The 144179-nt window shown below is 41.8% G+C and overlaps 1 protein-coding gene across 2 annotated transcripts; it reads right to left on the reverse strand.

Annotated features, from left to right (window-relative positions):
• Positions 1 to 18525: 18525 nt before the first annotated feature.
• On the reverse strand, positions 18526 to 110099 carry ADAMTS16 (ADAM metallopeptidase with thrombospondin type 1 motif 16). Of its 2 annotated transcripts, XM_061637768.1 has the most exons (23): positions 109626 to 110099; positions 109228 to 109327; positions 104127 to 104452; positions 97522 to 97798; positions 95020 to 95219; positions 91762 to 91845; positions 83769 to 83928; positions 82675 to 82780; positions 81429 to 81566; positions 74494 to 74647; positions 71901 to 71996; positions 64562 to 64710; positions 62326 to 62498; positions 61525 to 61655; positions 57487 to 57610; positions 53256 to 53500; positions 47215 to 47353; positions 39240 to 39366; positions 31236 to 31437; positions 29882 to 30076; positions 28871 to 29089; positions 20940 to 21087; positions 18526 to 19627 (listed from the first exon to the last, which is right to left on the reverse strand). In XM_061637768.1, the coding sequence occupies exons 1-23, from the start codon at positions 110028 to 110030 to the stop codon at positions 19512 to 19514; spliced, it is 4014 nt and encodes a 1337-aa protein (XP_061493752.1). In that variant the 5' UTR covers positions 110031 to 110099; the 3' UTR covers positions 18526 to 19511. The 2 variants fall into 2 exon arrangements, with proteins under 2 accessions (XP_061493752.1, XP_061493763.1); XM_061637779.1 differs by lacking the exon at positions 20940 to 21087.
• Between the last annotated feature and the right edge of the window lie 34080 nt (positions 110100 to 144179).

Below are 144179 nucleotides of genomic sequence, written 5' to 3' on the forward strand. Positions count from 1 at the left end.
GGGAGAGGAACCAGACAAAGAACGATCCGAGAATGTCCTCAACGGCAGAACAGGCAGAGGATAACAATGTGTGTTACAACGGCTGTGAAGCTGGATGAAGGCTGCAGCAGGTAAAGGACTTCCAATCGTCATGGTACCCATGCCATTGGATCAAAGCATTTTTCTGTGAAGAGTGTGTGTTGATCGTGGTGCGCCTATCTCCCCACATAAAACAAATTCACTCACAGGCGTCTTCCATAACAAAAGTCCCATGGAGATCGGCGAATGACAACGGGGGCAGGACTGTGAATCCAGAAGCCCCTAGTCATGAACTGGTACATCGGCGGTGGATACAGATTCAGATGGATCCTTTGTTAAAGACTTTATTTTGGAAGACAATCTTACTCGGTCACGAGTGATCACCAAGAAGAAGAAGATTATGTATTTGTGCCCAAAATCAAGTGGAAGACGTTATTCATTATATATTAATTTGCCCTTTGTATAGGGACGCAAGAGAGAGATTTTGAAACTTTTGCTGACTTATGGAAGTGTTAATGCCCTTGCAGAAATGGTTCAATTTCTTTTGAGTGACATCAATAGCTTTGTGACACATAAAGTGGGTCTTTTTGCTCTGGCTGCAAAAAAGATTAGAAAGAGAGCACTAGATAAGATTGCTGTAAATTGTCATGGAGACTCAGAGCATTAATTTCAATTTGAGCTTGTTGATGGTATTTCTGTACGCTATTCATATTACTCCTGTTCTTTGTATTTTGTTCATGTTCTTTGTATTTTTTAAATGTTTTTGTCATGGTCTATGGCTAGTACAATAAACATATATATATTACATATAACATCAACAAACATAATTAGGAAGGAAGACAGCATAATGTGTAGCCTATAAGAACAAGAGAATGAAAGATGCAATTCATCTTTGGTATTTGTATTTGTTATTAGGGGAGATATAGACTCATAGAAGTAAGAAATCTGGGAAGTAGTCTCTTTCTTTTTTTAATATAGGGAACCAGCCTGAGTTAGCAGAATTTCCTGGGATCTCTAAATATCTCTCTTGTTCAATCAGAAACATTTCATACACATGGACGTGCGCATGCACACTCACACTTCTTTGTATATATGCAATACATTTATACATTTTCTTAACAATATTAACTGATATATTAAATTTTGTATCTTTGAAATTAACAATGTATATTTACTGTCTATGATGTTATTTTATATAAAATAAATTAATTTAAAAGAGGAAAAAGAAAATTCTGCAAATTGATAAAAAAAATACAAACTGTTAGAACTTGAAGGTGTGATAATTTCAGGTTTTTCACACTACCTGTAGGGGTATTCCAATTTGAGCAATTCTTTGCAAAGTGAAAGGATTGTGGCTATTTCTGGTGTTAGATGCAATGACTGGTCATTTTTACTGCCACTTGAGGGCAGCAGAGAGTGAATTTATACAGAAAGATGGTGCGGAATAACATGAAGGTTAGAAACACAGAATTTGACAGTATGACTAATTGTCTTTATGCACTCATAATAATGAAAAATAAGTATTTACATGCCATCTAGCTCTCCTCAAATGGTGGGTTGGGGGGGTCACCAGTAGGTTTCCATCTACTTTCAGGTGAGCCTCAGTGCCCAGTTCCTTCTCACTTACCTGCCCTGCCCCTTAGTCATACCATAGCTACTTGACTGGACCAATGCCAGCACTAGCTGCTTCCTGCTTGCAAAGTTCATAGGCAACCATGGGAGTGGGCCCTGGTTAGACCGCAAGACAAAGCACACACATTTGGAGAGGAAGGAACCGGAGAAAGCCAGGAAATAGAAATGGACAAACTGAATGACTAAGTATGAGACAAAGAAGAAAAAGGACAGCAAGGAGGGAGGCAAAAGATATGGCGGGACTAGGGAAAAGAAAAAGTACCTGAGGACACTGCTGCACACTCTGGCCCCTTGGCTTCAAACCTCAGTCCTTTCCTGCTAATTCTACAGTGAGGCCATCTGCTCTGCCACAGAAGAACAACCTGGTACTGGGCAATGGCCTTGGGAACTAGAGCGCCGGTGTGTGTGTGCCTGCAGTAGGGGGGAGAAAAGATGGAATTGATTAAGCTGGCCAAGTCACAGACATTTTGATGGAGGAGGTCTCCCTTCTCTGAGGGGAAAGGGCCAGAGGAGATGTTGAAGGAAATTGCAAAGGTGGTTAATATAATGATCTTTGGTTGTATTCATCGTAGCACTAAGCAGTTTGTTCTGTCAGCACAAAGATTTCTCCTTGCACAATGCAAATTTCCCCTCTGTCCTCCTCCCATGCACCCCTGAAATCAGGGAGTAGTTGAATATCACCCATTAATTAGGTATAGAGATAGAGAGGTAAAGATGGAATGGAGATAGAGGGCATACGAGAGGGAATATGTTATAAGAGAAAGAAGTCAAGGTAAAAGGAGCAGGGAGGAGGAATGAAAAAAACTGGCAGTTTGGGAGGGGATAAGGTATGTTAAGTGTGAAAGGAGAAGAAATGACAGGAAATGAGTAAAATATTTTGAGAGGCATGTGGGGCTGGGGAGGAAAATTTTAAAATAAAAAGTCTTCTCGACTGAGAGCCTTGGGATCAGCAAATTCTGCCTATAATGGGAAGGCTGAGGAGGAAAAGCTGAACGGTGGAACTCCTTGCCACAAAGAAATTGCTGTGGCAAAGAAAAAAGCAATTTTCAAAGAGGCATTAGATATCAATAGAAAATGATATCAGTAATTGCCAGCTGATTATACCCAACTCTACCCTTGCCTACCCTCTTTTTTAAACTGGGTATGCCCAGTCCATGCACTGCCATTTTGTGGCCGGTGGGCCTCATTAATTTTCAGTCCTCTCAAGTGGGTCCTGGGGGTTGCAAGTTTGAAAACCCTCAAAGTGTTTCTATTATGATGATCATGAGTAGTAGTAAGTAGTAGTAGTAGCAGTTTTTTGGAAAAAGTACTGATGCTGATTCTCATATCTTGATAGAAGTGCCATGGGTGCCAGCACAAAATGGCTACAATGGGCAGCAAAAAAGAGGTACCAGAACTCCATATCAGTAAGTACTGTCACAAAAAACCCAAGAAGCTGAATTGGGAAATTCCTGTCTTTGTGTGTTTTTATGTTTTTGGTACTGGGGCAAATAGCTTCAGGAAAGCAATTTTCATCAAAATAACACAGAGGAAAGCATTTGCACCTCTCCTTCTGCGCTGTGGATCTGATCTGGATTGGCCCCACTGTATCTGATACAGGGATGACAGTAATACTGACCTATCGTTGTTGCAACAATTATTACACTAGTATATATAAAATGTTTTGAATCTATATATAGGTCCACAAACTGTATAAAATATATCAGCAGCATCATATTTATTTATTCTACCCCAGTGGATGAAATATTGCCAAGTATGTGAGTGTGAGCATGTGTGTGTGTGTGTCTAGAAGGAATCTGAGGCACCAGAAAAGTCAGGCTTTCTGTTCCAAAGCAGAATTTACTCTAATGCAAAAGAACGAATGTTTCAAAGCTGACTCACATTTAATATTTGCTTCTGCACTAAAGATAGCACTAAATAGGCTGTGTACAAAATGACAGGGCATAATTTCTGTCTGGCTGTGACCTGGATTTAAATTCTAACTCGAGCAGTTGGGGTGGTGGTAGCTGTGCTATGAAAGCAATGTCTGCACTGCCTAGGAAAGGAAGAGTGTGTATGACTATCTGAGTGTGTATGACTATCATATATTTACAACTGGAGTCAGTGTCACTGCTGGATGATTCAAAGACAGAGAGAACTACGTGCCTCCTACCTCTCCAAGCATCCCCCTTGTGTATGTGTAATGCTATATACTTCGAATGGTGTGGAAGATGACCAACAGGCTCAGTCTGAATGTCTTCCAGGATGAAAGGAGATCTTCCATGAGCTCAGGTCTGACAGAAGTCATGTGGTCTGTCTCATGTAACCGTCTGGGAGAGAAAAAAGAAACTGAGACAGCAGAGCTAGGGTTCCTGCCACACCTTGGGTCCAGCCTACAATCATCATCATCAGCATAATAATAATATATGCTCTAAGGAAGCAGTGGCCAGAGAGACTGCTGTAACCCACTGACATCACTTCTGAATCTACTTCAGCTTATTATAGACCAGACAGACCAAGAGGGGATACTGCTAAATATAATGTTATGAAAGCAAATGTGATCAGGAAGACATTTCTATGGAAGCCACTTCCTAAGGAAGAAACAGGTATTAGGTCATGTTTTCCTATTGGGCTGAGTTTTAATAGCCAGCCTGATCAACAGAGGGATCATCATCCGCACTAGCTTAATGGAAATCAATGCATGAGTTGGGGGTCATCACATTGTTGGGTTCCTTATTTGCAAACACCATTGGCATAGAATGTGGATGGGGAATCTCACACAATGTGATGACCACAATTCATGTGGTAAACTGGGCTCAATAAACCCAAACAGGAAAAGTGCCACTGGATGACAGTTGCTGTGGCAAGTTTAATGTCAATTGCAGCTCTCCAGATAACTCCCTCTGAAGGATACAAATGGAAGATGTTGTCAGAATTCTATTGAGTTGCGTAGCGGAGAGTTCTGAGCGAGCTTGTGTGTGTGTGTTTGAATCTTTGCTAAGATTCTACCTTCCCTGCAAATTAGTCAGACAGAGACTTTAAGCTGTAAAATAAGAAACAACTACTTTATTCTGGAAGTACATACTTGATAGGAAAGAGTTCTATATCTAGGTAACTAGCTATGTTGGAGCAGTCTGCACTGGTCCCAGTGCAGCTCTCATGCTGGTTGAGAGGGAGAGACAAAGGAAAGATGGCTGCTCCCCTCTCTCGAGAGAAGAAGAAACCTGGGAAGGCAGGAAGGAACTGGGATCAACATCCTTTGCATATCAGTCTAGCAGGAAGGGGAGAGACAGCAAGGATCAAAGGACAGGTATAGCCTAGCAACGAAGAGGTCTCCTCCCTAGCTACCCTTTTTAACCCCATGCAGCCTCAACCCACCAAGCTGGAGTTGAACCTCATACATTCCAACAGATGTCACACTGGAACTGAGATGCCACACAGATTCCTCAGAAAAGACTAATCGCACAAGAGAATCCAGCTAACTCTACAATATTTATTTATTTATTATTTGATTTATATCCCGCCCTTCCTCCCAGCAGGAGCCCAAGGTGGCAAACAGAAATGCTAAAAAACACTTTAAAACATCATAAAAAGTCCTTAAAATACATTAATACAAAACAACATTAAAAACATTTTTAAAAAGCTTTAAAAACATATTTAAAAACAACAAAAAAGGGGTTAAAACATATTATTAAAGAAAACATATTAAAAACAATTCTAGCACAGATGCAGGCTGGGACAGGTCTCAACTTAAAAGGCTTGTTGAAAGAGGAAAGTCTTCAAAAGGCACTGAAAAGATAGAAGAGATGGTGCCCTCCTTGCAGAAATATCTGACCAAATGGAAACCATCCTAATGCTTTTCACCCTTAAAAGGGCTTTCTTAGTATCAAAATCCAATGAAAAGTTCCGAAATTCCACCTGCACCAATTTCATAACACAATCCAAGACACTATAGACAGCCACCATCATTACCTCATATGTTCCTGGTCCTCTGTAGCTCAGAGGAAGGGCATCTGCTTTGCATGCAGAAGGTCCCACACTCAGTCTCTGGCATCTTCAGGTAGAACTGGGAATGTCCCCTGTCTGAAATCCTGAAGAGCTGCCACAGTGTAGACCAGGGATGGAGAACCCTTTTCAGCCCAAGGGCTGCATTCCCTTATGGGCAACCTTCCAGGGGCCAAAGGCCACTGGTGGGGGGCCCAGAGGGAAAAGTGGCCCGTGCAATTCATGGAAATGTTACCTTTGTTTAGTAGGCTAGTTTCTATTCATACTCACACATCTCTCTCTGTCCTCCATTGAGGCAGCCAACACACTTCAAGATCACATCTCACACAAGATAGAAGCACCTGGGGTACGAAGCAGGTCCCGTGAGGAGGGTGGCTTGGGAAGAGTCCTGGGAACCAGACAGAGAAGCCTGAAGGCTGCATTGGACTCCTCAGTCTGATGTTTCCCACTCTTGGTAGGTACAGACAATACTGAGCTAGATGGACTTGATATAAGGCAGTTTCCAACATTCTATGACCTTTGTTATCCCCCTCTGGCAGGGCATTTCAAAGAGGTCTGGATATTATCTGCCGCCTCCTTACTGTTATTTTGTTTTCTTTGTTTACCTTTCCTTATGTTGCCTCATATTCTTTTTTTGTTCATGTACACATTACTCTCTTCCTTGTGCAGTCTGCCGCCCTTTCATGATTTTTCTTCCATAAACTTTCTCTGCTTTCTTTTTTAAAACCTCCCTGCCACCACAAAGGAAAATCCCACCAACTTGTAACAACGATTGTCTGTTTTATCTTTGCAACATTCTAATTCCCCTCCCTCTCTTCCTGCTCCTTCCTTCTGAGATATTACTGGAATACCTGAAGGAGCTCTTCTCCCTGTATCTGTGTGCTCCTGCTTTTAGGTTAGGTTTTATTACTACTGTTTGAGATTTTAATGTTTTAATATATTTGTATGTTTTTATTCTGTACATCGCCCAGAGTGGCTGGACAACCAGCCAGATGGGCGACTAATAAATCTAACAAACAAATAAGCAAATAAATAAATTTAAGATCGGCTTATCTGAAAACATAAGACCTTCCTCACGTCCTACTATTAGAGAAGCCTTGTTGGGTGGTGTGATATGGGTTGGTTCTTCACTGTTGTGGTACCCCATTTGTTAAATGCCCTCCCTTGCAGGTTCATCAGGCACCAACTCCATCATTCAAGTGAGACATACCTCCTGAATTAGGCTTTTAAAGTTTTTAATGGGAGGATGTTTAGCCTTTTTCACTGTGTTTCTCTGTCTCTGATGGCATTTTAATGAATTGTTTTAACCTTTGACTGATGGTTGTTTATAATTTATTTTGGGTTGCACTCAGTTCTACTCTTCTGCTCATGTAACAGACTTCTGCTTGAACAACAGAACTTTCCCCTCCTCTTCTCCCCTCTGCAGTCCCCCACACACCCTCAAAATCTGCTCCAGAGGTTGGGGAACCCTCTGGAACAGATTTAGGGAGAGTGAAGGAAGGGGACAGGAAGGGGAAGTCCCACTGCATGAGTGGAACACAGCTCATGCTATGGTAGATACACCTCTTTATGTTGTACTCCTGTCCCCGTATTGGTACCAAAGAAAGAGGGACTATAGTTTTTTTCAAATGAATACATAAAGTAGTGTCAATATTAAGATGGCAAACATTGGATATGGATTTGTCTGGTTTTTTTCTCAATACAACTCTTAATTTAATCACTTTATAAATTAATAAGAATTCACTAATAGGCAAAGAAACCCTTGCAGTTTAGGAAAGTACCTGTAAGCCAATAGATATTTCTATCCAACTTTAAAAAGCAGGGAAATGGGCAGCTATAGTGAATGCACCAGGGGAGCAGGACACCTGACGTCCTCTCTGAGATATTGTACTGCCCTACAGATTTGTAAAAATGTAAACACAATTTGGGTTGGTCTTTCACAGTCCAATCCACTTGGAAGAATTTGGTAATGTGCCTCTGAACATATGGTGAGTGGTGGCAACACCTGCAATCAGCCCAAATAACAGAAACAAGATATGTGCTGATCTTGTTCTAGCAGGAAGGAAGCAACAATATTAAGACAGTTGATATAGTTCAGATAGTCACTTTAAATGTGTTCGATTTACTTTGCAATTTTAGTGAAGTTTCTTGTACGAAATCTTTTTTTCTGTTTCTGTTTCTGTGAATATGTGAAGTACAGCAACACTCTGCTTAGTTTACACTAAAAAAACCCCTCTATAAACATTTGTGGCATTATGGCACTGACTATTCTGCAGAACAGTCTCCAGTGGACATGAGGAGTGTCTTAGTTTGCACAGGATAAAACACTGGGAGGTGAAATATGTTCTAGCAGATTTCTAGGTGTGCTCTAAGTTTTTAATTGACCAAGCCCATCTTTCCTTAAGTGGAGTTGTTTAAGCATAGCAGGCTAAACACATGCATCTTGGGCAGGGCAGGTTTGTTTTTTCCAGCAGCTTAAAGAGTCATTGCTTAAGTAGCAACATATTGTAGTCAGCCTGATTTTACATCAAACTGCAGTTTCAGATTCAACTGTTAATGCACCCAAAATAGAAATGGAACATAACCTCCAATTTGAAATGCAAAAGGCTGTCTTCACCATCATATGACATTGACCAATAAAAAGGCATTGAAATTAATAAAAAATAAATTTGACACAGACTTCTAGGATGAATAATGAGTGAAATATAATTTTCTAGGTTAGATTCTCTGTAGAAACAGTAGTAACACAGAAAAGAAGCAAAGTAAGAACACCAACAAACATTCAAAAATGTAATTCTCCATCTTTGGAGATGGCAGGTATTGCCACCACTCACCATATGCTCAAAGGCACATGTTACCAAATTCTTCCATGCTAGCTAATCTTCATCCTTTATTGGCCCCTGCTCAGAGTATGTCAGCCTTATATTACTATCAAATTTGGCTATTGGTCAATGGGGAAAACATCCAAAGATTCGAAAAGTGAGCCAAAGTGAGGTTTCACTTTGGATCCAAACTGAGATGTCAGTCTGAACTTAGTCCAAAGGATTCAAACCAAGATGTCAATTCAAACTCCAAACTGAAACAGCCCCTTGTCGAAAGCACTGAAGTGGGTTTGACTTCTGAAGCATTTTGCCCCTGAGCACAACCCTACCAAATGGCTTTTCACATACATGCACTCCACCTCAGGTCAACATTTACAAAAAAGTCTCTCTTTTTGGCACCATTCAGATAGCAACTGAATGTATCCCCCTGTCCTCCTGTGCCCTCATGATAGGTCTGCATGAAATAGACTGGCCCTGCCTTTAAAAGCTTCTTCACAGCCGGTCTAAATCAACACTTGTTCCTAAGTGCATCCTGACTACAGCAAAATATTTTTATTCTTTGACTGCAAAGAGTCTAGATTCGTGGTAATGGGTAATGTTTGGTCTCTTTGTTTGGAAAGAAATGGAAACATTTGTTCAGCGCAGACAATGGGATGAGTAAGTGGATGCTTTCCACTTCCCCCCCCCCCTTGAACCAAGCCATAATCAGAGTAACGATTACACAATGCCAACATTTCCAAAAGTTAATAATTAGGGACAGGACCTGAAATGACCAGAAAATGATGAAAACAGCAGAATTCCTCGACTGCAGAAAGGTTGATGCTGCCAAGCCCTGACACTTGGGGTGGATGAGTCAGGGGTTTACATCAGAGCAAATTGAGATTCATGAAGGCTCCTGCTTCCAATAAATTAGCTGGGACAAAGGCTGAGTCTTTACCTTTAAGTCAATTTGAATGCCACAGCACCTGCTGCTGCTGCGGTACCAAAAGACCTTTCCAAAGATTTCCAACAGGCAGTGTTCTTTTGAACTTCTCCAAAAAACACATTGGGGAATGCAAGTTCTGTTAAGCATGGCTTGGCTTGGCTTGCAAATCAACAGGCAGGAGCTTGGTGGCGCTGAAAGAATTCTTTGTTAAATAAAGTAGAGGAAGCTGCAAAAGCTGAAATGGTTTCTTCTTAAAGACGTGTGTTCCCTTCCCTATCAGTTTTTTGGCTGGATCTTACCTTCACTCTAGGCAATCCACATCCTCCCCCCCCCCGCACACACAGAGGAAATGTGGAAACATTTCATTACCATTGCTGAACCAGTATAAAAATTAGTTATTATATGTATCTCGCCTCCAATTTTTTATTGATTTTATTAAAACTGGGTCTGATTTTGACTAGAGCAGCAGTTTTGGAGAGGTGTTATCATTTAGCCCCTTTTCACGATTGACTGTCCTCTCCTCAAAGAGATTATAATAATATTAGCCCTGCTCGCTCTCTCCCTCTCTCTCTGTGTGTAGGGATACAGATATCGGGATTGTGCCTATATTTTGATACCAGTTGAGCTAACAGCAGCTTCATTGTATGTGTATAATTTCATTTTGGGAAAAGATGTGGAGGGAAAGGATTGAGCACCCTTTCCTACATGCCACCATTTCTCTGTTAAAAACAGGAGTTCCTCCTGTGTTTGCTTTGAAGTAGAAAAACAAATTTTTTTAAGATCTCTCATCAATCATAGATCTCCTAGATCATATCCATTTTGGCCTAGTAATGTTTATTCAGAGCAGGAATGGCCAATGTCTGCATCATGGGGGCAAGGACACAGGATGAAGTTTGAGATCTCAAAGTACATTCTAACATACTGACCCCCTCGATTGTAGTCATGCTCCAATAATAATGTTGCCATCACTTTACTATTACAGGAAACAAATACATTCAAATATGTGTATTTACACACAGTATTATGTAACTGTTATATACAAAATCCAAGAGATTTATCATTGCATGTATGGAACATCTCTTTCTTTACTAGTGAAATTGGGGGCAAATGTTCTGCTATACTTCAGTAAAAGTTTGGTGTGGGTGTGTGTTGTTTCTTCAAGTCGATTACGACCTCCAATAGCATTTGTTATAAACCACCCTATTCAGATCTTGTAAGTTCATGTCTGTGGCTTCCTTTATGGAATCAATCCATCTCTTGTTTGGCCTTCCTTTTTTTCTACTCCCTTCTGTTTTTCCCAGCATTGTCTTTTCTAGTGAATCATGTCTTCCCATTATGTGTCCAAAGTATGATCACCTCAGTTTCATCATTTTAGCTTTGAGTGATAGTTCTGGTTTAATTTGTTCTATTTTATTTAAAACATTTATATACCGCTTCATAGCGGTTTACAGAAGGAATTAAAGGAATTAATAGGAATTAAAGCAATAAAATTACTGGCAAAACAGTTAAAGACAGGTATTTAAACACATTCAAAATAATAAAACCAACGAGTTAAAAACAGATAAAAACTACAATAGCTTCTACATGCCTGGGTAAGCTAAACAGCATGTTTTTAGGAGGTGCTGAAAAGAGTACAGTGAAGGCGCCTGCCTAATGTCTATAGCCAGGGAGTTCCAAAGCGTAGGTGCTGCCACACTAAGGGGCTGATTTCTTACAAGAGCAGAACAAATACTATGTGGCACTTGTATCATGGGAAGCACACCTTGAACTTGGCCTGGTAGTAAATCAGCAACCAGTGCATATTTCAGAGCAGAGGTATTATGTGCTGATAGGGTGTCACTCATGTCAGCAATCATGCCACAGCATTCTGCACTAACTGCAGCTCCTGGGTCAGGTTGTGCTGCGTGGGGATTTCTGTGACCTTGGCTGACTGGCTGCCAAGAATTTTTTAGTTTTGGGTTTTGGTTAGGAATCCTGACTGGTTGTGGGATGCTGAGTTTTCTGCCTTACTCATAGGAATCTTGTGGTTGATATGGTATTGCATTTAGGAAATCATCACTGTCTTTTTCTTTTTCTATTTGCATTTCATTTACCTCTGACATCACTCCCTTTCATCCATAGATGCAACAACAGTGGTTCCATGTGCTCCTCTCATCCCCCTTAAACCCACTGATGATGCATCTTGTTGTTTACATGGCAGTTTGTTTCTTTCCCAATAGAGGTAAAAGAGAATTCACATACTGGGCAGCGTGGCTGCAACTGCTGTTGTTCCCAAGCTCATGCTTATGAAGGTAGACCAAACCATGTGTGTTTTCTCTCTGTCAATTATTATTCACTGGAATTGGGTTGGCTGTCAAAGTGAGTTCATAGTAGCCCATAACGTAGACAGAAAAGAGTAGAGAATCTTCTTACTATTACTCATTTATCAGACCTCTTTCTGAAGTGAAGGGTCAAATCTGTAAAGAAGTTTGGAGCAGACATTTTAAAAGGTAGGGTCAGGGCATTCCTGGCTGGGGGTTGCCAACCCTGATTGGCTATGAATATCTTTGTGGAGGATCCCTAGTTAAGCTTTACCAACATCACAATCCAAACCATATCTACTGAGATGTAAGTCCTATTGAGTTCTATGCGGCTTAGTAAGTGTGTTTAGAATTGCAGCCTTCAGGGGCATCCATCTTTACTCCTGAATGCTGCCATCTAACATATTCACAACACTAGGCTCCTTTCTTCCTACAGTGGCCTTCTGGTGACTGGCCTGGCCTGGCCTGAGGGCACTTGAACCCTTTTTGCCAGAAGCAAGTTAACGACATTAAATATTCTCTACGCAGGCTCCAACTTTTAGCTAAGATTTCTATCTTAATTTCCAATCAGAGAAATGTTTTTATTTGAATTTTTTGCACCAAGCAACTGTGGCTTATGCTTAATATACTGTATCATGCTTAATGACATCACTTGGGCCCACCCCATGACATCACTAGGGCCTGTCCCTGAAATATGAGGGTTTGGGATGCTTCCGACCTGGCAACTCAACATGGCTTGCAGGGCTGGTGCCAGAGGGTGGCCAGGTCAGGCCCTGGCAGAGGGCCTTTGAAGGGCCGCTCCTTAGGGTGGGTGGGTAGTGCTCCCTTCTGTGATCTGCGCCACGGATTGCGGAGGGGGAGCTCCCAGGTACCTTCCTACTGCTGCGCAGGCCTGTGACCCCCTGCATGTTCCACCTACGTCTCCTTTGACATAAATGCTAGTTGTGCTGTGGGCACAAGCCTGCCATCAACTAAGATGGTGGCCGAGGCTTCCTTAAGGCACTGATGCCCCTGCCGCCATCTTGGTTTATGGCAGGGATGTGCACACATAGGGAGACATTATTCCCTTAGGCAAGCCTTGTCTGCCATCCTGGCTGATGGCAGGCTTGTGCCCACAGCGCAACTAGCATTTATGTCAAGGGAGAGGCAGGTGGAGCGTGTGGGGGGTCATGGGCCTCCGTGGCAATAGGGGGTGCCTGGGAGCTCCCTCTCCGCAGTCCACAGCACAGATCATGGAAGGGAGTGCTACCTACCCACTCTAAGGAAGGGTTCTTCAGGGAGAGATAGGTGGGGCATGCGTTTGTGTGGGTATGGGGGCCTGGGGCAGGCTGGTGCCCAAGGGCCCCGGCATGTTTGGTGCCAGCCCTGGTGGCTTGTTTCACTAACCATTCTTTGTTTCAAACAAGGATTCTTGCTTCATGTGTAATAGTAAGCTGAGATTCCTTGAAAGTGAAACTAAACTCGGAACTCCTCCTGACCGTGGAAGAGGTGGGAGCGGAAGAGGCAAGCCCAGGCCTGTTGCTTTGCTCAGGCTTGTTCGCATAGTGCTAAACCACAGTTAGCATTACATGTGAACTGGACCAAAATGTGGCATTATATCATTGTATCGTTACATCATTACACTCCAAGGTTCCCCTCCTGCATAAATGGCAGCAAATGAAGGGAGTGAGAGATTTGAAGCAGGATGATGCCATGTATTATACAGACCTGGTTATACATAACAAAATAATATACTTGCTGTTTTAATTGTTTTAAAATGTTTTAATTACTAGCTTTTAAAACATGTTTTTTTTGTAAACTGCTTCGAGGTTTTCTGCAATCAAGTAGCGTATAAATTTTGTTAAATAAATAAATAAAAATACATGCGATGGCTTCTCTTTTACCACACTATGGCCCATGGTAAGCAACAAAGCATAGCTTATCATAGACAGGCCATTTGTTAGTGCATGCTGCTCATTTTCTCCTTTTTGGCTTCACCTTACCTAAAGCAGGAGAAACAAATCACAAGCCTTGGCTTACACATTATGTGTGAACCAGCACACATGGCTTGTTTCTCCCAAATAAACAGTGAGTGGTAAGCAAAGAACAAAACTTGGCTTCCACTCAAGGTTTGTTTGGAGAGAATCAAACCACAAGCACTGATTCACATCTTGCACTAGTCGGGGCTTCATGATTTGTTTCTCCCAGAGGCAAGTAGTGCAGAGTGAACCATATACTAGCATGCCAGTAACTCGTGGTAAGCCCTAAACCAGTGGTTCCCAACCTTTATGAGCACGGGACCCCCTTTACAAGCTGAAATTTTTTTGTGACCCCCTCCCCCCAGGGAGGCAGGCTGGCTGCCAAAAAGGAAGGGGGAAAGCAGCCTTTCTTTGCAGGCTTGCTTCTTTTTGCTTCACAAGAAGCCCTCTCCTCTCATTCTAAGTAAGGGCGTTGCCAGTAGCGGCAGTGCAAGAAGACGGGAATCAGTGATAGTAATCCCCTCTTCTTCCTGGTAGCTCCACCGTCAGCCTCCTTTGGCATCTACCATGTATTCTATAGGCAGATGCCTGCCCTTAGTGCGCCTGAAAGACGCTCTGGCGCTTCAGCAAAAGGCCTCCCCTCTCGTTTGGAGCAAGGGGAAGGTGTCATCTGCAGCGGCAGCGGCAAGCAGACAGTGTAGAAGGAGTGAAGACTTTTTTTAAAAAAAAAATCATTTCTTTACTGTTCACGGCCCCCTCTGGATTACTTAGTGGCCCCCCTGGGGGTCCTGGCCCCCAGGTTGGGAACCACTGCCCTAAACGATGTCTCACCATGACATGCAAACTGGGCTATTATGGGAGATGACAAAATGCTGCTGTTTTAGCCATGCAGTTCCCATGGCATGCAGTTCTGCTCTGAAGTGCACATTTTCCTGACAGTATGCAAAAAGGCTGGTTCTCTCCTAGGCTGCTTTCACACATGGGACTGATTGCGTTAGTTTAACGGATTAAAAAGGTAGCACTTCTGTCCTGATTTCTAAAATCCCTTTCACACTGCAGTACCTGTTGCGTTAAGGAAGAGCAGCTTTTTCAGCTGATATACCGACATTTCGTGCAACGGTCTTTCACACGGCTTGTTTTTGTCTCTCACCCATGCACACTGTAGGAGGTCTAAGATCTCGTTCCATCGCCATGCAAGCCCTCTCCCTTTAGGATCTGACTTTTAAAATTGTATCAAGTAGTTGTATCAAGACGTGTGTGTGTGTGAAATGCTGCTGCTATCTGTGCCGATGCCGGAATACTGGTACAACATTAGTAGGCAACTCCCCCCCCGCACGACTAAAGGGTGGGAACGCACTGCATGCTGGGATGCCTGTCATGTGAGCGGCTGCAGATAGTGAAAAACTCCTGCAATCTTCGGGGTTCCTAGCCTTGTTAATGGATTATTTCTGGTGTCATTTATCACAGAAATTAGCGCTAAACTTCCACTACATTCCACTAGAATTCTGGAGCTAGCTTGTGCATCGTGTGAAAGATCAAATATAATGCACAAATTACCAGATAAGAAATCATCAGAATAACGGAATAAAGTGCAGTGTAAAAGCAGCCCTGTTTGCCAGTTCACAGACTGATCACACTGCTGCAGTTCTAGGGGACTTGGATTGCTAGGCCTTCCTATTAAAAACAAAATAACTTCTCTAATATGGATAATATGAAAGATGTTGAACTAGCCTGAAACAAAACTATTCAGACTTCATCCAAATAATGTTAAGGTTTGATGTAACATGTGGTCAAACGTGGGATTTGTGGTTTTCAATACAAGAGATTTTCACATCCATTCTTGAAATGTTTGGCTTACTTATATATAATGCTAATCATAATCTGTGCATTAGAGTAATGGGAACTGTCAAGAAATCTCTGTAAAATGTCCTTACCAGCCCATCTTCTCAGCAAATGCTTCTCAAAGCATATGGATGCTTTTGTTAATTCTGAAAACAGGTTTCAAGAACTGTTTATTATTATTTTGAAAATCTAAAACATCTTTCCTGTGGGACTGCTAGCTACTGATTTAATCTTGACCTTAAGAAATAACATTTATTTAAGCCACTCTGGAATAAAAGCTTCTCCTTTCTACTCTCCTTATAATAGTGTAGCCAATTACAGTAGGTTTATAAATCACCTCGAGAATTATGTGAAAGGTGATTCATTATTACTGTTATTGTTAATAATAGCACTGCTTATCTTTTGCCTATGGGAGCAAATGGTAGACACTCACTTATACGAGAGAAAGTGAATAGATAAGGTGGGCGACAAACATGCCCTATGCTGTTTTATTGCATGGTATTTAATTGACCCATTGAGAACAGAGCTGTGACACAGGATGTCTCTTTAAGACATAAAACCTCTCGTCATTATTACTTCCAAGTAGAGATAGAAGAGTCTGTTTTGGTTCTCTCAGTTTCTCATTCTTCCAATCTTAAATTCAGTTCTCCACATTTCTGCACCAATTTGCGATTTTTTTTTTAAAAAAATCCTCTTGAAAATTCTTCAGCGTTTTAGTGTGAATTTCTCCTAATAAACATGTTTCTATGTAGTTTTGACTACTGTACATATTTTTGCTAGCAATTTCCCCTAATATAATGCATTTTGTGTCATTCACTAATAGACTAATTTTTATGCACATTTCCTCTAATGTATGCATTTTTGTAAACAATGGTTGGAGAACTGCATTGCAAAATTCAGGAAGTGCAAATTTCAAAGGATGGCTGTGTTTTGGTTCTCATACTATTTCGGTAAGTGCCAATTTAATAGATTTTAGCTTTAAAAGAGAACTGCATCAAATTTTCCCCATCCCTATTTGCAAGCAACCAAATTGTGTAACTCCTGCCACAGTGCCACTTTAAAGCAATACTTTGATATTACCTGTCTATCAGCAGTAGATCAAGCAATTTGCTTTCCAACCATCTCCTGCTTTTAAAGGGAGTCTGTCATTCAAGACCACCTGTGAGCGAATGCCATAAATATGGAATCTGGTGCCAGTATTCCTTTGTCCTCAAATTTGACCATCCAAGGTTTCCGCATGCTTGCAATCTGTATTGGGTGACTGTGACTATCTCCAGTAGTCTTCCATGGATTAGCTTGTTCCTTAATGTTTATTTTCTGAAAGTACCATCCCGCTTTCCCTTGTCACTTAGTTCATATTCTTAATAAAATCCTTCTTTGATCTGGCTTTGAGGTTTAGAGTGACAAGTCCACAGTAGTTGGCCACTCTGAGAACAGAATGCTGGACTATATCCAGCCGGCTTCTCTTATGTTCTTAGTCCATGGAACTGCAGTCCTCTCATGTGCTAAATTACTTGCCTTTATGCTATCTACCTTTGCCTAAGGGAGAGTACAAGAATAGCAAGTTACCCCCTAGACCATGAAGGTGCTATCTGGGGCTAGTTCTCCCAGGCAGATAATTGGCTCATAAGTCTGGACCCCTTTCCTGGCCAGAGTTCGAGGGGGAAAAGGTGGTAGCAGATATAAGAATGACACTTACATGACTGGCCTTCCTCGCAAGGACATTGTGGAAAGACTATAATTACAGGAGCCTATTCCTATTGATCCCTATGTCTGTATAATCTTACCCTGGATTCTGGGCATGGCAATTGGTGGGTGTACGTACACGTCCAATAGATTGATAGGATGTTCTGCTAAGATGTAGTAAATGTTGGCAAGAAATGGATACAGTAAAACTTTTACAATGGGATACAAACATCAGAAAATGAGAAGGGTAAATTACTTTTGAACATGACCAAATAAGAGATGAGACATTAAGGAAACAAATAAAAATTTAATAAATTTCAGATAACATAAATATTCAGATTCCCATCTGGGGTTGACAGCACCAGAAAACCTTGGGGCAGCACCAATGCTGTAACTGCAGAGTGCATTTTAGCCATAGCTGTGTACAGTCTGCACTTCCAATAGTGGAAAATTCAGCACCAAGAAAAGTTAAATTCTGTGTTCTGCATAAATTTTGCAAACAATACAAATTTGCATATTTTCCACATTTTGCAAAACTTGTTCTGCTTTTGCTGGAACCCCTACCACAAATAGCAGTAACATTAAGGCTGCAACCTTATATGCACTTACCTGGGAGTAAGTCTCATTGAACTCACTGGGCTTTGCTTTCAAGCAGACATGCAAAGGATTGCGATGTAAAATTATCTTTGCAGCCACAAAAGCGAGAAACTTGTTTTGTTTAATGAAATCCAAGATACTCTGGAATCAGCATTATGCGCTCAGTACTGTATATATTTCTTTCTGAGCTTCTGTAGAATTGCAGAATATAAACAGCCCCTAAAGTCAGCATTCTGTACAGCTTCTAAACTTGCAAAACATATTCCAGTTGCCCTTAATAGCTGTTACATTGCAAAAAAGAAGAAAGGTATCCTAGGTTTATTATGCTGCTATGCTGGAATCTAACATGGTAGTACCTTATGTTTAAATGCAAACATAGTTTTGGTATAAATCAGCCATTTAAGTAACACTGATGGCAGAACACTCTTTTTATACTTAACAGTAAAGCATAAAACAAGGACAATTAAATAAGACCGCTCATTTGAAAATGACAAATATAAAGGATCTTGGCCACATTTACACTACGTCTTTATTCCATTATTACTCCACTTTAAACAGTCATGGCGTCCCCCAAAGAATCCTGGGAAGTATAGTTTGGGAAGGGTGCTGAGAGTTGTGAGGAGACCCTTATTCCCCTCATAGAGCTACAATTCCCACAGTTCTCTGGGAAGAGGGGCTGACTGTTCAACCACTCTGTACATTGTAGCTCTGTGAAGGGAATAGGGGCCTCCTCACACCTCTCAGTATCCTTCACAAACTACACTTTCCAGGGTTTTTGGGGGAAGCCATGCCTGTTTTCGGGGTAATAATAGTGGAATAAAGATACAGTGTGAATGTGGCCCTTGTTATCTGGCAAATGTTGAGAGAAAGGGCACCCCGAGGCTTGTCTCTCTCTTCTCCCTTCATTAAAAGCTACAGATCTAACTATAGCAATTCAGGTTTATTCATTGGCAAACATGCCTCAAGTATGTTTCAAATGATATAACCAGTTACAGTATTCATTTTAATTGGCTGTTTATACATTTTGCCACTAGAGTGCTTGGCACGAAGCTGCCGGTGATCAGCGCAATCCTCCGGAGGAGTTCTCCTACACGAGGTCCCATGGAAATGGCTGACAGCTGTGGAAGAACACTGGTAAAATGCAATAAATATCTCAGCACAATCCAGTGGAAATTTCTCCTGCATAATAAGCTCCATGGAAATGCTCCTCAGCAGTAGTAGGGCTCTTGCTTAGCTCCCATGGATTTTAATGGGGTTCATACCAGAGAACTTCCTGGTGGATAGTGGCCAAAGTACTTATTTAGCAGTGGTAACTGAGGTAAAAAAAAATCCTCTCTCAGGCTCAGCTCATATATCTGTTGCTGGCTTCAGATGTCCATCCTCCAGGCAGCTCTTCAACATCTTCTCCAAAGAAGATGCCACCGTCCCAAGGATCAGCTCTCCCTCCATAATATTCAAACATCGAAAACTGTTCCCTGCTCATTAAGAGCCCCTCTCCTCCACTCAAGAACAGGACACCTACCCAAAGCAGCAGTGGGGGTCACATCAGAATACTGAAAAAGATTCAAGACACCTCACCATCCAAGTAGTTCTTGACTACATTTTCTGCCCAGGCTCACTGAATATTTAAAGTATGCTTCAGAGCAAACTGCACTCTCGAGACTCGTGTGTTTACTGGTCAGTCCCGAGTAAGAAGGCGCAGCAAAGTTTGCACTCAAAAGCTATGCTTTATATGTTGGAGAACCACTTACAAATTTGAATTTATACAAGACCTGCAGCACTGTTTCCCATAGAAACTATGATTACAAACACCATGCTGGGGAACCAGGTGGCACCAATTAAAGTAATCCTTACAGAAGGTATCTGAAAAGTGTAAAAACAAGAGAAAGTTTAGATAACACGACACTACTACTATTTGGAAGCCACTGGGTGCTTCCTGACATATATATATTATTAGTGGCAAGCCTGCAGTACAAGCACACTCACCATGTTTTGGTCAAACATACTTTCCCCCTCTGTTCTTCATAGAAGTTGCTCTGCGCAGCACTGATTAGCTCAGAACTAGTGAGGCCACTAACCCACTTCTCTCCCCCTCCTCCCTAAAGCATTTTTTTAAATGTTTTTTTCCTTTTTCTTGAGAAGGATGAATGTACATGCTAATTGCACATATAAAATAAGAAATAACAACTTCCTTGAAGCATGGGGGATGGGACAAGACAAGACTGCAATGGGGCATGTTGCCCAAGGAGGGATGGAATGCTCCTCCTCTGCCGGCACACCAATGCTGCATGCTGGCAAAGGAGACACAGGCCCCTCCTTGGCCAGCATGAGGAGGGGCTTCCCCTCTTCCCCAACCAGCATAGAAACACTGCATGTTAGCAAAGGAGAGGCAGGGAATTTTGTCTGTCTTCAGCCAGCATGCCCCATTGCCCAGGCTCCTGCAGCCAAACGTTCCCAGGTGGGGAGGCTGTCCTGAGAGGGGCAAGCACGTGCCTGAGAAGACTTGGTTCCAGGGGCCTTGGAAGGCACAGATCAGCACCATGAAAGCTCCCCTCCTCCTCAGGTAGGGTGGCTGTCTAAAGCAAGGTTGCCACCTTGTCAGAGAAGACTTGGCTGCAGGGCCCTGGGAAGGTGCAGATCTGTCCAGTTGTCAGCTGGCTGAATCCACACTTTCAAGGCTTTCTTGCTTAGGTGAAGAAACATGTATGTTTCTTGGGCAGCCTCCATATCTTGGAAAGACCCTCTTTGGCTGCTCAGCACAGAGAGGGTTGTGCCTCTCTTCCATGCTGCCTGGGAAGGAATGTGAGTAGCAGAAGATGAGTGCAACCAAGTTCAAGCCCAATCAAGGCCTGAGTGAGAAAGTGTGTGCTGTGCCCACCTCGACTGGATTATTTTACAGTATTTGTGTACTTATTTCCTTATATTTATATGCCCACCTGGATGGAAGCATCACGGAATCCAAGATGGCATATATGTGGTTCCCAAGAGGTCACCCATCCCGGCACTGACCACACTCAGACCTGCTTAGCTTCAGCAAGGAGGTGGCCTCATGTGCACTGCCTTCACAGCATACCCTGGGTATCCCTTACCTCAGGCAGTCTGTTCAGAGAGCCCTCTACAGTCCAAACCTTAAAGGCAAAGGAAGTTAGAGAAGAAGAACAGAATTTGAGTTTACCTTTCTTTTCAGGAAGAGGGCAGAAGTTAGTGTTACAAGCTTGCGAGGCAATAGGCTTCCAGTGCAGCAAACATCCAGTGGCTGGCCTCCCATTTGCTAGACACTGAACTGACCTGACTTGCATGCCTCCTCCACAAGTTGTTGTGCACTGTAAGGGAAAGTGGGATCCACCACACATTGAATCGAATGCAGGCCTTTTGAAAACATCGGTATGTAAATAGAGCAGTAAATATAAGAGCATAATCTCTGCAGACTTCAGCAATGCCTCTTTAATAAGAGACCCATGCAGTATTCCAGCTGCTTATTTACTTTGGTTTATTATTGTTAATTATCAGAGCTTGGAAAAGTTACTTTTTTGAACTACAATTCCCATCAGCCCCAGCCAGCATGGCCACTGGATTGGGCTGATGGGAGTTGTAGTTCAAAAAAGTAACTTTTCCAAGCTCTGTTAATTATGCAATGAAGCCTTTTATATGCAGCCTAATCCTATACATGTTAATATTGAAGTAAGTTGTATTGGACTCAATGAAATTTTCTTTCCAAACAAACATAGATTTCAGGTAGGGATGGAGTTCGCTGCCTAGTTCTGATCTGCTTGTATTCTGATAGTCTGTCGTTCAATCCTGATCCACCTTCTTTTTTGTTCCTGCTTGCTTTTCCATACCGATTTGATCCACTGTTTGTTTTGGGCTGCGAAAAAAATTATGTAATTTTTTAACATAAATCCTTATGTAAATCCATGGAAGTTAATGGATAGTAGTGATTGTGATTATGAAGATGATTATGTAAAATCAGGGGGGAAATGGGGAAGAAAAGCCATGCTGATTACAGATGCGGCCCACCACAAGAAATCAGTGCTGGACTGAAAAGACAGTAGACTGTCGAATTCAGTCAAAATCTGGTACTAAGTCTGATTTAGTTTATATTCTCTCCCATCCCTAATTTCAGGTTTCAGTGCTTCATTTGGTTCCTTGTGATTTATGCCCTGGTTGTGTGTGTGTGTGTGACCTGTGGCCCTCCGGCTGTTGTTGGACTACAACTCCTATTATCCTGAACCTGGAGGGCCACAGGTTCCTCACCCCTGAAATTTTATGGCCTTGCGTTAACGAGCTTAGTTTACAAATGAGCTTTAATCAGGAAAATCTGCATAAAGTTGCCATACGGCGGCAATAATCATTTTAAAGAAAACAGCATACTTCTTTCTTTCTTAGCACCTGATAAAGCATACACATGCACTATCTTAGCAGAGGCATTCCCCCTTATGTAACAGTGATGGGGAGGGAGAATGCCTTTTTGTAAGTTCAGTAATAGGGCACATGATTTGCATGCAGTAGGTCCCAGGTTCAATCCAGGTAAAGCTGGGAAAGAGCTTTGTCTGAAAAACCCTGGAGAGCTGCTGTCAGTTGATGTAGACCAGCCTTCACCAACCTGCTGCCCTCCAGATGTTGTGGACTCCAACCCCCAATAGTTCCAGGTAGCCCCGTCAGGGATTATTAGAGTTTTCGTCCAACAATATTTGGAGGACAGCAGGTTGGGAAGGCAGATGTAGAAAATACTGAGCTAGATAGGCCAATGGTCTGACTGATATAAGATAGCTTCCTCCTTTCCTCTAGGATGATGTCTGCCATCTGCTGTTAACTTTTTATAAGTTCTTCCATAAGAAATATGTTGCCTAGTCAAACACAGATACCCTTTTTTAAAGTAAATTTATACAAGGGCTTCAATTGATTTGTCTAACCAATAGTAAACTTATTTGGAAGTAGCTCATTGAGCTCAGTAGAACTTGCTTCTGAGTTAACATGAATAGAGTTATGCTTTCAAGATGTACCTTAGGTCATCATTCCCATAATTGTAGGTTTTCCCCCCATATATTTGCTGATCATCATGTCCTCTGGAAACTTTATTCAAAAACCTCAGAAATGGTACTGCACAGATCCCAGGAAGCTGAACCCTTTCCCCTGCATTTTGCCTGTAACAATGTCCTCAAGTGCAGTGCTCTCCTTTTATCTACAGGAGTGAAGGATAGCAATTAACTTGTACTGTATGGGGAAAAGTAAAGTGGTGCACTCAGGGACACTGTCTAGCTAAACTTGTACGTGAACCAAGGAACGCTTACTCCCCCAATAACAAACTGCATCTCAAGTACCTCTACACTAGAGCCCTTTAACACATTTCTGCAATTAGCTGGAAGTGGAATTAGAATGGAGAGTCCACATTACATATAATATGGCACTCTATTCAGTAACTATGCCAGGGGTGGGGAACCTATGGCCCTCCACATGTTGTTGGATTCCAGTTCCCATCAATTCCTACAAGCATCGCCAATGGTCAGGGCTGATGGGAACTGCAGTCCAACAAAATCTGGAGGCCTACAAGTTCCCTACCTCTGACATATGTCCTTCTCCATGGCCAAGAGCCTTCTATAATGTCTACTCACAAGTCAATTCCATGCAGCAAAGGTTCCTGGCAATAAAAGTGTATTTCTTGCATACTGGACCACTTTATGGCTTTCCTACTAATTCTGGCTCCGGGAACAGTGAGTAATTTCCCCTTGAATAGTCTGTCTGTGAATTGCCCCAGGTCAGGTTAGCCTTTTTTCCCATGGGGAGGTGATAGTCTTTAATTACTGATTTCCCCTCATTTTTAAACTTTGTTTTTAAAAATAGTGTTTTAGAGTTATAAATAGTGCTATAATACTGGGAGAGGGAAAAGTTGACCTGGGCCAACTCACAGTGAGGCTATTCAAGGGGAAATTACTTACTAATCTCCCAAGTGGGATCAATACGAAGCTATAAAATTGGTTAAGTCTGTCAAAAAGAAATGTTGGAGGGCTCATCCATGTTGCTAAAAAATTCCTAAAAATCTACATTTTCCTTATGTGCATTGTCCCCTGGTAGTCCAAACCTGATTGCTTTGCACTTCTTTAATACTTGGATTAAACTTTTTCCCATCCGTATTTGTATGGGTGTCCTTTTTTGTTTACTTTGATCTTTTGCTATTTGCCTGCCTTTGCACCCACTCACCCATGCCTGCCTTCCTCCTTCATCGTGAGTATAAACAAGTCCACAAGTGTGTTTGGGGTTTGTTTTTTTTTACACCTCTCCCTCCTTCCTCCCTTCCTAGCACAGAGCTGACCGTCACACACATAGGCAAAAAGGGGTGGGGAGAACCCAGGGGGAAAGGAGTCCCATTAACCTCCCCATTGTGCCTGTGAGAGCTCCAGAATGGCAGATCCACAGCATACATTTATACCTTCTGGAAACTTTTCCCTTTTATTTTGGATGATGCCATTCACTTTCTGAGAACCTGCCTCTTCTGATGCTCTCTCCTAATTTCCTTTTTTATTGTTTTTCACCCTCTGAGATCCATTGTGTTGCTGAGATCGGCTCAGACCACATGACAGAGGGAGAAACAAATGGGAACCCAGCAGGCATTTATTTATATATTTATAAATATATTTGTATACCACTATTTCATTTGAAAACATCAAAGCGGTTTACAACCAGTTTTAAAAAAAACCATACAGAAAAAAAAATAAAAATACAGCAAAAACAGAGGTCAACTTTTGCAAAAAGGCATCTTCTTAATTGCCTGCATAACCCTGGCAGAACAGAAAGGTTTTCAGCAGGTGTTTAAAAGCTAAAAGAGAAGCTGCCTGCTGAATCTTTGTTGGCAGAGCACTCCAGAGAACTGGGCTGATGACACTGAAGGCTCAATGTTGTGTCGATGTTAGTTGAGCCTTGCCAATGGGGATGACCAAGGCCACGCCTGCAGATGATCTCAATGGTTGAGCTGGGATATAAGGGTTCAAGCAGTCTCTAAGATACCCTGGACCTAAGTTATTCAGGGCTTTATAAATTAATACAAGAACCTTGAACCTGGCTCAGTAGTGAATGGGCAGCTACTGCAAATGTTGTAAGAGTGGTGTCGCATGTTGTTGGCCATGTGCCCCCATCAGCAGACTGTTTGCATGATTTTGCGCCAGCTGAATCTTCCAAACCAGGGCCAAGGGCAGCCCTACATAAAGTGCACTGAAATAATCCAGCCTTGAGGTTACCAAAGCATAGACTACAGAGGTCAGGCTATCCCTATCCAGGAACGGCTGTAGCTGATGAACCAGACAAAGCTGGTAAAAGGCAATCCTAGCCACAGAGGATACCTGGGCATCTAGTGATAAAGATGAATCCAGAAGTACCCCTAAGCTACAGACTTGCTCCTTCAGAGGAGGATGACCGGTAATTTGCCTATCTCCCGGACATGGGAACCACCTACCCCAAGAGCCTCTGTCTCCCCAGGATTCAAGCACAGTTTATTGGCCCTCATCCAGTCCACTACAGCATTCAGACACTGATCCAGAACATTCACAGCCTCTCCTGATTCAGATGTTATGGAGAAACAGAGCTGCATGTCATTAGCATACTGCTGACATCTTGCTCCACAACTCCTAATGACCACTCCCAATAGCTTCATAAAGATGTTAAATAGCACTGGGGAGAGAACAGTACCCCGAGAAACCCCATGGCACAAATACCATGGGGCTGAGGTACACTAACCCAGTACTACTCTCTGGACGCAGCCCTCAAGGTAAGAGTGGAGCCACCGTAATACAATGCCTCCGATACCCATCCTATTGAGTTGGTCCAGGATGACACCATGGTCAATGGTATCAAATGCTGCTGAGAGATTGAGCAGAAGTAACAGCACTGCACTACCCCTGCCTCTCTCATGATAAAGGTCATCCATCAGGGTGACCAAGGCTGATGCTGTTCAAAACTGGGTCTGAATCCAGATTGTGATGGATGAAGGTGGAGTTAAACCACCCACAAAGGAAACAGTGAGGCAAAGCAACCAGGGATCCCTTCTTAGCATCAATTTCTCTCTCTCTTTTGGACTATACCTGGTATGAGAAAATCCAGATTAAGGGAGGGAAAAGTGTGGGAAGGCAGTGACTGGAGGTAAACATCATATGGATGATGGAGAATTAAGGTGTCCCTGAGAAGCTCACTATGCACATTAAACTACAGTATGGGCCCTCAATTAAAGGCACAGGAACCCTGAAAAGTCTTGACAATATCTGCCCACACTGGACAGGTTGGGTCCACAACTGCATCTTATTATCCCCACCCCCCAAAAATCAAGTCTAAAAAAATACAATGATGTAGAAAAAAATATCATCTCTATAATCCATAAAAAGTAAATTAATAAAGAATGCCAATTCCAGAGGAGGACCAATGTGGAAGTCCTTCCGATTAGGGATGGACACATCTGCCAATTTTGCCTTCTGCAAGTTATTCAGTCTTCAAATCTTAAGCTTGGATCATCCTATTTCCACATCAATTCATGATTTTTTTAAAAAAACGTCTGCATGAAAATTCAAATGCACTTTTGTGCAGTTCCCTTAATATACACATTTTTGTCTAATATCCTCAGTTTTCCAAACAATTTTCTTTAACATAATACATTTTTAGATTATTTCCGCACACACACGTATGATTGATGACTGTCTGGGAACTACATGTATGCTACTTTGGGTTCCATGAAGCGAAAAAGGTGGGATATAAATGTAAGAAAATACTACTAATAATATGCTTTTTAGTCCATTTTTATATGGATACCTGCACTGCAAAATATTGAAAGCTAGCTGCATTTTGTTTTGTGTACTGTCATGGGAAGTGTGAATTAGTTACATTTTCATTACAATGTGAACCCAATAACACCCCCCATTCCTCTTTCCCTACTTGATTTCCTCCAGAGATCTAAACTGAAGTTACTGAGAACTAAGCCTGCTTCTCTATGCACTTGTTCATACGCGTTCCAAATGGATTTAATTTCTTGGTCATACTAGAATGTAACTAAGAGAAAGAATCCAGCAGCTGGGATATATAATGATGCTACCACTGCTGAGTTCTTTTACAATATTATACCCATATCCTCCACTCAAATGTTTTATTTTTTATATCTTTCAAATGAAAAGCAAATTTCGTGAATTTAAAGCTGCTAACACAAAAACAGATGGTCAAATAGTGCAGCCAATCTAAGAATAAATCTCCATGGGCATCAAGCCATTGTATCTTTATAGTCCTCGCAAATGCTTTGCATGGCTTATGGTGTGAAAATGCTTACAAGCAACTAAGTGCTAACAACCCATTCATATGAAATATAAAACTGTGCTAAGTGCAGGGAACTTGTTGGTTTCTATGTCGCGAGCACATAGAAGTTTCCCAGATAATTGCTGGGTATAACGATCTGCAACAATATGCTACTTATCTTTACAGTACACGGACTTATCCTTATTAACTTGCAATAAAGGTTACCCTACTACATTGTCCTTTTCTGAAAACGTCACTAAAATCATCAGACGCTTTAATAAGCAGTTGGTACGCTTTGACACAGAGACAGCCAAGAGCGCTTTGTGAAGCAAATAAGCATTTTCTTTCATCATCTGATGAATATCTTTTGTCCTTCAAAATTGTGGCCTTTGTGTTTACTGTTCATCTATTTTAGATGCCTGCTAAAACCCTTTTTTGTTTTGGCAAGTCTATTTGGATTTGTAAACAAGTTATGTACTGTATGTCTATTTTTAAATGTTGCTGATTTTATTTGTATATTGATAATTGTTTCAAACTGTTATATGTAAACTACTTAGGGATTCTTTGATTAAGCAGTTTATAAGTCCTTCTAAATAAATAAGGGGAATAAAATATTCACACATTAGAATGAACAGCTTTATACAGCACTTGATGGTTCAAAGCCCCTTTTATTCCCGACCTCAGTAGTCTCCATAACACGTGTATAAAGAATGAGTAGTATCCAACCAATGTGTCCTGTTGGTGCAAGGATTCTCGCTAGTGCAGAGGTACTGTCCCCCTCTCCTCCCCTGGGGCCCTCCACAAATCTGCTCTGAAGGGTTGGGTTGGGCAAACCCCTAGAACAGATATAGCAAGTGGGTGGGGGAAGAAAAGGGGAGAAAGTTTCACTGCACAAGCAAAAATCCTTGTGTTGATGGAACTATTTACTTAGGGCTACTTTCAATACCACTCTAGGTGGTCCCCATATTTCTCTCATACTGTAGGCTGAGGTGGCTCTAGGCTGAGAGATAGAGGCTTGCCTGAGACCACCTAGTGAGTTCACAACAGAGGAGAGATTTGAGCTGGGGACTTTGTAAGAGGAACCTTAGGGATTGGATTGAGGGTTCATTAAGCAGGGTTCTCTATTCGGCACTGGTTAGACCTCATCTTGAGTACTGCATCCAGTTCTGGACACCACACTTTAAGAAGGATGCAGATAAACTGGAACGAGTTCAGAGGAGAGCAATGAGGATGATCAGGGGAAACAAAACCCTTTGAGGAGAGATTGAAAGAACTGGACATGTTTAGCCTTGAGAAGAGAAGACTGAACGGAGATATGATATCACTCTTCAAGTACTTAAAAGGCTGTCACACAGAGGAGGGCCAGGATTTCTTCTTGATCGTCCCAGAGTGCAGGACAAAGAATAATGGGCTCAAGTTACAGGAAGCCAGACTTCAACTGAACATCAGGAAAAACTTCCTAACTGTTAGAGCGGTATGACAATGGAACCACTTACCTAAGGAGCTGGTGGACTCTCCAACACAGGAGGCACTCAAGATGCAGCTGGACAGCCACTTGTCTGTATGCTTTAATTTGGATTCCTGCATTGAGCAGGGGGTTGGATTCAATGACCTTATAGGGCACTTCCAATTCTATGATTTTAAGAGATCATGAAATCCCAGCTCGCAACTCACTTTTAGTCTCTACGCTACACCAGCCAGCTCTCTCCATAGACCAGATCTGAGAGTAATAGACTGTGCCAACAATATAAACTCAGGGCAGGAGATACTGTTTGAAGGAAACATGATGGATGAGGCCTAATGTGAAACATAAACCTGTTTCAAAGTTAGTAGTGACCTTACCTGAGACCAAGGAGAGGAAAACCAGCTGCCCTGATTTCCTGGTGAATAAATAGAGTGCCTGGGACATGAATTTAACATGCACACTTTTTCCAGGTCTATGCTTGGTTTCTGTAGGTGGGAACACTTCTTAGGAGCAAGTTCTCTGTACTTTCCAGAAACATATTTTTCTGCACAGTTCAGTGTCCTTCTCTGTACTCCTTTTCCACATGTCACAGAGCACTAGAAAAAAAAAAGATAACACAATGACAATATATTAGTATAAAATAGTTTAGGCCCCATGTCTCCCTCAAAACTTCCCCAGGACACTAATCCTGCTTTTGGTCTGACCTATTTCTCTGTGAGCAGCATTAGAGCAGTTCCCCACTCGATTGCTCAGTGATTATTAATCATGACAAATAGGACCTGCAACAAAATGTTGAAGTGCATCCCCATTTTTTAGCAGATCTGCTCATGTTCAGCATTCAAGCATCCTTTGTTCCAGGAGTCCAGCTTCCATTCTATGGCTACATAGCTGTCTACTCTAACCACACGAGTTCACTATTAGAGGCAGCTATAGCTAAATAAACCTCAATGTTCAGCAGCAGCAGGATACTTCTGAATGCCAATTGCTGGAGGACAAATGATGGCAGAGGGTGTTGCTTTCATGACCTCCTTGTGGAATCCCTAGAAACATCTGGTTGGCCACTGTGGAACACCAAGTGCTGGACTAGGTGGGTCCTTGGTCTGATCCAGCTTTATGGGAGACTCCGTGTATTTCCGCCACTTTTATTTTCAGTAGCAGTTTCTCTTTGGATAAGCTCTGCAGAAATCCCACTGTGAACACCTGACAGAAAGTATTTTTTTAATTTCTTGTTTCCTGTGTATATTATCACTGTGCGCAAGAGAGAAATGTGTTTACTCATGTGTTCAACGGTGCACATATTTAAAAATAAATTCTGTGCAGGTTCGTAACTCTGTTTAAGACAAATGTTGTAATGAATAGAAATGCGCCAGAACTATCCATTGGCTCACCTCAGTCCATGTGGACAGAAACCACTGTAACTTCTTGTGTTTGTGACATCGCTTCAAGAGACAGGCTTCCTGCATCTTTGGTTTCAGTTCTGATGCACAAGCAGCATCGGTCAGAATGTGAGCCCAGGGAGTGGAACTGGAACTTTTACATAATACCACTCGTTTTCTCCAGCCTTTCCCACATGTTCGAGAGCACTGAGAAAGTGGAATGGGGAAAAAAAATCATTTCGGGGTTGATGTTTTCCAGAAGTAGGGGAGAAAAAATGGAAATAAATGAAAGATGCTAGTAGGATGCATTAATCAATTTAATAATAAACCCTAAAACTGCTGTTATAAAAATATTTCCAAATGCTTTTCCAAGATATTCTTCTTATGAGTGCCTCCAATTTAAAGCATAAGAAGAACCTTTTGGATGAGGCCAGAGGTCTACTTGCAAAGGATGAGGGCAATTGTCATTCCACATTGTTTCCAGCACAACTCCACACCAAACTGGTATTCAGAGGCATATTACCTTTGAATATGGAGTGAGCTTTTTAGCATTGGTTATTGATTTTGGGGATGTTTCTATTGTTGTTTTTCCAGTTAAAAATTAGAAATGCATAGCTTTAAGATTCTACAAAATCTACAATAAAAACTTACATTTCTAACAGTAAAACTATATAATAAGAATTCCATCTTATTAGAGGAATCGGAGGATTCACATCTCAAGTTTACCATATCTTAATTTCAGTAAGTTGTCAGGGCTGTCACAGAGACTCCAGCACCAAATGATGGCTTGCATACACACTACCAACACATCAAACACCATCAGCACAGGTTTTGTAACATGTTCAACACAAAACTTCACAATGAAGGCAGCTCAGATACTCAGCTGTATTGGTAATCAAGGTATAAGAAATCCAGTGGTGTTACCACATGTGTGGATCAGCCAGAGATAAACCACATGTTCAGAAATACGATGAGATGCAAGTTTTCCTGAACTGTCCCACTCAGGTAGTCATAGGGAAACTCTCCACACAGAATATAGCCAGGCTTCAACACTTAACAGGGAATTTTACAATGGGGAAGCATTCTGATATGCAGGCCCCTATCAACATTCTACAGCAGTATAGTCTTAGAAGGTCTGTATGATAGATAGATATTTTAGTCTTGTACTGCAGAACATCAATTTCCATCCAATAAGCCAAGGGTGCTTCTGAATACATGCAGATTTTCCTGCATCAGTTGAACACAGAAGTGAGAAGAGATGGGCCAGTTTCTAGCTGCTGAGATAAACTAACTGACAATACCAAGTCTAAATACTTTGCCAGAACAGCTCCAGTATTTGAAGAAAACAGCTGTGAATTTAATTTACCTCAGACCAGGGCCCAGCACTCCAGGTAGGTGGACAGTTTTGAGTGTTGCAGAGCTCCCTGTTGACTGGGGCAGGGAATCGACAAAGAGAGTCTGATACCCATTCTGGGTTGTACTGAATTCTCTGCATGCAGCGAACGTAACGGTACCTTTCCCCTGCCCCACAAGTCAAGCTACACTCACTCCAGTTACCAACAGACCAACTAGAAAAAAAAATCAAAGAGAGACATTTCACATTTGGGGATGGTACTTCGTTACCTAAGCCAGGGGCAAGGAAACATTTTCTGCCCACGGACCAGATTCTCTCATGGGCAGCCTCTCAGGGACACAGGCAAATGGTGGGGCCTCTGGTGGATGGAGCCAGAGGTAAAAAGTACTTGTGATGGAGCAATGGATATGACTCTTACCTTTGTCATGAACATTGTAGCCATGCAAAAGTCAGACATTTCTACATACACATGCATCTTTCCATCCTCCATACAGACAATCAAGAACCATTAGGACAGTTCGACGACAATACAGCCAGGGAAAAGCACTCAAGGAAGTTGTGGAGCAGGACTAGTGAGGAATGTAGACTATTGCCAGACAGAGGACAGAAGGGCCACAATCGGTCCCCCGGTCTGAGGTTCTCCACCCTGAACTAAGCCAATGTGAACAGAAATTTAATTCATTTTTATGTATCATATATGTATCCTGGCTTTCCTCCAAAGATCTTAGAACCATCTCATTTTATCATCATGACAAGAGGATAAGCAGAACTCTGACAAATGTCTGACAAGACAAGACATTTTTGAAATCAGGTACAATCACAGACTCTCTTTGGAATGCCCTTGGATAACAGTTACTCATGCCAGACATAATTTGGTGAGAGGGTGGGGAAGATGAGGAAAAAAATCTGGAGGGAACACAGCACAAAACTATTACGCTTCATTACTGAAAACTCCTGTTTCCTAGACTTGTTATTCTGACATTTCTTAAATTCTGAAGTATGTGTTGTAAATTAAGATATGACAACAATTACTTCCAGTTCTTGATGTAATAAAAACACCCCTTGGAATATTTTAATTAAAAATAACCATGTTAAAAATAGTGGCAGTATTTTATAGTGCAGTAGCAACCAAAATTGTGCTGTCTTTTTATAGAGACCTTACCATCAAGCAAGACATACTGATTGAAGAAACTCCTATCTGAGAGATGGTGTGTGTACATGAGTATAAGCTGTGGACCAGGATATTCCCAGTTCAGTCTCACCGTGCAGAGCAATCCAACTCATGGGAAGCTGGCGGAAGGAGTGTCGGTGGAAGAGGAGCCGGCGAGAAGGTCCGCTGCATCCAATTGCCATTAGGGAGCCTCCAACTGAACATGAGCTCAATTAGGAGCTGCGTGCATGGACCGGGAAGTAAAAGCTGACTCTCACAAATTCCCCTGCTCTCCACAGACTTCCATTGTAATTATTTTCTTAGACTGACCTTTTTCTCAGCATAACTTTGGATTGGGACTGGCAGGAGTGCTCCAAACGGGAATTGGATGTTGCGTAAGCCCCCCTGCCCACTCCTCAGACATGTCCCCAGACAGAATGCTCCTTTTTGGGGTCTTATGATGGCTTCTGCCAGCACCCCCTCCACCAGGCTGGGCTTCCCTGGCTGACCCCTGGCTGAGCTGGCAGGGTCTCAGCTCCACTGTGGCTGAGCCCGGGTGAGTGGCTTCTGCCAGTGGAGCCCGGCTGAGCTGGGACCCTGTTAGCTCAGCCAGGAGTTCAGTCATATCCAACTCCTCTCAGCCCAGCATATATATGAGTTGGATTGCACCCTTAGTTATCATGAATTCACTAGTTGGTTTTTTTTGCAAAACAGTAGCTGAAAGCATAACAGTTATTCCTCCCTGCCTCATCTGTGATGCTTTAAAAAAAAAAAAAACCCTGTTAACTGTTATTTTTTCATTAGAGTTCAAAATACAACTTTGTTTGAAGCAAAGTGTAGATTACATCATGTATCCCCCATCCCAGTGCTGCTATAAGGGAAATAATTCAGTGTGACAGGGACTCCCCATCAATCCATCATCACATATTGGAAAGTACGGCTTGTTTAGACTCTGTCCTTGTGTTCTGCTGAATTTAATAGTCACGTACATATTCTGCTTCTGCCCTTGTATCTAGGAACCACTAATGAAATGCAGACAAAATTGTAGGACACACCATGGTCACATTTTCCCTTGCTCTGCTGTTTGAACAGATGTTGTAGTGGTTGACCTTAGGAGGGGTTTTCAGGCTGCCCCAGGAATCTGCTTGTGCTTTTTTCTCTTCCACCAAGATTACTGCCCGATATCAGACCTTGGTATGGAAAAGACCGATGGATGATGACAGCTGATTGGCAAAGAGTGTGGAAAGAGAGAAACCTGGAGTAGTAACACAAATCCTCTGCAAGTGACCTACAACATTCCTGTCAACACTTTGTGATGTTTTACTTCACAGCTTTTTTTTTTAAAAAAAATTGTTGCCTAAAATGTTAATGTACAACACTTTGCTAAATTTGTAATCTATAAGGTAAAGTTGTGTGTGTACTATGCATATGAATATTTCACACGTTTAATATCCTTAAACAGACTGTATTTCATGGAGTATGTAACACCAAAGTGTTACTGGACATGAATCCTGAATGAGGACTTAGTGTCAGGGCTGTAAATCTTACTGAGTCCCAGTTAACATATATTTTTTAAGCACATCTCTGTCTTGATCGTTCTGTTCCAAAATCTTGTCCTGAATAGATGTCATTGGTTCTGCTGAGTCATATTTATGAAAACAGGGACACGAAATCAAGTGGAAGAGAGGTGCTGAGTGCAGACCTCCTGTCTCTGTGTCAATGAGGAATTCTGCCTATAACACAACAGTTTTCTATGTGGAGGGAGTTTTCTATATGGGGGAGCATTCAAAGGTGTGATCCTACCTACCTGAAGCCTCATTGGTGTAGCCTATAAACACTGCACCATTTGATTTTCCTAATAGTGTTTGGATAGAAACACGCTCACTGTTCTGCTGGTTCCAGTGCATCTCCACCTCTCTCTTCTGAAAACGGGTACACGACACTAATCAAACTCTGCCCCTTTTTACTGCAAAATCTGGTGGGAACGGCTTGAGTGCGTTTTTTAAAATTCAGCTTCAAAGAGATTTCACAACTAATTGTCAGATCAACCCATTCCCCCCCCCAGGTGTGGCTAATGGAAATGCTTTGCTCTGATGACATGTGTGTTCACAGCCTTTCTAAGCCCCTTCTTTATGGTGTGGGAACCAATGAAGCCTTGCTCCTTCCTATGCTGTTTAGAGAACTGTGGGTATCTTCCAAGAGAATCCCATTTTGCAGTTTCCAAAATGTGCAATACCTGCTTGGAGAGGAGTCCTTCTACATGGTGGTTGATTTTTGTTTGTTTGTTTTGAGATTACCTTTGTAGCATGGGAAGGAAGCATGCCATTGAGGCTCTAATGCCAAAAAGGTCACACAAGAAAGGTTCCCTTGTTGTGGACAAATGTCTCATAACAGCTAAAATTTGAAATATAGGATTCCCTTTTCAAAAGAAGACCCAGACTTTGATCGTATGGTGGTGGAAGATTCCATGGTAATCACTCCACCAGGGCTTGGGTGGGAGTTGTCAAGAATTTTTCTTCTTTTTCCCTCTTTTCCTTAATTTAAAGAAAAGAAATCCATCCTGTTGACTGCAATGGAAGGGAAATTAACTACACTAGCTCCAGCGCAGAAGTCTTTCAGCCCCAAACCATGGTTGTGTAAGGGGGACGATGGGGTCATCTCTGTCCTGCACCCAACACACCCCTAAGACACCTTGTTTTGGATCCTACCACTGTCAGAACATTACTGTTAATGGCCTGGAATACATATCATGGTAAGTCAAATTATAGTTTACTGGGACCATGTGAACATGCTGGCTCCTAGAGAGGCACTAGCACCTGCTTTGCTCCTTCCCAGTGCATTTAGTTCACCGCAGCACAGCAGCTAAACCAATGTTTGCCTTAGTGTGTCACCCTAAACTCAGATTGTGGTTAAATACTTTCTTAACCATTCTGTACCCAAACACTGCAGTTTGAGATTAAGAAGGAGAGCGCTTAACCACAATTCCAGATTTGGATGACACACAAACCTTGGTTTAGCTGCCATACCAACCTAAAAGGACCAAGGAGGAGCAAACTGAGTATAATCTCTCCCTGGGAGCTAGCATGTTTGCACTAAGGCATGCTTTGGCTTAGTGTTAAGTTTGAAAGCAGCCAATATGTTTACACAGGGCTAAACTTTCTGCTAGCATACTGTGGCTCCTCTGGAGCTGTAAATGATGTTTCACCAGGTTTAGGATTGCTCTGCCCGGATAGCTAAAATATCCATGAAATAATATGAATCTATACACAATACTATACATCAAAAATAAAATAAAGAATACCAGCATTTAAAAAACCCTTTCTGTGAAAGCATCAATAACACAATTCAGTTATATATGCTCTGTTATTTGCATTCAAATTAGGCGGCTGGGCAAAGAGATTTAAATTCCAGCACCCTATCTAAAGAAATGTCATACAAAATAAAGTGAATACATTTCTTTGGACCCGCAAATAAAATCAATAAATAATATTTTTTAAAAAGGATTAAACTGAAATTAACTGTAATTCTATTATTAGCTTATATTACCCATGAGAAGAACATTGCATAAATGTATTGTGCTGGACAGGTTTTGGGTATGCTCAGCAAGTTAATAACCAGCTTAAGTTTTGCTATGGTGTAAACCTAATATTTATAGGCTTCATGCGCTAGCTCAGCTAGCTTAAGTATCAAAACTGGGATTGTAGCCAAACCCTTCAGGGCTTGTGATCACGAATTCTAAAATATCCCATGTAGAACACAGAAATGATGTCTGGAAGGTTCAGACAGCAATGTGATGTCTCTTTTAACTTGAGAGTGCACACAAATGATGTAAGTCACTATATGTGCATAAGGAGCCATGATATAACTTCTTGTGCATTTTTAACATGTGCTGTGACTAAAAAAATATTTCACTATGATGATTCAGGATCAATGAAATTAGATTGTCCTCAAAGCGTTTGAGTGCCTAAAAATTAAACAGTATACTTCTTTCTGAAAGGGTAAATCTAGGTAGACATTTTTTCCAGGATATTTGTAGTCTGGAGTGTATTATCTTTCTTGCAGAAGCTCAAATTATAGCTGTAGTTATAATTAATAACAACTCTGAATGTGTATGTTTTCTATCTCTATAGTATTCACTAATAGGCAAAAAAACCTTGCAGTTTGAGAACATACCTATAGCCAACAGATATTTCTATCAAACTTTAAAAACCAGGGAAATTGGGCAGCTATAGTGAATGCACCAGGGGAGCAGGAGACCTGACCTCCTCACTGAGATATTGTACTGCCCTACAAATTTGTAAAAATGCAAACACAATTTGGATTGGTCTTTCACAGTCCAATCCACTTCCTGTGTAGTTTGGAAGAATTTGGTATCATGTGCTATGTGTATTTATGTGTAAGTGTATTTATGCAGTGTTCTCATGTGTAATACAGCGGGGCCCCACTTTTTGGCGACCTGCTTTGCGGCGTTCCGCTAATAAGGCTGCTTTCAACTAGAGTAAGGCCCCACTCATACAGCGCTTGTTCCTCTTTTATGGCATTTTTCAGGCGTCAGGCACCATTCTATTGAATGAGTTCTGCTTTTTAGCGGGTTTCGCTTTTAGGCGGGAGTCTGGAATGTAACCCACTGTATGAGTGGGGCCCTACTGTATAAGCTACACTACTAAGTGCAGTTAGTGAAGGGTGCTAAGAGTTGCTAAGAGACACTCTGTTCCCCTCACAGAGCTTCAATCAGAGCAGCTGACTGTTAAACCACTCTGGCCATTGGAGCTCTGTCAGGGAAATAGAAGTCTCCTAATGATTCTCAGCACCCTTCACAAACTACACTTTCCAAGATTCTTTGGGGGAAGCCATGACTGTCTAAAGTGAAATAAAGGTCTGGTCAGCCCCAGCCAGCATGGCCAATGATCAAAGATGATGGGAGCTGTAATCCAAAGACTTGGTGAGCACCATGTTGAGGGGGCAGGAGGAGCTGCAATGAAGTATTCAAAGCACTTTACATACACTGATACCCTGGGTTAGTTTTGCTATCCCCATATTTCAAAAGGGATGAGGGTATAGCTAATCCTACTCAGAGTGGACCCATTGAAGTTAATAGATATATGGTTGATTAATGTTAATGGGTCTACTCTGAGGAAGACTTAGTTGACTACAACCCATCGGGAAATACTGGCTTGCCAAGATCCACCTAGGGAATTCATGTCAGAGGTGAGATTTCAACCAGGGATTTCCTGATTTGCAGCGTAGTCTCTTACCCATTATAATACATCAGAAAGCGTGCATAAATACATTGCACCCCTTGGTGGCCTTGAAATAGCCAGACCCCTCCTTCCAGTCACACATGCACTGGAACTGGTCTGCCAGGTGGGGCGGAGCCACTATGCTTCCTGGCAGATTGGTCACTGTGGCAGAGGGAGAGGCAGCAGGGAAGTTGGCACAGTGCAAACACACTGGCAGAAGCACTGCCAGGAAGCACAGTGGCTCTGCCCCACTTGGCGAGCCGCTTCTGATGTGCACACACTCTGCCATGAGGATAGTTATTTCACTCTTCCATATATCTGGTCTGCACAAGTTATGAACCATCAAGCCAGACATAGTCTATCATCCATATATTCCTTTTAAATTGTTCTGAAAACAGGCAAGGTGGGGTACTATGTTTTGTGTTCATATGTTTTAAAGTCTTTTGTTTTTAAGATGTTTTAGAGTGATTTCAGTGTTTTTGTTTGCTGCCCTGGGCCTCTTCTGGGAGGAAGGACGGGATATAAATTGAATAAATAAATAAATAAAATATGACTATTATTCTCATATTAAGGTGATGGGTGGGGAGGATGAGGTAGAGGTGGTGCCTGAAAAAACAGAACAGCGTAAAACATGTAACCTAATAGGAAGAACCTATGCGTTGACAGAGTGAGCGGATGAGTGCAGGGCGAGATGTGGCTATGCAGGCTTTGTCTGCCAGAAAAATACCCTTCGCGGTAAGTGACCAACGTTCCATTTTCCTGGCAGACTCACCCACATAGCAAACATTGGGACCTACCAGAGCTTAAGTACATTTTGGATGGGAACTTGCAGATCTGCTCACCATGAAGGTAGTATTGATTGAAGGACACTACATCCAAAGGCCACTTCAGAAGAAGAGCAAGCGTCCACTTTATAGTGCGTCTAGTGAATGTAGACGGTACTGCCCAGCTTTCTGCAATTTCTGCAATGCTGGTGTTGATGGCTAAAGCTGCAGAAGTTGCTGCTGCCTGGTGGAATGAACTGTAATGTGATCAGACGCCCTAAGCAGTTGGGATTCATAAGCTATCACAATAGAGGCTCTGATCAAGTGGTCAACTTCAATGTCTTCGTGCATTTAATGTAAATTTTAAGTGCCCACCTCAAATCCAAATTTGTGCCATAACTTTTCAGATGAAAGTGATGGCAAGGGGAAAAGAAAGGAAGGATCAGTTCCTCAGACCTCTGAAAGGTAGAATTGGTTTTAGGGATATAAGGTGTGTCTGGATGCATGGCTGATATGAGATTTGAACTGGGGACAGACATCTCACCACACAGGGCAGCTCCACACAAAGCCAGACATTCCTGTTCCTAGCCTGGGCAGTTCCTGATAGTGGGAAAAAGTGGCCCTTTCAAATATTCTGGTCTTGAAGCACTTAGAGCTTTATAAGCAGTGACTAGAACCTTGAAGTCTATCTGGAAATGAACCGGAAGCTAGTGTAGATTGAACAAAACCACAATAGCATTCCCTGAAAAGGCCTGAGAGCCTTTTAGTAAAAAAGGAGAGTTACAAAATATTTTAAAAAGGTAAATATAAATAAATGTATGTACCAAGGGAAAATACACAATTGGTGACGAATTTTTATTACCTGGGAGGACAAGCTAGCATTTTGCATGGAACAATTCCAGTGGCTGGTTGACTCTTGGAGTTACAGAACGAAGTATCCACTTGTACTTGCATGTCTTGGTAGCAGCTTGCTTTTGTGACCATTTGACCTGCATACAAAACAACACATGGTGGTTAGGGCAAAGTCACAAACTGCTGTATACATATGAAACCCAATCTCTTGATTATCTAAATCCACTGTGTACTTCTTACATAACCCTATGTAAATAATAATCTCATTTATCTGATTACCTCCCGTGGTTGAGGTCTGCAGCTCAAATAAATGAGTCTGGTTTTTTCCTAGGTATTTGCTAATTACATATCTGATTATCTCAGAGCTTCAAGCTGCTTTGGTAACCATATATACAATTTGCCTCTAATTGCTACTCCACAGTTGCCCTCTTCTCCTTCTGCAGTTTCCACCCATGATTTTTCTCTTACAGACATAACCTGGATCTAAACCCAAGTTATGGTTATTTTAGCAAACAAGCTACCAAGAGGGCCCCTTCTGCCAGTCTCAACACCCAAGAAGGTCTGCAAGGAAGCAGGTAGACTTTCAGATATTTGGGGCCTGTCATTTAATACAGCAAGGTTGATGCTTTCCCTTTGTCCCTCTCCCTTCTTTCTCCTCTGCTGTTAATGGATACTTATCCATGCAGGGTGGTGGTGGCAAGGCTGGGGTGCCACTGAACCCCCAATAACTCAAGGTTTATTTAGTAAATTAAGAACATGCTGTAATCTGTTCAGTCACACACATGTTGAGGAATCCCTCTACAAAAGGCAGCCCCATGACTACAGCAAAGGACATGTTTGAAATAACCACTTGGAGGCAAGTAGACACAAACTCCTTTCCTACTGTAATTTTCTCTTTCCCCCACATATTTATCTGCTGGTGTACTTTTGTTACAGCACAGCACTTTTCATGAACAAAGAAAGCAGAACATAAATTCCTTTCAAACTGCCAATAAAAAGCAGTGTGAGTTGTAACGGTGGCAATTTAACCCTTCACCCAGCGGTGGAAGGATTCTATTCCACTATTCCTCTTCTATTATCAGCCTCCCTGTCTCTGCAGTCTGCTTCATGTGCTGATCTCTGCTATTTCTGTTCATTATACAATGTATGGCTTGCCGGGCCTCCAGACAAGCTGGTCATGCATTTTGTAGACTTGCCCGTCACATGGGGTCTGCACGATAACTAGCAAGAAGTTAAGAGACTTAATGAAAATGGGCAATGAATGATAGTTCCAGCAAGAAGGAGTTATTCTGAATTGTTTTGAGGAGCAAGCATTTGGAGAGAAGACAAAGGCAGCCTTTTTATTTCTACAGAAAAAGTAGGCCTACAGGCAGGGATGGAAGAATCTGTCATTTTTCCAATCTTAAATTCAATTCTCCAGATTTCTGCAGGAATCTTACTGTGAATTTTTCCTAATAAACACACTTTTGACTAATGGACACAGTTTTGCAAGCAATTTCATTTCTATTTTTAATGCATGTTTCCCCCTAATATATGCATTTCCCCCCCAAACACTGGTTGATTGGTGACATGCATCACAAAATTTAGATACGTGCGTATTTTGAAGGATAGCTGTGTTTTGGTTCTCAGATTGTTTCAGAAAGTGTGAATTTTGTAGATTTATTTATTTTATTTATTTATTTAATTTAATTTATATACCGCCCTAAGCCCGGAGGCTCTCTGGGCGGTGTACAAAAAGATAAAAACCAGCACAATATATAAATACAATAAATCAAGAAACAAAACAAACAAACAACAAAAAAACCAAACAACGTCCAAAATACAGAAATGCTGTTAAAATACACTTTAAAATGCCTGGGAGTATAAAAAGGTTTTCACCTGGCGCTGAAAAGATAGTAGCGTCGGCGCCAGGCGCACCTCATCGGGGAGACTGTTCCACAGTTTGGGGACCACCACTGAAAAGGCCCTGGTTCTAGTCATCACCCTCCGAGCCTCTCGATGGGATGGTACTCGGAGGAGGGCCTTAGATGTTGAGCGCAGTGTATGGGTAGGTTCATATTGGAAGAGGCGTTCCACCAGGTATTGCGGTCCCATGCCATGTAGGGCTTTATAGGTCAAAACCAGCACTTTGAATCTAGCCCGGAAACAAATAGGAAGCCAGTGCAGATGGGCCAGAACAGGTGTTATATGAGCGGACCTTCTGGTCCGCGTCAACAATCTGGCCACTGCATTCTGGACTAGCTGTAGTTTCCGAACAGTCTTCAAGGGCAGCCCAACGTAGAGCGTGTTGCAGTAGTCCAATCTAGAAGTTACCAGAGCATGAACAACTGAGGCGAGGTCGTCACTGTCCAGATAGGGACGTAGCTGGGCTACCAATCGAAGATGGTAAAAAGCATTCTGTGCCACCGAGGCCACCTGGGCCTCAAGAGACAAGGAAGGATCGAAAAGAACTCCCAAGCTATGAACCTGTTCCTTCAAGGGGAGTGTAACCCCATCAAGAACAGGATGAACATCCACCATCTGAGCAGAGAAGGCACTCACCAACAGAGTCTCAGTCTTGTCTGGATTGAGCTTCAGTCTGTTAGCTCCCATCCAGTCCGTTATCGCGGCCAGGCAACGGTTTAGCACGTTAACAGCCTCACCTGAAGAGGATGAAAAGGAGAAATAGAGCTGCGTGTCATCAGCGTACTGATGACAACACACCCCAAAACTCCTGATGACCACACCCAGCGGCTTCATGTAGATGTTAAAAAGCATGGGGGACAGTACCGATCCCTGCGGGACTCCACAATGGAGAGTCCAGGGTATCGAGCAATGTTCCCCAAGCACTACCTTCTGGTGACGACCCACCAAGTAGGAGCGGAGCCACTGCCAAGCAGTACCCCCAACTCCCAACTCCGTGAGTCTTCCCAGAAGGATACCATGGTCGATGGTATCAAAAGCAGCTGAGAGATCAAGGAGAATCAACAGAGTCACACTCCCCCTGTCCCTCTCCCGACAGAGGTGATCATACAGGGCGACCAAGACTGTTTCGGTGCCAAAACCGGGCCTAAAACCGGATTGAAATGGATCAAGATAATCAGTGTCATCCAAGAGCCCCTGGAGCTGGCCGGCAACCACCCGTTCCAGTACCTTGCCCAAGAACGGAACATTCGCCACAGGTCTATAGTTGTTCAGGTTATCTGGGTCCAAGGAGGGTTTCTTCAGGAGCGGTCTCACTACCGCCTCTTTTAGGCAGTCAGGGACCACTCCCTCTCTCAAAGAGGTGTTTATTATCTCCTTGGCCCAGCCGGCGGTTCCGGTCCTGCCAGCTTTCACCAGCCAAGAGGGGCAAGGGTCCAGAACAGATGTGGTCGCCCGCACCAGTCCAAGGATCTTGTCAACATCCTCAAGCTGGACAGACTGAAACTCATCCAATAAATAAGGACAAGACCGTGTTCTGGATGCTTCATTAGATCTCACTGCCATAACATTGGAGTCTAAGTCTAAGAGTCTAATTTGGCTTAAAGTGCCAACTGAATTGAGTTATCCCTACCTGTAAATTCACACTGGGTGTCACAAATAGTCTTCTGGGATTAGGGATATGCTCAAATTCAGCAAAATTTGAATTTGACACCGGATTTCCCATTTATTCACTTTTTTGTGTCCTCAAGGGTCAGTTTTTTTCTTAGAGGTTTCTGCATTTGAAGCAGATTTTTTTTAAAAAAAACACACCTCAACATATTTATATTAATATTGACATTTAAAATATAGATATATTGATCTGATTAAAATATTTAAAATAAATTTTTAATTTTTTAAAATAATACTGATAAAAATATTGATATTTTGTGGGGGGAAACCGTATCAGTAAATACAGTAAATAGCAGACATGAATCCCTGATGAAGCTGTACCACAAGGAAGTTTGACAGAGCAAGATTCAAACTGGCACCAAAAGGATGATCCCATATGCAAACGCAAATAATAATATTAAATATTTATATGGGAAATTTCAAGTGAGCAAAGTGCTCAGAATACTTTATTTTCACAATAGCTCTGTGAAAAAAGCAATAATAACCCAGTTCTCATGTCTCAGTGGTTCCATCCCACCACATTATGCTCACTATGTCTATGCCCTCCTTTAAAACTGAACACTTCAGATTACCAGCTTCTAGCATTAGAATATGAACATCTGTAGATGGTGTCTCTCCAAATTTTCTGGCACGCAATTTGGCCTCTTTGCTACCATGTCCCCCTGCATTTCATTGCCTAGTTCTACCCCTCTCCCATTTGGACAAACATCTTCATCCTTATCCCTTAGGGATGATTCATCCCAAACCAGACAGTCCTCAGCTCCTGCTGGCTTTCCCCTAGTGATTAGTTTAAAAGCTGCTCTGCCACCTTTTTGATTTTAAGTGCCCACAGTCCGTTTCCATCCTGGTTCAAGTGAAAAATGTAAATGTACTGCCTTAAAGTCGATTCCGACTTACGGCGGCCCTATGAATAGGGTTTTCATGGTAAGCGGTATTCAGAGGTGGTTTACCATTGCCTTCCTCTGAGGCTGAGAGGCAGTGACTGGCCTAAGGTCACCCAGTGAGCTTCATGGCTGTGTGGGGATTCGAACCTTGGTCTCCCAGGTCATAGTCCAACACCTTAACCACTACACTACACTGGCTCTCATTGCACCACACTGGCTCTCGTTCAAGTGAAACCTGGCCCTTTTGTATAGGTTTGGCTTCTCCCAAAATCTTCCTCAATGCTTAATAAACCCCTCCTTTTGGCTCTACCTGTCTAGGTGGTCCTGCGTGTTGATGGGGAACATTTCGGAAAAAGCTACCTTGAAGGTCCTGGCTTTCAACTTCTTACCTAACAACCAAAATTTTCTTTCCCAGGACCACACAAATACTTTCCCCCATGTCACAGGTGTCAGCAGGCACCATGACCACTAAACTCCTCCCCATCCCTATCTTTCAGGCTATCTAGGTGATGCATGATATCTACAACCTTTGCACCAGGCAGGCAAGTCACCATGCAGTCTGCACGCCCTTCACAAACCAGGCGTCTTATGTCCCTAATGATCAAACCATCCACTACCAGGAATCCCCTTGCCCCAGGAGGAACATCCTTGGCATGAGAAGTTCATCCCCCAAGGAATGGGTGTCTTCAAAGAGATTATTTTCCTCTTCCTCACAGTGGCACCCTCCTATCCCAAGACCCTCATTTTATGTGACAGAGAGAGAGATGCCACCCAAGGAGTGGGATGCTGCTATCATGTCCCCGAAGGCCTTATCCACTGACCTCTCTGGCTCTCTTAGATTTTCCAGGTCAGCTACTTTGGCCTCACGGGATCAAGCTTCTCCCCTGAGGGCTTGGAGCTCATTGCCCCAAGATAGTATGAGAGGAGCTGCCAACTGAAACAGCCCTCCCCACAACAAAACAAATAAATCTTCTCACTGCTATTAGCAATAAAGGGACTCAGAGAAATTTAGCCCACAACTAAATATCTGGCAGCTAATATGTGTCTGGCTATGCTTAGCAGTTTCCACACTGACTTTACCCCTGGCAATCTCCCACCCCAGTTGCTTTTCTGTCTTGTATTGTATTGTTCTGGATTTTTTTTAACTTCCAGAACTCAAGTAGGGAGAAAAGCAGTGAAGGCTTAAGTGATTCCCTTCCCAACCTTGGCTTCTCCTCTGAAAAATCCCCCTTTCACTCTTTTCTAGCAGACAGTCCTGGCTCAATCCTTTTGGAAAACAAAATATGCTGGCTGCTGAGCATTTAGTTCCAGCCTTAGCAATGTGAAATTCAGTAACTAATGTGAGTAACTAATCCTAATTATCCAGGCAACTGCAGCACATATATGTAAATAAAAAGTCAAAAAGATGAAAGGAAATATTTTTCTGGAGAACAAACTGATCACTTACAAATACTGATAGTTTGACAAGCATAGCAACGAAGATCAAAGGCAACAGTATTTGTATTAAAGCGGCTGAAACGAGGACCAGCTTCAGCTTCTGAACAAGCACAGTCACTTTGACCTTTACCTTCTTTATGACATCAGCTCTTCTTTTCCCAGTGTTTTAGTCTTTTAAGCCAGGTGGCAGATGTTCATGGAGAACAAGCAACGGGATTATCAACCCATATGGAGGCTGCTCAGGTGCAGACTCTGGCATCTGACAATTTGATCTTTGTCTGAAGTCGAGCCTTGGTATCTATATCTTCTCAGAAGGCAAGGCAGTCTAGTGAGGGCATCTAGATATGATGGTGTTTGTGTGTGATCTTAGAAACGGGCAACTAGAAGCCCAAGATCCATCAGTTTTGATCCTCCAGTTTAACCATGAATGAATGAATAAACTTTATTGCCTAGCCATAAGCCTTCGCAATATACAATATTAGCAACATTAAAACAAAGACCATGAACAGCAAATATAATAAAAAGTAAATGACCATGATACAACCCCCTAAAATTTGGTGGACAGTTCTGCGATATACTTCGCCCGAAGCTTTTGTGCCACCAAGGCAAAGAGAGCAATCCTATGGGTAACTAAATAGTCCTGGTCTGATAGAAGATGTACAATTATCTCTTGTAAAGGTTCCTGCCTTGTCAACAAACCATCGAGAAACTTAAGTCTCGAGTGGGAATATATTGGGCACTCCAACAAATAATGGGGTAGATCTTCAACCACATCAGCACCACAGATACATAAACGCTGGTCCCATGGGACTCGGCTGTATCGGCCTTGCAGAATTAACCATCTGGTCTTCAGTCCTGATACTGTTAATGGTCCCACATTTTCATGTAACATAGCCAGGAAACAAGATTTGTGAATCTCTCCTTCTTTATAGGGCATTCAATCCTGCCTCCATTTGTCCAGATGGAGAGGAGTGGAGGTGTCTCTTTGCCCAGATTTGTCATCAGTGAAGCTCCACCATTGTAAGCCTCCCATGCAAGAAGTGCCTCAATGTGCCCACCCAAATGGCAGGCTGGCAGAAGCTACCATCAGTGGTACTGCCATTGGAACCCCTGAGTCTTTGGGACAGGGTTGCCACAGGATCTGCTGTGGATGCAGTGTTGGCTCCATCAAGCCCTCCTCCTGCCAGCCAGGGATTAGGATTGCCGCTTTAGCATAGAACAATGCTGAAGGTGTTAAAGAGTGCTTTGCTTGTATCTTGGCTTGTGTGAGAGCAAATCAGTGATCTTTCCGGCCCTTCAGTCCCTTCATAACTTCTGTTGTTTGCCTGAATGTACAATAAATTGACCCAGGAAATTCTGCACTGGAGGATGGGAGGAAGGAGATAGCAGTGACTGCAAAATGTCACCCGGAAGGGAACCAGTGTAGAGAGCAGAAACAGAGAATGGTGGAAGCAATGCTGATCTCTCAAGCAGAAGCATAACAGGAAGGGATAGAAAAAAAGGGTTACGGGTCTCTAGGATGGATATAGAGTAGAATGAAAAAGGGACATTTTGCAGAGGAAGCCTCAGTCTAGGAAGAAAAATGACATGATCAAGGATGATCCCATCCCTGTTCGAACAATGGCCTGTCGGACTAGCAGGACCAGAACAGAAAAAAAGTGCTGCCATTCTGCTAAAACAGAGGTGGTAGCTTTAAATTTCCAGAACAGAAAGTATTCTCTTTAATTAGTCGCTCCTTCTCCCACTTCCTGATTGCCAGCTAATAACGCTCTTCAGAGTGACATGTGAAAATACTTGGAAGTCTTTAAAAGTACGATTGCTTGGTATTGCCTTTTCTGGTCCTTCAGTTGAAACAACATTCTTCTCTGCACAGTGGAGATCAGTGTAACAAACTACTAAGTCCCTATCCCTGTCCCACATATTTATGATAACACTTAGGAGCCATTCTAATTATATAGCCCAGAGCTTTCTATTACTACAGGTTACACTTTTGAGCTGCCTGGAAGTGCCTAGAGACGGCTATTCCTGGACAGGAAAGAGTCTGTGGTCTGCAATAAAATTATATTTTTGAACATTTCAGAGATACCTTACCTCCGCCACACGAGACTGAACATTCAGATTGGGTGACGGCCCATGTATAGTTAGGTTTCAGTGCTGTCGTTTTTTCACTTTCTGCCTTAGGAAGAGCATATTCCCAGCCAATTCCTAGGTTTTTGCCTTGAGAGAGAAGCTATGAAAGGAAGCAAAGGGATGGAGAGGGAAAGAGATATCAGCAGAGTTTTAGCATTCACTGTATTTCTGAAGTCAGCGTTAGCACAAGAGCTTCTCCGAAGGAGGAAACTCTGAAAAGAATATATGTCCTCTAATGATTTATTATTTTATATTTATTTATTATTATTAACATAAAAATCAATCTCTGAGTGGCTTACAACAATTTCATGTAAAAATACAACAATCAAATAACACTTTTTAAAAGCTAAATAAAAACAGATAAAGCCGAGTTATACACAAAAGTTGGAAAGTTTAAGAATTAGGAATCGGAGTCCAAGAGAATGTGGGCAAATGATCTTTAAGAAGTATATAAAGCTGGTTACTATCTCCACCCCTTGAACCATATTTTGTTTATTTATAATAAATTTAATAAATATCTTTATGTAAGGTATTTTTATACCTTTCTTCAGGCGAACCTCAGAAAGTGGCTTACTTCTTTAAAAAAAAGCACAAATTACTGATGTTTTATATAACCATGAAAGCTCAAAAAGCAGCCATTTGTTATTGGCTTAAGACCTCCCCACCCGTCCTAATGACATATGAGGATATGGGATCAGAGTCATGGGCCACCAAAATCTACAGGATTATTTTTGACTTGGGCTTCTCAGCGGTCTATTTGATTACAAGGGGCTATCAGTGGTGTCCGTCTGGAAGTCACCAGGCATTTAACCAATGTTGACTTCCAGGCTACTTCCACACTAGTGTCTAATTGTTGTTCTAGCATGCTGTACAAGAATTTTACCGCTTCCACTGGGAAACGGCCCCCATATTTGGCTTTTATCTGTCCATATGGCCTTAAGGGGCTTAGAACCAAATGCCAACTTAATAATATGCAGCTGATGGAGGCTAAGAATTGATATAATGGTCAATGCAGGATAAGCAGATATTGCCCTGCTTGATGTCAGAAGGTAGAGAAGGCTCGCTTTCTCTTAGAATGTCCTTTAGAGATAGTACCTTTTACAATAAATTTTTACCTGCAGGAGCAGATTTCTGTGTGACTTACTGGGTTGCCTAATATGTTAAATTAGCCTTAGGGAAGAATAAAGTTGCTATTCCCTCTGGTGATAATATATGTTCCTAGCGCCATTTTAATTAATCTAATAATTTAAATAATTAATATTTGTACTATTTTAATAAGATTAGATAACTGATTTATCTTCTTTTTAAATGTTTTAAACCTGTCTTTTAATGTATATCTTGTTGCTCTTTTTTATGTATATGCAAAAAGCCTGGTTGGCTATTGCATAATGAACTGAAGTGAATATAACCATTAAGACAGGAAACCTACAGGAAAAAAAATATCTGTTCCCCCTCAGAGCAAGATGACCCTCAGCTAGTCACTTGTGGGAGGGACAGACAGACACCAGGCACTAGATGGCAGACAGCTCTCCAAGTCGTTCTGTCTTCCAGTCCACATGATGCACCATGAAGAGCCAAAGCTGACTCCACCCCTTCAGAGATGTGGCTACCCCTTGCATTATACATCTATGATGCGCAGAAGCAATTGGTTAAGCAATGACTGCCTGTTAGGGCTTGAGCCCACAGCAACTCTTGAACTGGTGGTCTGAGGGGTAAATGGAAATGGACTGCCTTGAAGTCGATCCTGACTTATGGCTACCCTATGAATAGGGTTTTCATGGTAAGCGGTATTCAGAGGGGGTTTACCATTGCCTTCCTCTGAGGCTAGTCCTCCCTAGCTGGCTAGGGCCTGCTCAGCTTGCCGCAGCTGCACAAGCCAGCCCCTTCCTTGACCACAACTGCCAGCTGGGGGGCAACCGGGCTCCTTGGGACTATGCAGCTTGCCCACGGCAGCACAGGTGGCAGGGCATGTAACCCCTGAGCCACTCCCTGTGGGGGTGATCTTTAGCTGGCCCTTGACACCCAGGAGACACAAGCGGGGATTTGAACTCACAGACTCTGGACTCCCAGCCAGGCAGAAAATCAGGCAGTGTACCACCACCCCAGAAATGGCCAAAGGAAGGAACTGCATGTAATGCTGTGCTGAAACCTGTCCTCCCAATTTCTCAATTTGTTCTTCCTCTGCAAAAATTGTTCCTTTTTCTGCTTAGACGTTTTAGAATTTCTTTACAACATCCTCTCCTGACCTGGTGTCCTCCAGATGTTTTGGATTACAATTGCCATTGACACCTACCAGCATGATCAACAGTCATGGTTGCTGAGAACTGTAGTTCAAAACATCTAAAGGGTACCAGATTGGCACAGGTTGCATTAGAATTTCAGTTGGTTCAGGGTTAAACTTATCTTATTCCTGTGAGATGGCAGAGGATGACATGAGAGTTTTTCTTTCCATTTCCTCAGTGCTCTGCAGCCTCCCCAGCAGCCCACACTTCCTGATCTGAAAAATTCCTATTAGAGGACTCATGATGGTCTTCCCTTAGATTTTTAACTGAAATGTGGGAAACTACATAGGCTGGCTACTGAGCATCTGAGTGCATCTGAGTGGACTCACTCATTTTGTGTTTAAGAGAAGTTGTTTCTTTCTCTCTTTTTTTTTTAAAGAAAAACTCTTTCTGCATCAACTTCTTTTAAAGTAAAAATACTTTCACCTTCAAGTAACAGCTGTCAGGTGAATAGTAGGCAGCCTCCCCACCTTCCCACGTTGACAGGAAAGCCCAGCCAAGGACATCGTAGGCTTTTCAGGAAGCACAGACATCCAGGGAGCCTGCAGAATGCAGCTCACTGGAGATGACTTGAAGAATCAGAAGACGTACACTCATAAACACCCTCAGCTGCCTTGAAAGAAAATACAACAAAAACCCTGCACCCTACCCATGAGAATTTCACCAAAATTTTTCTTCCTTTTGATGATTCTGGAATGCAATTTCTTTTCTCATTAATTGATGGAGAATGATTGAAAAAATGGAAGAATTTTTCAGCACAGCACTAACTGCAGAGACAACAGCAAGGAACACTCTTTACACACCAATAGGCCAGAGTAGATCACGAGCTACTTCCTGACTTTTGTAAAAGGCTTCTAGGTCAATTTCGCTCACTGATCTGAACAATCAGAACCCGTGGCTCCTGAAGGTTTGCTATACTACAACTCCCATCATCCCTGACCATTGACTATGCTGGCTGAGGCTGATGTGAATCGGGAATTCAATGACATATGGGGAGCCACATATTTCCCACCCGTGCCATAGAAGATTCAGTTCTTGCTGAATTAACCTAGCCAGAGCTGGTCCCGACACTGCTACTGCAATGGCACCAGGGCTCAGCTTAGATCACTACATGATGTGAGGACAAAATGGTGCTGAGACCCTTTACCACCATCTTGTGAACCCCTGTGTTAGCACAGCAACTACAGGATCCTGTTGCAAATTATTTGCATGCTGGTTGCTTTGCTGGTCAACAGGTTTAAATATCAAGACCTCTATTTAGAAACCTGAATAGTAAATAATTGTGCACCAGCTAGAGTGGGATCTATCTTTGCCTGTTTCCTCTTTTAAATATCTTATGTCATTGGAACGAGGCTCCATCTACTCATGGTTTTGAGTAAGACCAGCGATGGGGTCTACTATTACAGTTCCTCAGTTCATAGATGTACACTGAATATCCAGTTGGCTTAGTCTGAATGATACCTTCCTCCACAACTGCATCCCACTGAACACCTGACTGGCCAAAGCTTTGTCCAAATGTTCTCTCTCTCTCTCACACACACACACATACGCCATCACCACATACATACATTAGCACTAAACAAAGTGGAGGGAAATGTACTAGAAGAAAGTGGTAATAAATACCATGGAGATTAATTTTAGAGTCATTTTTTGTTTTTTGGACAGGTGTGCTGATCATTCAAGCCCCTGGTCTGTCATTTCAGCTAGGGTTGCACTGGATATGCTCCAGTTTTGATATTTGCTTTAAAAGTTGCACTTTCAACACAGATTAATAAATGAGAAAAATACTGACCTTCCAAAATATTAATGTTGTTCTGAGGCTGTTCTGTACTCTTTGTCCTCCTGGCTATGCTTTTTTCTTATCACCACTTTCCTAACCCTTCTTTATCCTCGCTGTTTTTCTTTGACTTCATTTGCTCAAACTGCTTTTAATTTGATTGACTGGGTTGATTCGTGTGTGTTTGTTCATGGGTATCTATGATATTTTCATGTCAGACTAGCAATAGGTAACCTTCTTCACCAATGAATTTGTAACTGGGCTTGGCAAACAATCAGAACCCATTGAACATCATTGGGAGCACAATGGGGGCTGATCTTTCGTCCATTCTCTGTGGCCACCCAATAACCCTACCCATCCTTCCCACCTGCTTACCTGGTGGCTGCTCCAGTGGAAGGAGAAGCTGAATTCTTCTCTGGTGCCAATTAAAATCCAAGGCGACATAGTTAGGGGTCGTATTTTCAAGGTGAACATTATATGAGTTGCCAAGGTATGTATTGCAAGTCAAGCAAGTACACATTTCTCTAAACCAGACATAGTGGTGTGGTGCCAGTGATCAGAATTGCAAGGGTTGCCATAGCCAATAGGGTTCAAAGAGCAGCATGAGCAAAGGGGAGAGAAGGAGAGGGTGCGTAGAAGAATGGTGCCTAGATCAGCATGGCAACAGTGCAAATGTGCTCTAAATGGCTGCAGAAATCTGTCAGAAATAGCTCTCCAACACTCACAAAAACAAAGAGGAAATTAGGCACGTTGTTTCAGCTGAGTCTAACCTGAACTAGGAATCATCAGCATGGAAATAGGCACTATCCTTAAATGGTTTGTGGAGGTCCAGAGCACTTGCTGTCGAGGATGCCACAAAAAAACATCCTCACTGTGGCAAATCATTCCCAGCCCAAACACAACATTTCATCCGGACTGAAGGGGAAGGGCCATAGCTCAGTGGCAAATAGGGATGGGACCCATTGGCTAGTGCTGGTTTGAAAGCATTCAGTCCATCTAATAGGAATAAAATGATTCGAGTTCACTGCAAACTGCCCCTTTTACCAATCCTTTTTTCCCCTGTGGAAAAAATATTAATATTGGTATTTTTTAAAGGAAATATTGATATTTTAAGAGGAAATGTTGATAAATTAAAGGAAAAATCAATAAAGTTAAGAAAATATTGATGACCATATCAATACTAATATCAATACTTTAGATGATTTTTGTTAAAAAAAATCTATTTCTGAAAATAGCCACGGAAAATTGCTACATAAAAATCCCATCCACAATAATAGCGAATAAATTAATTAATGGAAAAATTAGTACCAAACTGGGCGGAATTCTAGCACATCTCTAGTGGCAGAGCACCTGCCTTACATGTAGAAGATCCCAGGTTCAGTCCCTGACATCTCTAGGTAAGGCTGGGAGAGACCCCTGCCTGAAATCCCAGAGAGCTGCTGCCAGTCAGTGTAGACAATACTGAGGTAGATGGATCAATGTGTCTGACTCAGAATAAGGCAGCTTCCTATGTTCCTATTGGGATTGTTATCCTGCAAATCTACACAGCTTTCCCTGTGGCTGTAGGAACTGTAGGAAGGGTGTAATGGGCTCACAAAATGATGTTCTGGGTGCACATGATATATCTTATGTTGTCAGGGATAGCCAACGGGGTGCCTCCAGCTATTGTTGGACTCCAATTCCCATCTGCCTCAGCTACCATAGCCAATGGTCAGGGATGATGGGAGCTGGAGTCCAACAACAAGCTGAGGGCACTATGTTGGCCACCCCTACTATATGTTATGGTTGGGATGGAGATGAATCACCACAGGGAGGCCAGTTTTGATGGCATCCCTAAAAACAACAGTAACATGCTCTGTTAGAATAGGTTGGAACACAACTGGAACACAATGTTCTCTTTATATTGACACTGTGAATCTTCATTCCATTATCACACAACATACCTCTATTACCACACTTTCATTTGTAGGCCCAGAAGCACTTAGTGTCTCCGGCTGGTTGTGTGGTCTTCGATAGTCAAACACAGATCCAGCAAACTTGTATCTCCCTGGCCAGTCAATAGTCCAGTAGCCACTGAGGTAGTATTTTTTATTGGAACCACGAACAGCAATGTAAGAGTTGGAGGTGTTCATTTCAAACACACGAATGCTGCGTGCTCCAGCAGGGATGGTAACTAATGGGTAGTATTCTAGAAGGAGGAGAAAAAGAGACACTGCTCAGTCATAGCAAGAGTCATGTGAAGGTGGGGAGCCCGAGGGAAATTATTGACTCTTCAAACTCTTGTCCCATTTTTAGACTCTGTTGCTTGTATTATTAGAGGACAAGGGGAATTTGTAGATGGCAGACAAGATGGGAAGGGCACAGTCTCACAGCCCCCTTCCAATCCCCAAACCTAGCTTCAGCGTTAAACGTCCATTGGGCCCAAAAAGTATATAAAACTGTGATATGTTATGATTTGGTCAATTCTGAGGGCCAAACCAGATGTGATGAGGCAGTCTTTTAGGCTTGTGTTGTAGTTGTTTATATGTTTAATTATGTTCTACTACTTTTCGTATATTGTTTTTAAGTTGTTGATATATGTTTTGACTTGTATATTGGATGTTTTCATGTTGCGCACCGCCCAGAGAGCTACGGCTATTCGGTGGTATAGAAAGATAATAAATAAATAAATAAAACATCAAATGTTATGTTCTTATTTTTACACGGGTCAGATTACTGAGGAAAAAAGAGCATATGCTACGTTTCATATTACTTTACTCACTTAAGTTATAAATCCTCCTTTTAAGAGAGAAGGTCTTTATTAAGCAAATGCTATTTCTTTTGACTATATTGATGTTAAGGAGTGCCAAAGGGTGCGAGTAAGGGCATTCTCTCCACCATCACCATGACTCCATGGGCTCCCATGTCCCTCAATGTCCCTCTGCTCTTCTCTTCTCCTGTCACACCCACAAGCGCCATCCCTTCCCTCATTCTCATCAGTCTCCCACACACCTGTCTTCCCTCATTTGACAATTTTTCTCCAAGTCTCTGTTCCTAATATGCCAATTCTTTACAAGCATGTAACAAATCAGGCTCTTTGCGCCACCCATACTGTCTGTGGACTGTGTGGGTGTGGTTATGGAAGGCAGGATGGGAAAAGAAGCATGAACACACTGAATACACAAGAAGGTTTTTGTTGCTGTTACTATTATGACAATCACCATAGCAGTCTGATCACAGAGCCGTGGGCAAGGTCTTTGGAGAAAAAAGACCTGCACAGTTATTATAGCTTCAAGGCTTCTCACAGTGGTTGCATCTTCAGAGTACAGAGACTAAAGATCTCACTTGAGCAACTTTATTCTCAAATATATTTTAGGGTCTCTCCAGACTGGTAGTTTTTTGTTGATGTATTCTGCAACATATTGGTTTAATAACAGTACGTTAGCTGTGCACATATACAGCACCATCCACTCATCATTCTGGATTGTGGATGGTTAGCTGTTCTGCGATGCTTCCCAATATGACTCTTTTAATGCCAACTAGAGGGGCACTCTTACCCTATCGAGCAACAAAATCTGGACAAAAACAAAATCCTGGAATATTTGTGGTATGAAAAGTTATAGGTTTTCAGCAGCAAGTTATGGGATACACAACGAATGGAAACAAAACAGTATGTCCACCCTGAAACTTTTATAGGTGCAAGCAGGATCGAAGGCGGATTCACATATAACTGCCGTAATACCATCAGCAGCACAAATCATTATGAATGCACAATAAAAAAGATATCTGGAGGGGCCCTAAGTAAGTTTTAATATAAGGGAGTCTCATTAACTCTCAGGTTTGGTACACTTCTAATCACAAAGATTCAGGTTTCAGATCTAAGTATGAATGCTGTAAAGCAGTCTTCTCCAGCCTGGTGCCCTGAGACTGACATCAGCCCCAGCAAGCATGTCCAATAGTCAGAGATGATGGAAGCTGTAGTCCAGCAACATCTGTAGGGCCACAGGTTATCCATCCCTCCTCTGAATATGTCAGATAAACAGCTGTAACCAATCAGATCAATGGTCTACAGTCTACTATGTTCTCTCTGAAGTAACTGAATGTTGTCCACTTACATTGTTTTACCATGACTGCTTAATCATACAACATTGGGCCTTTTTCAGGAAAAAAGATCGGGGCTGATATGAAATATGGGAAAATTCTACCCTATTGATAACAGTGCAAGGAATTTATAGGCCAGAGCAAGGTATTGCTGCCTGAAAGTGTTATTCATTGCCTCGTTTATGGGTACTGGTGCTCCATAACCATTAACAAAATTGATCTACTGTCACATTTACAACTCATCCTTCAGGGAGCTCAGGGCATCTTAGAAGGGATTGTCTTATGTTACCCTCATAGTGACTTTGTGAGATTGACTGAGAGACTGTGACTTACCCACAGCTACTTAGGGCCGAATGAGATGTGAAGTGAATGCAAATAGCAAGCTTGTTTCTATGGGCCCTGACAACCCCCCCCCCTCAGCTGTTATTTTATGTCATGTCTAAGTTAACCTTTAGATCTGCATCAGAGGGCCTGCCTAACCAGACAATTGGGCTGTGAAAACAACCAGGCTCTTTGGCACCTATAACAGGGCCTTCTCTGCTGTGGCTCTGCAACTATGGATTTCAATTCCTTCTGAGATTAGGCAGGCTGTGTTCCTTATGTCCTTTAAGCAGGCCTTGATTACCTATTTTTTATATTAACCATTAAAAAAGGGACTATTATCCTGGGGCCGGTTGAGTGTTATTGTTTCTCTTTGTGCTGTTTTTTAGGTTTTACTATTATTGTGCAACAAGGTATTTTAATAGTTTTTATGCTATGTTCGTATTTGTATTTTTACAGATGATGTGAGCAGCTTTGTTGGACATGATCTCAAAGAGTGGATTATAAGCCCTTCAAATTAATGAATGATTGAATGAGGGGTGGGGAGAAAAAAGAAGAAAATGAATGAATGGTTTGGCTATAACAAAGATTTGTAGTTTAACGGGGATTAGAATCCAAAGCCTCCCCAATCCAATACGCTCTGCTGTCCTTTCTACGATACTGGTTTTACCACAGGCAAGAATGACTTGTGGCCTATGAAAATAAACACAATTCAACATCCATGAGTTGTGGCCTGCTAGGTCATTAACCGCACTGACCGTTTTTGCGGCTTGAGATAGGAAGTGAAACACTGGATGATTCAAGCGCCTGGTGGGTCCCAAACCTGACTGATGGATCACAACATATGCAGACCTACTCTACTACAATTACCACTTCTTAGTGTCTGTGTATGTATACATATATCTATCGAGTGCTTTTGAATGACCAAAGCACTTTGCGTGCATTATATTGCATTCTATACAAGACACAAACAAAATCTTATAATCCTTACAATAACCTTGTAAGGCAGGCCAGTATTATTATCCCCATATTGTAGATGAAAGCCCGGGGCTGAGAGGCTTGCCTAAGGCTACCTAGTGAGTTCATGGCAGTGTTCTCCTGGTTCTTAGCTGCTACAGTGAACTGAAACATTAGGCTCCTAATTATTACTAGTTTATAAAACAAATATACAGTATAAATATATAAAACAAACAGGCTAACAAAATACCTGGAACTAAGCAGTTGCTTTCATGGGTAGAAACATGCTCACTGTTCTGCTGGTTCCAATGTGTCTCCACCTCTCTCTTCTTAAAAAGGGGCACATGACACTAGTCAAACCCTGCCCCTTTTTACTGTAAAACCTGCTGGGAGCACCTTGATTGTGTTTTTTTTAGAATTCAGCTTCAAAGAGATTTTGCAACTGATCAGCAGATCAACACACTCCCTCTCCAGGTGCGGCTAATGCAAACACTTTGATCTGGTGACTAGTGTGTTTACAGCCTATGTCTCTTAAAGAATCTAGTATATATTTTGGAAAGTTGTTTATCTATTCTCTATGCATTTGGACACCTCTTAAGATAATGTAATTAAATTTTGTATGATGGTTGCTGAGATCAAGGAGCAGGTTTTCATCTGTTTGGATACAAACGGATGCCATTTTGAATCAATATGGCAGACTGAACCTTTCAAAACTTCACTGATTTTTTTGGTTTCTTCAAATTCCCAAGCAATGCTAAGCACAAGGCTGCTAGTTACTCTTACTCCTTAAGAGCGATAAACTTTCAACACACTTACGATTTGTAGGGTGGTATTTTGTGTATTGCCCCTTATAAATTCTACAGCTTGAATTATCTCCTTTGCACACTCCACAAGCATCTTCCACAGAACTGGAGCCTAAGACTTGATCGCAGCCAACCACCTGCAACGTAAAGACCGTATGATCATTTGCATGTGTGTACATTTAGATTCCAGTGATTAAGTCAACTGTAAAAGCAACAAGAAAACCACCAGACTTTTCTATTTCCTAGGCATGTTTCATTTCTCCATACAAAAGGCAGAGTAGGCAAATGTTTGGAGAAAGAAAAGCCCATTCATCTTGGGTAATTGCCAACTTCTTATTGCTCATAATATGAAACTATATTGATGTGATGAATCTCTCTTCCTCCCACATACATTTTGTGGCCTCTCCACAATAGGTCTGTTGGCCTCTTCAAGCCCTCTGGATGGAAAGGCAGAAGAAAAGTGGAGAAATAGAAATAAGAAGGGGTCAACATCTTACTGACAATTTAAAGCAGGGACGGCCAACTTCTGTATTTTTACTTGCTTCTCCCAGGGGCTTCCCCCAGTCCAAAACTTCTCTTCTCAGCCCAATTCCAATATGACTTCAGCTGGAGAGAGAAAAAATACTCAAGGCAAAAACTGCTGGTTGACTATTTTGCTGATTTGCTGGGTCTTATAGGTCATTGTAATGGTTTTATTACGAGGTATTATTTTTTATTTTGTGCTATGCGTTTGGCTCTTAATCTTTTCTAAGTCAGTTACACTGCAATCTTAACCGTGTACACTCAGAGGTAAGTCCTTCAGAATTCAATGTGGCTTACTCCCAGGTAACCGGAGTTCAGACTGCAGCCTTAGAGCACAGTCCAAATCTCCACTTCAGCTGGTGGAGCTTTGCAGAGCTGTTGCTACATCCACAACCCAGCTGCTCATGGTGGTTGCATTAGAAGGCTGGGGTATCTGTGATTGGGCTTGACCCCTGTGCCAACTCCAGATTGGTGTGCTTGGGTCTGGATCCCACCTGATGCCATCATGTCCTATCTCCTCCCTGCCCTCTGAAAGCCCCTCTGTTTGAGGTCTTTCTAATTTGGCAGGGCAGAGCACAGTGAAGGGGCAACTCGGGTTAATCCAAATCCCCCACAGCTCAGCATAAAGGGGGGTTTGGATTGCCCTGTCTGCAACTTTATTGTAGTAAGTGACTAAAAGTCAAAGTCATTATCATTATTATGATTATTATGGTGGCTATGGGGAGGTTGGCCATAAATGGGGGTGGTTGGGCACTTCACACTTGTATTTTTGCTATTAAAATCCAACCAACTTCCTCTTTTTTCCTACATAACTGGAGTAATTCATCTTCACATGGTAATTTATGGAGAACAGTACTTGGTTAAATGGGGAAGGAAGAAAGGAGAAATAATCTGCTTGCTTTTGCAGGGATATTTGTTTTAACTTTTTCAAAATTAAGTTAATCATCTATGACTAGATATGTCAGAATTGCTCTCTATTGAGATGTGTAGCAAAGTTGTGTATGGGTTGCAGAATGGAGAGTATTGAGCGAGCTTAGTGTGCGTGTTTGAATCTTTGCTAAGATTCTACCTTCCCTGCAAATTAGTCAGACAGAGACTTTAAGCTTTAAAATAAGAAACAACTACTTTATTCTGGAAGTACATGCTTGATAGGAAAGAGTTCTATGTCTAGCTTAACTAGCTATGCTGGAGAAGCGAGTGCTGGTCCCAGTACTCGCCCTCATCCTGGTTGAGAGGAGAGACAAAGAGAAGATGTCTGCTCCCCTCTCAAGAGAAAGAGAAATTCAGAGAGAGGCGGGAAGGAACTGGGATTCAACATTCCTTTGCTTATCAGTCTAGCAGGAAGGGGAGAGGGCAGAGGATCAAAGGGATAGGTATAGCCTCAACCAGCAAGAGGTCTAGCTCTCTAGCTACCCTTATTAACCCCCATTCAGCCTCAACCCACCAAGTTGGAGCTGAACCTCATACATTCCAACAAGATATGCATATGTCTCTCTTGGTTATAATAATGTTCTTTTATTTATTGTTTGTTGCTTTTGAAAACTCAATAAAATATATTTAAAAAACTGGAGTAATTCTGTGCTTAAAGCTACAGATCTCCTGCTGTCACATTTCGTTTCGCTCTGATTTAGGGGCTGAGAAAAGGATTTGCAGTGTCTGTGAAGATAACAATTTGACCTTTTTCTTTGTCAGCTGAGCTGTAAACAAGAGCCCACTGAAAATGTTGCATTATCTTTTGAAGAATATTGGCCATCTCTGCTTATCATTTTATATTATGAGAGGTGTACTGAAATTCAGTGAATACGAATGGCTTATACATGCTGCAGTTTTTGTAAAGCAAATGGGAATAAGTATTAATTTGTAAAGCTCTAGATTGATTAAAGTATTTTTAGCAGATTAATCATCTGCCTTTTAACCAATTAATAAACGTACATAAATTTGCATACTTCCAAAACTTCAGTGTAGTTCTCTCTTTTTGTTTTATTGGATGACAACTTAAAATTTAGTAAAAAAGAAGCTACCACTTATTGAAGCTATCTCACTGTGGCAAAGCCTTCCTCTTCTATCAACACTTCTTTCCACCGGTGGAGGCTAATGGAGGGGCAACGAAGTACCTCTTAATGCCTGCCCCTAGACTACCACTGGGGGAGGTTAGAATTATGCTCCAGGTCGTGCTTAGAACTGAACCTATTGAAATTAATCTTACACAATGCACCTGCTTTAAGCATGGCTATGTATAGATCCAACCATTTGGACAACTGATGCCTCCCTTTTGTGACTTTTGTATTGTAACTAGTCTATTACTATTCCATAACAAGTTCATCAATAATGATGCCACTTTTGATAATTTCAAGGGAAATGATTGTCATCATAGTCTCAAGAAGGAAAAAACCTGAGGAAGCACATTTGTCTTCAAGGCCATCTTTAATTCATTGTTGGAAGGGAAGGCCATCTTGAATATTGCAAAGAGTTTGGGGTTATACTGAATGGGATTTTGTGGTTCCCTACAATCCTGTAATTTTATAACTGTAAGATTGGATTCTGCAGAAAAGGAGACTATTAAAATGGTCTAACCAGTTTCTTTGTTAAGTAAACAGCCTAGCCAGGTCTGTTATTCTGCTTTGTCATGTAAGCTAGAACCTACATGATCAGGACAAACATGTAAAAAGCAACACATGCAGCTACCTTGCATCACATCTAGTTTGACCCTAAACACATAGGATTATAGCCTTATCTGACTAATCTACTGATAAGGATGTCGGAAACAGGAGCTGAAATTGCTGTTGTTGGCTTACTTGTCCCATGTCCAGAACGGAAAACAATCTAGCAAATACAATTGGTATTTGCTCTTGTTGCTGCTTTCAGTCCACAAATAATACATAATTTATTACTTCCCCTGACCCATGTGTATTGCACTAAAAGGAATGGGGTGGAATAAATAATGACAATGTAATTAATTACGTAAGTTACATAATTCCACCATAGTGGACAGTGAGACAAATAACTGCAGCAGAATGGAAACAGTGCTGCATGTGACAAAAATAGGGTGGAACAGAAAACTATGCCTACTTCCATTGCTATCTATTGATTAGAACAATGAAACTTATCAAACCATATTCATTTGCTGGGACCAGAACCAATAGTTTTGGGAAATGCACAGCTGTCACCAAAATAGTCATCCTGCTTTGCCTCTTCCTCTCTCCCCAGATAGCATCTAGCAGAAAAAAAGGCATTACACAATATCCCCATGCTATGAGTTTCCCTGCTGCCAATTCACTCCATTAGCTGCTGCTTGCATCATCTTGTATGATTAGATGTTAACCAGAAGATAGAGAAGAGGAAGATGTTTTTGGCCTCAACTATGCAACTCCTGCAGTATGTAATTCCAGACTGACATTTTATCCCTCATCCATGAAAAACATAAAAATAAAAGGTAATCGGACAGAACATCACACTTTGCCTTCATTGCTAATTAAAGATACTGAATGTTGAGTTAATGGCAAAATGAAGTACCTTATTTCATTATTACCTCACAAATCCCATCTATACAAATATTAGGGCTATCCTCCAAACAGGGTGTCCCATCTTTTACTTTGTTCGAAAGAGAAAAGAAAAAATCAAAGCCTTCTGCAATACAGTATAGCTTGCACAAGTCTTGATCTGAAATGCAAACACAATAAACATTCCTTTATTGTTTTTACCACGGCATCATTGCCAGAAGATTGGGGTGGAGGGGGAAGAGAGATTAGGACAAAATAATCCTACTGTTATTTTAACGCATGACATCTGATGAAGCAGATTTCATGCTTGCTTGATTTATGAGGAATTGCCAGATTGCAAGAAGCACTTTTGGGTGGCATTCAACTAAATAAATCTGCTAGCACAAGGATTACCACTAGCTCCATGGGACTCGCCCAGCTGTCCCCAAACATGCTCCAGAGGGTTGGGGGAAAACCCAGAACAGATTTAGGAAGTTCATGAGGGTGGGGGAGAAGGGAGAACATTCCGTTGCACAAGTAGAAATCCTTGTGCTGATGTGACGTTTGCCTTAATACTATGCTGAATACAAGCCCGCACCTCTAAAACCCTAACTGAACGGGTCCTGCAAACAGGTGTATACTGTGATCCTAGAGGTGAGTGGGAACCACTAGATCAACATATGGAAGTCTCACGTGTTCCTTCCATTACACAAAATGTGCAGGTACCTTGCATTGTGCAACTAGTGGTAGTGGGCAAGGGGGAGGAGAGAATTATCAGGTCCCATTGCTCTCTTTGAGGGACATGCCCATAGTTTTAAACAACAGGCACTTAATCACAGATTGAAGTTCACCTTCTACTTGAGTGTAAGGCTTCCACTTGTAGTTCCATCCTCTGAACCGCTTGCTGTTGAATTCTGCACACTGGGCAGCTCTGAAGCTAACGCTGTTCTTTGGGCACTTCTGATTGTTACAGAGTTTCAACATCCGAGAGGAACCTTCACAGAACTTTCCTCCGTGGGATGGTCTGCAATGTTAATGGAGATGGGAGGAAGCTTTCTTAAAATCAGGTGCTAACCATTTTAACAGCATATATTTAAACAAATCAACAACACATAGTAAGGGATAAAGTGCGTATTCAGATACCAAGATTTTGGCCAGTTACTTATTTGTTTAAATGCTCAGGGGCAAACTAGACATGGATGAAGAGCCAGGTTGGGGTGTTTTTTTTGGTTACATCTTCCATATTCACATATAAAACTGGTTTAGGTGGGAGTCTAATATTAACACCCAAAGAGTGTATGAGTGAGGAGAGTTGAATTCCTCCCCTACCTTATCTCCCTGTCTGTTCTCCCCAGCTCAGTTCTCCTCTGGTACTGGAGCTGGGCTCTGAATAAAGGCATGAAATAAGAGAGCATGGCAAGGTAAAAGGTGGAAGGTTCCTTTTCATCCTTATGCCCCATTAGATGTTAAAATTAGGTGTGCACACACACACACACACAAAACAGGTTCATATGTGAGTGGACCAGAACATGAACAAACAAACGTGGTGGCTCCCATCAGATCTAGTTTAGTCCTAACACCACCGGCTAAATTACAGTTGGATTGGGGTGATAGTTAGCAAAGAAATATATTATGACAGTGTTTTTTGGATACGACAATTACTCACTTGAGAATAAATCTAAACATTCTATCCATATATCCAGGAGTGCAAAAATCCAGACAACAAGCAGGTGTTGGCAGCTAAAAAATAAAAAGGCCTGACACCTGGGTTGTGATGGCATCTGGTTAGGAGACAGGCTTCTCAACCTCCCAAGGATGCTGCTGCTTACAGAACCTGCTCACAGCCTCCTCTTAGGGCCAAACTACAGGTGATCATAAATACATCGCTGCATTTAACGTGAATGATTTAATTGGAGGTCGCTGATTCATAGGGCTGCCATAAGTTGTAATCGACTTGAAGGCAAATGACAACAAATTAAAAAAAAATAGCAGCTACTGGAGCAGGCTGGGAGGAGGAGTTTAATCCTTTCTTCTCCTGCTGTGATCCTAACAAAAAGTGTTCCCCAGCTGCTTTCTGGGTAGAAAGGAAAGAGCCAATGATGGATTTCCTCTCATTGCAAATAGCAGTCTCAAATATGTGATTACTGGAAGGAAAAGCTTAAACTCTTGATTCTGTTGTGTTGATTCTGCACAAAGATAAGCCAAAAACCATTCCAAAGACACCTGATTTAACTTTTGTTATGCAATAACAAGTGTTGAATGTAGGACCGGGGAGACCCAAGTTCAAATCCCTGCTGTGCCACCATGTTTACTGCATGGCCTTGGGCAAGTCTCTGTCCCTCAGCTTCAAATACCTCGCAGTGTTGCGAGGATAAAAGGGAGGAGGCTCCCTAGAAAAAGGGTGGGATATAAAACATGTTTTCCTTAAATGTTTAAGACGTTTGCTAAGATTTCACGTTGTGGGAAATTTCCTTCTCTCTAACATTAAAAATATTGTTTATTTTAAGATCTGCATGGCACTCTTCCTCCAAGGAGTACTGTGCAGCATGCATGCATGTTTACTCAGAAGGAAGTCCCTTTGAGTTAAAAGGACTTGCTCCCAAGTCAGGAAAGATATGAAATTGGGTTTCCTATAGCCAAATGTGATGCTTTTGTTCCTCACCAAAACACATGAAGCTGCCAGATCACTGGTCCACCTAACTCAGTGTTGTCAAATCCAACTAGCAGTAGCTCTTCATGGTCTCAGGCAGATGTCTTTCCCAAACCCTGTTAATTGAGATCCTTTCAACTGGAGATTCTGGGGACTGAATTAGGGCCTTATGAATGCGAAATGTCTGCTGTGCTACTGAGCAATGGACAATTGTATCACACAAGATCCCAAGGAGGTAAACAGTGCTGTGTATTGCAGTGTTTGTTATAAAGAGAGAGATGCATCCAGTGCATATCCTTGGTAAAGCACAATATTGTGCCCTTGTGTCTGAGCTGCTAATGCAAGCCATTATTCACAACACAGGGAATGATTATGGCTTTGCAACATATGGCTCATTCCAGATCTTTTATACTTGAAAAAAAGAAACTCTCAGTCACCTTGGATTAGTACAGTTTCGCTCTCGGTGAGATATGCCTCCTCCACAGGTTCTGGAACACGATGACCACCTGGACCACTCTGACCATTGCCCATGGGTTGGCTTGGGCCCTTCATCACCATACTTCACACACTGGCCACCGCGGCACCACTGCAACATACAATGTGCTTCTGGCTGTTTGCTCATTGTTTTACACTTTTAAAATTCAAATAATTTCAAATTGACACTGTATCTCTCATTAACAAGGAAGTGGTCTCAGTTATCATATCTATCCTGCCTAACCACACAGTTTAATACCATATATAACTCTAACTTCTCAAAATTGCTTTTTAGAACTTCCACTGCTCAGTGATGGACTGAGCAATCTTAACTCCCAGATCTGCAGACTGGAGGGGGTTAGGAGTGAGTGGAAATGCCTCCCTGCTGGTAGAGAAATGCTCTGCCAGCTAGGGGGGGGGGGAGAGTGGTTTTTGCTACAGAGGCTCTTGCTATGCTTGTAGTAACCTCTGCAAGCATTGATCTACTACCAGTGATGTGCTGAATGAATGTAGAGCAACAGGCTCCACCTAGACCCTGCTCATTTCTGCAGATGTCTGCAATGTCAATATCCATAGGTATGCAATACACACACATACAGGTCGTGCCTGGTGCCACAATGCTGTCCCACCTGGTACATTAATTGAACATGCAGAGGAGCTCCCAAAGAGGATTTATAAGCAAATACAAGAGACTCCCACATATGAATACAAATGTTAGCTGCTAAATAAAGCCCTGATATGTAAGTTTTAACGTATGTAGATCATAAAAATCTACACAGAGTGCTCAGCTGTAAGAATTTCTTAGCATTCAGAAATCCTGCTTAGACTGAAATGCAAGTTAAGCCACAAGATGTTTGGTGTTTACATGAGCTCCCTTTGGCCAGAAGATTTACGCTTTCCTCTGAGGCACCTGGGCAGTGTGATAAACACTGTACGTCCAAGGTCACATAGTTTTTCCAATAGACAAAATAATCAAGATTGCATTCCATTTCAGTGTCTCCCAGCCTTCAGCTGGGAAGTTGATACAATTATTAGTTTGATGATTTTGCCATGTTTGGCCTCAAGATGACAAACTGCAACAACACACAAAACAGTATTTATCAAGGGTGAATGTTGACCTTAATTTTTTCATTTGTTGCAACAAGCAGGATGTACGTATCTCAACAACCTGAGGGCCTAATTAGATGCTCTCGGGGATGTGTGTCCTGCTGCACTTGTCCTACACATCACTCCCTGGTAAAGAAATGTGAGATTAGATGTAACATTGCCACATTCAGCACTTCAGAATGTCTGTCTAGTAGTCCTATGCAGGCGTTCTTCTCATGTAATTAGAATCAGTGAAGATGTGCTATATAGATCCACCCTCCCTGCTGCATATCCATTGCCAGGCCCTTCCACCTTCCATGGGTTGGAAGGCAGAGGTCTGCAGTGGGGAGCACATTGAGCTCCTTCATGGAGACTGCTAGCACAATTTAGAACAGCACACTGTGTGGGGAGCTTCCTTCATTGCATAAAGAAAAAAACCTTAATAGGGTCCCCTTTTCCCTAGGTTGTGAACTGTGTAACAAGGTCATTTTTTTTAAAGAAGTGAATAAGCACATCCTACCATTTTTCAATATAAAGAATGAGAAAGATCTGCAAATGCACACCCATTTTCCGTTGGTATTCTGTGCCCTTGTTAGCCACTAAACAAGTTGAATGTTCAAGTTACCCCTGTTAAAGTATTTCAGCTTGAGATCACGGTCTTAAAAAGGGGCCTTGCTGTCTTGCTTTGCTGACATCTATAATTCATGATCCTTTTTTTAAAAAAGCTTAGTCAGCAATGAATCGGAGTTCAAAAGGAAAGCTAAATCTTAGAATGTGGGAGGCGACTGTCTGCAGCATTAGACTAGACCATCCTGCTCAAATTCCAGGAATAAAATAGAAGGCAACATGATGGCTGTAGATCTGAAAGTGCCTTAGGATTTGGCTGCCCTTGTCCCACTGCTGCTCAGGTCATTTTGCCCAGCTGCAGGTTTCTCTGTTGAGTTCTCTGGCCCAATTTATGTGTTTCCTAGAGTGTGGTTGTTGCTACTGTCCTTTGGTTGCTCGCATACCACTCGAGGGAACTTCTAGTCGTATGTTGTAAGGATGGACTATGAGACTCTGAATCATGCTAGCACAGAGGGCATTGCTGGCAAGGACATAGCCATGGGATCTACTCTAATCATGTTGGAGTAATCATGTGTTAACAGGAATCACACCACTCCAGGGAATGTATAAATGGGGTCTGATTATCAGTAGGCAGATGACTTAACTCCCCTACCCAAAGAGATGATTGCTAGCAGATACAACACCTGGCTATAATCTGGTTCTGAAAATAGGACAAAAATGGGGAATATGTGCTTGTACTCATTAGCCTCAGCCAGCATGGCCAATGGGAAAGAAATATGAGAGTTGTAGTCCAGTATCATTTGGAGGGCCATAGGGTCCCCATTTGATCTAGGAACTCCCCAGAAGTGAAGCTGCCCTCATTAGTTGGTACCCAAGAAGGTTTACTTCTCTTTAAAATGGTTGGGTTGGAGCCAAGCTTAATCATACTTAGAATAGACCCATAAAATCAATGGGACATAAGTTGTGATCATATAATATTATAATAAATATACAAACTATATAATATACAAAAGGAAAAAGAATAAAATGAAGGTAATGTCTGATAAGAAAATATTCAACATAATTTAATATGCAATCATCACTATGTAAAAGAAGTAATTATTCTATATGATCTATGCTACTATTTTGTCTATAATTCAGATTCCAAAATGGCATGGCTTTAATCCATTTAGATAGAAAACTGTTATTGATTAGCCTGCTGAGTCCAATTCTTACAAGATGCAATCATTCACTTAACTTGATTATTTCCCAACATCTCTGGAAATTTCCATATCTTTGCTATTCCATTTGCTGCAGCTGTTTGGAACCATTTCCATATATGATTCCCTCTTGATAACTAAAAAGTAATCCTAAAGGATCCACAAACAGTTGATTGACCTACAATTTTGTTTATTAACCATACAGTTTGTTTCCAAAACCTCTACACAATTGCACATTGCCACTAACAATGAATAAAAATCCGGAAAAGCTTCCTTCCAATAGCCCTTCCCTTCAGACACACCTATCTGTGTGGTGGTTCTCTCACTCGTTCACAAAATCCAAGTGGTTGGCATGTGAAATGAAAAATGCCCTTCTTTTCAAAGCCACAAAAGAGAACCCTCTATATGAACAAACCTGTCTGTTATGTTCCACATGTTGTCAGCTCCATGGTTGTTCTGCCACGGTCCCGATTACTGGCTGTGCTGGCTGGGGCTTATGGGAATTGGAGTCCAACAAATCTGAAGAGCTTCAGGTTCCTCATCCCTGGCATAAAGTGCCTCTGTCTGAAGCCTTTTCAGCATCACCAGGCAAAGTGGGTGACGCCAACACACATTGGGGAAATAGGTCCACAGCTACCTGCTTCACTCCCACACCTGACTTGACTCTATTCATCAGCCGTAATGCATAACTCATGCATATACTCATACAATCCAGCTTGTCTGTGTAAGCCTCACAAACCACAAACTTTACTCAGCTGAACAGAAGTAAGGCTTGCAGATTTTGCCCTCTGTGCTTATGGATCAGCCAATGTGCAGATGTCAGTTGGCCCAGTAGGGGAAGCAGGGGGATGTAAGCCATGACTGGAGCAAAGGAAATCCATTGTTTTACCCACTTTGCCTGCAAAGGCCTATTTATTTCAATGGAACTTGTGCACTTAACTGACTTTGCACTTTTGTACGTAAAGTACACTGGGAAAGCTTGGTAATATAATTCTGCTATGAATACCTTCTATGCAGCACATGCACACTGATCCAGAGATGGGAATCCATCCAAGGAAGCAGGTTCCTCTGCACAGATCTGAGAATTGTGAGCATAATTCAGATGTAAACTGAAGGAGGATGTTTTCCATTATGGTCAATCTGTACACTCGGATGGAGAAGCACATTAGGATGTTCATCCTCTTTGAAAGTATTTATTATTATTATTATTATTATTATTATTATTATTATTATTATTATTATTATTATTATTATTATTATTATTATTATTATTATTATTATTCAGTTTCTATACCACCCACAGCCAACGGCTCTCTGGGCGGTGAACAACATGAATATAAAATACAATATGATAAAACCACGTAATAACTACCGCACACATAACAGAAATACTCAAAAGCTAAAAACACATTACACAATTAATTTAGTATACCAGAGTGTTATAAATATACTAAAATATATTAAAATGTATTAAAATGCCTGTGAAAAGATGTGAAAATTACAGTTTTTATAGGCAGCTACTGTATTTGGATGTACATTCAGATGCATGCAGAAGCCTACTTCTGTGTGTGGATCACCCTTACTGGATCAGGGCACTGATGTTTAAAATATTATATTTCAAAAGAATTATCCACAGTCACCTCATCAGATTTTCTGTTATTGTTATGGATTAATCTCAGTCATGATCCCTTATACTATGAGAATGATTTACGGCAAGTGAAACTTTAGAAATTGTAAATGAGAGGACATAGTAAAGCAAATGGACTGTTTATGCTATCTGATTTATGGATGAAATGATCTGTTTGAGATTAATTGTTCCTGAGTTTTATTCTTGGACAAAAAAAGAAATTGCATCCACCACTTCTCTTGGGACTGTCAGTCAGGATTACACCCCATTTAACCTAAAAGCATATGTTGGCTTTGATGTAATGAGCTTAAACTGTGTCTGTCTGCATTCATCTTGTCAAATGCTTTGTGTATGATATCCTTAAAATCTAGTCTGGAGTCAAATGACTCAACAGTTCAGTTTGGAAAAAAGAGCCTGATATGATATTTCTTCTTCTAGGAACTGGAGCTGCCCCTCCTTGGAATAATAGTTAAAGAGATGCCATAAGATTGGCTGCATTCACCTGTTTGGATTAGTGGATTATTTGCAGCCCTTTCCCACCTCTTTATGGCAACAACTAATCCGCACAAAGCCCATCAGAACTTGTGGGAAGGTGGGAGGGGGGAATTCCTGCATCATTCTGTCCACATTGCTCTTCCTTTCCATAGAGGGAAGAATATGGGAATAATCTATGACAGTTTTTCCAGCTTTTTGCAGTGGCCCAGACTGCATGTCAGAGATATGACAACATTCATGCAATTAGCACTTGCATGAATTTACACGTAAATTAGCAATTGCATGAATAGTTTTTTTAAAGTGCCAGGACTCAGGTGGGGGAGTGAGAGAATGATGGGATCTTAAACCCTTTACTGGGCTGACTTGGGTCCCCTACATCTCCTATTTGTACCTAAAAGAAATGAATAGGGAGCTCCTTCCAGTGTAAAGGGCCGGGTTAAAGTCTCCTTCCGTTTTCCATTAGGATACCAATCTGGATATGGGGAGGAGGGTGTGGGTGCATCTCACATTTAACTTAAAAACCACCATGCAATTGTTATTATGTATTGTTAAATTTATATCGTACACCTTCCTCCAAAGAAGCCCATGAATGGTGCTATGTTTAGTTTGGCCCCCAAGACTCTCTGAGAGTCTTTCTGGGAAAATGAAATGTTCACGTGCCGTTGTTGCTGAATTTAGTCCCCTTCACCAGAGAAGATTGGTAGATGAGACATAGAATAAGAGCAAATGAGTAAGAAGGAAGATAATGGAGATAGTACTGTAGAGACCTGTGGATGGGTAAACAGGAGGAGGAGGTACCAGAGAGAGGGGGCAGAGAGAAAAGAAGGGAGAGTAAATTAAGAGTCAGATCGATTCGGAGAGTCCTGTGATGGTGTTGAAAGAGAAAACATGCTATAGAGTTAGGGAGCAGAGAGGAAAGGGGGCTAATATGGAATGAATTACAGGAGAACTGGTAAAATTGGAAAGAAAAAAATCCTTTCCCACAGTTAACATAACAATACAACCATCTTGAGTAACTAAAACATAAAACAAAAAAATGTCCCTCACATGATTTAAAGTTTGGACTCCTTGTTAATAAACGATGTTGATAAATAAATAGTTAAGAAGGAAATAGTCCCAGGAGATTTGGGGGATGGAGAAGAAATGAGGGGCAGAAACAGTAATGGGTACAAAAAGAGGATTTCTTTTGTGGTTTGGCTGCCACCAAAAATGGCAGTTGAATGGCTGAGGTTCCTGGCTGAGGCGAGAGGTTCAAGTGTTCTTCCCACATTGTATGGGAAGCACCAGCACTGCTGCATGGTCCCTAGGGTCTAGTTATGCTGATGCAATTACTTCCCACGTAATCCAATGGACCCTCTTGGGAGGACTAACAGCTGTGGAGAATCCTGACTAACAGCCACAATTTTTAATGGCAGCAACATGGCAAAAGGAATATTTAGATCGGGCCTTGATGTTCCAGCCACTCAGGGATGAGCATCCATGTCTTAAAGCAGCATATTTTATCTCCAAAGTACTCTTTATTGACAAACAGGAGAGTTCTCACAAGATTGTTTCCTTCTTAAAACAAAGCACACAGATTTTCTTGGGGGGAGCAAGGTAATGGTTAAATGGGTATTTTCTAGTAAAGAATGACTGAAAATTTACCCATTTTAATGTACTGAACTATTTTAAATGGGTCTTGTGTCTATGAAATATCAAAAGGTCCTTTCTTCTTGATATTTAAAGGAATTAAAACATGGGGCCCTTCCAGATTTGTTTTCTTTTTGCGGAGGTATTCTCTAACATACCATCAACACGATAATAGTTCATTAGTGGTGAATTTATACTGGACAGTCCACACACCATTCTACTTTATTAGTTGTCCTGAGGTGCCCCCCCAATGCTTCATTGTCATCTGCAGGGCACACCTGCACTATAGTGCAACAAAAGTGGTATAAAACTAAACCAAACATTTGTAGTATAAAAAGTTACAGGATCTCAGAAGGAAGATGGAAATGAAGCAGGATGTCTGCCTTGAAACGTTTGCAGACGCCAACGGTAATGAAATCAGGATTGTGTATACCCCTCCGCAATACCATCCTAAGCACAAATCATCATGGATGCACAATAAAAAAGGATGCCTGGAAAAGCCAATAGACAGGATAACCTTTAATTCAGCAATAGGGAGTTGTGGCCCTCCACATGTTGTTGGACTCCAACTCCCATCAGACCCAGGCAGCATGGCCAATGATCAGGGATAATGTAGGGAATGAGGCTTCTCACTCCCAATCCCTTTTGTCATAGTTCCCACCTCCACACCAAACCATTAAAAAAGAAACCCTTCCTTACCATGCCGTATCCACATGTTGTACCTTCAGCAGCTGGCATAAATTTAGTTTCACATTTCCTGCCAACCCGATGGCACCATAATGCTTTGCAAATGTCCTTATTGGGGAGAAAATAGCAACAAAATTAAGTCAGCTGAAAGAAAGCAAACTCATGCTGTCGATCATTCCCAATTGTCAATTAATCTACTGACCATAATAGGATTTGAGGGCTTCTATAATTTCCAGTGGATAATACCTACCATGTGGAGGTAAATTCCACTGAAACCAATGGGGCTTGTGTTCATGTAATGTTATTTAAGAGCAAAATATTAATCTACTAATGAAGCCAAGGTACAAACCAAGAAGCTCTTCTTTGCGTTCCCCTGACATCTGAGGTACAGCAGGTGGTTCCTTTTCAGATCTGGAATGCTCCCCCCCCAAGAGGCTTACTCAGCTGCCACTTGGAGTTTTTCCTGGCACCAGGTGAATGACCTTTTTATTTTCCCAGGTTTGTAAGCTTTAGTTGCTTTTTTTATTCTGGCCCATCAAGTATTGTTACATTGTGCTTAAAGATTTGCTGCTTTTAGCTTATTTTTATTTTATGTAATTACTTTTTAAAATTTTAATATATCTTATCATAAACCATTCTGGCAACTTGTTTGAAGGGCAAAGTATAAATCTAAAAACATTAACTAACAAACCAGTAATGTAAACCAAACTTACTACATCAATGCTTAATCCAGACAGCAAGCTAATATATGGAATTAAAAGAGTAACATTGGGAGATACTTAAGCATGGAGCTATGAGATGGCCCATCTTGATCAATGTAAATGGGCAAATCCTGAATGCCAAGGTCTTAAACAAAATAACTTTAATGCTCCTTTAATGGCTGTGGATGTTTTCCTAAATGTGCAACCTAAATGTGTCATTTTCTGCTGGGGATTACAGGAGTTGTATTTACTATTATTTATTTCAAATTTTGTAAAAGCAGAAATAAAATGGATGAAATCAGGAAGGTTTGGGGGAAAAGAAAAGTTTCCAACAATTATCAAAAGCATAACAATGGTGGTGCTTGCTTCACTTCTAAGGGAAGAGAAGAGTTGTAGTCCAACCCTCTTCAATTCCAAGCATAAAAAGATGCTGGCAGCATCACAACACTGGAAGCATCTTCTTCACTTCCAAAAGAAGCAGAGAAAGAGGAGCTACTGACAGAGCAACTGCCACTGCATGCTGCTGCCCCTAAGGCAGGAATGGCTAGTGCTCCCACTGGTCCATCTGCATAGTGCCAACTAGGGATGGGCGAGAATTTTGCTAAAATCGAACTTGGCACCAAACTTCCTGACAGTCTGCATGTTCACTATCTTTGTGGACTGCTTCTGAATCCTGTGAGTTTCAATGGCTTTTCCCAATACTGGCTTTTTTGTTTTTGTTTTTTTAAAAAAGCATCAAGCTTTGCTTTGCTAAGGTGAAATTGACCAGCCTGTGCCTTTGCTTTGCTAACAGTAAACTGACCAGCCTGTGTCCTTGTTTTGCTAGCTGTGATTCTGACCAGGCAATCTCTTGCTTTCTTCAATAGTAACTGACCTGGTGATCTTTTGCTTTTTTCCAAAGCTGGAGGGAGGAGCAGCCAATACAATTTGGGAGTGGTGAAGGGGGGACTAGGTGGGCTGGCAGAGGGGAACCACTTTCCAAAAGGAAAACATTAACAATATTGCTATTTTTTAGGAGAGAAAAAAATCAGGATGGTGACAGCAGAGAAATAACTTAACATGAAATAGATCTGCCTGCCAGTTCAATGGGATGCAATTGAGCAGGCATGATAAGCGGATCGTATCTCTAGCACGAACTTCCCCACTGCCTGGCATCTCCCCTTTTCCCTCCTATTAAGCTGGAGTGACACTGGTGCTGAGAGGCCAGGTGCCCTCTTGGCCTAGTTCCTCTTTGATAACCAGGTCCAAGTAGATGGAACATGTATGTGTAAGCAGAATGGAGAGCTGTACCATTTTTCTTGATTGAGGTATCCATCTCCGTGAGAACCTCACCCTTGATTTCCTGCAACACACTTAATTAAGTCTAAACTGGTTTTAACTTTTCTTTTAACTGTAGTCCTAGGATGGTTGACTATGAATTTCTGACAAAGCCTTTTGGCACCTTCACAAAATTACAGTTCCTGGGATTCTTTGGGGAAAGTCTTGTACTTAAAAACTATTATAAAAATGATCATATCAATTTAGAAAGATCCTTACAATCCCTGCCTTTTGCAAAGTGTTCTATATTGACTTGCTAATGTAAAAATTAGGATTAAATATCTGTATAAGAAAACCTTCACAAGGAAGACACAGAACTTCCATAACTAATGCTGTGAAAGACATTCTATGACAGTATGAGGGCCAGAGTGGTGCACTGGCTAGACTGCTTGATTTGGAATGGGGCAGCCTGGGTTCAAATCCCTGCTTTACCATGAATTACTAGGATGAGTCACTATCTCTCAGCCTAACCAACCTCATAGAGGATAAAATTGGGCAGGGGACAGACCCATAATACATGCACATAGTCCTGAGCTCCTTGGATTAAGGGTGGGATAAATATATGTTTAAACAAAACAATTTCACACCTTTTTGAAGTCCATCATGCACAGCTTGGCTTTCTCTCCAAACTGCCACTTGCACTGAGTGGCGGCATCATACAACTCTCCTGGAAGCTTCTCTGGATACTTGTATTCATGCACAGGTTTAGGCTGATCAGCAAGACACGAGGACTGAGCAGAGCTACAAGGGACCCAAACAATGCGTATTTGGATAAGTGAAGTGCAGTTTTAATGGATCCTTTCCCGTAGCTAGTCAGTTGTGACATTTTTGGCGACGTTTCACCTATACATGCTCCAAAAGGAATATGGGAGTGTCATATTCTGGTTGAGAAAACTCAGCCTGAAGGACCACAGCAGAATTGTAGTGCATCTGTCTGTCTCAGTATAAGGCAGCTTCCTTTTTTTTTGTATGATGGCACTCACTGGCATGGAGTACCACCACCTTACTTTACTGTCCATGGCAGTAATTTTGTGCTGGAATCCATGGCAGCTTTAGTAAGGTATGAGTGCTGGCACCTCATTATTTCGTTACTCCCCCCCCAAAAAGCACTGAATTTAAGAGCTGCTAGGAAAGTGTCAGCTGACCTTTGGTGAGTTAAAGAAGCTACTGGCAAGTTCTGAAGGCAAAAGGAGCAACCAGCAGAGGCTGGTCCATTAGGGCAAGAGGGACACTGTTTACCCTAAACCCCCAAACCTAGGGCCCAGTCCCTTTTCTGTTCATTACTTTCATATTCAATATAGTACCTCACATTTAGAGACGCTCTGGACTAGTTTCGACCCAACTCCTGGGCAGCACAGCCAATGACAATAATCCTTATGGTCCCACCCGTCTCCAGGCGTATAAAAATGTTTTAAAATAATCAAGCCCAGTAAGAGTTGCTTAGGGTGGACAGGGGATGCCTCTGAACCTCCATTTTGATTTTATTTCCCTTGGAATAAACTATAGCCAGTCAGGGGTCCCTCCGAAATGGATTGAAACTTTTGTATTTTTAGGGCAGGACTATGAGCAATCTCTTCAAGCAACTGGATGCATGCATTTCAATCTGACCCAATCAGATGCATGTATTTGTAAGCTGATTTATTGCTCTTCGCTGAGGCTGAGATACTTCCGCGCTCCTTTTGCAGATTAACGCAGCAGCAAGCACAACCTTTTTTCTTTTCTGTGGCTAGCCAGCCTACCAGTCTTTGAAATCAACAATATACCTGAGTTCATTGTTTGGTTTCTGGGTTCATCACAGCAAACTACCCCAAAAGCATGTTTGGCTGGCATATGGATGGAATCTGGTTTCTTCATGGGTTGCACTGGGCCCTATTTATTGGCAGGCAGAAGGGGAGGGAGAGGAGATTCTTGGTGGCAAACTGTCCCTAAAAATGTTTGGCTGACATCACAAGGGGGGGGGAGGGATCTGGTTTCTTCATGGGCTGGATTGGACCTTTTTATTGTTAGGGTGGGAGGGAGAGGAGCGTCCTGATGGCAAACTGCCCCAAGAATGGACTGGGTTGGACAGGGCCATTTTAACTTATTTTAATTTATAGTATCTGAAAATTTAATATGGGCTCATATAAGATAACGAACTCCCATTAGGGATAAGTGCAAGAACTTATTATAATAATTTTAGTTAAAACAAGAAGATTAAAAAGATATTTGAAGAGGACCACATGTTTATTTTCTTTCAGACTGTGTCTTTCATGCTGGGAGTGGGGGGAAGAGAACAGGAGAGTAGCTGATAACACAGATATGCTGGCATTGGTAATCCAGTTAGCAGCGCATATGTGGGGCTGTTGCACACTTCCAGCTCCAATTTCACTTTGAGTGGGAATGTGAAACAGTGCCTTGAGCTATGTAGATGTGGTTGATCAAAAGGAGAAGGCATTTTGAGTTAAGCAAATCCCTGCTTTTATAAAACTGAAGAAACTTAAAGACACTTTGGGTGCATGTCTGAGTGCCTGCACCAGTGGAGTACTGGAGGAACCTGTGGAACTTGCTGCTACAGTATTTAGAACTGAGCATATGGTGTGAAAGACTCCTTTTCCTAACATTTTAGCTTCTTGTGTTTCCTCAGTGTGACCCACTACATCTTTTTTTCTGAGCGATAGGAGTTTACAGTTTACAGGACTGATATTCTTTTTTTAAATCTTTAGTTAATTATTATTATCCATGATACTTAAATACACTGTTCCACACCCGGGAGGTTCTTTCTGTATATCAGGGAATAAGCCAGGCATAGCTTAAATAAAACATATTTCTGAACATAATATTTGCTGTTTTATCCATAGGAGTGTATGTATATGCATGTACATATGTATGCATGTGTTAACTATACTGAAAAGGAGGTATAATTTAGCTGTGGTTACTAACATAATCCTATTCATTTTACTTAAAAGTAAGTCCCACTGCGTTCATTTAAGGGGTACAGAATTGAACACTGGTCTTCAGCTCACATGGTTAGACGCTGTTACTCTTACTTGATCTCTCTGTGGCTTTTGATACCATTGACCATGGTATCCTTCTGGGCCGACTTGGTGAGATGGGTATTGGAGGCACTGTTTTACAGTGGTTCCGATCCTATCTCCAAGGTCGCTCTCAGAGAATAGCGTTGGGTGACTGTCTTTCGGCCCCCTGGCAATTGTGCTGTGGGTGCTGCAGGGTACTATCTTGTTCCCCATGCTGTTTAACATCTATATGAAGCCCTTGGGAGCGGTCATCAGGAGATTTGGGGCGAGGTGTCAGCAGAACACTGATAATACCCAGCTCTATTTCTCTGTAAAATCTGAATCGGGAGAGGCTGTGCAAGCCCTGGACCGCTGTCTGGACTCAGTGGTGAGCTGGATGAGGGCCAATAAATTGAGTCTGATTCCTAGGAAGATGGAGATGCTGTGGGTTAGTGGTTCCTGAGTTTGGATAATTGGTCAGTTGCTTGCTATGGATGGGGCCGTACTCCCTCTGAAAGAGTAGGTCCGTAGCCTGGGGGTGCTCCTCAATTCATCTTTGTCACTAGAGGCCCAGGTGACCTCAGTGGCTAGGAGTTCCTTTTACCAGCTTCGATTGGTAAGACAGCTGTGGCTGTTTCTGGACTGGGATAGCCTGACCACTGTTGTCCATGCACTGGTAACCTCCAGGCTGGATTACTGTAATGAGCTCTATGTGGGGCTACCCTTGAGGTTGATGCAGAAGCTGCAGCTGGTGCAAAATGTGGCAGCGAGACTGCTCACTGGGGCAAGGTATCGCCAACATGTCACCCCGCTTCTGAAAGAATTGCAGCAGCTACCTATTAGCTACTGGGTTAAGTTCAAGGTTCCAGTTTACAAAGCCCTATACAGCTTGGGACCAGGATACCTGAAAGACCGTCTTATCCCTTATATACCCAGTCAATCACTGCGCTTTGCAGGTGAGGGGCCCCTACAGATATGTGCTCATTTATGAAAATGCACATAGGACTAAAGCTCTGTTAAATGTTAAGTATTCCTCAAACTGCAGTGTGTCTACTTTTTTTTTTTTTTGCAGAGGAAGTTAGGGAAAGAACCAGAGCAGGTGCAGGCCACACACCTTTTCTCCCAGTAGAGAAGCAACTATGACAGCAGCGACCCCTTCCGAACCAAAGTAAGACACTTTTCAGTTTAGTTAGGTGCTATTTGTAAAACTGCAATGCTTAAGTGTCTATAGTATGATTGCAAGGGAGGAGAAAACCAAAACTTGGCCATACCCCTGTGATCTCATTGGCCATGCACCTATGACAGCCTAGCAGTTCTACCAGGTCTACTGGGTACCAGCCACCACTAGATGCAACTGCTCCCATCTTCCTATATCACTGCTTGAGCTGAGAAACTCTGGTACAGGGCCCTGTTCCCCAGATGAGGCCACTTACTAGGAAGGGCAACTCCTCAAGTATTTGAACATCACTGAAGAGCACACCACATGTGCTAAACGAACTGCATCCTACCAAGAGCAGGTATTGTTCTGGATGTTAGCCCTGAAACAGGGTGCAAAGGACATTTGGTAGCACCCTGGAGAACTATAAGAACTCAAGAGACATGTATATTCACTCATCATTCTAGATTTTGGGGTAAAACTTCCTCTGATTTGTGGGATACAATTGCTTGTCACTGATAAAAACAGACAGTTTTCCTGTGTTCCTTTCCCTGTATTGCAGTACATGTGTTTGCTATTGTTACATCACAGGTACGCACACATACAAATCGAAATCCCAGGTTTCCTGGGTGCAAATGTGGTTAGCAAAAAATAACTTCTAGACTGGTTGTACCCTGCAGATGTTGCTGGACTCCAACTTCCATCATCCCCAGCCAGCATCGCCAATGGTCAGGGATGATGGGACTTGTAGCCCCCCAACATCTCGAGGGCACCATGTTGGCTACCCCGCCCTAGACCTTTGACCTGAATATCTTGGTTTTATACTTGCTTGCCGCCCTGGACTCCTTCTGGGAGGAAGGGTGGGATAGAAATAGAATTAATTCAATATAAACAAACAAACAAAACAAAGATTACAAAGCCCTGAGTATAGCTACAGACCAAGCTGTATAATATCTATAAAACTATATTCATATAATTATAAATATCAGTCTCAGTTTGGAAAACTCACAAAATCCTCCCAAACTGGGGTATCCACATTGTAACTTCCCATTGTAAGGAGTGTTTAGATTAGCATGTTTGACATCTCTTATCTCTCAGGGCCTCAGGATATATAATGTTACTGGCTGAGAATGGCAGAAGGCTGAACTGTGCCTAGCACAGTATTGAAATCAGTGATCAGCTTTTTAAATTCTGGCAATGGCTGGTACTCCACAACTCTCCATTTGGACTAAGTAAAACCAGTGTTTCACTTTCAATCTAGATGTTTTCAATTTTGTGCATCTAAAAAACAAGATGACTACATCTTGGGGATGTCAGACACATGAGTGGCTGGGTTTAACATTAACTCCTTCTCCTAAAATAAGGGCCACCACACAGCCATCACTAAATGGTATGAGATCTTTTGCTATTAATACAGGAAACAAGATAGGACAACATGGTCAATGCTATTCATGTGGCTGAGAGAAATTTAGCACAGCCTAGCTAATGGCAGGATTCTGTATGAAGCAACAAAACATCTGTAATGCAGCATCAATCTTACAAATGACAGAAAAACAAGACAACTCAAAAACGTCAAACAGTTGCCTTTAGAGCAAACTCGCTCACTGTATACTTGCTGTTTTGAGAAACCTGAGCAGATCCCAGTCCATAGTCCTCTATTGGTAAAAACCAATGCGGTGTAATAATGAGGGTGTCAGACTAAGGCTGGGGAGATCAAAGTCCAAATATCCACTTAGCCATGAAACTCACTGGGTGACCTTGGGACAGTAACTTTTTCTCATCCTAACATAACTTTACAGGGTTGTTGTGAGGATAAAATGGGGATGTGAGGACAGAACAATGCTCTGCCTTGAAATCCTGGGAGAGAAGTCAGTATATATATATATATGTAATAAATAAATACATTTTAAAATTAATGAATTATTTTATGAGCATTCCTTGTGTGCGACTGTGATTCTACAGTATTTATGGGACTTGAATCAGGGCTTATGAAGAAAATAAGGATTGCATTTCCTGTTCACAAAAGGCCAACTCCCTCCCACAATCCAGGTGGGGTAGGGAATTTGAGGTCTTCCAGATATTATTTGAGGACAATTCCCATCAGCCCCCACCAGCATGCCAAAAGGCAGGGATGCTGGGAATTGTAGTTCACCAACATCTAGAGGACCACAGTTCCCCACCCCTGCCTTTAAGGCACAGATCTAGCTTTACTTTATTTTAAAGAGCAGCAGCAAGCGATTCTCACCCTTTAAAGACTGTAGCCCGGCCTCCCAATGTCAACCTAAAGGCATTTATTAGCAGTATTTGTGGCAATGGGATTTGGAAGCAGGCCCTTCGGGATATGAAGACTGGGGACTGGCTCGTCAATCATCCTCCCTTCTCTTCTCAAAAGGGCATTCATATGAAATGAATTGGTTAACCAGGGTAAAAGGGTAAGTGAGAATGCTGACAGTAATAAATGTCATTTGAATCACACCCACTGACTAGAAAATCTCAGAGTATATGTGGTAGGAAGCTCGGACCACTGGCCAGGCAGAAAAGCCTGCCTAGGGTAACCAGCTGCAAAATAAGACAGGGCTCTTGAACCTTCTACATAACGATTCTCTCTCTCTTCATCATCTGCTACACGGTACATTATCTTGCAATTTGACTGAACTGGGGAGGGGGCCAGAATTGATGGCAAAGCCTTTCTTCTGACATTTTTTCTTAAGGAGATTCCTCAACACATAGCTCGTCACAGTGGTTGAGCCATCTCGATTTTTCATTTTACTGCTACAGATCTGCTACAGAAAGAAAATTATCCCATGGTAACCAGAAGAGCCAGTGAGGCTGGCTGGGACTGATGACAGCCCTAAGATTCAGGAGATAGAAGGTTGGGTTTGGGCAAAGCATCTTGAGTGAGCACAGAACAACAGACACTGTAAACAAACAAAAACAAAACAGCTGTACACACAGATATGGTCCCCAACATGTTTTGAGGAATTTCTTTATCAAAGGAAATTTAATGTTTCTTGATTAAAAATGGTTTGGGGTAACTTTTGGACTCCAGGTCACCTAAGCAAACTCTGTTTAAGTGAGCTGGAGTAGAAAAGACTAAAGAATCATGGAAGAGGCGAGCATGAAAACTTATTCCCTCCAATCTTATTATGCTCCATATAAAGAGAAAATGGCAGCACTCTTGAGTTAGTGGGCCCTTTGTGAGGGTCTAATGAATGCTATATCATCCCACCTCCTGGAGCTAGCCCTGATCGTAGGATCTATGAATGTTATCTATCTGCTCTGGCACAGAAAGCTTTCTCAGAAGGGGTAAGGGATCAACATTTTCAGAGACCAAGTTCTCATTTTGGTGCAATCACTTGCACAACATGCATACCTTAGAAATTTGTAGAGGTACTGACGGCTACAGGCTGACCAGGAGAATACTCCATTATGTCCTGCCAGTGTAGGTGACATGATGTTACCTTCAGACTTTTTGCAAATATTTCCTTCTCCATCATGGATCATGCCAAAGCTGCAAAGGGCAAAATGATAAATTTTATAAGTCCTGCCTTATAATGTAATACTAGCACTAAGAACTGCAAAGAAGTAAGAGGAATCTCAGTTGCAGTTTTCCTGTTGCACAGCATTTTTAACCTGGAAGTGTTTTTAGGAACACTACTGCATTTTCAGTAATTTTCATAGGGCCTTTTGAGAAATTCCCTCTGAATAATTTTACCCAATACGGTGCTTCACATATGGTTGTACGCCTGTCTGTACAAACACATGTGCAGACATTTACATTGTTTGAGCAAAACGAACTGGACAAGAGGAGACCTGCCTTTTCTTCATCTGTACCCTGACTGTTGATACGTAGGATTGGCCCAATATAATTTCTTTAAAAATGTAACACAGTGCAAATACTGCTGTATAGTAGCTGTGCAAGTAATATAAATTTGGCACACTGTAACATAATTTTTGCTTTACAATATTGTGTATTTAATATACCACAATGTATCAAGTCAGGCATCATTGCCAAACTGTGGTCAGTAGGAAAACACGGATTGAGGTGGGTGAGCACACCAGGCTTACTCTGAATTGGCATCCTTCTGAACTGGCAAGTCATAGGGTGGGATTCCAGTAAAACGTTGTGCTAACACAAGGGCTAGCATAATCACAATGGCATTTCTCCCCTCACTTCCCCCCCCCACTGTCCCCAAATCTGCCATGGAGGGTTTGGGGAAAGCCCAAAACAGATTGGGGGGAGAGATCATTGCACTGAGCAAGGAAAAATCCTTCCACTGAGAGAATGATCTGCTTAGCGCTATGTTGAATATCACCCATAGTCACAATCCTTGCTCCAGCTCCAGAGGCCACAGCATCTGAAATCTGAAAAGCTGAGCAGATGGAACATGAAGGCAAACAAGCAGCTCTAAAATTATGGTATGTTTGTTGGGACGCTCATATCACAGTTTTAATTCTAACCATAGTTGGGACAAACAATAATCTTATCTGATATCTAATTGGACCACAATGGATCTCAAATTCATCTGTTATGAAGGATCTTGGAACTCAGACAAAAATATTTAAAATAATAAATAAAAATCTAGTATCCCTTTCCAAAGACATGCCTACAAACTTACTTATGTCCAGACTCATGAGCAATAGTAAAAGCCAGTCCAAGTCCAGTATCTTCATTAACGGTACAGCTGCGATATTTACTGCACATTCCACTTATTGGAGCAAATCCTGGTGAATTAAATGGAAAGAGAGGGAAAACAACATTCATTTGGAAAATGTCCTTGTGAATGGTAGTTTAGCAAAAGAAATGGGAAAAAAAATCCAAGAGAACTTGGTTTGCTGGCTTCTAAATGGAGATACAGTAGTTCTTGCAAACTATTTTGTTGCTGCTAGCAATAAAATACTTTTGTATTGTGAATTAGGCAAGAAGCTTTTATGTATTGCAGTCAGTGCACAACTGGAACCCTACTCCCAAACACATCACCACTTCTTGACCAGAAGTATGGGTAGAGCTTTTATATTGGACAGCAAAAAATAGAGGCCTCTCTCCCCCATTGCTTGAATAATGCAAAAACGCCAGGATGACAATCTGATGGCATATGACTGTTGTGTTTAATTTTGGCATTCCTGTCTGAGGAACTCAGACTGATAGACACTGGGAGCCAGTAAGGTGAAGTGAAGTGAGTACTGGACTTTGAACGGGAAGACCTGGGCTCAAAATTTCCTGCTCGCCGGATGGCCTAGGGATAGCCTCTCTCTCTCTCAGTCTCACCTACTGCACAAGGATGTTGTGAGAGAAAAATAGGGAAGCCCTTACGCCTCTTATATATTCCACTTTTCATCCCACCTTTCTCCAACAGGCTACAGGTGGTATACATAAAAATATACAGGAAAATAAAAAGATCCCCGTTCAATACCAGCCACCAAAATCTGTTGCTACAGATGCCCCTACCAACTGTTTAACCAGTGCTGACAGCTGTGGGATGGCAATCCTCAGGCAGCCAGGTTGCATCTAGGTCCCTCCAGTTGCTGAACTGTAATCATGCCATCAAGCTGTGGAAACATTCTGAATAATGGGGCCATTTCCCCCCACTGCCTGTTAAGTGTCATGCCAAACACTGGATTGCAGGTCCACCTGCAGCAGAAGACAGTCAATTCTGCTAAGGTGCAGGAGCCAATGATTCAGCAATGATGATCACAGCCAGTAAGAACTCACCCAATGTATCACATGGCTCATTCTTCCAGGAGCATATATCTAGGCCCGTAAGTAAAATTGCATGGTCATGGCGGCTGCCATCCTTTCCCATCAGCCCAGACTGCCACTGACAAAAACTACTCAGGGTATGGTCAGCATGGTGATTGATCACGAGCCCAGGCTGCAGAGAAGAGTCAAACGAAATAAAAACCCACCACAAGAGTTAAATGGGAATTGCAAATGAGAGTTAATTTTGTCACAGTGGGCAAGTGAATAAAAACAAATAGACATTTAAGGGCAAGACAAGGAGACAGGGGAGCATCAAGACTTTTCTTCTTTATAAGTATAGATTAAAACACAGATTTAGGCTGGAAATAGGGAACTTCAGGCCTAGGGGCCAAATACAGCCCTTCAGCTGTTTCTCTCTGGCCCTCTCCATGCTGCTTTTGAAGCCACACTACATCTGCTCAGGCCACACCTCTTATTGCCCTGGCTTTGCACCCTCCCCTGCACACCCAACAAGCATGAATACAGCCATGTATGATCCACCAGCCAAAAAGAACGGTTTTGTCAGTTATCTAGTAGGCCACCATACCCCACATTTACAGGCCTGGCTTATGTCCCACTAAGTGTTAGACAAATAAAAAACACTTATGTTCATTGCTGAATCCCTCCTCAGTTCAGTCACTGAACTTCTTCTATTGGCTCCATCATGTGTGCTGTTATGGCTTCTCCAGCCCACAGAATATCATAGAATCACAGAGTTGGAAAGGGCCTATAAGGCCATCGATCAATGCAAGAATCCAAATTAAAGCATACCCGGCAATTGGCTGTCCATCTGCCTCTTGAATGCCTCCAGTGTTGGAGAGCCCACCACCTCCCTAGGTCATTGGTTCCATTGTTGTACTGCTCTTAACAGTTAGGACGTTTTTCCTGATGTTCAGTTGAAACTTGCCTTCCTGCAACTTGAGCCCATTATTCCGTGTCCTGCACTCTGGGACGATCAAGAAGAAATCCTGGTCCTCCTCTGTGTGGCAACCTTTCAAGTACTTGAAGAATGCTATCATATCTCCCCTCAGTCTTCTCTTATCAAGGCTAAACATGCCCAGTTCTTTCAGTCTCTCCTCATAGGGTTTTGTTTCCAGTCCCCTGATCATCATCATTGCCCTCCTCTGAACCTGTTCCAATTTGTCTGCATCCTTCTTAAAATGTGGTGTCCAGAATTGGACGCAGTACTCAAGATGTGGAATAGAGGAGAACCAATACTTCACGAGATTTGGAAACTATACTTCTGCTAATGCAGCCTAAAATATCATTTGCCTTTTTTTGCAACCACATCACACTGTTGGCTTATGTTCAGCTTGTGATTAACAACAATCCCATGATCCTTCTCGCATGTAGTATTTCTGAGTTAAGTATCCCCCATCTTATAATTGTGCATTTGGTTTCTTTTTCCTAGGTGTAGAACTTTGCACGTATCCCTGTTAAATGTCATTCTGTTGTTTTCAGCCCAATACTCCAGCCTATCAAGATCACTTTGAATTTTGTTTGTCTTCCAAGGTATTAGCTATCCCTCCCAATTTTGTATCATCTGCAAATTTGACAAGCATTCCCTGTACCTCCTCATCCAAGTCATTAATAAAAATGTTGAAGAGCACTGGGCCCAGAACCGAGCCCTGTGGTACCCTGCTTGTTACTTCCCCCCAGTTAGAGAAGGAACCATTGATAAGCACTCCTTGACTATAATTTTGTAGCCAGCTGTGGCTCCATGTGATAGTAGTTCCATTCGGCCCACATTAAGCTAGCTTGTTAATCAGAATATCATGGGGCACTTTGTCAAAAGCATTGCTGAAGTTGAGATATATTATGTCTACAGCATTCCCACAGTCTGCAAGGAAGGTTACCTGATCAAAAATTGAAATTAGATTAATCTGGCAGGATTTGTTCTTGATAAATTCATGCTGGCTTCTTGTAATCACTGCATTGTTTTCAAGGTGCTTACAGATTGACTGCTTTAGAATCTGTTCCATACTTTTCCCAGGGATTGATGTCAGGCTGCCTGGTCTGTAGTTCCCCGGTTCTTCCTTTTTGCCCTTTTTGAACATTGAGACAACATTAGCCCTCTTCCAATCATCCGGCATGTCACCCATCCTCCATGATTTCACAAAGATAATAGACAGTGGTTCTGAGAGTTCTTCAGCAAGTTCCTTCATTATTCTAGAATGCAAGTTCATTGGGTCTTGCGATTTGAACTCGTTCAAAGTAATTAAGTATTTTGTGACAATTTGTCTATCAATCTCAAGCTGTAATCCTGCCCCTTCAACTTCATGTCTCCCAGGAGGGTCATAGACCCCCTTTTGGGAGAAGACTGAGCCAAAGTAGGAAATGAACACTTCTGCCTTTTCTTTGTTGTCTGTTATCCTTTTGTCATCCTCATTGAGTAGCTGTGCCACCATTTCTTTTCTCTGTCTTTTACTATGGATGAACCTGAAGAAAGTTTTTCTGTTGCTTTTGGCATCTCTCATTAACCTCAGTTCATTCTCAGCTTTAGCCTTCCTGACACCATCCCTGCAATTCCATGCTACCTGTCTGTACTCTTCCTTTGTGGTCTGGCCTTCCTTCTACTTTCTGTATGTGTCCTTTTTTGTTTTTGGGTCATCTCTAAGCTTTCTGCGAAGCAACATTGGCTTCTTCTGCTGTCTTCCCCCTTTTTCCTTAACAGAATTGTTTGCCATTGTGACTTTACAATTTCTTCTTTTAGAAACTTCCACCCATCTTGGACTCCTTTTCTCAGGGTTGGTTGCCATGGAACCTTACTTAACATTGTTCTGAGTTTATTAAGATAATCTTTCCTGAAGTCCAGGGTGTGCGTATGGCTACCCTCAGCTTTTACTTCCTTTAAAATCAAGAACTCAAGTATAGCATGATCACTCTCTCGCAGAGTTCCCGTAACTGCCACTTCATCCACCAAGTCATCTCTGTTGGTTAGAATCGAGTCCAGGATAGCTGATCCTCTAGTTGCTTCCTCCACATTCTATAAGAGAAAGTAATCTCCAACACAACTCAGGAATTTCTTGGACAGGCCATGTTTGTCAGAATTATCTCCCAACAGATATCAGGTTAATACTGCATCATGCCTCCTTGAAACACTGGCAATTTGCTTTACAAAGTTTCATCTTCATCTTCTTGATTTGGTGGTCGGTCATAGACTCCAACCACCATGTTCCTTTTATTCCTTGCCCCATTAATTTTAATCCAGATACTCTTGGTGGATCTACCAAACTCATCCTCCTGTATTTCTGTGCAGGAATATATATTTTTAACAGAGAACATGACTCCACCTCCCTTTCTATTCCTTCTGTTCTTTTTGAACATGTTATATCCTTCAATCTCTGTGTTCCAGTCACGGGAGTCCTCCCACCAAGTTTCAGTTATACCTATCAAGTTGTATTTCCTTTCCTGTATTAAGAGTTCAAGTTCATCCTGTTTGTTTCCCATACTCTTGGCATTAGTATACAGACATTGAAGACCATGTGATTTATGGCCTGGCTTCCTTCCTACATTTTTATGAAGACTACTACTGGGCCCCATTACAGCTGTTTCCTCAGTTCTTCTTACTGTGCACAAGCCTTTGTTAGTCGTTACCACCAAGTTTACGTCTTCCCCCCGCTTAGGATTCAGTTTAAAGCTCTCCTGATGAATTTCTCCACGCTGTGGCCAAACACAAACTTCACAGTTCTTGTGAGGTTCAATCCATCACTTGCCAGCCGTCCATCTTCCAGGAAGCGTAGCCCGTGGTCCCAGAATCCAAATATCTCATGTCAGCACCACCTTTGCAGCCAGTTATTTACCTGGAGTATTTTTATTTTTCTTTCCACTCCTCTCTAAGTACCAGAAGGATGGATGAGAAAACTATCTGGGCCCCAAAGTCCTTGAGCTTCCTTCCCAGAGCTTCAAAGTCTGATGTGATTTCTTCATAGCTCTGTTTGGCAGTATCATTTGTTCCCACATAGATGAGAAGGGATATTTGTCAGTGGCCTTTATAAGTGATGGCAACCCCTCTGTCACATCTCTAATCTGTCCCCCAGGGAGGCAGCATATCTGGCGTGTCCATGGATCATCTCGGCATACTTGGGTATCAATCCCACGCAGTAGAAAGTCTCCCACCACTTCTCTTCTGTTCTTGTCATGGGGCATGTTTCTTTGTCTCTGCTTGACTCACCTTCAGCCTGTCGCTCACTGTCGTGTGAGGTCTCCTGCAATTCTTCCCCTGCAGACTGTCCTCTAGTTTCATCCTCAAGTGCCTGGAAGTGGTTCCATAGTTCCACCAGTGATGGATGTCTTCTCGCTCTTCTGTTCCTGTCACCCTTTTCCATGAAGCTTCCTCCACTTCGTTGTTGCTCTTCACAACAGTCTCCTCTTCTGCTTGGGCATGCTGTTGTTCTTCCACCTCCTGTTCTTCTCTTTGCTGTTGTCATTCCAGTGTTCCATCCAAGAACTCTTCATCTTCTCTTATACTCTTCAGTGTGGCCACCCGATGTTCCAGGCCCCTCACTTTTTCTTCCAACAGCGCCACCAGCTTGCACTTGTTGCATGTGTATGCCATGTTGTTCTGAGGCAAGAAAACAAACATTGCACACACCTTGCAGTTCACCACCACTGGATTGTCCTTCCTGTCCATAGACTCTACTGCCTGCCTGCCTGCCTTCCTACTTGTATTGGAATGGTCTGTGCTTTGTCCTGTCCTCCTTCAGGGTAAATAGGAAGAGTCCCACCGATATGTGGTGTGCTGTACAAGGGAAAAATCTGTAGGGACCTCCCCTTTGACCTCCTTTGCTGAACTCCTGTTAGCCCATCAGAGCACACGGCTTCAGGGCCCTCTTATATCCTATTTTGTATTAAATATAAATATATTAAATATTAATTATTCCATTTAATATTTTGCCATTTAAATATTAAGTCATCTTCATCCTTACATTTTGTTTTTTTTGAATGTACTGCTTCTCTCAGAGAAAGATGGAAGATGAATTTCAGAACTGTAGACAGTGATATTTCAATAGGAATCTGTTGCACTACTATAGTCCTAGGGAAGCCAATGAGGCCATGACAGAAATCTTGGTCTTTGAAATGAATTTAATAAGGTTATGGTAAGGTAGATAAAGAAAGTTATACCTATGATAAACAGAGGCAATATTTATTTAAGTTAAGTCTCCATAAATGCAATGGACTATTTGCTGTCCCTTTAGAACATATGTGGGGGACTTTTGGCCCTCCAGATATTGCTGAACTACAACTCCCATCATCTGTGGCTATTTGCCATGCATGCTGTGGCTCTCGGGAGTTGTAGTTCAGTAACATCTGGAGGGCCAAAGGTTCTCAACCCCTACTTTAGAAGCTCTCTGTAAATTATCCTTGTGAAACAAATGGCCAGTGACATTTCACAGGCAGAATGGTTTTTTGGAATGGGGGGGACCACAGGCCTCCCCTCCCCACACTAGAGGGATATTCAGAAGAGCAGCCAACACATGGAGGAGGTAGCAGGGCCTAATTACCAGCCTACCTTTGACATTTGTGCATCTCTGGGTTCCATTTGTGAATCTCTGAAGCTGATTTGAGGAAGAACGCATCAAACAGCAATATTTCTGAAAAAATCCGCAGGATTGATATGGATTGTGGCTAACTAGCAGTCGGAGCATACTGGACGCAGCGTAAATGAATTTTTAAAAAAGTGATGCCACTCTGGCCTCTACTATCAGCCAGGAGATTAAGGCCAATGAGAAGATTCTCCTTAGCCTCCCAGAAAGAACATCATGGCAAGGGTGAGACCACCTTGGCCCTATCCATCAACCAAAGGAGCAGGAGCTGCAGGGGACTTGCTTCTCCTCTCCCTTCTAGAAAGAACACTTATAAGGACTTCAAGGCTAAGAAGTAGTACCTGAGTTGGCTTTTTTTGCAACTTCCTCCCAGTCCCTTTATCTTGCATCTCACACCTTTTAGAATGTAAATCTGAGAACAGGGACCATCTTATTGATTGTTGTAAGCCACTCTGGGAGCCTTTCAGCTGAAGAGTGGGATAAAAATACTTCAAATAAATAAATTTTTAAAAAATCCCTATCCAGGACCCATTGTACTGACAGATGTGCCGTAAAAAGGAGGCAAGGATGCCACTAGCTCCAGACGAATTATTCACAACTATTTGCCACCCTGGGCTCCTACTGGGAGAAAGGGCAGGATATAAATCAAATAAATAAACAAAACAAAACAAAGTAGAGTAGGATTGGGAGCACAGAGTTCTCATGATGTAAAATATATTTGTTTTTATCAATTTGTTTAACAAATGCATAAATTATCATTGTTCTATATGGAATATAAACTGTGGTATTCAAATATGAAATACGTTGTTTGACATCTTGAAGTGTAAGCCCTAGAGGATAGCATTAATCTAGATTCCTCTTTAGGAAAAAGAAGACGACGACAGAAAGAAACACAAGTTCCAAAATATCATGAACAGGTCATAAATATACTTAAAATAAAGAATAACATTGTCTCTGAAGGAATTTATATTATGTCTATCCAACATTTTCCTCCCCTTTTACGAAACCTGTTCTATGACATAAAACAGACTTTGGGATAAAGATAATGTAAATGTACTGCCTTCAAGTCGATTCCGACTTATGGCGACCCTATGAATAGGGTTTTCATGAGGCTGAGAGACAGTGACTGTCCCAAGGTCACCCAGTGAGATTCACGGCTATGTGGGGATTTGAACCCTGGTCTCCCAGGTAGTAGTCCAACACATTAACCACTACACCACACTGGTTCTCATTTGGGATAAAGATAAAAGTATAAGAAAAGACCATCCAAAGGGCCTAATTTGACTCTCGATAGGGCTAATAGTACTCAATAATATTATTAGGGTTGTCACCCAATCAAAGTTTGCAATCCTAACTCTGCTTATCAGGAAATAAGCCCCATTGAACTCAACAGTGTTTATGTCTGAATAGACATGACTAGCATTACACTGTAATCAGCTACAAGTTGCAGCTATAAAATTAAAAAGTGCTGACTGTTCCTTTAACACCCTTTGCCATATAAGAATTGTTGTGGAAGGACATAAAGCAACGGAACAGTAAAGCAACAGATTTACAATTACAGAGCACCAATTTTGAGCGTAAGATGTAAAAGAAAATTATGTCACAGGTGTAAGATCAAAAGATTACTCTTTTCAGGTTGGATGTGTTCCAAGCACAAAAAGCTAAACAGTCAATGTAATTAAGCTGTCACTTAAGGAGCCCTGATCGCTCAGCACATAAAATGAAGCATTACATTGCTAGTGGAGCATTCTACTGTATGGGAGTTTAGGGTCAACTCAAAAACAAAAAAAGGAAAGAGGGAAATAATGGAGAGTAGACTTTAATGTCCCAGTCAACACGATTGTAACAGCTGGAATAGTGATGGAGCTGTTCTTCCATGGCTTGATAGAGGAACTATTATATGGTTCTGTATCTTGTGGAGTTTTAATTGCCTTCAGGATTGGACACTTCAGAAGCATGCTCCAAATCAAAGCATACCTATTAGCACCATCTTCATTACAAGGAGCTGAAGCAGGTTAAAGACTTCAGCTTTTCTTTTCATAAAAGCACAACTCTAGCAGACTATGCACACATAATGCTCTCAGTCACTTAGCCGTGATTGGGGAGCTAGTTAACCATTCTTGCTAAAACCAACCCCTGATTAGAGCAGAGCACGGAGTTGGTGCAACACTCAACCATACTGAAGGCTGACAGGGGAAGGGCAGGGAATTTGTGCCTGAAAGGGAGAGGATTGGTGGAAAGGAATATTTGAAAGACAGGGTGGTGGCGGCTTGAGCCATGACTCCCAGCAGCCAAACTCTAGTTAGTTCGCTCTTGTGCAACCATTTCTGCCACACATCTGGCAATGAACTTTAACAATAATAAAATTGGCCCTATTGTTAATTTGTTGTTCAAGTATAATAGGATATTCATGTTGGTACCTGGTCTTCTTCCAAAAGTATCAAGCCAACAACTGCAATATTAATATTGCCTCCAATTGTTCCATCTCTGAACAAAGCAGAAACCTACAAGGAAATATAAAAATGAACCCAATGAAGTTAGGGCAGTGCAATCACCGGCTGTGAACTAGAATTAGAATACAATCTCTTGGTTTCATTTGATAGCCATGAAGCCATCTTCTGTCTATGGAAAAGTCCTTGAAAATATGCCTTTTAAACAATGGTCTTCTTAAAATATTGTTCCAGAAACATTGCTGATGTATCTGGCCTATGAACACTTATGCCATATATTTGTTAGTCTCTAATGTGCCACAGGATTATTTCTTGTTTTTTTCTTGCACATAAATTTTTGCAATTCTTTTTTTTGTTAAAAGAAAATACGCTACAATCTAACCAAAGTCAAGTACTTGTGCTATTGATGTCAAAGGGAAAGTTATGCGCAAGATCAGTCCATGTGCTCAGTGAGAAGCAAAGCAAAAGCACATTAATGGTCAAGAATTGCTCGGGGGTTATTATTTTCTAATTTTCATTTACAATGGCTGTCACTTCCTTACTTCCTCCTTTTTACAACATCCTGGATGTCTGATGGTGATCAGAAAGCCCTTGATCATGTTCTCTGGACACAGGGAATATCAGTCTAGCTCATGAGCTGCTAACTGGTCCCTGTGGCCTCCTTGGAAACTGTGATTCTTTCTCCAAGACATTTACATAGTTGAGGTAGGTGGTACCCTTTGAAATTTGGCACCCCATGTTGTTGCCTAGTTTGCTTTTATGGTTGGGCTTTTGACTGCAGCTCTCTCATTGCAATCAAAAGGACTTAAATGTGCAGGCACGGTAAATGGCTATGGATGATGGGAGTTGTAGTTCAACGACATCTGGAGGGCCAAAAGTGCACCACACCTGCTTTAAAGAAAAAAAAACATAACTTACATCAAAATAACTCTCTTTCTGCAAAGTAGGCATGTGGTTTCAATGAGGATTTCAGGGTTATATAGGGCACAAAACAATGTGGAACACCAGGACAACATTTGAGGTTCATTAACTTTTGCTTTCATGTCACGCAGTTTTCATCACTCAGGAAAACTAAAGATTAACTAAATCAGATATACAACAAAGCATTAAGAGTGTTGCCCTTGCTGTTTACAGCCAGTTTACCTTAAGAACATTATGTTAGGGAAAAAAATATTTTGTTATTCTGCTCCCCTCTAAGGATCTGCAAGTGCCTCTCATGGTTCTTCTCCCTTGTTCCTCACAACAAACTTGCGAGGTAAATTAGGCTGAGATTGATTTACCCACGCTTGCCCAGTGAGCTTTATAACCAAGTGGGGATCTGGAGCTGTGCCTCTTCAGTACAAGTCTGAAAACCACTTCAGGCATTGTAGCCCTTAAGAGTTAAGAAAATACATGACGGGTAGCAGTGGGAACAGATGTGGCAGCTCATCCTTTGCATGTTTCAGCGTGACTGAGCATTTGAACCTTCTGTAAGTAGGGTTTTCCTGTGCATTTTAGAACTCTGATCTTGTAGGATTCTAAAATGTACAGAAAGACCCCATGAGTAGAAGAGGCTCCCTGCAAGCTGATGACATCCTTGCCATGACAAGGATGGCAACAAGAAAGGTTTTACACATATGCAGATGCTGTATAGGTATGTGGTAAGCACCACCAGCCATTTCTCCAAGGCACTGTTGCAAGTAGGAAATAGTAAAGAGGTGTCAGGGTTCTGTCCTGCCCAGACCTCAAACCTGAGCTTTCCTCAGAGGAGAAGTGAGAACCCGCAATGCTGCCGGTGACTCTGAAGAGCCAATGGATTCACATAACCCTGCCCCAGGAGACCGGAAGTCCCCACACCACCTGCTTGAGTTCTTGGCTGGCTCTCAGATCCTCATCCCACCCACGGCCCACCTGCCCCAGGAGCAGAGAAGATGGTGAGGCAGGCAGGAGCTTCAGAGCCAACACCGGAATGCCCAGCTAGTTTCTCAGGAGGAAGGGGAACTGCATGGAAGCGCCTGCTTGGACCTGGGACTAAGTGCCAGGAAGGGGTACTCCCAGTCTGAGTTGCTTCATTACTGAAGCAGCAGCTCTTTTCCATGCTCCAGCCTTCTTGACCTGCAGAAACGAACAGTAAGTGGCAGGTATTATAAATGAAAATGAGAAAATAGCATCCTGGTCAAGTCTTGGTCATCAATGTGTTTTTGTTCTGATGCGCAACATACAACATACTGTACAAGACTGGGCACTGGGTAGTTTTCCAGACACACTTGGATTTTTGCTGCACATGCTTAAACCTTCCTTTGAAATCAGTGGCAATTTAACTGACTGACTTTGGTTAAATTGTATTGGGTTTTGTGTGTGTGCAAAAATCTGTTACTATGAGCATGCAAAAACAACAGAGTCCTGTCACACCTTAAAGAGTAACTTTTTTCGGGCCATAAACTTTCATGGGCCAGAGCTCACTTCACAGTGTATGCAGTATTCTCAGTTTTAAATCATTGACTTTCCTAATCATTTTTCACAATTACCTGTCTATGTTCTGAAGAAATGTTTACTGACTTGTGATCCCAAGTGATGCCTCTGGCTACTCTCTAAAGCTTTTGCTAATTGTCACTTCTGACCTTGTGCCCAAGGAGAACCGTAAAATATTGTATGCTGTGTATTGTACTGCTGTTAATATAGTTCCCTAAGGGATTCTTGTTTTAGGGGGATCCTTGGGAATATTTCATTTTAAAAATATATTGAGAAAAATCTGTTCTTTGATATTTGATGAAGATAAATGTTACATATAAAGTTTCATTTTATTATTACATTTATATGCCACCTCTCCTCCAAGGAGTTCAAGGCGACATACATTGTTCTCTTTCTCCTCCTCATTTTTATCCTCACAACAGCCCTATCAGGTAGGCTGAGAGACAGTGAGTATAGGAATCACATATTCTTAATCTCTCCTCAGAAAGAATCTGGAGGGGCGAGGAGAGGACAAATGGCTGAACAGGCCATTAATGTCATAATATAGATGCACCTCTTTACCCTGGCCTTTGACACCAGAAATATTTCTTTTTAGGATCCACCTTATTTTGTGATTTTTAGGTTGTTTTTAATTGTTTTACATGCTGTATTTTAAAATTGATGTAACCTGTCCTGGGACCTTTGGGTGAAGGGTGGGTAATAAATGATAATGATAATATTATTATGTTATTATGTTTTCACCACCCAATGTGTCTCAAGAAAAAGGACCCATCATACCATATTGAGTATAGTCAGGACATAAGTAGTAATATTGTCATGGCCATGGTTTTGCATCATCTTTTTGTCAACCACCACTAAAGTCTCAACATTTAGCTCTTTGTTCTTGTGAGCCTTCAGAAGAGATCGTTTGTTTCGCAGTAGATATTTATATTCATCTGGTAGGATAAAGGTGTCTCCACTTGGAGGCTGGGGCATATCTGCAAGAGGCAAAATGGGAGATGTTCAAGTAAAACTAAAGTTGTGTATGTCAAATCAAAGTGACACCAAATTAAATAACTACACATGTAAACAAAATTATGCTAAGCATCCAAAAAGTAACTCCCACAGAGTGGGAAGTACAGCAAAGCATGACATCCATTTTTAAGGCAGAAGGTCCCAGGGTCAATCCTCAGCATCTCAAGTTTAAGATGGGGTAACTAAGCTGTGGCACTTCAGAAATAGGTGAGCTACAACATGATTATTGGTCATGCTGGCTGAAGTTGATGGGAGCTGGAAGTCCAACAACATCTGGAGGACAGACCACAGCTAGGAACACTGGAGAGGTCAGGCGGAAATGGGAGAGGAAACTGCCGATACTCACTTATTTGTCCCATGTTCGGGACAAAAATCAACTCAGCAAATACAATCAGTATTTGCTGCTCTTGTTGTTTCAGTCCGCCAATGATATGAAACAGTCCACCAATGATATGTAATTGATGGCTCCCTCCCCATTTGTGTTGTGTTTCCTTTGCACTGAAATGAATGTGGTGGAATAATGTGTTTCATTAAGTAGGGTAGTATTTAACTAACGCATCCCATTGGGGCAAAGATTACCACCACCGCAATGTGACTTCCCCCTTTCCTCACCCTTGTGCCCATGCCTCCCCAAATCTGCTCCAGAGGGTCAGGGGAACCCCTAGAACAGATTTAAGGGGCTTACGGAGGAAGTCCCATTGCACTAGAAGTAATCCTTGCACTGATGGTACCTTGAGTTAGTACCACGTTCGACATAGCCCATAATAAGTAATATAAAATCCCACCACAGTGAGCATGTAAAATTCCATCACAGTGGACAGGAAGACGAATAACATAGTTTTTGTTGGAAGCTAAACTGCAGCAGAACAGAAACAGTGCTACATGCAACAAACATGGGTTGGAATAGAAATTAATGCCTTCTTACTTCCCTAGCCACAGCTTAGCTACCTGAGTTTACAGGATCTCTTGTGTCAAGGCTAGAAAAGGCCTGTACTGACATCTTGGAGGGTTGCATCCTGGGGAGAATCAGCTATGTGTGACAAGAACACATCTTGGAGGGCTGCATCCTGGGGAGGATCAGCTATGTGTGACAAGAACACAGTACACTTCCAGAGGGCAGTGAGTTTATTCAGATGTGTAAGCACCTCCATACCAATATGGTTCTTAACATTTTGCTCCATCCTTTGACCGTTGTTTCCCATTTAGTGCATCATGCACACTGTATAGAAAACTATTAGCTGTTCCCATTTGATTTCCCATATACAAATGTTATCGGAGAAGTATGAAAAACAGAAGCCACACTACTCCAGTAATGTAAGATCAGCCCTTTGGAGTGTGCTTAGGTTATGTGTCCAGAGGGTACTGCACACTCCAACAGCGCCACCAACTTTACAGGGCTGTGCAAAAATGTTTACAAAGTTTAGCTTTTTAAGTCCCACTCATTTCAACTGGTGCATTAAACATGTGCTTACATCTCTCCTGTTTCAATCAATTTATCTATAATGTAATTAAAAATCTCTAAGCAGTTTATATTTTTTTTAAAAAAAATCAATGGGTCTTAAGCATACTTAATTTTGATTGAATTGTTCCAAAGATGTTGAGGAACAAATGAGCAAGTATGCAGATGTGTATATAACTGAATTTAATGTTTTTAAGATAGGTGTAGATGTACTGCCCTCAACTCGACTCCGACTTAAGGCGTCCCTATGAATAGGGTTTTCATGAGGCTGAGAGGCAGTGACTGGCCCAAGGTCACCCAGTGAGCTTCATGGCTATGTGGGGATTCGAACCCTGGTCTCCCAGGTTGTAGTCCAACACCTTAACCACTACACCACACGGCCTTGCTAAAAGCAGTGATTGCAGGACAGGTCAAAGAACACTGTGAAACCTTTATCCAAATGACCACTCTTAAAGTTAGGGAATATTGTGATAAATTTAGTACCAGTCTTTTGAGGTACTAATGTAGGAACGAAAAACTTCAGAAGTGGAGCACTAATTGCACAGAACACAGCAAGAGGTTGAGACTACAGGAACTATCAGAGGTGATTGCTTGCACAGCTGATATGAAAGTTGGTTGGGGCAGACACATAACACCAACATGAGATGTTTGAGTTCAAAGTGTTCAACTTCACTTCCTAGCTCTTACCTGTGAGGATGTTTGTTTACTGGAAAGACATAACTGAACTGCAAATGAACAATCTTAATAACAGCTACACAGATAATATAATTAATGGAGGGAGGTGGAGAAACGGTGTCCTTACATACATTTCTTACGCCTTCCACAAAAGTGCCGTTTTTGCCGCCGCTCGGAATTGCGATGATGCTGGGCTTCTTGAAAAACACTGTTGGGAGCATCCACTTCCCTTTGCCTCTCATCATTCACAGTTACCTCATTATCAAATGCCAGCTGAGGCTCAGTCGATCTCTTATACAGTACATGAGAGCCGTGACCATGAGCAGCAGAGAAGTTGTGTTTAAGTGCAATATTTGGAGGTAGTGGTTTCAGCAAGTAATCAGCTTCCTGAGTCCTTATCAAGCCTGACTAGAAAAACAAAACACAATTAAAGATCAATGGCTTCAGATCGTCCTTCAGACGACTCCTCCATTAGCTCTTCTTTCACACGCTGAGCTTCTAACCCATTTTAATCTGTACAGTAGTATTAGAAAACAGAGGTCCCATGAAAACTTAAAATTGGCTCACTACAAATCAGGATCTGAATACTAAAAACCTGCCTAGGAAGATGGACACTCTTTTCTCTGGAGCGAGCCCATCCTGCTCCCCATTTACCTTCTGGGTTTGAACAATGGTTTAATCCAGTTTTAATGTTTAGGCTAGGGGTGGGGGAGAAATTCAATTCAGTCCACGTTTAAAGCTAATCTATCGAGTCCACACTTTCCAAAACGATATGAGAACTGAAACACAGCCATCCTTCGAAATTCACACATATCTGAACTTTTTGATGCAGTTCTCCAGTTTACAAAAATGCATATATTAGGGGAAAGTGTGCATAAAAATGCATATATTAGTGAAAATAACACAAAAATGCTTGCAATAACATGTACATTATTACGTGTACATTGTGAGAGGGTGAGAGTGCCCCCAAATCACTGATGAAGTAGGTTCATTTCTCCGGTTCATCTCCCTCCCCAACTGTCTGTTTAATTGTGATAGCACTCCCTCAACAGTGGCAGCTACATTAAAAAAAAAAAAAACTACACCATCATGGAGCATTGTTCTGAAAGGACATCTGGGTAAAAACCAATGGTAGCCACCAGCAAACAAGAGGAGCACTGTGAGGTCAGTCAGCTTTTGCAGCTACCCAGTTCCCAATTTAACCCCCCTCCGCCATTTGATTACTTACCAATGGGACAGTGACTGGGCATTTAATAATATTACATCTCCATCAGCACTTCCATTAACCATGGTTTGCAATCTGTGGTTCAATAGTACCTTTGGTTAGCATACCAGAGCAACTGCAGACTTTGGGTAGAACTCACTGTTCTGCTGGTTCTAGTGTGTCTCCATCTCTCTCTTCTGAAAACGGGGGCACACAGCGCTAGTCAAACCCTTTCTTACTATAAAACATGGTGGGAGCAGCTTGAGTACTTTTTTTTAAAACAAATCAGCTTCAAAGATATTTCACAACTGATTGGCAGATCAACCTGTGGCTAATGGAAACACTTTGATCTGGAAACTAGTGTGTTTACAGCCTAACTCTAATTATAGTTAGCTCTGTAACTGAAAGGGAGGGAAGAGTGCCATACAAGAGGGAAGGAGGAGGAGCATGTAAGCTCACTTTCCTACCTATAGTTAGAAAAGCAGGCAATATTGCATCTGCACTGGGCTTAATACAGGAACAGCTGTAACACTTAAACTTTGGTTAAAGCTGGCAAGAGAAGGTAGAGGGGAATTGGCTGTAAAAGAGGGGAGGTACACTTGCTTCGATTTGCAAACCACAGTCAGCAGAGAGCAAATGTTATATTGTAATTTTGTATTTAAAAGTTAAGGTGAATTGTGAACAGCTGTTCAGGAAGAGAACCACTACTGTTCAGAGATTTTGAACATATCATCATAGTTCATAACTAAAAAGACAGCCACAACAGCTTACTGGGCAGGGACCATTTGACAGGATTGGTAAGAAGGCATAATATTTATATCTCGGACCACCACTCTCAGACCAGCACTCCTTCTTTGCTTGCTTCCCCAGTGGCCAATGAGAGCCCTTTAAGAATGGAACTCCTACACAGAGCTAACCCTTCCTCTGTGCTCTGTAGCTCATTATTCCATATAGCTGTGGATGAATGGCTTTTGGCATGCTCCTTTCCCCATTCATTCACTCCCTAGTTGAGCATCAGGATACAGAGAATCTCCCAAATGTGAGAGACTCCAGCTGTTCCCCTCTGAGGAAATTAGGTCAGGCTTGGACAATCTGTGACCCTCCGATCTCAGTGCATCCCACCGGTCATGTGTTATGGTGTACCAAGTGCTTGGTTGATACAGTTAGGTTGTTAGCATCGTGTTTATTTCTTGCATTAGTTGTATTTAAATGAATTATTATTTTATTGTATTTGTTGTTTTTTCTCTGGGATTGTGTAAACAACAAACAGCAGATTATAAATAATTTAAACAAAGATTCATACACCTGGTAAAATATATCCTCCCCACCCCACCCCGCTGCCCCCCTAGTCATTATGCTGCAAATTTTCACTTGCCCCGTTCTGTATCACTGGCTGCCATTGCTGGGGGTGGGAGAAAGTAAGTATAACAATGTCAGGTTATGGGGATAAGATGTAATATATTACGTGGTTGAGAGAGACCAACACTTGACATAGGGCTGCTGGTTTTGGTGGCAGCACCACATTTCTTTAATGTAGAGTTCTTTCCTAAGAGAGGTAGCATTTGCTTTGATTCTTTTCAAAAAAAATGAATGCCAGAAAACATTTCCTAACACTATGATGCACCAATCTATTTAATATTAAGCACTAGGGAGATTATAGCAACCTATTCACTTGGGAATTCCAAAATGGAATTCATTATAGCACAAGAAATTGCACCAAAGGAAACACTTCTCATCTGGCAAAGCAAGAGACTAGATGAGCTAATAAGTCTTTTCCACCACTAACCACTATGATTTTATATTTCCTAATACAAGGCCAAGTGTTCATTTGCCCTCTGTGTCAAGCATGGGTCTCCAAAGGCTATCTCTTAAATAATGTCTCCTACTTGTTATTGTGTTGTCATATCAACTTACAAAACACCACACAAAGGATTCCAACATGCTGCAGTTACTAGCATCTTTATATACTTCCTAGAACATGACAGTGTGGGAAAAAACAGGGTAAGCTCAAAAGTGCAACTTTTCATATCTGGGGAAAAATATAATTAGGGATAACAGGGAATTCTGCCCCAACTCTTATTGGACCTGGAACCCAGATTTCAGCTGGGTCAGAATAATTTTCAGAATGGACACAGGCAGTAGTATAATGGCAAACCCAGAAGTGCAGGGTCCTTTCACGACAGTCATGCCATGCCCCCTTAAAGCCACCCCCCCACTCGCTTGCTGGCTCTCCATCATTTTCTCCATACTCCTCAGTCCTTTCCACACATGCTTTCTCCTACAACAACAGATATCCCTAAAAGCCAATTAGTGTGAGTGTGTGTTGGCTATTGAGAAGAGTCTTCTCAGTGGCTCATTCACCTCCTTTTCACTCCGATTGTCTCCAATCAGCGGGGAAGGATAAGGAAGCATGTTAGAAGACTCTTCTCAGTAGCTAACACACTACCCTTTCATGCTAATTGGCTCATAGGATGCTGGAGACATAGGGACCCTGCTGGGACCCTGCTCCCACAAAAGTAAGGGATCTAAGACCCTGAGACCTTGGACGACTACAACCCTGGACACAGGACCTGTTGCATTCCAGGAGGTTCTGGAAACAACATAGGAGATGAGTAGCTAAAGTCATACCTGTGCCTCTGCTCATGTGTCCTAAGCCTGCATTAAGCATATATGTAAGAAAAGGCTGCCCGTAGTTTGAGTGGAATGGAATGAATTCTCTACTGGTTTCATCAAAACTTTTCAGAGCAAAACCAAATGGTTCAGCTCATCTTTAAGGTAATATTGGAGAAAATTATGAATGGCTGCTAGAAACAAATTAACCCTGATAATGCAAAATAAAAAAGAATTTGTGTTATAGTTGGAGAGTTATAGTACCCAGTTGGGAATATAGGCTAATAGGCTATGCCACCTGGACACAGAACTGGTTCATGGGCATAATAAAATAGCCAAACAATAATAAATAATTGCTGCTTCTTAAAAGTCTAAAATGATAAGTGCTGAACTTAGCAAGGAACTGTGTGTTCTGCTCGGTACTAGATAGGGATGGGGAGAAATTCAATTCAGTCTGCATTTAAAACCGAATCTTTAAAATTTACACTTTTTGAAACAGTATGAGAATTGAAACACAGCTATCCTTTGAGATTCACACATATCTGAATTTTGTGATGCAGTTCTCCAACCAAAGAATATGTACAAAAATGCATATGTTAGGGGAAATTGCTTACAGAAACTGCATACAAAAATGTGTTTATTAGGAGAAATTCACACTAAAATGCTGAAGAATTTTCATGAGGTTTTTTTTAAAAAATAGCAAATTACCACAGAAATGGGGAGAACTGAATTAAATATAAGAAAAATGAGAACCTCAGAGAATCAGAACTGACAGATCCATCCATCCCTAACGTTAAAGAAGATTCAAATAATTTTTTAAAAAGTAGCCATTCCTACTTTGGTGATCATTTGCAATTGGGACAAACTAACTATTTTTCCACTCCAATGCAACATCTTTTTCTTTCTTTCTTTCTTTCTCCTATTTATATTTCATGTTCAACTTGAGGAAAAGCTCTGAGAAAGGTATTACACTACTACTGCTGTCTGGATTTTTTCTTATGGTCCTACACAGTTACCTATATTTTTAGGTGGTATGCAAAATGTGCTGACTCTTAACATCCATTGATGATTTGCATGTATGAAAGTGCCATTGCAGATTAACTACTTTCCTGTTAACCAAACTGGGACCAGCTCTTCAACTGGTGAATGATCAAATTACATACATGCATGTGTGAATCGGCCCATGACCTCAGGTTTCTAATGAATGTAACCAGGAATGTAGTATGTAACAAAAAAGGAGAGCTTGTAAAGGTTAGGTCCCCTGTTCAATTACTCATGAGGAGGCACAGGTCAAGTGGTGTCCTACTCATGGTTTGCTTAACCCTTGCTTAACCCACAAAACCAGGGCCTGCCTCTGCAGCCATTCCTTCCCCATCTGCTCCTATCCAAGGGTGTTCCCAGCTTACTCAGGGGAGGAGAATGAGATTCAGCAGAAGATTCAGCTTCTTGGCAGAGATCCCGTTCCCTCCTGAGAAGAGCTCTGAGACTACATGTCATAACATCACTGAAAGTGATGCTGTTCATATCAGTTCCTGCAGATGGAGGGCTATGCTGATGGAAATAGTCAGGAATAGCATCGTCTTCCCACCAGGGATGCTGTGATGTATGGTCCAAGTGCACTCCTCAATGGGAAAGGAAGCTCTGCAGAGGAGCTGAGACCACCTCTATCATCACTGGGTCACCCTTCTCCTACCTTGGGTATGTTGGGTGGACAATTTGGCAGGGAGAAAGGGTGGCAGGGGCAACAGCAGGCATTTCAGGGCCCATGACTGTTTTTATTTAGTTAATTACTTCAATTTTATGTCCTGCCCTTCCCGCATTCCTGACCACTAAATCAATACATCAAACATAATGGATCAAATACACACATACATATGAATGGAGGGGGGCAGAATTATAGGTTCTGTAAAATTATGCATAGTATGGACAAATTGGATAGAAGTCAGTTTTTCTCCCTCTCATGTGATAGCTCAGACTTGGAGCCACCCATGAAATGGACTGATAGTGGACTGAGGACAGACAAGAGGAAGTTCTTCACCCATACATAATTTTTGTGAATTATTGCCACAAGATATAGTGATGAACATTGGCTTATATGGGTCTTAGAAAGCGTTAGACAAGTTCATGGAGGACAGGTTCATCAATGGCTGCAAGCGAAATGGAACCTCTATGTATAATAACAGCATATTTTAGAATACAAGTTGCTCTAACAGAAACAGCAGGGAAGGGCTATTGCCTTCATGTTCTACTTGGGGGTTTCTCAGAATACTCTGGCTGGCCACTGCTGGAAACTGCATGCTGGGCTAGATGCAACTTAGGTCTCACCCTGCAGGCTCTCAAAATCTTAAGAAATATATGTTGATATGTTGAAATATATTGCACACTTACATACCACATCCACATTATACATGTAAAGATTATGATAACACTTTAAATAGTCATGGCTTCCCCTAAAGAATCCTGGGAACTAAAGTTTGTTAAGGGTGCTGAGAGTTGTTAGAAGACCTCTATTCCATTCACAGAGTTCCATGGGAAGAGGGACTGATTGTTAAACCACTTGGGAAATTGTAGCCCTGTGAGGGAAATAGGGGTCTCCTAACAACTCTCAGCACCCTTCAAAAACTACGGTTCCTTTGAAAGAAGCCAAGACTGTTGAAGTGGTATCATAGTGCTTTAAATGTACAGCGCAGATGTACCCCCCCACCATATATCTATATAATACATATGACAGTAAAACGTATGTTTGCTGGGTACACATTATACTTTTATGTATGAAACATTCTGCATGTATTTCAAATGCAAAACATGAAGTGCCTCCTTTTGACATTTCCACAGATGTTTTACCTGTACATCCATCATGAATTTTATTTTACCTGCACATCCATCATGAATTTCATTTTTTAAAAATATCTCTTTACTTACCAAGCCTCCACATGTTGAAAGTGCTACGGATGAGTTTTTGTGCAGTCGCAAGACACCTTGATAAAAGCAGAAGTCTTCTGCTGGGTATGTGTGTACTGATTTGGTTCTCCCCTTGCCCAAGGTCTGTATTGTAAATCCAGGTGCCACAAGAAAATCAGAAGTTTTAAGGTCAAGCTGGAAGTCATGGCCAAATCCATGGAAACGGAGGTGCAACGAGTCAGTTCCTCCCTCTGATGTCGATCTCTTCCTCCTTTCATGGTGTGCAACTCCATGACTTACATAATCCCCATTTTGGTCTACTTCATATGCTGTCACAATATCATATTCTGTAAACAGTCAAGGTATGGAATCAGAACATATGGCCGCATAGACATCTATAGGTGCAAACCACTTTTGGCTACATGTGTGCTGTTGTGCCTCTCCTCTCACCCACCACCTCCTTCCTTGTCTGTAGTAGCAGATGAGGAGGCACGTTATTTATTTCTTCCCGAATACACTTTTATACAACAATGCTGCTTTACCTGCTCAACCCTTGCTATAAACACCAGGCTTCCCAGCAAGCCTCACCCCCTTGTGCCTCCTTATGTACTTTCCCCAAGGCCAAAGTTACGGGTTAGCTACCTTCACTGCCACCGTTTGATACTTTATTCCACACTCTTGTTTATATTTTGCTACCTTGTGTGCATCTTTGTAGCTGGCCAAGAACCAGGTGTGTTTTTGAAAACAAACAAATTTATTTAAAGAACAGATTTTACTTCAGCAATAATACTTTGGTTCAGGTACTTCAGCATGTGGTTTCATGTTCCTCACTTTAATGCAGTTCTCATAATACCTTATTCAGTTTCCAATACCAATATAATCCTGCCGATCTAATCCCACTACAACCCAACTCTCACCCACTCTCTACTAGACCAAATCCCTATCTCTTCAAACATCCAGCCTTATCTCTTCACAAGTCCAACCCTATCTATACTGAACCCTAACTCTTTACAAACTCTTCCCTGTTCATCAACTGTCAAGCAATCCAGTATAAACATTCAGTCCTCAGACACTCAACCAATCACAAGCCAGCCTACCCCAACATTCTATCTCACTCATTCCCCCCCTCCAAACACTCACCACTTACCTTAAACATTCAAATATATTAACTTACCATATATAACATAATACAAACACATACAACATTTTTACATACAAGTGTGGAACATCACGTGTATGCCTACACTTCACTTTGCAGCTTGGCTACTAAAATGGTATTTGGTATGATCAGAATCCAGAGAGCTGCATTCATTTGTTTCCCCTCACATGGCTAACATAGGTTTCCCAGCCATGCCATACAGGTACTCAAAATCCCATTTCTCAACCAAAGGGAGATAGGCTGAAGTAAGAAACAAATAGCCATACATTGTATGCCAGGGGTAGCAAATATGGTGCCCTCCAGATATTGTTGGACTACAACTCCCATAATTCCTGACCACTAGCCATGCTGACTAGGGGTGATGGGAGCTGGAGTCCAACAGCATGTGGCGGACACCATCTTGGCTACCCTTGCTGTGTGTCTTACAAATTTGTTATGCATTGGCTTTAACCATGTGGCTGTAGTCTGCAGTGTCCAACCAAAACAGGAGATGAACTTTACCGAGCTTCTGCAACCACCATGGGACATAGTATCACGCAGCTTCCCATGTGATTGGGAAATGGGGACAAGTGCTTCTGCACACTGCTAAAGCTGCCCCACAGAAAGTTTTTAAATGGCAAAATGGTAGCTAAGTCAATTATTTATTTAATTTTTATCCACTGTTCACCAGAAGACCTTCAAGGAAAGTAACAATTAAATTACAAAAATAGTCAATAAAACATTAAAAGCAGAAATCACAATTCAGTTTTTTGTTTTTTTAAAAAAAAAATACCCACTCCATCTATACACATTACTATACAGGCCAGTCACCTTGTTCAGAAGGTGTGGAGGTGTGTCAGCTGGCACCACAAGACCAGCAATGTCATCACCAGGGGATAAGATTGTTCTATATCTTACCAGGGTGTCATTGATAAGGCCCTCTGGCAGGTTGGGGGATCCTCCTCCCAACTTCGGTAAATGACAGTAAATGACCCTTCTCAGCCCTGCCCCTGCCCCTCAGCACACCATTCTTCAAGGCACCTTGCATGTTCTGCAGCTCCCAAAGCTTCTGTAGGAAGCTGCCCCTTCTGAATGGTGGGGGTGCAGGACACATACTGTTAGGAGCAGCTGCTTCAAGGTCCCTTGCATGCCTTGATTTGGCAGCTCTTGAAGCTTCCTTTGCACTCCACTGTCTCTCTTAAAATTACACCATCTCATACTTTTTCTCTCCCACAAGAGAAAGAGTCGTAGGTGGCTACGTCCTTGAGACAGAGAAAGAGGCTTTGGCCCTGCCTATTGCTGACTTTGTCTCAACCAACCTATAGCATGCTACCTCCACAAATTTCTTCTGAAGGAAGGAAGGAACTGCGCTTTGCAAGCACCACCAATCAGCTGATTGACCTTTGCCTGCAGTGATTTGATTTCATGGTAATGTCAAGTGATTGACAGGTGAACAGAACCACCCACATCTCAAAGTTGGCCCGTGAGGAGATGGGCCGGATCCAGTTTCCCACCCCTGCATAAAAAGTTCTGTGGACCATGACCGTTTTGTCTTTTTTGCATTAATACATTATTATATTTAAAAAAATTAAAAAGCAGATACGGTTTCCTAGCATTTGTTCTGCATTTTAAGTGTAAACGACAACAATGCCCAGCTTCTTCTAATGGCAGTGGGGAAATGAATAATCTTGTCATGTTGAAGGCCTAGATAAGTTTTACCAGAGATAAGTTTTACAGAGTTAAAGGGGAGAATTAAATGCACGACAGTTCCATCTTGCCAACTGCCATGTAATTAATACATCTAACTCCAACTGACAAAGAACATCAGTTTCTGCAAATATGTTTAAATGCTATCTCGACAGTATTGCAAATAAATGTCCTGATAAAATTAATAAGGAAATTCCACTTGAATTCAAACAAGCCCTGCACTTAATGCTTTGGGATAGCAATGTTCACATTTAGCACCCTCTAGTGTTTCTTCTTATCTCCACTTGCAGATCTTCCTTTATATTAAGACAGCCTTGTAAATTAGCCAGCATAAGTTACTAGCCTGCAACAATTTTTTTACTTGCTTGTTTGTTACTTGTAAAAGGAACTGGCAGGGGGATGGATGGAGAACTCCCAGTCTGCTCTGACAGCCCCATGGCTTCTATGCTGAGTGTGTAATTAGAGACTTTGCCTCACATGCATCCAGCACAGAAGCTTTGTGGGCTGGGGGCGGAGGCACAGATCATTCTGTCCCTTTGCCACCGCCCACATGTATTTCTGTGTTAGACATGCAGGAGGTCCACTTGCTGCATGTTTAGCAACAGGAAGACGTCAGTGTGCCAGTGGAGGGAAGGGGCATTCCTTCATCTGCTGCCAGTCCTTTTGCTGTCTATGCTGGATGTGAAGGAAGGAGTTTCGCCTCCTGCACATTAAGTATGGAAATGGAGTAGGCTGCCTGCCAGTAGGCAGTATGGAAATGCAGGAGGCTGCCAGAGAACCGATGAAGCACTCCACGTCTTTGCTGGCAGCCCACATGATTTCTATGCAGTGCTAGGAGGAGGAGGTGGAAGAGGAAGTTTTCCTTCCTCCTCCTTGCCCAGCACAGAAACACACTGGGCTGCTGGAAGAGGGGCCAAGCATTCCACACAGCAATTGTGATCCTCTTGTGTTTCTATGAAAAGAGCCCTTCTTCATCACAGCACAGAAATACAGTTGGCTGTCAAAGGAGGGGCAATGCACTCCATCCCTCTTCCAACAGCCTGCTCGCTTGCCTGGGTGAATTTCCTAGTCACCTATGGCGACTAGACAAGCGGTTAAAAACAAATCTGCTTTAAGAATATCCTTTTCTGATACTATTACAGAATGGAATGTTTCCAGTAGGATATTTTACATCTGGAGGTTTTATAAGCCTAATAAAAAGTGGAACTTCCTTTTGTCATGATCATGGAAAAAGGGTGTAGATTTTAGATCTAACAATATTTAGATTATTAATAAGTCAATTTTGAGCAGAACAATTTGCTGATAGGCTTACTTATGTAGTAAGACCTCACTGAGGGCAACAGTTATTTATTAGCTTGGATGTGCGTGGGTGTGATTTCCTCATCCATTAAGTTATTATTCTTAGGTTTTAAGTTACAGGGCAGCCACTCCAGACTGGAAGAAAGCCAGTTACAGATATATCCATTTAATTTAAGAAAGCCACACTAAAATAGCTTATACACTGATGTGCATGTGGAAATCCATGAACACAGTTCAAAAGCAATACATCAATTATAACCCACATTTAACCATTTCTACTATTCCAAATATCAGCAGATAAATCAAAGAGTTTGTTTAACTCGGCATTTACAGAACGTTGCATGAGTTTTTACAGCCCAATCATACGAATATATTTTTGGAATTAAGCAGCAATCCTACACTTATGTAAATGAGAGTAAGCCCCATTGGGCTCAATGGGACTTACTTCTGAATAGACATGGATAGGACTGTGCAGCCTAGAATAATCTAAATGTTAGCAGCACAGTTCATAACACTTTCATTTCCTAAGAGCATGAGCTGTTGGGTGCTCACACAAGATCCTATTAATATGGCAGAACCTCAACCAACTGTTCCAAATAAACACTTCAATGTTTATTCCCAGACAGGTGTGTATACAGGCTATTCCTGTGCACATTTACCTGGGAATAAGTCCCACTGAACTTAATAGGGCTTACTTCCAAGTAGGCATGTATAGGATAGCACTGCATGTCTGCAATGCTATGCACATTTCCTTGGAAGCAGGTCTCACTGAACACGCTGGAACTTCCTTCCTTCCAAGTAAATAGACATAAGGATTTAGTAAAGAGATCCTGAGCATAGGTAGAGAATTATAAAGGAAGTCAAAGGGATTTTCATTAGACACCAGTCACCTTACATACTATGATTCTTCTAATATAATTTAATCAATCCAGGGGTTAATCCAAGGTAGGATCTGAGAAAATTACTTAGCTCACTTACCACTGTTGTGGGTGAACTCGAACAACTCTGAGTGCAAAGAGGTACGGAGGAGATTTTGGCTCCCAGCAGCTGCTTGACCCCCATAGGCCACAGGTGCACACTGGAAAGGGGGAAGGGGATTGGGAATGCAAAGATGTAAGAAATAAGGGTCAAAACTGAAAAAAAGGTAAAAACTTGAGGGGAGTAAAAATACTTTATTTAGAACACTGTATATATTGCAAAGAAGGAATTAATGCAATCAACATGGAAGAAGAGAAGGGTTTTAAAATACTTTATTTAGGCTAACATCGCCGTGGAGATGACTATATATTTGCAAATACGTTATTAATGCAACTGTAAGAGAAAGGGGGAGGAAAAGAAAGGGAGGGGACTAAGACAATGACTCTGGGAAAACATACCTTGAGCAGCGTTTCAAAGAGAAGCAAAAGCCACAGCCTCGCTAAGCTGTTTGAATGCATCCTCTCCCGCAAAGCGGAGATTTGCAAACAACCCCTAGTGACAGAGCAAATCCTATGCTCCTGTTTTGGAAAGGGAAGTGGAGCCCGTTTCCAGGGTGGCAGAGAGCTGCATGCCCGGCGGGGGGCTGTGAAACGGCAACCTACAGCGAATTCATGACATGAATGAACAGATCCCCCCACTTTGCTGCTGCTCTGCTGCAAAGAGAAGGACGCCCAGGGGCTAAAAGGTGCCTCGCCAAGAGTAGTGGTGGTCGCGGCGGCGGCACGATTTGCTGGCGAGGAGGAAGGAGACGGATCGGGGCTGCTCGGCGCGCCAGGTGTAGTTCTCCATGGCCAGGCGCCCATGTGAGCTCCTGCAACAGCCTCCTTTTGCAATGTAGAGGGGCAGCCAGCCGATTCCCGCTGAGTGACAGCTCGCCCCGTCCCGCCCAGCACCTGCAGGCGCCGCCGGGAGCTGCTGCCACCTCCCACCCAGACGCGAAGAACGCGCCTCTGCAAAGGCGAGAGAGAAGGGTGGGTGGGACTCTCGGCTCAACCTCACTGACTCTCCCTTTGTCCTCCTGGAGTAAAAGGAGCGGGGGACGGTCAAATTATGCAAAAAGATGTGTGTGTGAGTGAGTGAGTGAGAGAGAGAGAGAGAGAGAGAGAGAGAGAGAGAGGCTTGGGGCATCAGGGGTTAATTCATGCCAGTTTTCACCAGAGGTCTCAGACTGCCTGCCAGGACTTAACTCTGGAATATATGAAGAAAAATAGGCAAAAGTGTTCTTGAACAGGTACAGAGTGCATTTTTTACCACCACTGAAGGCCTGGTCTACATATACCCCAGAAGGAGATGGCAAAATCTTGCAGTGATAGAATGAATAGCTCCGGATGTCAGTTCAGGATGCAGGTGGGGAATGTGTTGCTTTAAAATTTGCTTTCTTTCATTAAAAAGCAAATAATAAAATCCTTCCCCCAGCCCTAAAACTAGAACAGGAGGATGCAAAGTTAGAATCTTTCTTCCCAATAATGTTACTTTAATACTTACAGGAAGGTGTTTTTTTTAAAAAAATGGATGGGATGTATTGAAACATGTCATCCCTTGCCTGTAGCCAATGGCCATAAAGTCTATCTGCCCACATCAGGAGTCCACCACACTGCTTTGCTGCATTGATAGACCAAGCCTAACAGCAATAACCCTTCATACTGGGGATTATTTGTGCATGGTTTCTCAATTTTGTGAATTTAAGCCTCACTTCTAGACTTACCCTACCTTCTGGGATCCTTATTACCATTTACCTGTCCCACCACAAGTGAGCATGCAGAGGTCCTTGCACACTTCTCTGTGCATGTAATCCCTGGACTGGAGAAGTAATCCCATACATGCCTAGAAGGGGAAAATAGCAGGATCTCTCTGACCCCCTCCTTAAGTTACACATAAGGAAACATAAGGGCAAAGCAGCAGTTCTTTCTTGGGATGATGGGGCAGGGGGGGTGCAGTCACCCCACAAATCCGATCAGTGAGGGTCCTCTACCAGGAGACTTTCCATTCCCAGGATTCTGCTGGTGGGAGAGGAAGTCAACCACCAGCTTCAGGATAGAAAATCTAGGATCCCCCCCCTCTCTCTTCCGTTCCTCCCCCACCCCACTCCAGGTCCCCACTCCAAGTCTTCCATGTTCTTGGAGAGACATGTCCTACAGTCTGAAGGCTAAGTTAGATGTGATTTATTTATTTATTGCATTTATATCCCACCCTCCCCCCCAAAGGAACCCAGGGCAGCACACACGTCAACTAAACAGTTTAAACAGCAAAAAGAAACACATTCTAAAAATAGGTAAAACACTCCAAAAACAATGTTAAAAACACTCTAAAAGCACAATTACCGCTAAAAACATTTTAGAAACCCCACACAATTAGTTAAAAACATTCTTCTTTGCAATGATCTCCAGGTTGCCAGAAACAGTCTCCTTCAGCCATCAAATGGCTCCAGGGATTAGTCCTGGGGTGCAGGCAATGGGTTAAAGCCCCCTCTCCCCACAGTCCCAATCTGACTCATTGGTTTATGATTCCAGAAAATGCACACCCAGCTTTTTCAGTCAAGTAACTGAAGAAGTCAGGTGATGCTGCATATACATTTAACACATACAAAACTTTAAAAGGGCAGTCTGAATTTGAGGTGAACCAACCCTACGCACGTTTATTCAGAAGCAAATTCTGCAGAGTTCAAAGGGACTTACTCCCAGGAAGTGTGAACAGCAGGGATAGGGAACCTTTATCAGCTCGAGGGCTGCATTTCCTCCTGAGCAACCTTCCGGGGCCACATGCCAGGGGTGGGCTGGGTCAGAGGCAAAAGTGGGCAGAGCAACAAATGTAAATTTTACCTTTGTATCAGAGCCTACTTTCTACATGCACTCAAAGATCCCTCTCTGTTCTCCATCCAGACAAGAAAAAGGCATGGTCAAAGTTGAAGCAAAAACACTAAAGGAGGGTACAAAGTAGGGCCGATGAGGGATGTAGCTGAGGAGGAATTTTATGACTCCCAGGAGGAGTTGTAGCCTGGAGAGGATCCCAAGCACCAGACAGAAAACCCCAGAGACCCACATTTGGCTGCAGACCTGAGGTCCCCCATCCCTTATAGGATGACAGTCATAAGAAGGTACATTCAAAGAATTAAAAACATTTTACAGAATACCCCTCCCCCCAAAAAACCCACTCCTGTCTGATCATTAGGAATGGGGGAGAAATTCAATTTTGTTTGCATTTTAATGAGAAAGTACCTAATCCGCACTTCTTGAACCAATATAAGAACAAAAACATAGCTAACCTTTGAAAATCGCATTTTTCCAAATTTTGCAATGCAGTTCTCCAACACAACAATGTGCATATTCAGAAGAAGTGTGCATAAAAATGAATATATAGTGAAAATTACATACAAAAATGCATTATATGGTGAAAAACTGCTTGCAAAAATGTATACATTAGTGAAAACTGGCTACAAAAATGTGTTTATTAGAAGAAATTCACACTAAAATGCTGAAGAATTTTCATGAGAATTTCTTTTAAAAAACTAAATTGCTGCAGAGATGTGGAGAACTGAATTTAAGACTGGTCACCCACCGTGCTTAGGAATTTGATCCCCCACCAAAAAAACCTAGTTAACAACAAAATGATTATTCACTTTATGCAAACAATAGGCCAGAGCTTGGAAGATTACTTTTAAAAAGTAATAAATTACAGTTACAATTACTTGGCCCCAAAAAGTAGTAATTACCGTTACAATTACAATTGCTCTGAAAGTAACTGATTACTTTACTTTTTCTCAAAGGTAATCACTACAATTACATTTCAGTTACTTTTTTAAAAAAACTCCTACAAGGTGCTGGCCTTGGCTGCTGCACATCTAAGAAGCCTAAAACAATATTAAAAATAAACACACACACACAGGGGGTAGTAGAATAAAAAAAATTATCCATAAGATTAACATAATGGCATAACAGAATCTCACATCCCCCCAAGCAATGAAGATACCCCAACTCTTGAAATCAAATTTTACACTTGAAATGCTTTTATAATATGTTTCTGTTATGTCTCAAAAGAACAAGATGCTCAAAGAGCATGTCAGACAAGGAATGTCTTTTTACAGTCATTACGTTGCCACCAGTACTGAACAGGCGTTCTACTGCGGCGCTTGAAGGCATGCCTGTGTTGTGCTGCAAAAAACACAGCAGCACACGTGGAAAGCCATGGAGTGATGACACTTCCCTGCTGGGAGACCTCAGGTACCTCACCAGTTCCTCCTCAGCAGTGTCCACTGCTGACTTCTTGCCCTGGGGCAGAAAGTTAAAGAAGTCATCTTCTAAGTCATCTCCTTCCTGGTCTTTATCTGAAGACTGATCACTGTCCTCATTAAGTACACCCATCTTTATTTCGGCTTTCAACAAGGCTTCCATTGTGTATCTAAGAAAGAGAGAGGATATGTTAACACATATATGTTAGGAAACCATCATCTGCTCTTCATTTCCTGATGCTTGTCATGTCCCCTGGTTCAGGGTCCAGCCTGAGCCTGTGGATGATGACATGGAAGGTAGGAAGGTGACCAAGTCACCACACTCATGGGGCAGCACAGCAGACCCTTAAGGATTACCTGCAGCAACCCAAGGTTGTGATGAGGAGCCCCAGGAAGAAAAGGCCCAGCCCCTGCCTACCACCTTAAGCCCTCTGATGCCTCCCTTGAGACAACATTTCCCTTGGAGTAATCCACCCAAAGGGCTTCCCTAATGTTCTTACTTGTTGGTATGGGTGGTGGCCTGACATGATTCCAGCCGATCTAGTTTGAAGCGAGGGTGTACGCAGGCTGCCAGAAGAAGCAGATCCCTGCCAGATCCCCACCTCTCAAGGGTTGTCTGCTGCTGCTTCAGCATTTTGGGGGGAGGGGTGTCATGCATTGGTTCAGGAAGGCCACGTCTCCTTGCCTTTATTGCTTCAATTGCTCTCAGCTTCTCAGGGTGTGCCCTCTGAGGAAGAAGAACAAAGCATGAATCCAAGAAAAAATGGAAGAGGAACTTCACAATTGAAACATAAATAGACAATGGACACTCTTTGAGGACCAGCATGACAAAGGCTTACCTCAAAATGTTTCTTCACATTGGATGAGGGGGAAACAGCTGATCTCAGATTTTTGATCCTTGGAAGGCAGTAATTGCATCGTACAGCAACATTTTTCCCACTCTGGCTCACAAATGTACAAGCTTTCTCAAAGCCAAACCATGGTACTTGCTGTTCTGCAGATGTGGCTGTGGGCAACTGGCACTGCTTCATGCCCTCCTCCTCCTCGTGCACAGGGCCTCCTTTCTGAACCTCACTTTCTAGTTTTGCCTCCTCAGGCTCAACAAGCTGTGACTCAAGTGGCCGCACTAACTGACTGCTGCTCTCAGCAGCAAAACTTGCAACAGGTGTCTCTGTAATAAACAAGAGATAATGCTACTATATGGGTGAACATTCAGCTGTGATGTGCCCCCATCTCTTCCCCATGCTGCAAGATGCCCCAGTCAGAGTGGAAGTAAGCAGGTCGATAGCACAATTAAAAGAGATCCTATTTGCTCACTGAATAACCCTGCCTGGGCCAGTCTAACCTACTATCTCACAGGGTTGTTGTGAGAACAAAATGAGACTAGGGTTCAAATCCCCACATAGCCATGAAGCTCACTGAGTGACCTTGGGCCAGTCACTGCCTCTCAGCCTCATGAAAACTCTATTCATAGGGTCACCATAAGTTGGAATCAACTTGAAGGCGGTACATATATTTTTTATTTTGAAGATGATGATTATGATAATAAATATGCAGCATTTCAAATTAATTCTGTATGAGAAGCATTCCATGCCAAGCTTGGAAAACCAAGGATGAGGTATAAAATGTAGACAAAAATACTTTTGACAAAATGCCGTTTATATTTTATATATATGAGCCTGGGTAGGGAACATTTTATCTAGTCTACTTGCTTTCAGCAAGAAGGGTTAAATGCCTTCAGGCTAGGGCAGTCACCAGAAGGCCACAGCAGAGACAAAGGAGCCTAGTGTTGTGGAGATGTTAGGTGGGAGCTTTGGGGAGTAAAGATGGAGGCTCCTGAAGGCTGCAATTCTAAACACACTTACTAAGCGATTAAGCCCCATAGAACTCAACAGGACTGACTTCTAAGTAGATATAGTTTGGACTGTGCTGTTGGTAAACCTTGACTAGGGTTCTTCTGCAAAGACATCCATATCCAAGCAGGGTTGGCAACCCCCTGCCTGGAATACCCTGCCCTTATCTTTTAATGTGGCTGCTCCAAATGTTTTTACAGATTTGACCCTTTACTTCAGAAAAAGGTCTGAAAAATGAGTAAGAGTAAGAAGTATCTTTTAAAATTGTTCTTTTCAATTCACTCTTGAATGAACATCATACCTAGGGCAGATCCACACCATTCCTTTAAAGCACATTCAACACCCATTTGAAGCACATGAATCCCACCACAGAATCATGGGAACTGCAGTTTGTTAAGAGTGGTGAGAACTATAACTGTGAGGGGGAAATGACACTTCCCAGAATTCTTTAGGGGAAGTCATGCGCTTTAAATGCGAGTTGGATGTGCTTTACACATATTGTGTGAATCCGCTTAATAAATTTTGCCTGCATGTAAATTGTTTTAATTAATTTTTCAAAATGAAAATAAGTTATAAAGTGTAGTGGGTGACCATGGGCTACTCACCATTTCTCAGCCTATCTGCCCCTCAGGATGAAAACAATGGAGAACCATGACTACCCCAAGGCATACTTAAAATGTAAAGGAAGTATTGTACAACCATAGTATGCAATTGGATACTTATAGGGACACAGCATGACAAAACTGGGTGGAAGTAAAAGTTCTACACTTAGGAAAAAGAAACCAAATGCACAGTTATAAGATGGGGGATACTTGGCTCAGCAGTACGACATGCAAGAAGGATCTTGGAATTGTTGTTGATCACAAGCTGAATATGAGCCAACAGTGTGATGTGGCTGCAAAAAAGGCAAATGCTATATCAGGCTGCATTAACAGAAGTATAGTTTCCAAATCATGTGAAGTATTAGTTCCCCTCTATTCAGCACTGGTTAGGCTTCATCTTGAGTGCTGTGTCCAGTTCTGGTCTCTGCACTTCAAGAAGGATGCAGACAAACTGGAACAGGTTCAAAAGAGGGCAACAAGGATGATCAGGGGACTGGAAACAACGCCCTATGAGGAGAGACTGAAGGAACTGGGCATATTTAACCTGGAGAAGAGAAGACTGAGGGGAGATATGATAGCACTCTTCAAGTATTTGAAAGGTTGCCACACAGAGGAGGGCCGGGATCTCTTCTCAATGATCCCAGAGTGCAGGACACAGAATAATGGGCTCAAGTTGCAAGAAGCCAGATTTTGACTGGACATCAGGAAAAGCTTCCTAACTGTTAGAGCCATACAACAATGGAACTAATTACTAGAGAGGTAGTGGGATCTCCGACACTGGAGGCATTCAAGAGGCAGCTGGACAGCCATCTGTTGGGAATGCTTTGATTTGGATTCCTGCATTGAGCAGGACTTGATGGCCTTATAGACCCCTTCCAACTCTACTATTCTATGATTCTATGAAAATATTTATATAAGCATGACTATCAAATATGTTTATTTATATAACCTGTAAAGATATTTATAGTGCAATCCTATGTTTGTTTACTCAGAAGCAAGTCCCAATGTATTCAATGGGGCTTACTCAACCAGGGAAAACTGCAGCCTCAAGTGATAAGGAACTTGTTCTTTTAACAAGTCCTTTAAGTTGAGAGCTTATCCCAGTCTGCGTCTGTGTTGAAATTGCTTTTTAATATGTTTTTAATTTTTTTCTTAAAAAAAATGTTTTTAAAGCTTTTAAAAATGTTTTTAAAGATGTTTTGTTTTAATATATTTTAAAGTCTGTTTTTATGATTTTTAAAGTGTTTTTAGTGCTTTTGTTTGCTGCCCTGGGCTCCTACTGGGAGGAAGGGTGGGATATAAATAAAATAATAAAAATAAATAAACTTCATTCATTTTTTAAAAAAATGAGTATTAGTTTCCTACATAATAAAAACTGTGATAAACCCTGCCTAATTTCTTTAAAAATAGGGTTGGAGGGAGAGAGATTTACAACACAAACACAAGTCTGCACTTTACTCACAATCATGAAAGGGCGGGGTTGCAGCCAGAGCTTTGAAAAGTTACTTTAAACTACAACTCCCATCAGCCCCAGCCAGCATGGCCACTGGATTGGGCTGATGGGAGTTGTAGCTAGAGCATGATCTGTTTAAAAAAAAGTTGTGCAGGGGGGGTTTACGTTTTGGTGTATATCTCGGGAATTAGACCACCTAGAAACTTTTTTTAAAAATTGAAGCGGAGAGTCCAGAGAGTAAGGGGTGGTAGCCAGAGAGCCGGAGCCCCCCCCCAAAACCAGAGACTCCAGCTGAAAACACACACACCGGGGCACACACACACACACACAAATCATCATCACTCACCTCCACAGCTCTTCGCCATTCTGCCTTCCTTGCCCTGGCTTTTTCCTCCGGCGTCCATTTTTTCCTCTCAGAGTCAGACGCTAGCAGGCTCCCCCTGCCTATTCATCTCTTCTAATGTGCCTGCTAACACAGATCATGAGGGAAGAGACAGTCTGCGCAGAGGTCCAATCAGTGTGAGGCACATGTCTTGTGTTAACCAATCACAGCCAGGAGCTGACTTCCCCTTGTTCCTGCCCCCAAGTAACGTCCAACCTAACGTGGAAACGTTAAAGTTGAAGCTGAAAAGTAGGGAAATTACTATTCGTTCCGTTACTTGCCAAATGTAATGGAATTACCCACTCGTTATTTAAAATTGTAACGAATTAAAAGTATTTTTAACGAGTTACTTCCAAGCTCTGCAATAGGCCTCCATGATTAGGGATGGAAAGAACTGTCAAGGTCAGTTCTCTCAGTTTCTCATTTTTCCAGTTTTAAGTTCAATGTTTACATACACTAATCTAAACTAAGTTTACATACTGATAATCTAAGCAATTAACTACAAATTACTTAATTTTCAAGTGGCAAAACAATGAGCTACGCATTTTTATGGCTTTATCATTAGTGGAATATGGTAATGCAAGTCTTAGACTGAAATTATTGAGATATACAAAAATGGAACAGCCATCGGGACACGCTGGAACCTTGTAAATGGCCATTGGAGTTCATTAAACCCGAGATGATTGGTTATGGGATTTACGGATCATCCCCAAATAGCCAAGCAGAAAAGTATTTCTCTTTCAAATGGCCATTGAGATGAACAGAAGTGGCTGGGGGAAAATGAACAATGATCTGTATTAAAACATTTGGAAAGGAACCAATGCATTCCAGTGGCCATTTGGTGTCATTCTTTTTAGTATGTTCCAGATTTGTGAACTCAGGTCCAGCAGCTGGACATGGAATTCTGGTCTAGCCACACCATCTGTCCCACACAAATATGCTTGAATACTAAGTAAAACCTACATGGTGTTAACTTCCATATAAGTTCACTTAGAATCAGCACAATGCCCTCCACGTCAACAGTTCCAGTGAATAGCTTAGGAGCGCTTGATGTACTCCTGTTGAAGCAAAGTGGATTTTTAGCATGATCAGTGGGAAAGAGATCAATATGTTGTAATAATAATAATAATAATAATAATAATACCACCACAGGTGTCTGCTGGTTTCATTTTTGGGGTCCAGGAAGGGTTCTTTTTCCATGCCGTACTGATTGGGTAGGGATGAACATATTTTTCACCCTCCCTATGCTTTTAGTTAGTTATTACAGAAAGGATACTGAGACTGGCGGAGGAGGTAAAAATAAAAAGACCATGTATAAAGAATGGAAGGAAGGATGCATCACCAAGGAAGAGTACTGATGAGCAGCTTGGGCTTGCAGGAATAGCGTAAGGAAAGCTAAAACCCAGAATGAGCTGAGGCTGGCGAGGGAAGCGAGGAACAACAAAAAGGGGTTTTTCAGATATGTTTGAAGCAAGAGAAAGACCAAGGAAACGGTGGGACTGCTGCTCAATGAGGATGGCAAAATGTTGACAGATAACAAGGAAAAGGCAGAACTGCTCAACGCCTATTTTGCCTCCGTTTTCTCCCAAAAAGGGAACAGTGTGCAACCTTGCATCGGTAGCAATCTCAGTAAGGGGTTGGGATTGCAGTTCAAGATTGATAAGGAGATAGTCAGGAAATACCCAGTTAACCTAAATGAGTTCAAATCTCCAGGATCTGATGAACTGCATCCCAGAGTATTGAAGGAACTTGCTGATGTACTCTCGGAACCTCTTGCCATCATCTTTGAGAAATCCTGGAGAACGGGAGAGGTGCCGGAGGACTGGAGATGGGCAAACATCGTCCCGCTCTTTAAAAAGGGTAAAAAAGAAGATCCGGGGAATTACAGGCCGGTCAGTCTGACTTCAATACCGGGAAAGATATTAGAACAGATAATAAAAGAGTCCATTGGCAACTATCTAGATGACAATGCTGTGATTAGTAGGAGCCAGCATGGGTTTGTCAAGAAAAAATCCTGTCAAACTAATCTCTTCTCTTTTTTTGATCGGGTCACTGGCTTAGTAGATGGTGGAAATGCTGTAGGTGTCATCTATCTAGATTTCAGCAAAGCGTTTGACAAAGTCCCCCACGACCTTTTGATTAGCAAACTGGTCAAATGCGGACTAGATGGAAATACTGTCAGGTGGATTCACAACTGGTTGGAAAACCGTACTCAAAGAGTGGTCGTCGGTGGCTCTGCTTCGGATTGGAAGGAGGTTTCGAGTGGAGTGCCACAGGGCTCTGTCCTGGGGCCAATACTCTTCAACATTTTTATCAATGATTTAGATGATGGGGTGGAGGGAAGCCTTATGAAGTTTGCGGATGATACGAAACTGGGAGGGATAGCTAACACAATGGAAGACAGGAATAAAATCCAAAGGGACCTGGATAGACTAGGAAATTGGGCTGAAATTAATAAAATGAAATTCAATAAAGACAAATGCAAGATTCTGCATTTAGGCCACAAAAACAAAATGCACGGGTACAGGATGGGAAATACCCAGCTTAGCAGTAGTGCGTGTGAGAAGGACCTTGGAATGGTAGTGGATTGCAAGTTGAACATGACCCAGCAGTGTGATGCTGCAGCAAAAAAGGCAAACGCGGTTTTGGGCTGCATAAACAGAGCTATAGTTTCCAGGTTGAGGGAAGTAATAGTCCCACTATATTCTGCATTAGTCAGGCCTCATCTGGAATACTGCGTTCAGTTCTGGGCGCCTCATTTTAAGAAAGATATAGACAAGTTAAAGCGGGTTCAGAAGAGGGCGACGAGGATGATAGCCGGTATGGAGAACAAGTCTTATGAGGAAAGGTTGAAGGAACTTGGCATGTTCAGTCTGGTGAAGAGAAGGCTGAGGGGTGACATGATTGCACTCTTTAAGTACCTGAAGGGCTGTCACATAGAGGAGGGTACAGATTTGTTCTCTGCTGCCCCAGAGGGTAGGACTAGGTCTAATGGTTTTAAGTTGCAGGAGCGTAGATACAGATTGGACATTAGAAGGAAATTCTTGATAGTAAGGGCAGTTCGGCAAGGGAGGTGGTGGGATCCCCTTCGCTGGATGTCTTCAAGCAGAAGCTGGACAGCTATCTGTGGGAGATGCTCTAGCTGTGGATTTCCTGCTGTGAGCAGGGGGTTGGACTCGATGGCCTACAAGGCCCCTTCCAACTCTATTATTCTATGAAAAATCTATCACAACCATGCAAATGGAATAGAAGGGGGGGCAGAGACACAGAGAGAAGTAAAGTCCATTGCGGGAAGTACGCTTGTGCCTTTACCTTTTAGAATTGGGAGAGGAGGTGCTCCTTTAGGGGCTGGAAAGATGCCTGCACTTAGCTAGTGGGTAATGTGGTAAGGCTGATGGAGATAGGACCCTTCTCCCAGCTTAACTTTAATGTGTGATCATCAAGGCTTTACTACTGGTTACCTGAGGGACATTTGTAGGATGGACAGCCAGACCAGTTCCTCAGGAGTGGGTAGAGTAGGAAATGGGGTATCCACCCTGTCAACTGATCCCCTTTAATCTTATGGTCAATTTAAATCTGACAGTGTTTCTTCCACTTTCGGTGTTTGCCTCTTCCTTGTTGCCACAAAATATCAGTTCCCCCACTTTTGCAACCTCTTGCCACACATTAGTAAAGAGAATCTAGGTACAGAAAAGCCTCAGTGCTAACATGCAGATACATACTGTGAAGCCCCCTGGTTGCCAGCTGGCCAAACCAAATGTATGGGATTAGACAACTGGCAAGCAGAGGGGGTATGACACAACTTCCAGCGCTGAGACAAATTGCATGGCATTTTGCTGCTTTCTTAGAAGGGGGAGCTCATCCCGGAGAGGGAGCTGGGCACTGCACAAACACAGACTCTTAGCTCAGTGTTGCAGCTGTTTCAGCAGCCAGCTTTCCACCATCCCAATGCTGAAGCTTCAAACCCCATGTTGTATGTATATATAGAAGTAAAGGTGGAGAAATATGTGTTATTTACTCCCAACCTTCAGTGGAGGGTGGAAAGAATACAGGTTGGAGTGACAGAACAAAGGCAGAATCACCCTAAGGATGGAAACCACATTAATAAAGGGAGAGCAGCACCTTTCATAGTTGCGTGGAAGGGGAACTTTCTCCAGGTGCAGCTTTTCTCTCTCCCAGACTGTATGACAAAACTGCACCTGCCAAAATACTTTCTTCTGAGCAGCTGTTAATTCCGCATAGGAACGTTCACTGAGATCGCAATGCCATGGTGCTGTATGGGAAACGGAGTAAGACATGTTAAAGGGACTATTTATGCATATGTAATTCAGGAGCTGTAGTAGATCTGGTTCACTGTATGCTCTTTCATAAACTAAACGAAATCCAGACTCAATCTTTCTTCAGGCAACTTCAACTTGTCTTTGGATAAACCTGTTGGTATGTTGGCTGACTTCTTATTAAAAAAATGGCCAGAAATATATCACAAGAGCAGTTACTGCATTTGCACTTCAGGCAGAAAGGATAAGAGAACATTCTGTGAATCAAATTTGTGTTGACTGTACCAATGCTTAGTTTGCTTAATATCCATTTGTTTATTTATTTATTTTTAACTGAAATGTTGGATGTAAATGGAATTTATATTTTTTGTTGTTTTCAAGTTGATTTTATTTTGGAAACAGCAGTCACCCTGTGGGCTAGTCAATAAAATGTTTTTCTCTCTTGCTTTCTTACATAGACAATCAATTTGTGATCCACAAATTGAGTCACAAATTACACAGGCCTGGACCACTAGAATGCTGAGAATTGCAGCCTTCTCCCTGACATGCTAAGTTTTATATGTGTAGGGTTAAAAAAAATGGAGGAGCATTTCATCACATGAGATCCCACCTGCAGTCTGAAATGATACAACCCAGATACTGCTTAAGCTTCAGCACCACAGTGGGAACTAAGCCACAGCTGGTTTTCTAGGCTAGGATCCAGCCTTAAAGATCAATGTTCTTGGGCCACGCTCCAAAATCCTTGCATTCTTAATGGCTCAAGCCTACAATGGCAACCACAACTACTTTAGAAATATAGATATTTTTAAGATGGGGAGGGGAATGAAACCTTTTCCTCAAAATAGTGAAGGATCAGAATTCTAGAATTCAAAAGACAGGAATGAAAAAAGATAAGGTGGTAGAATTGTGACAGCTTAGTCCTAACCATGTTTAGTTGGATGTAAATCCCACTGAATTTAGTAGGAATTTACTTCCATTGCTTTGGCATCACTTGTCATCCACTTAGGTGAACACAGCTAGGCTCATTAGAGGCTCTATACACTTTCTGTCTTTGCTGCCTGGCTTGGAATGCAGAAACAGGGCGACTGTCAATTCAGGCACACAGGATGGGTGGGCTGTTTTTGGCTTGGGTCACAAACTATGCAGACCTGGACAACAATATATGATTAGAATTGCAGCCAAAATAATATTTTAAAGATATATCTCACTTTGGTCAATACACTGTCATTATACAGTCACAAGAGTGGCTGTATACTATAGCCAGCATGGATTTTTCACATTCTGCAATGTTAAATTGAAAATACCCCCCATGCCATTCTGATGCTTCCCATAAGCTCATTTCAAAACAAAACCTTACAAAACATATAGTCCTGAACTCAGAAATGCTGGCTTAACAGCCCTCTAAATTTTCATGGTGATACACAAAACAGTCAGAGAGAATTTAGAGTTCAAAGTGTAAAAAGAAAGAGAAAAAATCCAGACCCCTGTTGGACTTTTTTTCTGTCAGAATTCTCATAATATGCTGAAATTAATTAAAAATCACCCATGCTCACGAAGTACCTACAATCCTATTACTGACCTTGCCCCATATTCTGACCTTCATCTTCTGCAGTTTAAAAGTTTAAAAAATGCCTAGCTGATTTTTAATTAATTTAGGAAATTTAACATTAAACTCAATGATAAGCTCGGGCATGCTCAGTAAAAACCAACTGTCACTGTTCTTAAAGCCAAACTTACAGCTGCTTGGCTTGGCTAATCAGGGGGCCACACCCATGCCAGACCTTGATTTCACTTTTGACAGTCATGGCTTCCCACAAAGAATCCTGGGAAGTGTAGCTTGTGAAGGGTGCTGAGAGAAGACTTCTATTCCCCTGACAGAGCTCCAACGACCAGAGTGGTTTAACAGTCAGCCGTTCTGACTGAAGCTCTGTGAGGGAAACAAGGCGTCTCCTAGCAACTCTCAGCACCCTTCACTAAGTACACTTCCCAGGATTCTTTGGGAGAAGCCATGACTGTCTAAAGTGAAATAAAGGGCTGGTATGGATGTGGCCAGGGACAGCTTTGGTTTAAATTTAGGTGGGAGACTACATATGCCTGCTGTAGAATAAAAAGGTGGGGGAAACACTGAAAAACAATGATGCTATTCACATTGTTTTCCTTTTGGAAAGGAAAGGGGCCTCCCCTCTACCCACCCACCCAATCTCCTCCCCCTCCCCTTCCTGCCCTCCTGCTCCCCTCCCTCCCTCCCTTCCTCTTCCCCCCTCCCTAACCCTCCCCCAGGTCATTTTCACCTATCCTAAGCATGATTGCACAGGAGTAAATCCCACTGAACTCAATAAGCATGCAAATGATCAAACCTGCCCTCCCCTCCCTCCTGCCCCTTCCCTCCTCCTTCCCCTTCCAATCCCCTCCTGCCCCTCCTCCTCCTTCCCCTCCCTTCTCCCCTCCCCCTCCTCCTCCCCCACGGTCAGTTTTACCTATCTTAAGCATGATTGCACAGGAGTGAATACCATTGAACTCAATAAGCACGCAAATGATAAAACCTGCCCTCCCATCACCTCCCTCCCCCTTCCCCTTCCTTCACCCCTCCCAATCCCCTTCCTCCTCCTCCTCCATGGTCAGTTTTACCTATCTTAACCATGATTTCATGGGAGTAAATCCCACTGAACTCAATAAGCATGCAAATGATCAGACCTGCCTTTTCCCTCCTTCTCCTCTCCTCTCCCTTCCTCCTCCCTTCTTCCTCCTCCCCTGCCCACTCCAAGCCCTCTCTCCCTTCCTCTTCTCCTCCCTCCCCCTCCCCGGTCAGTTTATCTATGCTAAGCATGACTGCATGGGAATAAATCTCACAGAACTCAGTAAGCATGCAAATGATCAAACCTGCCTTCCTCCTCCCTTCTCCCTCCCACCTGCTCCCCTCCCTCTCCTCCCCTCCCTCTGCCCTTCCTCCTCCTCCCCTCCCCATTCCCTTTGGTCAGTTTTACCTATCCTAAGCATGATTGCAGGGGAGTAAATCCTATTGAACTCAATAAGCATGCAAATGATCTATCCATTCTCAGCAAACTTGCACAGGATCCCATTTCTTACTTCCTGGATTAAAAAGCAGTTAAATTCTGGTCAGGTCTCCTGCTCCCCTGGTGCATTCAGTATAGCTGCCTAATTTCCATGCTTTTTAAAGTTTGATAAAAATATTTGTTGGCTATAGGTAAGTTCTTAAACCGCAAGGTATTTTGCCTCTTAGTGAATACAAATATATGTCTTCAGCTGGGATAAACATCAAGGTCAATTTTTCACCTGTTAAAAAAGAAATAAATCATAATAAATTATTGAGTGGAAACTGAGTAACTTCCTTGTCTTTACATTGGCAGAAACCGCAGACTAAAATGACCTTCTAACTTTACCTCATTAAAAACTAACATAAGTGTTAGACACTTTTTCCATGTCTTACACAACCACAAAAGTGTTCTTCATCAGTCATGTTCAAGAAGATTCATTTGTTCTCTGGAAATATGGACATCTTCACACAAAACAGCTGAGTTGTTGCCACAGGATGCTGTGAAGACACGCGCTATATCAGGGCTGCAAATATGAATAAGATCAAAGGCAGCCACCAAGATTACCTAAGGGAGAGCTGAAGATTTGGGAGCTTTATTTCAGGCAATGCTGCAGGACTGGTGTCTCATATCACTCGATTAACAGGACCAAAAGGAATATGGGCTGAGAAGACAGTGCCTCAAGTTGGCCTGCAGCATGATCCTCCTCCACCCAGTGGCAAAAGAAGTAGGGAACTATTGTCTTAAGTGACAAGGATGGCATCTACAGCCATGTAGTGCCTGACAGGAGTGTGCCATTTTTTAAATTCAATTGTTGCAAATTACCCAGTCTTTTTGGATGAGTTAGTGTGGGGACCTGTCCACAACAGATGCCACTCTTCTGTTTTCCCATGGAAAACATAGCATTAGTCTGGCACTTGTCCTCAGGCACTCGAGACATTCAAATAACTCAGGAGTGTCTACATCATCACTGACTGCTCTTCTCTACTTCCATACTACTCTCAAAGTCACTTTCTCACAATGCAACAGGTATATTAATAAATCACTCACTTCCCTTGTTGAAAGTGCCATATCTTTGACCAGTGGAGGACATGGAAGACAGGTTTCTGTTGCTCTCGGCTTGAACTCATTCAGAAAATAAGAGTCTCTGCTTGTCAAGCTAGCCCGGTTGTCACATTTGGAGAACTTGTAGCTGGTTGCTACCACTGCTGTCCCTAAAGATGTAGAGGCCATTTTACTGTATTATATGTTGGGCTGCTTTTGAAGATGGTTTCCAAACGCAGCTACTGCAGAATTCATCTGCCAAACTGTTGACTGGAACGGGATGGTACAAGCATATAATACCAACTCTAGCCTGAATGTATTGGCTACTGATAAGTTTCTGAACTCAAATCATTGTGCTGAGTTTGTGCTATGAAGCCTCTGGACTAGGGTTCTCAACAGTCCAGGTTTGCTGGAATGACCAGGAATTGAGCTCTGTCTCCAGGAGAATTGCCAAAGCTCCAGGTCTGGCCTGGAGTCCAGGTTTTTTGTTGTTATGTGCCTTCAAGTCGATTATGACTTATGGCGACCCTATGAATCAGTGACCTCCAACAGCATCTGTCATGAACCATCCTGTTCAGATCTTCTAAGTTCAGGTCTGTGGCTTTCTTTATGAAATCAGTCCATCTCTTCTTTGGCCTTCCTCTTTTTCTACTCCCTTCTGTTTGTCCCAGCATTACTGTCTTTTCTAGTGAATCATGTCTTCTCATGATGTGTCCAAAGTATGATAACCTCAGTTTCATCATTTTAGCTTCTAGTGACAGTTCTGGTTTAATTTATTCTATCACCCAAGTATTTGTGTTTTTCGCAGTCCATGGTCCAGGAGTCCAGGAATCAACCTTAATCTCCAAGAACCTCATGAGACCAATACTGGAAATGTAACAAGCCACCATGGTGGTCTCACCCTGGCCTGACATGTCAAGAGGTATAAGCAGAACGGTGCAGGAGAAATGAGGGGGGGGTTAATAGCAAAGAGGGGGGAAACATGGAAACTACTCCTGGGTAAATGTTGCAGAATAGAGTTAGGAGACTGATAGAGGTGCAAAGACAGCTAGGAGTGACGGAGAGGAGGAGCTGAGTATTCAAGAACAGTTCCCTATATATCTCTGTAGATTAGCATGTTGCAGATGCTTGCTGATTGAGCTAGAAGTCCTCTCTGCACTATATTGGCCAGTCATATGCCTTTTCTTTCTTAAATTTAAACAACAACAGTCAAATCATGACAGACAATGGTGGTGGTGAAGGACCTTCAGACACTGGCACAGTAAAACAGTTTGTATAGTTTTAATGACGAATGGTGCAAGGAAGATGCATTCAAAAACTGGCTTCACAAAGTCAACACAGTTACAGAAGAATGCATTCTATGCTGTCCAGTGTTTTCAGTTAAGTATGAGGGAAGAAAAGCAGTGAGAAGCCATGCTGGAAGCATAAAACACAAGGAATTAGGGAAACAAAACAAAAGAAAGCCACAAATCTCTTATTTTTTTTTACCAAAAGAGACTCATCCCAAGAAAATCAGATGACAATAGCTAAAGTAGGTCATGTTTACCACAGTATTTCCCACCATTAAATAATACAAGCCAATACTGTGCAAACAAAATGCTTCCAAGAATATTGCCTGATTCTGAAGTTGTCAATTTTTTTTTATTGTGGCCAGACAAAAGCAACCAGCATAGCAAAAAATATCTTGGAACCGAAATCACCAGAACATTTGCTTAAGAATTTGGACAAGGCAAATTTTTTTCAGTTGAGTCTGATGCCTCCAAGAAGCGACACAGGAAATTCTTCCCATTAACTGTCTGTTACTTTTCTGTGACAGAGGAAACTAAGCATGGCTTGGTTGATTTTTACAATGACGAGACGAGTGGAGCAATTGAGACACAGATCTCTTCAATATTCTACAGAAGAATGGTCTCAGCATTAATAGTGTGTCATCTTATGTAGCTGACAATGCCTCTGTAAATTTTGGAAAAAAAGTTAGTGTATCAGAAATTAAAAGTTCAATGACCACCTGATACAAGTGGGATGCAAATGTCATATAATCCACAATTGCCTTAAGCTTGAGATGAAGGCTTTGAGTTTTTATGTAGAAATACTTATCCTCAAGATATACAGTTAGTTTAGCTTCTCAGCCAAGAAGGCAGAGTCTCTTTTGTCCTTTTCTGAGTTTGTAGAAATGGAATACGAAGATGTGCTTTGGCATGTACCAACAAGGTGGCTGTCACTTCTGCCTGCTATTGAACGCATACTTTAATGCTGGCCTGCACTGAGGGCATGCTTTTTTTTTAGAAGGGGAAGAATGTGTGAAGATTGTATGGGCAGCTTTCAGTGAGGAAGAACACAAATCTCTTCCTCTTGCACAATCTGATGGTAATCTTTCAAGATGCTGCCAAGAAACCAGAATGTAACAATGTCAGCTCCACAGAACTCCATGGTGTCATGGGAGGTTTCCATTCAAAACTGAAGAGAAGGCAAAGTCTATGGAAGATCAGCCCGAGTCATTTTGGATAATTTGTCTCCAGCTGACAACAGAAAATTCAGAGACATTGACACAGTGTACTGAATACCTGTAGAAATGGTATTATGCTGAAACATCACTTTTTTAAAAAACAAATGTCAGTGCTCTCACTTTACAATGATGTGAAATGGGCAGATTTCCAGACTCTTGCTACAGCATTCCACCTTGAAATTGACATTGACAAGCTATATGATGACCACTGTGTTTTACAACAAATAAGGGAAGAGATGGCCTCCAAGGAGCAGAACATAGAACAGAGATGGGAGGAGGTTTTCAGACAAATGCCAGAGGGTAATGGCAGCCAAATGAAGAAACTGGTCTCTTTCACACTTTCCATTCCTGTTTCTAATGTCTACTGTTAGAGAGTGTTCAGTTTAATGACACAATTATGGACCAAAGGCAGAAACAGGCTGGGTGATAGCATTGTGAATGCTGAGCTGCAGGTGAAACTGAACATTAACATGAACTGTGCAGAGTTTTCTTTAAAAAGAACCTGGGTCTGCTAAAAACAGCAAGAGGCCAGCTCAAATATAAATTTTAAAAGCAGGAAACTGAGGACAAACCAACCCAGTTTTAAGGTAAAAACATCACATTACATTTCAAGTATTTTAATATGAAGGTATCATGTTGGCCACCTAGCTGCAGAGAGGGAGGAGAGAAGCTAAGAGCCTCTGCTAGTGGTTGTCTTTAGGGACTTTCCCCGAGGTTGTTTTTTTTAAAAAAATATACTCTTTATTTTAAAGGGTTTTTTTGTATTTTGTACAGACTGACAATAAAATGACATTCAGAAAGAAAACAGAGTATACTGAGAGAAGAAAACACAAAGAAGAATATAAAATTAATAAGCAAGATAAATAAATAAAAGGGGGCGTGCTCTGTAGCCTCTGAAGGTCTGGTTTTCCAAGTCTGGGTTTAAACAGTAAAGGCGAATTAAAGAAGTGAAATTGGGTTCATGAATTTAGACAGGTAAAGCAACATGTAGAAATCCTGTTTGAAAAAAATCTTGAGAAATTTCCTCAACTTGGGTTGGCAACCTTACTGAGGACCCCAATACCTCAAGGACCACCTTACCTCACATGAACCTACCGGGACCCTGCAATTATCACCAGTGGCCCTTTTCTGTGTGTCTCCTCCAAGGGAGGTGTGGAGAATGGCAACACAACAGGCTTTCTCAGTGATGAATCCCCATTTGTGGAATGCTGTCCCCAGAGAAGTAACATCATTGACAGCATTTAAGTGCCACTTTAACACATTTCTGTTGCCCAGACATTTGGCTGCTAATTTGGATCATTCTGTGTTATGATTTCTGTTTTGTGCTGTTCATCTTTTAGTTGGGTGGCATGGGATAGGAGTCATCCTTTTTATAGTTATTGATGGATGAACACTTCTAGGAACTTTGTTCCATGTACCTGGTTTTTAATGACTATCAAGCTCTTTTGTATTTTATGCATTTGTAAATTGCTTTGACTCATCTTTTTGTGAAAAGTGATGAATAAATGTAATAAATAATAATTTTTAAAACTCCGATTGCTGTTATTAGTACTCTCATCTGTCTTGTCTCTCTTTAATTGCTCCTAAGCCCTGTCCCTTTTTGTAGGGCGTACTTTGGTACCTGTGTAGAGCCTGTTTGACATGCTCCCCATGCACCAGTGGCAGGGGATATAGCCACTAGGATCGTTGATTGTGGAGGTGTGGCTAGCCCATGCAGCCTTGCATATCCCCCCATTCTTTCTACACTTTTTTCTTCATCTGAATGCTTCCTCTTAACGTGTCTTAGAAGGTTAGAACACACTCGATATTCTCCTATGGGTATGCAGGGCAGAGGAAAATCATTAGTAGTGGCCAAGAAGACTACCTGCTCTTCCTATTGCTGCCAATATATCAAATTTTACAGTATTCAGTGGTTGAGATACAATAGTATTTAACATTATTTATTATTTATTACATTTATATACTAACTTTCCTCTAAGGAGCTCAAAGTGGTGTACATGGTTTCCACCTCTCAATTTCATCCTCACAACAACCCTGTACGTTAGGCTGAGAGACAGTGGCTGGCCTAAGGTCACCCAGTGAGCTTCATGGCTGGTCCCATAGGTCATAATCTAACACTCTAATCACTATACTACTGTGGTTATTTGATAGCTGACAAGTAATGGTTCCCTCTCCCCTCTATTAATTGATAGAGGACATGCAGAGGGAAACATTTGACAAGTTATGAAATTTCATATTTCAACCCTGCCAAGGGCAAAGTAGCTTTGCAATTTCCCATTCAAGATGAATGGCAAATGTAGAAAGTTGCCAGACTTCAAATATGCATGATCATTTATTGCAGCTGTAGAGGAGATATAGCAAAATTTGAATCTTCCTGTTCTTTAATGCATTGAACAACACTTGTAACAAATATAAGGCATTTGCTGTTAGAGCTAGTTCTTAAGTTTTTGGTAGACTTTGGGCAAATTTTCTCTTTAACGTGGATTTGAGAAGTAGAGGTGGGTGAATAGAGCAAATCTTTCAGAGCCTTCTGGGCCTGCTTTCAGCTTGTTCAGGCCAGGCCAGAGCCAGTGGCCCAGTTCACACATAACACTACGCCAAACCGTGGCGAAGCATGAACAAGTGAGTATGCAGACATTTCAAAGGAAAAATCACAGGCACTTCAGTCTTCCCCATTCTCTTCCTGCCGCACTACCTGAAGCTAAGCCATGGTTTGGCTTAGTGTTATGTCTGAACCCAGGCTTGTGGCTTGTCTCCACCAGACAAACCACAAGCAGTAAGCTAAGAACAAACTTTAGCTACAGCTTGTGGTTTGGTTTGGCTGGAGAGAGAGAGACAAAGAAACAGTGAACCCAGTTTTAGATGTAATGGTAAGCCAAATCATGGCTTAGCTTTGGGTAGTGCAGTAACAGCAGGACCAGAGGAGTGAAGCAGCTGTGGTTTTTCCAATGAGTGTCTCACACTGTCTTGTTCATGCTTAGTCACGGTTTGGGTTAGCATTAAGTGCAAACCAAGCCAGTGCATGCCATGAAGGCCCTATCTGAACAGAAACCATCCCTGAACTCTCTTATCATAATGGGAGACTCTGGTGCATCTTCTTGCTTGGTATGGGACCAGGCCACATTTGAAGTGAAAGCAAAATGGCAGTGTTGATTTTTAGTGGGCCCTTTAACAGGTCTTGGCTCTGGTGAGTTCCCATCCTCCCCAACTGTAAGCACTGGCTCTGCCTGCTATACACTTTCTCTCGTTTTACACTTTCCTATGTTTGCTCTGGAAGAACAGCCATGCCAGGAAGACCCATAACCTTTCATCACAAAATGATGTACAAATGGCCTAGGTTGAAACCAGGTTGCCAATTTCTAACCTCAGTTACACATTTACTCCACTGAACTCTAGCAGCTGCTTCGTCACTCATTCTGAATGCTCCCCCCCCCGCTCTGCAGTAAGTGAAATTCTTTTATTCCTTAGATAAGGAACAAGTTCTACCAACAGCAAAACTGATCAGCATCTCCCAGAACCTCCACAAGAGCCAGGTGTAACAGACTGTGTGTGATAGCCATGGGAAATTTATAGCTTTATCTTTCGTGTAACTGATCTCACTACTTCCTGTGTGGTCCTGTGCTTAAATCATTGGGAGTTTCCTCATTCATCCCCAAGGAAAGGCTGATCATTTGATAACATTTGCAGTGTGTGTGTGCTCACTTTCTCAAGCAACTTGCTCAATGGAAGAAGTTGCTGTTGATGCTTAGTGTCAGTAGGACAAACAAAAAAGACAAAATAAGTTTCCTGTTGCTTCTTCTCTGGTTCTTTTCATTATTATTTGAAGGAGGTAGAAATACTAGCATGCACAGACCTCTGCTTAACTGGATTGTTGAATAGAGATGACCATTAATTTAGAGCCTCTTCTACCATTACCATTAGTGGCAAGAGAGCTGGTACAATGTAGCTCTTCCTGGTGACTTTCCAGTATGGCCAGAAATCTTAGATCACATACATGGGCTCATGTGCTGGCTCCAACTCGCATCACTGTTGCTCCAGTTTTAGGGAGAGGCAACACTTACGTGGGAAGAAGCTGCAGCATAGGCTTCCTCACATAGGATCTCAAACATCTGACATTACTAAGTGGTGTGGTAAGGAGCCATGCTGCAGGAGCTCCCAGATGTCTAAAGATAATATTGGAAGATAGCCCATGTGATGCCTTGGGTGGTCCCTTACACATCACCAGAAAAGAGGAAATGCATCACCAAAAAACACAAAGGAGGTCACATATTTTGCATAAATGTGCATATGCTAATTTATATTACATTTAGATTGTTATTGACTATAATCTAAATGGAAATACAATACATCTTATCCTAGTGGGGAAGACTGTGATCAAGAAATCTTTATGGGCAGCTTTAAGGCCCTTTGCTCTCCCTTCGTAATGGCTCTTTACCTTAAACCAGACTTGAACCAGAAAGCCCTTCAAATTAAGGACACCTTCAAGCAAAGGACTATTCTTTGACAGCCTTTCAAATAGAGGTCTGTCTTCTGTAAAGCAGTACTGTAGTGGTACCTTACCATGGCGTGTGCATAAGCACTTCCCTTCTCCCCCATGTTTTTGGTTAGGCATGTAGCTTCAGTCTTTTTAAAAAGCTAGAGATGCTTAAATCCAGCAAAGTCAGCCGGCTTAGGGGTGCCTAAAGGGAATTGCAGTTGAGGGGCAAAATAAGACACTGACACATCAGCTTGGGTTAAACAAGGGCCACTTTATTAAATTACAGCAGACAAACCCAATTTAAAGTGACCTGCAGAGGGAAAATCTAGGTGCAGGACTATCTATAAGCAAGTAGCTTGCCATACAGCTCTTGGGCGACCGCAAGCCCATCTGCTTACCCCTTACCCCGGCCACACCTTGTAGGTGAGTAGGGGGGCCTTCCCACGTCATCCCCACCCAGGGTTGAATAACCCTTGGGTAGATGAGATAAGTTGGCCCCAGAGGCAGCCCATATCCTGTCCTCGAGCCACAAAGTCTTGCCAGACAGCCCTCCAGAACCACCAATCACCTCCAAAGGTGCCTAAGGGGGCCACCTAGCTGTCCTTAACTATTTCCCATCCCGCACCTTCCCGCACCAGTGCTATAACAAAACTGCCCCATAGGGCATTAGCCTTCAATATATCAATTTTGCCAAATTAGCCAAATCCACCTATTAATAACAATGCCCCCTAACCCGATTCCCTCCCCCTCCCATAGTGTGGAGCAGGCAAAAAACCTGCCCGCCAACGAGGGTGGGCAGGATAAAAATTCCTACTCGGCCCCGAAGCGACCCATAGGCACACCATAAAAAAGGGTGGGCGGGGTGGGCGTCGCAATTCCAAAGAGGAAGGTAGGAGGGGCAGCTGGGCTTAAATAAGCCCTCCAGCCTTGCCCCTCCCTTCAGCCAAGTTGCGCTTGTGTCATAGGTGCGACGTGCGACTTTGCCCCATTTAAAGATGGAGGTGCCAGCTTCGCCCCCATCTGCAATTATGCCCCGCCCGTCAGCTGTGCGGCGAGCGGGGTGTCATATGTGGCAAGAAAGATTTTCCTCACTATTTCAGAGTCTTGCACCCTTACAAGCCCATTAATCATGCTTCACAAGAGAGAAGTAGTATGCCTTTGCATTTACACATGAATGATATTGCAAAATGAGTAAGGTCTATTTGCTTGGATTGTTCCACATAAAAAAAGTGGTACAATGTTCCTGTTCCCTCACCTGTTAAAACAAAATCTCTTGGGCCGGTTAACCAGTTTTCACTACTGTGTCAAAGGTGAAAGAGCAGTTAACAGGAATTCAGTGACCTGCATTGTTGGGGGGGCACTACACTTGCTCCTCTTGACAAGATATAAAAGTACGAAAATAATTTTGCTCTGTAGGGGGCCAGTTCTTTAGTACCCAATAGCTATAACTTATTCTTTTTATTTACTATGACAACTGTATGACAAAAGTCAGAGCTTGGAAGTAACTAATTACAAGTAATGAATTACTTGTAATTCATTACTTTTTTGAGTAACGAGTGGGCAATTCCTTTACATTTTGATTGTAATAGAACTAGGAGGAATTTTACTACTTTTATGGAGTAATTGTGACGTTTCCAGAATTACTTTTGGGCTTTACTTGGGGGGGGAGCAGGGGAAGTCTTCTGCACCTCTGATTTGTGGATGACAATCATGTGCCTCAACCTGAGCTTCTGTGCAGTGTCGCTGTTTCCTCATGCTCTGTGGATGGGTAGGAGGCGACGAGGGAGGAGGTGGAGAGTGAGATGGGGTGGAGTGAAGAAAACAATTATTTTAAAAAATGGATAGTGATGGTGAAGAATGGAGTGGAGGGGGAAAGGATCCTGAGGTCAAGAACATGGATAAAGGAGAAGGAGGCATCAGCAGAATAGAGATAAAGAACTGTGGAGGTGAAAGATGATGTGTGTGTGAATACTGTGTTTGTACTTGGCACACAAAGTGGCCTCCACCACCCTCTCTGGCTACTGTGCTGCATTTGCAGTATTTTAACTTTTTTGCATCTCAGGGGAAAATGTTTGCTTGAGTGAGTGTCCCTTAGTTGGTGGCAGGGCAGCGTCTCGGAGGTGGTTAAATGAGAGAGATTGTGCTGGCTGGCTGAGTGGGGGGGGTTGCACTTGGTTTGACGTGCAAAGACCTGAGTAGTGGCCTCAGCCTCCCTCCCCACCACCCTTACCAGTGGAGAGACCACCATTGCTATCTTATGAATAAAAATAATTATTCTACTACCTCTGTATGTGTTTGTTTATTTTTAATGTTGTTTTAGGCTACTTAGATGTGCAGCAGCCAAGGCCAGCACCTTGTAGGTGTTTTTTTTGTAAAGTAACTGAAATGTAATGGTAGTGATTACTTTGGAGGAAAAGTAAAGTAATCAGTTACTTTCAGAGCAATTGTAATTGTAATGGTAATTACTACTTTTTTGGGCTATGTTACTGTAAGTGTAATTTATTACTTTTAAAAAGTAATCTTCCAAGCTCTGACAAAAGGGCATCAGTTAACACTCATACCGACTACTTAGATTTCAAGGTCCCATCCCCCATAATAAACCTTCTTCACATTTCTACATTTTCAAATTTACTGTGCTGTGTTGCCCTTCATAGGGATTAGTGCTGTGGTTATGGTGCCATTTAGGGAAAGCAAAGAGATACCACATCCGTTAGGGTCTCTGTGTCACTTTCCCATGTAGAGAGCCACTGAAGTACATGCTGCAGTCTTCTCAGTGAAGTAGCCTCAGGCCCTGGATTGGCTCCACCCACCCAGGCTGGCCACTGCATGCTTTTGGGAAGAAGTATTGCAGATGCCGGTTCCAGTTTGGCCTTTTTTGACCTCTCCTGTGTTTCTGTTAGGGATGAAAAAATCTGTCAATTTCAGCTCTCAGTTTCTCATTTTCCAATCTTCAGTTCTCCACATTTCTGAAGCAATTTGCTTTCTCTTTTTTTAAAAAAAAAAACTCTCAAAAATTCTCAAGCATTTTCGTGTGAATTTCTCTTAATGAACACATTTTTGTAAGCAGTTTTGACTAATGTACATATTTTTGCACACAATTCCTCATCATATAATGCATTTTTGTATTTTATTTTCATTTTAATACATACTTTCTCCCTAACATACACATTTTTGTTAACACTGGTTGGCAAACTACATTACAAAATTGGAAAAAGTGCACATTTCAAAGGATGGCTATGTTTTGGATCTCAAATTGTTTTGGAAACTGAGAATTTGATAGATTCAGCTAGAAATGGAAACTGAATTGAATGTCTACCCATACCTAGTTTCTGTATACTTAGTTATTCTTTAGTTCTGACTTCTGGTTGGCATCTTCATCCGGCTTGTCCCATATCTTTTGATTCCCATTTCTCCTCAGATTCCTGCCCATGGTCCAGCCCAACCACCTCCTCTCTGTGATTATTTTTCAGGTGTATGTATATTTCCGACCAAGACCTGGGGAAGATAATACATTTGCAATGTGATTTATCTATTCTGGGCTTGTTTTTGTTTTTGAAGTAGCAGTTGTGGGTGGGGCAATTCATTTTATTTATTTTTATTTATAAAAGTATATACCACCCTCTTGCAAAACATCAGGCTGGTGTCCAGCAACATATAAATATTTTAAAGCAATATAAAACAATAGTTAAAATGACTGGCTACTCAAAAACATTTTAAACATTTGCATAGGCCTGTCGGCACAAAAAAAGTCTTCAAGAGACTCCTGTAAGTCAAAAGTGAGGATGCCTGCTGAATCTCTGCTGGATGAGTGCTCCGCAGTATGGGACCGGACACACTAGATGTCTTCTGTTTGAGATCAGTCTGGTGTCTGTAACATGGGGGATCAGGACTGTGGTGGTTTATGACCCTCCCTCACACCATTTCCCTAATGTAAAAAAAGTTCATCTGTATCTGTAACTGGTGATTTGATTGGTCACAGTATGTATGGGAACAAAATTAAGCTCTTTATTTTCCAGTCCCGTTATGAATGTTTTAAATTTCAAATTGTAATAAAGTAACCTACAGTTTTTCCACTGACACGAATGAGTTTTGAAAACCACAGTATTTCCTTAGGGACTTGCTTCCCAGGCCTCTGTCTGGAACCTTTTCAAGCAAACTAAACATTCTGATTCTAAACCTTTCTTCTGAAAATAAAATAATCTGTTTAACAAAGAATCTAGGGGATTAAGTTATCCCTCTTTTTAAAATGTCTTTTCTTTTCCCGCTTATCAGGAATTTGTCACTATTTTGAGTATATATTCAAAACCCACTTATTTGCAGAAACAACTATGGTTACAGGAAATGCTTTAAATAAGGAATGGGGCCTATCGATTTATTACAGGCACATTCCCAACAAATTTCAGTAGGACAGTTTAGCTCATGCTTCTGCTGGTCATATAAGACTGTGATTTCCTTCAGGCATAAGGTCTATGCAGAACTTCAAAAGGGTTTGTTCTATATACCAAATTTGTTAACTACCGATTCATTAAAATAGTCCTGAAGTACTGTAAAAAAATGTTTAAAACTATAGTATTATAAATGTTTAAAACTATAGCAAACAGCAGCATTAAAGAACACGGTTTCACACATAATATATTTATAACATCACTATAATGTAGGTCACTGTGTCTAATCCCATATTGCATATAGTGGACTGTGCAATATTGGCTTCCCTAAGTTTAAAGGCTTTTTAATTCACAGGTCACTCTTAGCCATTATGTGATGCCAGCTCTTAGAGCTATTTGTGTTATGTATGTAGCCCAATAGCCATGGTGATTTTCACTGTACTGAGCTGGGAGTGGAACAGAAAACAGGAAATAAAACAGCAAAGTAGGATGAGATGCAAAGGAATACTACTTCACATTTCCTTGTGGGGATCTTATAAGCAGTGTGTGTGGTGTGTATGTGGGCTTGGCTGGCAACCACCATGGATGCATACATTAACAGATTGGGTATAATTAGCACCCAAACTACCATAAACATTCCTTTCAAGCAAACATATTTAAAACTAAAAGGGGAATGCTGCTAAGCACAAGGCTCTGACTAGAACAAGGTCTGGATGAAGTGCCTTCACTAAGGATCAGTATCAGCTCCACAGATTGCTCCCAAGGTGAGGAGGACATTGCTATGGTGAAAAGGCCCAAATCAAGACTACAAACACCACCAACACTGCGGGCTCCCTTTTGGGTAGCAAAGAGTTACTTGTACAAGTACAACAATTAAGGAAAGATTTAAGAAGTGATTAGACTCAGTCGCTGCAGCATTTTGAGGAGCATCTCAATGACCTGGTCTCCAGACTTACTGATATAGCTACCACCGCAAATAGTGCAATGCAGCTGTAAAGCACCAGTGAAAGCTAGATAAGCTTACAACAGTGATCAGGGATCATCAGCTTAAGGTGGAGGATAAGGAGAACAGAAACAATGCATAAATATTAGAAACTGTAGGCTGAAAGATAACATGGAAGGAGGTACAATTATACCCTTTCTTGTGGGCTGGATAAATTAATGCTGCCCTGGACAGGGAATTTCTAAAGATGATAAAGTGTGGTCTCATAGGCACCTGGGTATGGTCCCAATGGGTAGTAATCTATCCTAGGATATTATTATTTGCTTCCACCAGTACCCAATATGGTTGTTAGAGCTCTCAGCAACATAAAAGTCTTAGAATGCCAAGGATCAGCAATATCTATCTGTCAGGACAAGTCAGGACACCTTGTGAAGACAGAAGGATTTTAAAGCCAATTACAGATGCCTTTAAGGCAGCGGACTTTTAATATCAATGAACTGATAATGGAATCAATACCATTATCATCATCAATTAGTCATATTTTCTATGCTCAATTGTCTCAAAGAGACTTATGCAAAATAAAATAAAATAACAAAGGCATTAAAATAAGATAAAAACAGCAATAAACAAAAAACTAAAATACTGATTCAACAACATATTTAAAAGAAACAAGTCCTACCTACCCCACTTAAAGGATGAGCACAACAAAGGCCACTGACATATCTAACTACCTTCCCAATTAAAAACCCTCAGTCTGGGTATATGAAATGGACACACACGCAAAAGTCAATAATCTATTTCCATCCTCAAGGGGTCCAAGTGTACAAATCATAGATTAATGCTTAAATGGCATCTCAATTCCTCCTCTTTTGGAAGGCCATAGAAATTACTTTGAACACACTTGTGTCTGATGAGGAAATAAAATCAGTAATTGTTGGGTTAAAAGGAGGGAAAACCCCAAGTTTCACAATCAATTTTTACAAAACATTATCTGTGGTGCTTATCCCTCAGCTGTGAGTGCATTATAATAGTATTTTCAAAGGAGATACCTGGTTCTTGGAACATAGCTATTAGCCCTAATCCCCAAACAAGATAAAGATCCAGTGGAAATAGGTTTCTGCCAACACATTGTCCTGGCAAATCAGGACACAAAGATCCTTACTGACATTCTGGCTAAGTGCTTTGATTACTCATTATATCAGAAAAGATCAAACCGGATTCATGCTGGATAGACGCATTGTAGATTCAATCAGATTCTAAATGTGGTGCATTATGGACATGTTAACAAGAGCCCCATAATGCCTTCATGCCCTCAAGGCATTTGATAGCCTTGAGTGGCCCTTCTACTGAGGCTTTTGAGTACGCTTTAATTTGGAGAGAACTTCATGGTACTGGTTTAAGAACTCTATACAAGTTTGGAGGCTAGGGTACATGTGAATACTAGAGATTCTGACCCAATAATGCTTAGAAGGGGGATTAAACAGGCTACCCTCTGTCCCTGGTTCTATTTGCTATTGCAAAGTCTTGGCTGATAAAATCAGAAGGAATATTCAAATAAGCGGTGTAAAAACTGGAAGCCAAGTACATATCATCAATCTATTTGCAGATGATCTAATTTTTCTGACCCCTGAGAGGGAATCCCAGAACTCAAAGCAACATTAGTGGATTTTAAGCACAGAGCATGTTTGGAGATTTATTACACTGAGTCCCAGCTAATGTGTCTTAACTTGTCATGGAAACAGTAATTTGCATGACAGAAACTGTCTAATCTAACACTACAAGGAGTCTGTTTTAAATATCTGGGGATAATAATTTCAAAAGACATACATCCGTTCAACAAGTGAAATTATGAACCCCTCATAACTCACCTGAAAGGAGAAATTAGCTCCTGGAGGACTCTTAATTTTTCATGGGGAACATAGTGAACCAAACAATTCTCAAATCTTTATTGGGACTCTTATCTCTATATTTAATGGGGGTTAATATTTCACATCACGATTTGGTGGTGTTCCTCCTTTTGGCAACCAGACAGAGCAGAAAGCTTCTTCTGAATTCTATCTGCAGTTGGACTTCCGGGAAGGGTGACTTAGCCTGTGCCTGCTTTTGAGACGGGCTCCTGCCTCAAAAGAAGCTTATTCAGATATATCAGTCAGTTTTTTCTTTTTTTTTTGACTGATTAAACTTCTCCCGGGTAGGGAGAAACGAAGAGATTAACCTCAAAGCCTATTTTTGTTGGGACGACCAGATCTCATTAATTTATGGGACGAGGTCCAGCCGACGAAGGTGGGACGGATTTTCAACAGCAAGCTCTATCTGTTAAAGCGAACGTTCATCTTATCTTCTAAGAGAGAACGCACTAACAGGCAAGCACCCTTCTTTCTATATTTTTCTTTTACTTGACTTAAATTGTTGCTGTTTAAAAGAGATTTGCCAGATTGATCAGTTTTTGACATCTCACTGGGGAGCCATAACTTCTCTCTGCTACGCACTAATTAATAGCTTATCTCTGTTTTTGTTGCAAAAAGCTGTCCTGGATTTGCATTCTAAAGATATACACAGAAGAGGGATTTCTATTCCAGATTTTTATTTTGAAAAATATTATACTGTTTTGAGACTACTCTCTTTTTGGTCTATTTTATTTTGACGAATCTGTTTCTTGACGATTGCCATTAATTGTTTCGATCCTGGGAACTGCATTTTGTTTACTTAACTATTGGAGAGATAAGGCTGTCTGCTCTGTTTATACTGTGATGTCACCAAGTTTGGAGTATTAACCCAATTGTTGCTGAAATAAGAAGTGGTTTTCCTATATTTTTCTTTTAAAATGGCAATTAAGAAAGTGGCTGAAAATCTGGAAATAACTATGTTTCAGAAAATAATGGATGAGATTGAGATAACGAAAATTGAATTGAGTAAAATGAAGCAGGAGATTAAAGATATAAGGGTCCCTGTGAGAGAGGTGACCCTGGAAGGGGTCCCTGTGAGAGAGGAGACCCCGGAGATTGGAACAGGGGTCCCTGTGAGAGAGGAGACCCTGGAGACTGGAATAGGGGTCCCTGTGAGAGAGGAGATCCCGGAGATTGGAACCAACGTGGAACAGGAACAAGATTTGGAGTCTATGGACTTTAGAAATAAAATCTATTGTTTGGAACTCAATGTTATCTCTGAAGAAATGAATGAAGATTCTAGAGATAAAGTTATCAATGGCATGGATAATCTTCTGGACTGGAATGATGTGATGGAGCCCAATATAGAGAAAATCTATGGAATTAACTGCAGCCATGTGACAATGGAAAAACTTTTAAGAGATGACCCAGTGTATTTTGAAAAAAAGAACAGAGATATGATTTTACAGCAGTATTTCAGCAACTTATTCAGAATGGATGGCAAGAAAATATTTGGGATAGAGGTAATTCCCATTAGACTCTTACTATATGACTATGGCTTTGACAGCAAGATTATTATGGAATACTGATAATGGAAGATTGGATATTGAAATTACTGGACTTAACAAGACTACTGAAGATGGAAGATGGAAAATGGAACTAATAGAGATAATAGAACAATGGCTACTGAAATTATTGAACCTAACAGATTCTGATGTGATGGATTAATTGAAATGTTTATTTTGACTATGGTTATGACAATAAGATTATCATAATTAGTAATGAGATGGATTAATCGATATGCTTATCTGGAAAAAAAAATTGATAGATATATTTCTTAAAGAATTGAAACCTCTCTTTGACTTTTTGTGGAAAGAATAAAGTAATGTTTATGAGATTTGATGATTAAGTAAGATAACTACTGGAGGAAAGTGATTTTATAATATGACTTAAGAGACAGGATTGTTACATATTATAGACTTATAACTGATTTGATCTTTGACAAATGGGAAGTCAACATTTTACTCTTTATTTTTTTTATTTTTGTTTTTTTTTTCTTTTTTTCTTTTTGTTTAACTATTTTTGATTTTGTTTTTTGTCTTTGAATGTTTTATGATTTTGTCTTTTATGTTTTATGAAAATCTGAATAAAAATTATTGAAAAAAAAAAAATTCTATCTGCAGTTATGGTACAGTTGTATACTGTCTATAGCATGGGTGGTGAACCTTTTTGGCTCTATGAGCCAGATCCTTATCAGGATCTGCCTCCCAGGCCAAATTTGACAGGTAGGCAGGGCTGCACACCTGTCCTTAACATGATGTCACTATAACATCACATGATTGGTTGGTGGGCATCAGAATCCCTTGTACTTTCCTTAAGTCTCCAAGATCAGGGACTTAAAGGGAAAGGGAGGAAACTTGCAAAAGGGGGAGGGTGGGGAGACATTCAAAAGTCTCTTCCAATTTTCCCCTCCTTCTTTAAGTCCCCAGTCACAGAGAATTAAAAGGGAAGTGTGGGGAGACTTGGAAAAGGCTTTAAGACAGTCCCCACTCTCTCATTTCGGGAGCACATAAGCTGCCTTAAAGCCAATGCAGGATTAAACTCTGTCCTCCTGCCCATCAGATGATGTCTCTGTTGAACCCCCTGAGGGGCCATGACTGGTCCAAAGGCTGGAGGTTCCTCACCCTGGGTCTTATAGGACATTGTGCCCAATGTCCTGTAGGACCCTGCAGAGTTGTGTAGCAGAACGGAGAGTTTTGTGCGAGCTTGTGTGTGTGTGTTTGAATCTTTGCTAAGATTCTACCTTCCCTGCAAATTAGTCAGACAGAGACTTTAAACTTTAAAATAAGAAATAACTACTTTATTCTGGAAGTACATGTTTGACAGGAAAGAGTTCTAGATCTAGCTAACTAGCTATGTTGGAGCAACGAGCACTGTGCCCAGTACTCTCCCTCATGCTGGTGGAGAGGAGAGACAAAGGAATAGATGTCTGCTCCCCTCTCGAGAAAGAAGAAAAAACTACTGGAAGGAGGGAAGGAACTGAGATCAACATCCCTTGCATATCAGTCTAGCAGGAAGGAAGAGACAGCAGGAGATCAAAGGACAGGTATAGCCTAGCAACCAAGAGGCCTTTAGCCCCATGCAGCCTCAACCCACAAGTTGGAGTTGAACCCCATATATTCCAACAGGTCTATTTAATTTTCAGGAACTCCAACAGATCTCTCCAGACTGAATGAAAGGGCAGTAAAATGGCAAATGCTGTTCAATGTAAGCAAATGTAAAGTGATGCACATTGGTGCAAAAACATCCTACTTTCACGTATATGCTCATGGGAGCTGAATGGCAGTTACTGACCAGGAAAGAGACCTTAGGGTTGCAGTTAATAGCTCAATGAAGAAGTGTGCAGCAGCTGTGGGGAAAAAGCAATCAGTGCCATGCTAGGGATGAATAGGAAAGAGACTGAAGATAAAATTGCTGATATTGTGATGTTATTATACAAATCTATGGTGCAGTCAGACCAATACTGTGTAACAGTTCTGGTTGCCTCACTTCAAAAAGGATATTGTGGGGCTGAAGGAGGTTTAGAAAAAGGCAATAAAACTGATTAAGGGGTTGGAGCAACTCCCTTATGACGAACAATTACAAAATGGGGCTTTTTAGTTTAGGGAAAAGGTGAACAAGGCAGGACATGAACAACAGAGGAGTATAAAATTATGCACTGTGTAGAGAAAGTGAAGTTTTTCTCCCTCTCTCCCTATACTAGAACTTGGGGCCATCCAACGAAGCTGAATGTTGGAAGATTCAGGACAGACAAAAGAGAGTACTTTTTTACACTGTGCATAGTGAAAGTATGGTATTTGTTCCCA

Source organism: Rhineura floridana, chromosome 1, assembly GCF_030035675.1.
Source record: "Rhineura floridana isolate rRhiFlo1 chromosome 1, rRhiFlo1.hap2, whole genome shotgun sequence".
NCBI classification, from domain to species: Eukaryota; Metazoa; Chordata; class Lepidosauria; order Squamata; family Rhineuridae; genus Rhineura; species Rhineura floridana.

Bases quoted from the DNA above. Each gene is read 5' to 3' on its own strand.
- ADAMTS16 (XM_061637768.1), bottom strand. From the start codon at position 110,030: ATGGGCGCCTGGCCATGGAGAACTACACCTGGCGCGCCGAGCAGCCCC. The intron at 83,929-91,761 runs GTACCAACATGA...TCTTCTCTGCAG, and splicing joins TACTTTTGGAAGAAGACCAG to CCTGGGCTCGTGATCAATCA. The intron at 31,438-39,239 runs GTAATAAAAATT...TTTTTTTTCTAG, and splicing joins ATGCTAGCTTGTCCTCCCAG to TTGGTCTGTTGGTAACTGGA.